Source organism: Hylobates moloch, unplaced genomic scaffold (genome assembly GCF_009828535.3).
Source record: "Hylobates moloch isolate HMO894 unplaced genomic scaffold, HMol_V3 SCAFFOLD_22, whole genome shotgun sequence".
NCBI classification, from domain to species: Eukaryota; Metazoa; Chordata; class Mammalia; order Primates; family Hylobatidae; genus Hylobates; species Hylobates moloch.
Genome location: NW_026652297.1, coordinates 44,501,885 through 44,625,853, shown reverse-complemented (window position 1 = coordinate 44,625,853; position 123,969 = coordinate 44,501,885). Strand labels below are relative to the sequence as shown.

Sequence of the window (123,969 nt, the reverse complement as noted above, 5' to 3'; positions counted from 1 at the left end):
GTAGAGACAGGGTTTCACCATATTGGCCAAGCTGGTCTTGAACTTCTGACCTCAGGTGATCCACCCGCCTCGGCCTCCAAGTGCTGGGATTACAGGCGTGAGCCACTGCACCTGGCTGAAATGGACCAATTTGTTGAAAAGCATAAACTACCACAACTCACCTAATATAAAAAAGATAGTTGAATATTCCTACAACTATTTAGGAAATTGAATTGTTATCTAGGGGCCAAGGGGAATCTTTCCTTCTTTTCTAAAGATTTACCAGAAATGAACTTATAATAAGGCAGATTAATAGGAGAAAAAGGCATACAAATAAATGTACATAAGCACTGCAGAATTTCAGGACAATTACCCAATAACCTAATGAGATACAGACACTTATATATCCATCTTGACAGGGGAAGGAGATATGGGAGAAATGTAGCCATCTTGAGAGGTTAGTAGATGATATTTTTAGGGGGAATAAATAGGCCCAATGTTCAGACAGTGGTTAGTAAACAATTCTCTTTGAAAACTGAATGGGACTTAAGAACAGATGATAATGTGTGAAAAAGTTTATCTGAGCTCCAAGTACGGTGTTTAATTTTCAGTTTCTTTCTCTGTGATTTGAGTTTTCATCTTCTCTGGTTAAGAAAATTTCAGGAAATGGACTAAAGACAATTGTATTTCTCTCTGGCAGGCCCAGTTCCTAGGTAGATAAGGGAACTTGAAAGAATAGCTTCATCCTGTGCTTCCGGGAAGACAGAGGATTGAAAGATAGGAGGACGGGGGAAAGGTCACCAAAATCTTGAGGCTTTTTCCACAGTTCATCATGTCCAGCTGCCATATTTTGGGGTGCTGTTTTCTGAGCCCTAAAAGTTATATAAAAAAAGAAAAACCTCCCAAATAGAAATCTCTAGGCTCAGATGGCATTACTAAAAAGTTCTACCAAATATTTACAGAATAATTAATCCAAATTCTATACAACCTGTTCCAGAAAATAGAAAACATTACTCAATTATTTAATTATTTTATAAATCTTACATTAATCTGAAACCAAAACCAGGCAAGACAGTACCAAAAAAGAAGCAAATACAAACCCCCCAAACTACAGACCAATATCCTTTATAGATATAGATGCAAAAATCCTTAACAAAATATTAGCAAAAAGAATTTACCAATATATAGAAAGAATTATATACCTTGACCACACAGTGATGCAAGGTTAGTTCAATATTTGAAAATCTATGTAATTCACCATATTAATAGGTGAAAGATAAAAATCACAAAGCTATGTAAATTGTTGCACAGAAAGATTTGACAAAATTCAACACCTGTTCATGATTACAGCTCTCAGAAAGGTAGGAATAATAGGGAACTTCCTTGACTTCATAAGAAATATTGACAAAACCTATATCAAACATTTTACCTAATGGTGAAAGGTTGTGATGGTTAATTTCATGCATCAACTTGACTGGCCAGGAGGTGCCCGGATTTAACCTTATTTCTGGGTATGTCCGTGTGGTGTTTCGGGGCGAAGTTAGCATTTGAATTGGTAGATTTCATAAAGTAGATTGCTCTTCCCTGATATGGGTGGACATCATCCAGTCCACTGAGGTCTTGAATAAAGCAAAAGGTAGAGAATGGCAGAATTCACCCCTTTTGCTTCTTACCTGCCTGTGACTTTTCCTAGCAGCTTTATTTGTAATAGCCCAAAACTGGGAACAGGAAACATGCCCCACAATAGCTCAGTGATTAAACAAATTGTGCTATGTCAATGTCATGGAATACTACTCAGCAATCAAAACAAATTTACTATCAATACTTCAATAGCTTTGATGGATCTCAAGGGCATTATGCTGAGTAACAAAAGCCAATCTCCAAATGTCACATACCAGGTGGTTCTATTTGGTGGGTTGTCAGAGTCAGAGAGCCACTTAGCTAGGTAAAACACCGGGATCAGAGTTGGGAAATATTTTATTTCTTTTATGTTAGATTGCTTTAGGAAATGGACTTTGCATGGATATTCAAAATCAAATCTTCCAAAATTTCAAATCTTCAAAATCTTCCATGTGGTTATTCATGGACCATGGACTTTCTTTGTAGTCTTGTCTTGTTCCTCCTTCGGTGTGAGTCAAATATTGAACAATGCAGGTGCTTCTGTCTGTCTTTTCTGCTTTCATCTGGTTGACCCTGTATCCCAAGAGGACTGGGTCATGCAGTTCAAAACATGGCCCATTCGGCAGCGAGACTATAGATAGAGCAGATTTTCCTAGAAAGGAATGTGAGCAGGGCAGGAAATGATCCACGTGGCCTTGCTTTAAAAATGCTAAGAAAGCTTCCAAGCCCTATGACCCATCACACTGCTTGAAATATCATCTGTATTCATTTTAATTAACATGTCTTCAGTTTCAAAATGCAGAGAAAAAGCTGAAGTACTAACAAGGATATACTCCTTTGGGGAAGGTATTTTCTTTTCAAGAGCTACTTTATATTGTGAATGGGTATTTAATCTCAGCTGTGTATGGAGGTAGAGTTGCTGTGTGCTTTCAGGCCAAGTAGGGACTAGCAAAGAAAACCAGGAGTTTGGCTGGGTGCATGTGGCTCACACCTGTAATCCCAGCACTTTGGGAGGCCGAGGCAGGTGGATCGCCTGAGGTCAGGAGTTCGAGACCAGCCTGGCCAACATAGTGAAACCCCATCTCTACTAAAGATACAAAAAATTAGCTGGGCATGGTGGCAGGTGCCTATAATCCCAGCTACTCAGGAGGCTGAGGCAGAAGAAACATTTGAACCCAGAAGGTGGAGGTTGCAGTGAGCCGAGATCACGCCATTGTACTCCAGCCTGGGCAACAAGAGTGAAACTCTGTCTCAAAAAAAAGAAAGAAAACTAGGACTTGGATGTGACGGAATGAAAATGGTGGTGGGCTTAAATGGCCTGGAATAGCTGAACAGTCAGGAGTGCGGCTGTCAAACATGTTTGCTTTTTGCTTTGTTTTGTGGGGTTTTTTTTTTGTTGTTGTTGTTGTTGGTTTTTTTGTTTTTGTTTCTGAGATGGGGTTTCACTCTGTCACCCAGGCTGGAATGCAGCGGCGCCACCATAGCTCACATCAGCCTCCGCCTCCTGGGCTGAAGTGATCCTCCTGCCTCCCATGTAGTTGGGACTACAGACGTGTGCCACCACATCTGCTAATTTTTGCATTTCTTGGTAGAGACAGGGTTTCACTATGTTGCCCAGGCTGTCTCAAACTCCTGGGCTCAGGTGATCCCCCCACCTCAACCTCCCAAAGTGCTGGGATTACAGGCGAGACCCACTGCGCCCAGCCTTTCTAACATATTTATAAAGCAAAAACAGAACCAGAGGGATGAGCAACATGAGAAAACTACTTAGCACCAGGAGGGATATAAAACCTCATTCAGGAATCTATGAGCATGAAAGTCTGTAAATAACTTTGAGGTCACATCTGGCAGAGTTAAATAAGGAAGCAAGGTACAGATGCCAAGACAGGTAAATATGGAAGACAAATCGCTGTGGATAGTTGTTCATTGTGTCTAGGTCATTCTTTAAAAAAAAAAAAAAATTTAATCTATTGGTTTAGGCAGCTGAAATGTCCAGTTGAATAGAGCTGGTTTCAATCACATGTTCTTTCTATAATCAACTTCAAATCTACATTTTCCTGAACCTCTTTCAGCACCCAGATATCCAAAATCGGAGAGGAGTATAATGGCCCTGTTCAGGTCACACACTGGCCCTGCTCAAGTCACCCACTAGCCCTGCAAGGTTCACTGTGGCATGGGTGTCCAAAGGTGATAAGGTCAGATGTCCATATCTGAGGGCAGGAGAATCGGAACTGGTCTCACTGGTCATACGTAAAATGGAACAAAGCCATTCTCACATTGATTTTAGCATGCAGACGGGAGTGGAGATTGCTTTCACAGGTGAGACAGACCCTGGCAGGTGGACAGTTAGGAGTTGAGTGTAAACACACGAGAATGTTTGAGAGAAGTGATAAAAGGAAACAAAAAGTAGGGAGTGCTATAGACAACCCCATTTCAGCATGTTGTCATAAAAGCTGTGTGCGGGGAGTTCCCACAAGGAACGATTTTGACATACAGATAGCAAATAAGGATAGTTACACCAAAGGTCAGAGCAGGAAATATAGACCACGCTGTTCCTCTGTTCCTCTGTGCCTTGGACAGTAAATCAAGCCCTTCCCCATCTTTACACAAGAGAACAATCCAGATGTATAAATAGAAAGTTTCATTAGGGTCTCAGACATGGGCTCTGAAGAAGCACAAAATCAAATCCTTTTCTTCCTTCTCTATCCGGGGAGGTCCTGTTGAAAGCCAGGCAGGATCTTTCCAGTTCTATACCTGTGGAATTTCTTTACCACTGCTACAATAAAGGTTTATGGTAAGTCCCGTCTCCAGGCTAATCTAAGCGATAGCAGGACAGATTGCAAATGCCCTTTGCAGCACCCACCTCTCATCTTTGAGGAGCCTTAGAGGTGACAGCCAGGGCGGGGAAGGAGGAGATGGTGCTACATTCATAGTGATTTCTCTTGAGAAGGAAAACGGACATAAGCTTTGTTTTTCCATTCTCCTTTCTCTCTGTGAGGGAACTTCTTGCAATTGCTGTGGCCATTGCCCCTGGCTTTTAAATTAAAGACGTCTGAGTGAATGAAACTGTTTATAAAATATGAATTAAAGATTAGAGTTAAGTGGTTTGACTCACTGGCAATTGGAGGGTGATTCACCATAGAGAAATCTCTGTCCAAAGCCATTAGTGCAGAGTTGGCAATTAGGGACATCAGTTTAGGATCCTGTGTCTCTGGGTTCTTGCTCCCAGAGCTGCACAGAAACTCAGAGATGAAATGTGGGGACAGGAGTAAAGTAACCACGAGCTGGGGTTGTAGAACCGAGTTCTCGATGAAGCCACTTGGAAGGGCTGAGAAAGGCTGACTTGCAACATACTCCCTCTCTCTTCCCACCAGACATGTGTCTAGTTTTTGAAGCTGCTGCTTCTTTGAAATTTGTGTCTGAAAGAATACAGAGACCATTGCACCTGGAACAAAAAAATCCAGGTGGATTTCTAGTCCACCACTTACTATGCACCTGAACTTGGGCACATCTCTTACATTCCTTGAGCTGCCCTTTCTCCACCAGCCAAACTCACGTAATAGTACCCATGTTACCGGGCTGGGGTAAAAATGATAAAACAATGATATGTGAGCACGTTTCATTCATTATCTACCCCTGTTCTCATTGCTATATAAGCTGAACACCTTTAAGCCATTCCTGATGCTTATGATCTAGGTCTCAGTGTTCAAAACTTCTCTTGATATAAATTTAATAATATTTTGCTGGTATCAAAATGTGTTGATGGAAAGACCTACAAAGTCATTTGGCCCAGGATGCAGATTCTTTAGAGCTAAGTAGACTCCTGTTGCCTGGTAAAGCGGTTCTTTTCCCCACACCAGAAGTTTGAACTGTGTTTACACTCTTGTGCTCTGCCTCGAAGGGACAATCTCCACGCATCCTCTCAGCTTATTCATTCCTCCCGTTGTTCCAAGAATATTTAGTAAGTGTGGCCTGTGGAGACATAGGAGATTCCAAGGCGACTTCGCGGAACTTACAGTTAAGTAGAGGAAGCAGTTATATAAACAGATCATTATAATTCTGTGAGCTAAATACAGCGACAGAGGCCAGCCCAAGGGTTAGGCAACACGTAGGCTGGGGTGGCCGGGGGTGGCAGCGGGGAGGGCTTCCCAAATCTGACGGCTGAATTGAGTCTTCCGGGATTTGGAGGAGCTCACCAAGAAACAACAAAGGAAAGAGTGCCACGGGCATTTCAGACTCTCCCCATATGTAACGGATTGATTTAGTTAATTATCATAAATTGTAAGAAATTATAACACACTTGAGATCAGGAGTCTGAGACCAGCGTGGCCAACATGGTGAAACCCCGTCTCTACTAAAAATGCAAAAATTAGCCGGGTGTGTGGTGGCACACACCTGTAATCCCAGTTACTTGGGAGGCTGAGGCAGGAGAATTGCTAGAACCCAGGAGGCAGAGGTTGCAGTGAGCCGACATGGCGCCACTATACTCCAGCCTGGGCGACAGAGCGAGACTTCGTCTCAAAAAAAAGAAGAAAGAAATTATGATAACGTGATTAAAAATAACAATCACCACTTTAAATATTCTGTGATATTGTTTGGAAAAGGCAGAACATCATGTACAATGAGGGCTTGTTCAGTGGAGCTGTTGGTCATGGGATGAAGGTTTCAAGTAAGAGAGGCGTATTTCTTTTGTAAATTTCTGTTAAAACATGATTAAGTGTTCTATTTTTATCATTCTATTTGTCATGACTGCTCTCTGTGTTTCAAAGAAAAAGGCAGCGGTAACCCTAAATGGCAGTGAACTGACTAGGAATTAGAGGCACCGCCGGTTGATGTTACAAATAGAATCAGCCCGCTGTGCACTCGCACAAGAACGTCCCTTGCACACTCATTAGTGAAGCAGCGAATGTTAGAAAAGGGACAGTCCTTAGAGTTTGTCCAGTCGAGCACACTCATTTCACAGATGAAGAGACTGAGGCTCACCGAGGTGGGGCAGCCTAAGATGGATAGGCAGGGAGGAGTAATACAACCAATTAACCATACAATTTATGTTTATTTGCAGAAGAATCCAGATTTGTATTAAGCATTTTCCAGCTCTATTCTCACTTGGTTTTGAAGGGGATATTGTATCCATTAATTTTAGCATCACTTCATAAATACACCAAATTTCGATTTAGGTTCCAGAATCATTCTTCCTTGTGATAAGATCATAGTCATTAAGCAGTGGAGGTGCGATGTTTCCATTTTGAGAAAGCCATTCATCTTCTCTCCTGTATCTTTTGACCCAAGCTGTCTTGAATTTTTACTATGCCCTTCATTTACTGGTAGTTTTCTGAAATTCAAATTTGTTCTCTGTGTCTGAAATATAATGTTGAAATGTAATGGTGCAAGAGAATGATCAAAATGGAATATTCCAACATAATACATGCATTTATAACATTTTTCTATGTTTTGGAGGGAGACAGGTATGTGGGCCATCAGAACACACTAGGCACTTGATGTTTCGTATTAGGATGGTTACAAAGAACTTAAAGCTTTTTCTCTTCAGAAAGTAAAATTATCTTCCATTAAATGTGAGATGAATTATGGGTAATGACTCACGGTGCCCTTGTTAACAAGGAAAAGAGGAACACACCATAAACCAGTGGTTCTCAAACTTGAGCTTGTGATGACATCACCTGGGAACTTGTTAGAAAAGCAAATTCTTAGGTTGAACTCAAAATTTACTGAATAAGAAACTCTCCATCTGTATCTCATCCAGTTGTCCAGGCAATTCTGATGTACGGCTAAGTTTGAGGGCCACTGCTGTAAATTTAGAGACTGCAGTCCATTTAGAGAATTGACTCTTGACTCTGAGAACACATAGAATTTCTTCCAATCCGAGAGCAGCTATTTCAAGTAAGCGGGACTCTTTTTGTATCAATGGAGCTGTAAATTGAAGATAACGTTACAACTTTTAATGCAAACTGACTGGCCTAAGGCAAAAGCCGAGTTGTGTATGTGCTGCGATTTTACACTGTTCCTATCAAATGCTGCCTTTACTCCCTTCTCTTCCTTTTCTCTCCCTTAAAATTTTACTAGTAAAATGTAGTAACTGTATTCAGTCTTTAAGCCCATTAAGATGCAAATTCCTTAGGTAGTGCTAATACTTTTATCCTTTGTCAATCTCTTACACAATGGAGTGAGTTTTAGATTCCTTTCTGAGAAAAAGTGTGGAGGAACAGGTAGGGCGCTGATAAAATTGGACTATTTAAGAAAGATAAATGGATTTTGTTGCCTACATCAACATGCATTCACCCCCTTCTCTCCTCTTTTGAACAGAATCCCAATTTTTGTGGGTGCACAGCTACACTGCTAAGGAATTGAATTTACCAGTCTCCACGGTAGCTAGGAAGACTATGAGACTAAGTTACAGTCTCACAGTCTTATCCAGGGGACTCATATCCAGGGGGCTTCCTGGAAGCCTCTTCAAAGGGAGAAGGTTGTTCTCTTTCCCCTATTTTATCCAATGACCTGGAAGGCAGACGTAAAGGCTGGAGCTTCAGTAGCCATGTTAAGCCATGGGATAGAAGAACCCTCCTGAGGATATCAGAGCAGAGATAGCAACCTGAGTCATTAATGACACTATGGAGCCACCATTCCACCCTGGATATTTGTTGTTGTTGTTGTTACTGTTGTTGTTGTTGTTTGAGACAGAGTCTCACTCAGTCACCCAGGCTGGAGTGCAGTGGCAGGATCTCGACTCACTGCAACCTCTGCCTCCCGGGCTCAAGTGATTATCCTGCCTCAGCCTCCCAAGTAGCTGGGATTACAGGCACATGCCACCGCAGCCAGCTAATTTTTGTTTTTGTTTGTTTGTTTGTTTGTTTGTTTGTTTGTTTTTAGAGATGGAGTCTCACTCTGTTGCCCAGGCTGCAGTGCAGTGGCACGATCTCAGCTCATTGCAGCCTCTACCTCCCAGGTTCAAGCCATTCTCCTGCCTCAGGCTCCTGAACAGCTGGGACTACAGGTGCAGACCACCACACCCGGCTAATTTTTTTGTATTTTAGTAGAGATGGGGTTTCACCATGTTGCCCAGGCTGGTCTTGAACTCCTGAGCTCAGATAATCCGCCTGCCTTGGCCTCCCAAAGTGCTAGGATTACAGGCGTGAGCCACTGTGCCCGGCCAATTTTTGTATTTTTTGTAGAGACGGGGTTAAACCATATTGGCCAAGCTAGTCTCGAACTCCTGACCTCAGGTGATCCACCCGCCTCAGCCTCCAAAGTGCTGCGATTATAGGCATGAGCCAACACACCCAAGCTCACTCCTGGATATTTTAAAACACCAGAGAGAAGCAAACTTCTATCCTTGGGATTTGTAACATTTTGATTCTGTAAAATACAACATTGCTCTAATAGAAGAGAAGTCACCAAGTTGTGGGCTTGGCAACACAGCAAGAGCCAAACTCCTCGTACTTTACAGGTTACCCAATCCCATCAGGCAGTGGGGTATCCCATTTCCTCACCCAGAAAACTAGCTCCACCCTGCCAAGAGTCTCATGAACTTTTAGCTCTGTAAATTCCAGTTCTAATTTGTCCAAATTCTATAGTATCTCCAGTTCTCTCAAAGAGTTTTGCAATGTCCCACAATAAAACAGACATCATTTTAGCTTTATTTGAAAAGCAGGTATTTTATATCATTTGGAATTTAGGAGTGGGATTGGAAAAGGTCTTCTGTAGGGAACATGATAGTAATCAAACAATGGTAGAAAAATACCTCCTTGAGGCCAGGCACATTGGCTCATGCCTATAATCCCAGCACTTTGGGAGGCTGAGGCAGTCAGATCACCTGAGGTCAGGAGTTCGAGACCAGCCTGACCAACATGGTGAAACCCCGTCTCTACAAAAAAATACAAAAATTAGCTGGGCGTGGTTGCGGGCACCTGTAATTGCAGCTACTGGGGAGGCTGAGACAGGAGAATCGCTTGAACCAAGGAGGCAGAGGTTGCAGTGAACCGAGATCGCACCATTGCATTCCAGCCTGGGTGACAAGAGTGAAACTCTGTCTCAAAAAAAAAAAAAAAAAAAAAAAAAGAAAAGAAAAGAAAAATGTTGTCTTGAAAAGATAAGAATGCAATACCATTTCTTACTTTTTCCAAAGGCCTTCCTTTGAGATTCTTGGATCATAAACTTCCCTTCCAGGTGAAGCCTGAGAGGGCAAAAATGAGTGAAATGTTTCAATGACTCTACATCCTGGATTTAGGAAAGTAAGTTTTCTTCCACACTGTTTGACAGTGTGTCTAAAAATTGCTAGCAATTAATCATAGCAACAACAATAGCAGCAACCTGTTACATGTTTGCTTTATATACAGACACTAATCTAAATGCTTTACATTCATTAACTCATATTCATACTCTATTGTGTGGATATTGTTATTACACTAAAATTTACACACAGAGATGTTACAAATATGTCCATTGGAGGAACTGGAATTTGTACCCAGCAAATGTCATGGAAAGGAATGTTGTTGTGAGCAGACTTGTTTGGAAAATACTCTGTACTTCAATCACTAATCCAAATGCCTGTTTATTATGAGGTCTACAGGGGATTGAGCAATGTGTAGTCTAGATTTATTGTTTTCATTTGCTTCAAATGAGAACTTTTAACGCTCTGATCAGCATCCTTATTTTTTATTATTATTAATTTTATTTTATTTTATTTTTTGGAGATGGAGTTTTGCTCTTGTAGCTCAAGCTGGAGTGCAATGGCACGATCTCAGCTCACTGCAACCTCCGCCTCCTGAGTTCAAGTGATTCTCCTGCCTCAGCCTCTCAAGTAGCTGGGATTACAGGCGTGCTACACCATGAGCTATTTTTTTTTTTTTTTTTGTACTATTAGTAGAGATGGAGTTTCACCATGTTGGTCAGGCTGGTCTTGAACTCCTGATTTCAGGTGATCCACCTGCCTAGGCCTCCCAAAGTGCTGGGATTACAGGCGTGAGCCACCACACCCAGCCTCAGCATCCCTATTAATCATTGGATATGAATGGATAAGAGAAATGATAAATAACTCTTGAAGTTGGATTTCTTTTATGCTTGATTTGTATTTTAAAAGGTCGGACTAGGTGAAGATGAGCAGATTAGGTAGATATCACATTGTGGTGCCTCAGTCCCATCCATATTTCCCCTCCAGAGTTGCAATATAATTTCAGTGGTTGCCTAACTAGGGCATGTTTCAGTGGACTGTCTATTTGCATGAACCTGATATATTCCTGGTCTTACAATTGCAGGTATTCCTCAGGAATCACACGTGGCCAAGTGTGGTGCAGTGGGGGTGGGTTGGGGGCAGTGAGGAGAGAGACATTTAATTCCAACAATATTTATCTTTTCTTGTAGACAAAAACCCAACTAATCTCTTTCAAGGCCCAAGGCAGTGATTTGGCTTTTCCTGTTTGACTATTTATGTGATCTTTCTTTGCAATTCTTAGTCCTGTCACTAATCTTCTTTTCACAATTTGGCTCCATTTCAGCTTCTTTGACAGCAAAGATCCTCAGATAACATTGATCACGGAGTAGGATAAAGAATTCCTCTCCAACTTTAAAAGAAAGTAACATTTATGAGCATTTCTATTTTTAAATAAAGAAATATGTAAAAAGAAAAATATCCATAGGTCTACCATTTACAATACTCCTATTCGCTTTTAGAAATAAACAAAATACCATTTATTTTTGAACCAGGGAGATCCATCAGGATCTATTTAATGTGGGTCTTTCTGGAGGCAGGATCTTGGGTGAGATAACTATATACACACACACAGATGTATATATTTTATATATATATATAACAGCTTTATTGAGATATAATTTACATATTATACAATTCACCTATTAAAGTGTAAAATCCAGTGGCTCCTAGTCCGTTCACAGAGTTGTGCAACCATCACAACAATCAATTTTAAAACATTTTCATCACATAAAAATGAAACTTCATCACAATATTTCTAAAACATGGGAAAATTCTTTGGCCCAGGAAATCAGTGGAGAATCCACACCTCGCTTGGAGCTTGGCATTCGTTGTGCAGGTTGCTATTGCCCCCTCGTGGTAAGTGACTAGATCTACAAGCAAAGATTAAACCTTTGAAACAAAAGACTCGTAACCAACCATTCCCCGGCCATAATATTTGCCAGAGCCTGGGGTAAAACGGACATCAACATAGCATCTTTACACATATTTGAAGATTATAAATCAATCTAGCAAATTATTGAAAAAAAAGATGCCCTATCATCTTACCTTCATAATGACCTGGAAGCCCATATTCCGATTAAAATTCGCAGACTCCTTGGAATTCCACATCAGACATGAAGACACGGAGCTAGTGGGTCTCAGGTCCAGCTTTACTTTTCCTAAGCCTGGTCTGTTGCACACGTCTTGGGGGCTGCTCCATCCTGCATGTAGACATCCCAGTCCACCTGGCCAAGATCCATCTCCACACCTCCAAAGAGGCCCCTCCTCCCCACACACTCACTGGCGAATAAATACCAATGGCACAGTCAAGAGCAAATCCACTGAGCTCACTGCAGCCTGGAACTCCTGGGCTCAAGCGATCCTCCTGCCTCAGCCTCCCAAGTAGCTAGGACTACAGACACACGCCACTGTGCCTAGGCTAAATTTTTAATTTTTTAATATTTTGTAGAAATAGGTTCTTACTATGTTGTTCAAGTTGGTTTTGAACTCCTGGCCTCAAGTGATCCTCCCACTTCAGCTGCTATTTTTAAATAAAAGCATTTATATAATAGAAATTGAGTATTGCAGAGCATAATTTCAAATAGTTATATTTGTATTTTAATAATATGGCTGGGTGCGGTGACTCACACCTGTAATCCCAGCACTTTGGGAGGCCGAGGTGGGCAAAACACTTGAGGTCAGGAATTCAAGACCAGCCCGGACAACATGGTGAAACCCCCCCCCCCATCTCTACTAAATTACAAAAGTTACTTGGGCTTGGTACATGTGGCTGTAATTCCAGATACTTGGGAGGCTGAGGTGGGAGAATCGCTTGAACCCAGGAGGTGGAGGCTGCAGTGAGCCAAAATCGCACCACTGCACTCCAACCTAGGCAACAGAATGAGACTCCATCTCAAAAAATACAAAAACAAAATTAGCCTGGTGTGGTGGCGGGCACCTGCAGTCCCAGCTACTCTGGAGGTTGAGGCAGGAGAATGGCGTGAACCTGGGAGGCGGAGCTTGCAGTAAGCTGAGATCGAGCCACTGCACTCCAGTCTGGGCGACAGAGCAAGACTCGATCTCAAATATATATATATACACAAAATAGAGTACATGAACATGTGCATAATTATATTATTATATTATGTCATGGCTGTGTGCTCAGTTGGTTCTCAAAAAGCCTGGTCATTCTAAGGGCAAGTCCCATTAGCCCCAGTACTCTTCACTTTGTGAAGAGAGATATGTCCTTTGAATGGCCAGAGCAGGGTCCCATGGCCCACTGCAAATGATTTTTGACACAGAATATAGGTAAAATCTCTTAATGGTGCTGTTAGGAAGGAAGAAAGGTGCTTACGGACAATTAAAGGCAAATGCGTAATAGAGTCTGGTCTGATACCTGTACAGCTGTCACAGAAGCATGTAGTCCAAAAGATTTGTGAGTTTACAAAGGAAATTACTTTGCAAAACAAAAGCATTTATTTTTGATGATGCTTACACTCAAGAACTCAGTTTTTTTAATGTTACTGTGAAGCAGATGCTAAACTGCAAAAATTAACTAGCAATTGCATTTCAGAAAGCAATAATATCCAACTCCTTTATTAAGTTTACTGTTAAGTGAACAAAGAAAAAGAAGAGTATTTCTTCCATTAGCAAAGCAAATAGGACATCTGTGCACAAGACAAAATTTGGTGGGTGAAATTCATTGCTGTGGAAGCAATGAATGACTTGTAGGTACAAAAAGTTTTGTATTCCAGATCTTAAATTGAATAGCATCTCACAGTTTTTAAGAATTTCTTTCCTTCTCTTTTTTATTCTTTGTACTTTTACTTCCTTTCTTTTCTTTGTTTCTTTTTTCTTTTTCCTTTTTTCTTTCTCTTTCTTTGATCTTTCCCTCTCCCCTCCCTCCATCCCTCCCCCCCTCCCTTTCTTCCTTCCTCCTTTCTTTCCTTCCTTCCTTCCTCTCTTTCTCTCCCTGTCATTTTCCTCCTTCCTTTCTCCTTTTTGATTAATTTTATTTCACTTAACCCTGTTTCAGAGACACCAAAATGCAAAAGCAAAGAATGAATTTCAAAGTAACAGTAAGGGAAGAAGAACTCAGTCTATGAGCCTCACTGTCTTGACTTTCTGCTCCGTAAGCTGTGAGGTATTTGGGTTCCAGTTTGAGAGGTCCCATCACCTAAAGTCAGCCCAGGGATCAGGATAGTATTGAGCCTGAGAGCACCACAGAGTGAGCATTACATGCTATCGAGCTGTTATTTCTGTGGTGTTTTTTGTTTGCTTGCCTTTAAAATCACCCCGAGTTTTTATTAAATTCTCCTTAGAATTACTACAGAAATCAGCCTGGCATGGTGGCTCATCCCAGTATTCCCAGGACTTTGAGAGGCCGAGGAGGGCAGATCACTTGAGCTCAGGAGTTTGAGACCAGCCTGGCCAACATGGTGAAATCCCGTCTCTACTAAAAATACCACAATTAGCCAGGCGTGGTGGCTCATGCCTGTAATCCCAGCTACTCAGGAGGCTGAGGCAGGGGAATCACTTGAACCCGGGAGACAGAGGTTGCAGTGAGCTGAGATTGTGCCACTGCACTCCAGCCTGGGCAACAGAGCAAGACTCTGTCTCAAAAAAAAAAAAAAAAAAATTACTACAGGGATCCTAGCTGGACTCAGGCATAACATTAAAGGGAATCAGTGTCCCCTTGTCCTCAGCAGTGGTGAGTGGTGGCAGCAGCCAAGGTGAAGGTGTCTTGTGTACTAGCTTTAGGAATATAAGGCCTGGTCATCTCTTCCTAGGTAGAGAGTCACCCTACGTTCCGTACCTCGGAGCATTGAGTTTTACTTTTTTTTTTTCTTTTTTTTTTTTGAGATGGAGTCTTGCTCAGTCACCCAGGCTGGAGTGCAGTGGCGCGATCTCGGCTCACTGCAACCTCCGCCTCCCGGGTTCAAGAAATTCTCCTGCCTCAGCCTCCTGAGTAGCTGGGATTACAGGCGCCTGCCACCATGCCCGGCTAATTTTTGTATTTTTAGTAGAAATGGGGTTTCACCACATTGTCCAGGCTGGTCTTGAACTCTGGACCTCGTGATCCACCCAACTCGGCCTCCCAAAGTGCAGGGATTACAGGCACGAGCCACCGCGCTCAGCCTGAGTTTTAGTTTTTATTATGAGAGGCAATAGTTTTGTTCCACAGGCATTACCCAGCTTAGAAATCCTTTAGTTGTAAACTAAGTAAGGTTCGTCTGCGTGGAGTTTCCCACTTCTCTCTCAGAAGCTTCTATCCAATCCATTGCTGCCTTCCTTCTGGGCGTCTCTTAGGGGACAGCTACATTCTTCCCTTTTTGACTTCCTCTCCATCATTATGAAAGGAGGACTCTTTTTCTTTGGGAGAGGCTTTAGGGAGAGTGTGTCAGATGCCATAGTTTATCCTAATTCAGGTTCTTCTTAAGGACCCCAGTGATGATTAATTTTATGTCAACTTGGCTGAGTCACGGTGCCCAGGTATTTGGTCAAACATTATTCAGGATGTTTCTGTGGGGACATTTTTCTTAAAGGAGATTAACGTTTAAACTGATGGACTTTGAGTAAAGCAAATGGCTCTCCATAATGTGGGTGAGCCTCTTCTAATCAGTTGAAGGTCTGATAGACCAAAGACTGACCTCCTCTGAGCAAGAAGGAATTAGCAATTGTTTTCTATATGTCAACAGTGATCAATGTGAAAAAGAAATTTAAAAAAGTAATCCCATTTACAATAGCCATACCTAAAAATAAATACTTAGTAATCAACTTAAGCAAAGAAGTAAAAGATCGCTATAATAAAAGTTATAAGACACTGAGGAAAGAAATTATGAGGACACCAAAAAATGGAAAAATATTTCATGACCATGGATTGGAATAATCAATATTGTTAAGATGTCCATATTACCCAAAATAACCTACAGATTCAATGCAATCCCTATCAAAATACCAATGACATTCTTCACAGAAATAGAAAAACAATCACAAAATGTATATGGAACCACAAAAGACTCCAAATGGCCAAAGCAATGTTGCACAAAAAGAACAAAACTGGAGGAATCACATTACCTGGCTTCAAATTATACTATAAATGTTATACCACAGAGCTACAGTAACCAAAACAGCATGGTACTGGCATAAAAACAGACACAAAGATCAATGGAACAGAATAAAGAACCTGAAAACAAATCCGCACACCTACTGTGAACTCATTTTTGACAAAGGTGCCAAAGGTACACTGAGGAAACCACAAACTTTTCAATAAATGATGCTGAGAAAACTGAATATCCATATGCAGAAAAATGAAACTAGACTTCTATCTATCAACATATACAAAAATCAAATCAAAATGAATTACTTAAAGCTAAGACCTCAAATGATGAAACTACTACAAGAAAACATTGGGGGGAAATCTTCAGAACATTGGTCTGGGCAAAATCTTTTTGAGTAATATCCCACAAGCACAGGCAACCAAAGCGAAAATAGATAAATGGGATCACACCAAATTTAAAAGCTTCTGCACAGCAATGAAAACAATCAACGAAGTGAAGAGACAACCCACGGAATGGGAGAAAATATTTGCAAACTACCCATTCACAAAAGATGAATAACCAGAATATATAAGAAGCTCAGACAACTCAATAGGAAAAAAAATCTAATCCGGAAAAATGGGTAAAAGATCTGAATAGAGATTTTTCAAAAGAAGATATACAGATGGCAAACAGGCATGTGAAAAGTTACTCAACATCCATTGGTCATCAAAGAAATGTTAATCAAAACTACAGTGAGATATCATTGCATCCCAGCTAAAGTGGCTTATATCGAAAGACAGGCAACAACAAATGCCGGCAAGGATGTGGAAAAAAGGGAATACTTCTACACTCTTGATGGGAATGTATATTAGTCCAAAACCACTATGGAGAACAGTTTGGAGATTCCTTAAAAATCTGAAACTAAAAATTAAGTTAGCATATGATTCAGCAATCCCACTGCTGGGTAGACACTCAAAAGAAAGGAAATCAGTCTATCAAAGAAATTTCTGCACTTCTATGTTTGTTGCGGCACTGTTTACGAAAGCTAAGACTTGCAAGCAACCTAAGTTTCCATTAGCATATGAATGGATAATGAAAACGTGTTATATATCTAGAATGGAGTACTATTCAGCCACAAAAACAATGAGATCCTGTCATTTGCAACAACATGGATGGAACTGGGGATCATTATGTTAAGTGAAATAAGCCAGGCAGAGAAAGACAAACACTGCATGTTCTCACTTATTTGTGAGATCTGGAAATTAAAACAATTGAACTCATGACACGGAGAGTAGGATGATGGTTACCAGAGGCTGGGAAGGATGGTTGCGGGCTGGGGACAAGTGGAGATGGTTAATGGGTACAAAAAATAGAAAGAATGAATAAAAGCTACTATTTGATAGCAAAACAGGGTGACTACAGTCAATGATAATTTAATTGTAATTTTTTTTTTGAGACGGAATCTTGCTCTGTCACCAGGCTGGAGTGCAGTGGCACGGTCTCGGCTCACTGCAACCTGCGCCTCCTGGGTTCAAGCAATTCCCCTGCCTCAGCCTCCCAAGTAGCTGGGACTACAGGAGCATGACACCACGCCCGACTAATTTTTTTGTATTTTAGTAGAGACGCGGTTTTACCACGCTGGCCAGGATGGTCTCAATCTCCTGACCTCGTGATCTGCCCGCCTCGGCCTCCCAAAGTGCTGGGATTACAAGCATGAGCCACCGCTCTTGGCCGGTAAATTTTAAATTTTAAAATAAAGAGTGTAATTGGATTGTTTGTAACTCAAAGGATAAATGCTTGAGGAAATGGCAGCCCCATTCTCCATTATGTGCTATTTTCACATTTCATGCCTGTATCAAAACATTTCATGTACCTCCTAGATATATATACCTACTATGTACCCACAAAAATTAAAAATAAAAAAATTAAGACAAAGAATTAGGAATTCCGCTTGCAGATGGTCTTCAGACATGGCCTGCAATAAAGCTATTCCCTGGGTCTCCAGCTTGTCAGCCAATCCTGTAGCTTTTGGAATTTCTAGCCTCCATTCTCTCTCTCACTCTCTCTCTCTATCTACACACACATGCACACATACACACACACACACAAACAGAGCTGAACCACCCAATATCTGTGGGTTTCATGTCTGACATCTGCAGATTTAACCAACCACAGATGAACGCTTCAGAAAAATGAAACAATTAAAAATAATAATATGACAATAGAAATGATACAAATTGAAAAACACACCTTAGCTGTTTACATGGGATTATTAGTAACTACTTACATTGGTATTATTAGTAATCTGGAGGTGATTTAAAGTCTGCAGAAGGGTATGTGTAGGTTACATGCAAATATTACAGTTTTATATATAAAGGACTTGAGCATCCACTGATTTTGGTATCTGCACGGGTCCTGGAACCAATCTTCTACTGATACCTAAGGACCAGACACACACACACGTGTGTTCTGTATATATATATAGTGTTCTGTTTCTCTTGAGAACCCTGATGTAAGGCTTTAATTAAGGAATCTCAAATATTTATCAGGTTACTGAAGGAGAGATCTATATGTCAGCATAAATTTGGCGAAGCTTCCCATTGAACACATGAATGGTACCTACTCCATCCATTTGCAGGACTGACTTAAAATAATTGAAGATGCAGGCTGCTTAAGATAGAAGAAAACAAGCATTTTCCTCACCTCCACTGGGCCCCTGGCAATAAGGATGAGTACCCTGAAGAAAACCATCTTTGAGGGCAAGAGCTTGTAGACCTCCCCTCTATTCCATTCAATCTGGGTATGGATTTATTCTACAATTGTTGAGAAACCATGATGTGTTGGACACTACCATTGGTTTTTATTTTGTTTTTATTGGTTTTGATTTTATTTATTTTATCTGGGTGAACCTAAAGTATAATCTCACAGCACCGTCCTTCTTGTGCTTATTGTGAAACAAAACTTACAGGCCAGGCGCGGTGGCTTACGCATGTAGTCCCAGCACTTTGGGAGGTCAAGGCGGGCAGATCACTTGAGGTCAGGAGTTCGAGACCAGCCTGGCCAACATGCTGAAACCCCATCTCTAGTAAAAATACAAAAACATTAGCTGGGTGCCAGGTGTAGTGGCACACACCTGTAATTCCAGCTACTCCAGGGGCTGAGGCAGAAGCATCACTTGAACCCGAGAGGTGGAGGTTGCAGTGAGCCAAGAATGCACTACTGTACTCCCCTGGGCGACAAGAGTAAAACTCCGTCTCAAACAAAACAAAAACAGAAACAAAAAAACAAAAAACACTTACAAGTCCCAGACCAGAGTGTGTCTGTCCCGGGATCTGAACCTGGGCCAGTTTTTCAGTCTCTTTATCCTTAGTCATAATTCGCTTCTTACCTCCATGTACGTGCACACACGACTCCACAGATGCTCCAAGCGTTTCTGCAACACTTCTTCTTCTTCTTTTTTTTTTTTTTTTTTGAGACAGAGTCTTACTCTGTCGCCCAGGCTGGAGTGCAGTGCCACAATCTTGACTCACTGCAACCTCCACCTCCCCAGTTCAAGTGATTCTCGTTCCTCAGCCTCCCAAGCAGCTGGGATTACAGGCGTGAGCCACCACACCCAGCTAATTTTTGTATTTTTTTGGAGAGACGGGGTTTCGCCATGTTGGACAGGCTGGTCTCGAACTCCTGATCTCAGGTGATCCACCCACCTCGGCCTCCCAAGTGCTGGGATTACAGGTATGAGCCACCGTGCTTGGCCTCTGCAGCACTTCTCGACTGCATGTTTTCCTCCCTCTTCTCCACTCGCCTCAGAACTCACAGGGTGGGAGAGCACACACTTCCTACTCCTACTGCTTCTTCTTCCCTAAATATGTCTTCTTATCCAGACCAGGGGGATCTTCAGGGAACATGCAGCATCATCACAGTACAACCATTCACTCAGGGCCTACTCTCTAACAATATATATGAGCTTGACTTTTCGCAAAAACACTGTAAAGTAGCTATGACCTTCATGTAAAATGTGACTTTTATGACTCAAAAATGTTAAGCAGGCCAGGCACAGTGGCTGACGGTAATCTCAGCACTTCGGGAGGCTGAGGTGGGCGGATCACCTGAGGGTGGGAGTCCCACAACAGCCTGTCCAACATGGAGAAACCCCATCTCTACTAAAAATACAAAATTAGCCAGGCATGGTGGCTCATGCCTGTAGTACCAGCTACTGTGGAGGCTGAGGCAGGAGAATCACTTGAACCCGGGGGGCGGAGCTTCCAGTGAACCGAGATCGCGCCATTGCACTCCAGCCTCGGCAAAAAGAGTGAAACTCTGTCTCAAAAACAAAAAAAAAGTTAAGCAAGGTAAACAGCTTGTACACCTTGTATTATAAGTAAATGTCTACATTTGGTTTGAACGCCAGCTGTGCCATTTCTTCAAGCTCAACAGTCACACCCCTACATCGTCCTAATAATATTTCTACATTAGATAGTCATTTTTTCACTGGTGTGCATACCCTTCATCCCTAGGAATCTTGAGAAAACTGTGTTCTCTTCTGTAGTGGAAGCTTTACCTTGACCATTATACATCAAGCTGAAAATGGAACTCCTTGCTCCAGAAAATCATACCCGACATATGAACTAGGTTAATTGGTTCATTGTTGTTCATTAGCAAAGAAAATAAAAACATTTGCTTTTATTTCATCCTCATGTATAAGGCTTAATGACAACAAGCAAACACAACATATTCTGAAGGCTTTGAAAGATAAAATTTTGTACACTTCTCTTCCCATCCCCATTTAATTTATCCAGTTTTCCATTTATTCAATATTTATTGAAAATTCTGTATCAAGTTTTGTGGTCTTTTTGAGTGCACTTGAATCCTTTAAAAGTAAACCAATTAAGATGATTACTTGTTAAGCCTGTAACACTAAGGCACAAAATAGGTCCCCATTTAGTACAGGTCTAGGTTTAAAAGCTAAAGTGACCGTGTCATCCTTTCTTAAATTCTCAAAGGTCCTTGTCATCACTCACTATATGTCTACATGATTTCAAGACAAATCCAGACCCTATCTCACTTTGCTTGCTTGATTGGGTGTCCTATTATCCCTTTTCTTCACCAACTAGACACCACTTCCAATTTCTCTTCTGGTTCTTAGGAACCTCTAGGCATGATTCTCTCCTGTTCAAGGACCAAACAGAGGGAATGATAATGTGATAACCACCATTTAGTTCCATACAGTAATTATGAAAACACCTTTTTTATAAATGAGTAAACTGTGGCTCTGAAAGTTTAGAAAACATGTTTGTCAGTGACAAAGCTGGAATACAAACCCAGATTTTTCAGCTCTTATTTTTGAGACGGAGTTTCACTCTTGTTGCCCAGGCTGGAGTGCAATGGCGTGATCTCGGCTCACCTCCACCTCCACCTCCCAGGTTCAAGCAATTCTCCTGCCTCAGCCTCCCGAGTGGCTGGGATTACAGGCATGCACCACCATGCCTGGCTAATTTTGTATTTTTAGTAGACATGGGGTTTCTCCATGTTGGTCAGGCTGGTCTCGAACTCCCAACCTTAGGTGATCTGCCCAATTTGGCCACCCAAAGTGCTGGGATTACAGGCATGAGCCACCACACCTGGCCTGGTTTTTCAGCTCTTGAAGCCCGTAGTTTTTTCAGTTTCTACCTCCCCACATATCCAAATGAGAAACAGTCATTTTATTGCTATGGATTCAAGAAGTTGGAGGAATATAATGTTCTCTCTTGACTGACATCTACACAACCTATGCTCTGAGCCCCACCTCATAATCAAATAAACTTTTGTTGACATTTTCCCTTCATGCCAGGCATTATCACTTCTGTTATTTGTATCTGACTTGAGACCCATCTGATCATTCTCAATTTTATAAGAAATAGGAATCTGAGAATTAGCGACTTTCTGACATTGGTCAAAAAACATATTGTTTTAAAAACAGGAAAGTCAGAATTCAAAGATAGGTCTTATTCTAAAGGTCATGTGCTTTATACCTGAGAGTGACAGTGGGGAAGAATAATGTTTTGGATTATTTACCAATGTGCTTCTGTCCTCTCCTGCCACCAGTCCACATCCTTGGACCATGGCACACACTCAGCCTAGGCAGTTAAGACAGTCTGAGTTTACTGATCCCAGAGGAAATCAAAGAACAATAAATATATTCATGCTCACTTTTTGAGGTTCAAAATAGACTTTTCAAACACAAGGACAGCATGTGTAGAGAAAAGGCGTTCTGAGTTATGGCAGCCTAAGTCTTTGAGCTGAGACTCTGACCTGAACAACAGGCAGAGAGGACACTGTCAGAGCCATGCGTTTTCCTTGGCCCATCTGGACTAGAAAAAGATTCTCCTTCATGGGTTAGAGAAGAGAGGGCAGTGTCAGCAGCAGAGAAGAACAGCCGTAAGTGTCTCTGAGAAGAAGCTCTTGGTCTTTCCTGCCTACCTCATCTTTGCCAGACCAAGCTCTGTGGAGATAGGACAGGAAGGGCCCTCCCCGTGCCCCAGGTGGAAGACACTGGTTCATGGCTTCCTACCAAGGGCCCCTGAGAGTTCACAAGGCTGCAAAATTCTCTTTCCTCAATGGCACTGGAGAGAGGAGATGGTTGTTATGGTTATAACAGTCTCCAAATATTCCTAGGGCATGTGGGAAGTAGTCAGATATTTTTCCAGGTATTGTGATAGGACCTTGAGGGCTGAAGAATGTGAAGGGCTTCAAGACATGATGACACAGGCCACAGGTTCCACTTGACCAGTGTCCACGTGAGGAGAGGGACTTCTTAGCACATGTGAACTTGGGCAGAGGCTGCTCAGTGATCAAGATACTAGATAGGTCCCCTGGAATTTAGAAACTATTCCAGGTATATTTGTGGGCACGCGTGGAGTGTGAGGGGCAACCTTCAATTAATGGAATTTATTTTATTCTAAATTGATCTGATTGGCCAGGTGCAATGGCTCATGCCTGTAATCCATCACTTTGGGAGGCCATGGTGGGTGGATCACTTGAGGTTGGGAGTTCAAGACCAGCCTGGCCAACATGGTGAAACCCATCTCTACTAAAAATACAAAAAAAAAATTACTCAGGCATGGTGGTGGGCACCTGTAATCCCACCTACTCAGGAAGCTGAGGCAAGAGAATCGCTTGAACCCAGGAGGTAGTCATTTTCTGTCCAGCTTTGTTCCGTTGCTGGCCAGGAGCTGCGTTCCTTTGGAGGAGAAGAGACACTCTGACTTTTAGAATTTTCAGCTTTTCTGCTCTGGTTTCTCCCCATCTTTGTAGTTTTACTGCACTTCAGCCTAGGTGACAGAGCGAGACTCTGTCTCAAAAATAAATAAATGAATAAATAATAAATAAATTGGCCTGATACAAATTTTCTGATTTTCTGCTGCCAGGTAGAATGAGCTCTTGAGATAGAAACCAAGTCAAAAGGGAGGTTCCAAGATGGCCGAATAGGAATAGCTCCATTCTACAGCTCCCAGTGTGAGTGACGCAGAAGAAGGGTGATTTCTGCATTTCCAACTGAGGAACAGGGTTCATCTCACTGGGGCTTATCGGACAGTGGGTGCAGGACAGTGGATGCAGCCCACCGAGTGTGAACCGAAGCAGGGCAAGGCATCGCCTCACCCGGGAGGCACAAGGAGTCAGGGAATTCCCTTTCCTAGCCAAGAGAAGCTGTGACAGACAGCACCTGGAAAATCAGGTCACTCCCACCCTAATACTGCACTTTTCCAACAGTCTTAGCAAACAGCACACCAGGAGATTATATCCTGTACCTGGCTTGGAGGGTCCCATTCCCACAGAGCTTCACACATTGCTAGCACAGCAGTCTGAGATCAAACTGCAAGGTGGCAGCAAGGCTAGGGGAGGGGCGCCCACCACTGCTGAGGCTTGAGTAGGTAAACAAAGTGTCTGGGAAGCTCGAACTGGGTGGAGCCCACCGCAGCTCAAGGATGCCTGCCTGCCTCTGTAGACTCCACCTCTGGGGGCAGGGCATAGTTGAACAAAAGGCAGCAGAAACCTCTGCAGACTTAAATGTCCCTGTCTGACAGCTTTGAAGAGAGTAGTGGTTCTCCCAGCATGGAGTTTGAAATCTCAGAAATAATACCACACACATACAACCATCTGATCTTTGACAAACTTGACAAAAACAAGAAATGGGGAAAGGATTCCCTATTTAATAAATGGTGCTGGGAAAACTGGCTAGCCATGTGTCGAAAGCTGAAACTGGATCCCTTCCTTACACCTTATACAAAAATTAATTCAAGTTGGATTAAATACTTAAATGTTAGACCTAAAACCCTAGAGGAAAACCTAGGCAATACCATTCAGGACATAGGCATGGGCAAGGACTTCATGTCTAAAACACCAAAAGCAATGGCAACAAAAGCCAAAATTGACAAATGGGATCCAATTAAAGAGCTTATGCACAGCAAAAGAAACTACCATCAGAGTGAACAGGCAACCTACAGAATGGGAGAAAATTTTTGCAATCTACTCATCTGACAGAGGACTAATATCCAGAATCTACAAAGAACTTAAACAAATTTACAAGAAAAAAACAAACAACCCCATCAACAAGTGGGTGAAGAATGTGAACAGACACTTCTCAAAAGAAGACATTTATGCAGCCAAAAACCACATGAAAAAATGCTCATCATCACTGGCCATCAGTGAAATGCAAATCAAAACCACAATGAGATACCATCTCACACCAGTTAGAATGGCCATCATTAAAAAGTCAGGAAACAAGAGGTGCTGGAGAGGATGTGGAGAAATAGGAACACTTTTACACTGTTGGTGGGACTCTAAACTAGTTCATCCATTGTGGAAGACAGTGTGGCGATTCCTCAGGGATCTAGAACTAGAAATACCATTTGACCCAGCCATCCCATTACTGGGTATATACCCAAAGGATTATAAATCATGCTGCTATAAAGACACATGCACATGTATGTTTATTGTGGCACTATTCACAATAGCAAAGACTTGGAACCAACCCAAATGCCCGTCAATGATAGACTGGATTAAGAAAATGTGGCACATATACATCATGGAATACTATGCAGCCATAAAAAAGGATGATTTCATGTCCTTTGCAGGGACATGGATGAAGCTGGAAACCATCATTCTCAGCAAACTATCACAAGGACAGGAAACCAAACATCACATGTTCTCACTCTTAGGTGGGAGTTGAACAATGAGAACACTTAGACACAGGAAGGGGAACATCACACGCTGGGGCCTGTCATGGGGTGGGGGGAGGGGGGAGGGATAGCATTAGGAGATATACCTAATGTAAATGACGAGTTAATGGGTGCAGCACACCATCATGGCACATGTATACATATGTAACAAACCTGCATGTTGTGCACATGTACCCTAGAACTTAAAGTATATAAAAAAAAAAGAAACCAAGTCAATAAAAGCATTTACATTTATTTGCACACTAAACACATCGATTTAGTTATTCCCAGTTTTCTTATTTACTTATATAGGATCCATTCATTCGTTTTACAAATACAGATTTTCAGAGTAAGAAGAGAGAATAATTCTTCTAAAAATAAAGGCATTACAATAGAATTTGCAAATCTAGGTACCATGTGGAAAGTCTCATCCATTCCCGTATCATTAACTGCTCGTTTTCACACTAGTGACTTCCAAGTCCTTATTGTCAGCATCCTCTTTCTTCCACATCTCCACTGGAGCGTTTCCAACCTCCTGCCACCAGCTCAACACATTCAGGGAGAAGAGGGCTGGTCTGGGACCACAGAAATCCTTGTTCCAATCTTGAAGGCAGTGCTCAGTATGAACTTAATGAATTGTTAACTGAATCTGTTTTTTAAGAAAATCAACAAGTAATGTATCCCCGGGCAATTTTATCTGAGTTTTGAAATTTAGATTGGTTTTCTATTACTTGGCAAAGAGAATGGAGTACAGTCACTCCTCTGGGGGGTTCCGCATGAGGCAGTATCCATTATACTTGCTGTTAAGCAGTGATCAGGTAGGGAAGGAAAGGCTTGGCCACATCAACTCTCCTTTGTGAAGCCAACAGCTCTCAACAAGGAGAATATAGTGCTCTGTAGAGCAGAAACGTGAATAGGGCTGAGATCCTTCCTGGATAATCCCAGGCAGAACCTTGACCCTCATTCTCCAGGCCCACCTGCCCTCCATGCGGCTCTGCATTGCTGGGGAGAGGGCAGCATGCTAACCACGTGGGTGAAGGATTGACTCCAAGGTCTTATCCCTCACACTCTTAAGAAAGCTCATAACTGCGGTTCCACCTGTGCCCCTGTCTTTTAAAGCCTGAGGAGGCCCTGGGAGATGGTTTGGCTTCCCATGCTTTGCCTTGGCTGCAGCTGTGATGAGGTATTTGGTGACCACGGTGATGTGATAGCTCCGCAGCTCTGCCAGGGCCTGCACACACTGGTTATAAGCTGTCAGCAAGTGGTCCTGTCCAGAGGACAGGACGTAGTCCCTCAGGGAAGGTGCTGAGTGGATGTCTTCTATGAAGGCCTTATGGGAAGGAGGCATGTAATCCCTCATTCTGTACAGAAAGTCAGCTGAAACAAACAATACAGCATAATGTCATAGCTCCACATGGAAATATAGCAGAGCTCGTCTGCTTCTTCTTCTTTTTTATTTATTTTTTTCTCTAGACACAATCTTGCTCTGTTGCCCAGGCTGGAGTGCAGTGGCGTGATCTCAGCTTACTGCCACCTCTGCCCCTGAGTTCAAGTGATCCTCCCACCTCAGTCTTCTGAGTAGCTGAAACTACAGGTGTGCGCCACCACACTCAGCTAATATTTTTTTGTATTCCTTTTAGTAGAGACAGGTTCTTGCTATGTTGCCCAGGCTTGTCCTGAACTCCTGGGCTCAAGCGATCCACCTGCCTCAGACTTCCAAAATGCTGGGATTACAGGCATGACCCAATTGGTGCCCAATCTTCTCTGCTTTTTCAGACAAGAATGCACCAGAAACTGTTGCTGGTGTTCTAACTCAAATCTACCTTGGCCTTTTTGTTTGCAGACTTCACATATTCAAATGTATATTTCTAACTGTTGACAGGAGATGGAGAAGAGGAAACGAAGTAAGAACATCTCAGATGGCAGAGTTGGAACTAGATTTGTTTGCCAATGTATAAATATTTACTACACAACAAATGTAAACAAAGTATCCCGTTGGTAGCTGCTATAAGGAATATCTTCAAATGTAGGACACAAACCCTTGAACTGACTAGCTGAATACTCTGGTGAATTTTGTTTCCTCGGTGCTTTGTTTTGGAGGGAGCACAAGAAAAGGAGAAAGTTATATAAAGCCCGTGAAGGCAAAAAAGATAAAGAATGAGTCACCATTTTAGTAATAGCCTCTTGAAGCCAAGTGGTTTAAAAATCAAATCCATAGATATTTATAGGAAATTCATGATGGGTTTAATATTATGCATGGTAAGTAAATCAACCATTAACGTCACCAAATGCCAAAATCCATGAAAAATTATGACAGTTTTAGAGAACTGACTTGAATCTATGTCACTAAGTTCTGGTGATTCTTTTTCTTCTAATCCAACTTGAAAACTCCATAGTATGAAGTGTCTTTTTTGCAACTGTTAGAAACTTAACTTGATTCTTGTAGGTAAGAAAATGAGCAACTTCAAGCTTCCAGAGTGATAGATCCCTCTGCTGGTGTAAATAGATTTGGCTAGAGATTGCACCATTTTGTGGGGAAGGACTTTCGTGGAAGAGCCCAGACCTGTTTCCAGCTGGCCCAGACTCATAGCCTTCAAACTCCACATCTCTCCCCCATTTCAGAAAAAGGAAACTAGTGCCTAAAGATCCAAACCAAAGTGATAGTGAACAGTTGGAAACAGAGCAACATTTTAAGATTTGGAAGTAAAACCCAAGATCAAGCTGAGATCTGATATTCCAATATTAATTGACTTGACACAAAAACATTGGCAGTCATGCAGTTTCTTGGCTGACTTAGAGAAGTATAAGCTTCATGACATTTTAATTTATATTTGGTTTTATCAATTGGTTAAAAAAAACCACCTCCTCTCTTCCTCCCTCTCCTCTCAAGGGAAAACAAAATGTCTCACTTACCACTTTCCTTGCTATGACGAATGCCTAAGAACTCATCAAAGGCATGAAGCACTGTGCTCTGAGCTGCACTCCCACCGGAGTATTTCAGGGGCTCTTGGGAAACTCCTTCGTACATCAGCCCTGCAGGCATTGCTGGGTTATCTTTCCATCTAAGCAAGAGTAAAAGGGAGAGAGATGAAAAGGGTGCAGGGAGGTAACAGTATATTTTCTGACATGGAAACTGAGAGTGAATGAGAAAGGGAACATGATTTCAATGGTAATTTTAGGGTGAGGGATTGGGGGTATCTTTGTAGGGTAAGTACTGAAGCATCATCTTCACTCCAGCTTCATAACAAGCTATAAAATCACAGCCCTTTTCTTCCTCATCTAAAGGGTTATTCCAGAGAGGTAAAGGCTATTTAGAGAGGAATGTGTGGCACTGGTCCCAAGACATATTTATTGCACATACTCAGTTATAAAGATGTCCTCAGTGCTGACCAACAGGAACATTTTAGGGGCTCTGGAAAAATCTTCACTTCCTTTGCTAATCTCAACCTTGATGACCAACTTTTTAACTCCGCCAAGTAAAAAGCCTCATAAATATACACAAACACCCACAATCGCATACACAGATACACACAAATGAACACACACACACACACACACCTTTGCCCTTCCCTGAAACAGTGATAATTGTTAAGAAGTCATCACATTAAACTACCAATTCTGGATATTACTCAACTTTGTAATCTATAATGTACAGATATCACCTGACTTTGAGGATGCCTTTATCAAATACTTTGTTGGCCACAGGTATTGATAATAAGGATGGATGAGAAGAGTAACAGCAGGAAGCACAGAGCAAGCCTGTGACTCACCAGGGGCTGAAGTCAGGGACATGCAGAAAGGCTGGGACTGGGCTGCTGGCCATGCTCCATGAAGCAGCTGTTCTCGTCTCCTCCTTTCCCTTCCCCGCTTCCTTCTCCTCTCCTCCCCACCTTTCCTCTCCTTTGTCTTTCTGATTCCTGTTCTTCACTGTTTTCTCTGAGTTCCCCCTCTTTATGCCTCCATCTGTTTTACTCATTTTCCTGTGTCTGACTTTGCATAGTCTTGAACAATCACAGAGTGTGTGGGGGTGACTTTATAATGAGTCCAAAACAAGAACAAGCTCATGTCACACTTGCACCTACTATGCTGTATAGTTTTTTTTTTTCTTTTTTTCACAGTCAAGAGATCTTTATTGGAGGTATCGAGCGGAGAAGGAAGAGAGAGAGGAGAAGAGAAGAGAGGAGAGGAGAAGAGAAGAGAGAGAGAAGAGATATGCTATATAGTTTATAAAGCATCTTCACATTCATTTTCTCATTTGACCTCTTGTGTGTAGATCAGGACAGGTTTTTGGAGTCTTTTTTAATACTTCGTTTCATAGAAAAAGTAACAAAGACTCAAAGCAATTAAGGTTCCAGGGTCATACTGTTAACAGATGATAGAACCAGAACTTGATCCCCAAACTTGCAATTTTCTATCTTCATTTTTACAAGAACCCCATATGTGGATTTCCATTTTTACTAAGGAATATCGTCTTTTCCTCCTATAGCCAGAAACAAGCTACTTTCTCTGTTATGAGTTTAAATAGCAGATTCACATTGATGTTGCACCTTTTTTTCTATAATTCTAAAAGTCATTTTGCTCAAGAGAAGGGACATACGCACACACTATATACACATACAAAAGCCACAGACAGACTGCCGTGTTTGCTGTTCATGATATTTTTCAAATACTGCTCTGAAGCTGGAAGTGCTGTAGGTTGTTTTCATTGGGGGCACTTTGGGTTGGCTGTGCTATGGCTTTCACTGGATAAACAGCACAGTGGCCTCTGCAATTGGGGCAACATCACTCTGAAAAGAGATGTGGTACAGAAAGCAGTGCAGGGGAATGGTGGGAAGAGGAAAGGAGAGGTTACTGCTGCCAGGTCCTGACAGGCTGCAGCTGTTAGGAGCAAGGCCTCTACCTCAAGCAGATATGGAATTTAATTTTACCTTTGCTATTTATTAACAGTGAGCCTTGGCTTAGTTCATTAACCTCTCTGAGCCTCAGCTTTCTCATGTGAGTAAATTAGTGTCTCCCTTATTGGATTATTGTGAGAACTAATTAAAATAATACCTGCCCAGGGCCTGGAACATGTTAAGCATTCAGTGAATATTAGCCATTTTATCATATTCTTTAGAGTGAGTGGGAATCCCGGCTCCCCTTTCATTACTGTGTAACTTTGTACAAATCTTTCTGAGCCTTAGATTTCCAACTTGTATTTGCTTCCTACAGCTGTTGAAAAATAAAATAGGCTCCAGAGAGGTTTTGTGACTTGTCCAATGTTAAGACCCTGGTCTAAAAAAGTTGATGAACAGCATTTTATGGGGAAGAAACATGAAAGACATAACTGCTGTTGGGTGATATATGGGCACACATGTTTGGGTTTTTCTTTGTAATCTGGTTGATGGTCTTATGTAGTCATTTGGGGCTTTTTCACTAGCTCCTTCCCATCTTGAGTACTGCTAAATGTTGCACTCTCAAAGGGTCAGTCCGTGGACTACTCACTGCTCTCAATTCCCAAATGGTTTTATCTAGCGTCATAGATTTAGAAAACTATATCCCAGCTGGATGGGGTGGCTCACGCCTGTAATCCCAGCACTTTGGGAGGCCCAGGCGGGGAGATCACTTGAGATCAGGAGTTTGACACCAGCCTGGTCAACATGGTGAAACACCATTTCCATTAAAAACACAAAAATTAGCCTGGTATGGTGGTGCACACCTGTATTCCAAGCTACTCGGGAGGCTGAGGCAGGAATATTGCTTGAACCCAGAGGCAGAGGTTGCAGTGAGCCGAGATTGTGCCACTGCACTCCAGCCTGGGTGAAAGAGCAAGACTCTGTCTCAAAAAAGAAAAAGAAAAGCTTATATCCTGACTATTTACAAATGTAGAAAGCTATTTACACCTATAGCTGGACCTCTCCCCTATATTCCGGACCCATACATCCAACTGCCTACTTGATATGACTGTGTCCCCAAACTGATCTCCTGACTTCCTTTCTTCTTTGCTAAACCTGTTCCTCCTATAGTCTTCCTCATTGGAGTAAATGATGTCTCTGTTCTTTCAGTGAACCAGGCCCCCAAAACCTGCAAATTATCTTTGACTCATATCTTTCCATCAACTTTGATTTCAGTATATATCCAGAATCTGACCATTTCTCAACACCTTTAGCCCTTGTACCCTAGTACAACCCACCACCCTGGATTGTAGTGATAGCTTCTTAAATATTTTCCCTGTTTCCATCTTCATTCTTGGAGTTTATTTCCTGCTCAGTCAATACAGAGATGACTTGCAACTGAAGGCAGATCACATTGTTATGCTTTTCAAAACGTGTCAATGTTGTCCATCTCACTCAGAAAAGAAGCTGACAAAGTTCTACATGATCCGGTCTCTACTGTCACCTCACTCTTTCTCATTCTCCCCTGAGTGTTGTAGCCCTGCTGGTTTCCTGCAGCTCTTCCACCATGACAAACACGCTCCCACCTCAGGGTCATTGCACTTGCCATTCCTTCTTGGCGGCTCACTCCCTCACTTCCTCCAGGTATCTGCTCAAATGTCATAGAGGGCTGTGGCACTCTTGGACCATAATAAACAAGAAAATTTGGCCACTACATTCAACAGTCCCTAATACTCTCTATCCTGCTTTCTATTTCTTCATTGTGCTTATCATTGTAATGTATATTGTATGATGCTTTTATTAGATTTACTTGTGTATTAATTGTCCATCCCCCCCATTGAAATGTAAGCTCCAGAGGGGCCAAGTTGAGGGTTGGTTTTACTGCTCTATTCCCAGCACCTAGAACTGACAAGGGGTAGGCACTCACTAAATATGTAATAAATGAATGATTTAAAAATAGCATCCTACAAGTATGTATTATATATCCAGAATATGTAGACCCAAGCATAGTTCTTGAGAGAACGTGGCCAACTTAAAAGAGCCATTCAATGTCTCAAATGGCCAAGAGACATTAATCAATCTGCTTTCAGTGCCTCACCCTGAAGAGGATTTCACATTGAAGGTGACAGAGAAAACACCAGCATACAAGTCCAAAAAGATAAAAGAAGCACATCTACTTTCAAAACTCATGTTCTCTAGGTTGGTAATTCTAGTCTGAGGAAGGGAAATTGTGTTTCTTTGAGCAGCCCAAATATTGCTCCCATACATTCTCAGGTCCAAGCTGCTACTGTGAAAAAAGAGGAACTATTTTCCTTTCAAATATCTGTAGGCATGATTATTTTTAGCCTTTCTTGTAGCAACTTTCTAGCAACCCCAAGAAAACGGGAAGTTTTTGTGGGGAAAAAAAAATGAGATGACTTTTTTTTTTTTTTTGCAAGGGCTAACTTCCTCAAGAAATTGAATGTGAGTGGGAACTAAAGGGAATGAATATGTGTCATCTACACATGAAATATCTCCATTCTCCTGTTTTTTTAAAAGTAAGCAAAAAGGCCAGGTGTGGTGGCTTATGCTTGTAATCCCAGCACTTTGGGAGGCCAAGGTGGGCGGATCACCTGAGGTGAGGAGTTTGAGAACAGCCTGGCCCACATGGCAAAACCCTGTCTCTACCTGAAAATACAAAAATTAGCTGGGCACTGTGGCAGATGCCTGTAGTCCCAGCTACTTGGGAGGCTGAGGCAGGAGGATCGCTTGAACCTGGGAGGCAGAGGTTGCAGTGAGCCAAGATCGCACCATTGCACTCCAGCCTGGGCGACAAAGTGAGACCTCTGTCTAAAAATAAACAATATAAATAATAAATCAAAAATAGGATAAATCAAGAACAAAAAAGCAAATTTACATTTCTCAAGACAATGCTAATGGGAATTCTCAGTAATCCAGATGTTTTTGTCCATCTACACTTATTAATGCATGTAGGATTTAGTACTGGCCACTTAGCTACATGGGAAATATTTTGAGGGTAAGAAACAGAGGGGAGGCATTTATGTAAATCAAAGATAAAATGTGTCAATGACTCCGAATTTATTTTAATGAAAGTAAAATCACCTTCTAGTACCCATCTAATCATGGTGATTTCAGAATATATAGTTCATCCTCATCAGATGCTTCTGACATAAGGAAGAAGTAGAATCAATTTATCCCTTGAAGGATACTGTGGTAGGTATAATTTTAAAAATGGTTCTCCAAGATTTTTATCAAAATTCTTAGAACTATTAGTATTATGCTATAGCATGTCTGTCAGTATGATATATTATGGCAAAGGGGACTTTGCAGGTGTAATTAAGGTTATTAATCAGTTTACCTTGACATAGGGAGTTATCCTGAATTACCTAGGTAAGCTGAATCTAATCACGTAAGACCTTTAAAATCAGAGTTTTTTCTGGCTAGAGGCAGAAGGAGAGGTGAGAGGGAATCAAAGTGCTAGAAGGATTAGAATTGTCAGTGCTGGCTGGGCATGATGGCTCATGCCTGTAATCTCAGCACTTTGGGAGGCCGAAGTGGGTGGATCACTTGAGGTCAGGAGTTCGAGACCAGTCTGGCCAACATGGTGAGACCACATCTCTATGAAAAACACAAAAATCAGCCAGGCTGGTGGCAGGTGCCTGTAATCCCAGCTACTCGGGAGGCTGAGGCAGGAGAATCACTTGAACCTGGGAGATGGAGGTTGTGGTGAGCCGAGATCGTGGCACTGCACTCCAGCCTGGGTGACAAAGCAAGACTCTGTCTCAGGAAAAAAAAAAAAAAAAAAGTGCCAATGCTGAGATGAAAAAAAAACACATGACAAGGAATACTGGATGCCTCAAGAAGCTGAGAGCAGCTCCTGTCTGACAGCCAGCAAGGAAACAGATCTCAGTTTTAGAACCACAAAACGCTGAATTCTGACAACAACTTGAATGAATTTTGAAGGGAATTCTTCCCCAGATCTTCAATTAAGAGCCCAGCCCAACAGATAAATTGACTTCGGCCTTTTGCGACCCTAAATGGAAAAGTCAGTTGAGCTTGCCTATGATTCTGACTTACAGAATTGTGAAACAATGAATGCATATTGTTTTAAGCTGCTAAATTTGTGGTAAATTGTTACATAACAAGGGAAAATATACAGATTTAGAGAGCAATGTGAAGCGCAAAGGGATTTTCCAGAATTGGGGTGCTTCCTAAATCCCAGTCTGTTTCTGCATCTATAGTATAAGCCTGCTATGTGGTAGCATGAAATTTTTAAAAATGGTCCATTTTTCTTTTTCTAATCCTATCAAAGGTATACAGAGAAAGCCTAAATACTAAGACACACTGCTAGCTCCATTTCTGCACCCTTCTTTTTGTTTTCCCTTTCCGCCATAAATGATACATCCATTACTCTCAATCTTGGAAACTTTCTTGCTTCCACTCTATACCCTCTACAAGGAGGATTCCATCCTCACTCCCTCCCAGGCTGGACTCTGTTTGAAGTGCTTCACATGTCACACCCACCCAGTCTGGAGAAAATACTTAGTATGCGTTGCAACTCTGTCCTTGCACCAATGTAATATAGTAGATTTTAGCATTTGCATGTCTCTTGCTGTATCCAGACACAGCTTCAGATTATTTCTATTGATAGCATTTCAGGTATCTCCTAGTTAATAAGATGGCCCACTAGATGATATCTATTTGACATATTCACCTCATCCAGCCATTGCCTCCACCTTTCATTTTTCACTGTTTAAAAATTAAACAAAAACAAACCAGAAACTCTTAATTTCCAAAGTTAATAGGAAGGCAATCTGATTAAAACATGTCAAGGAAGGAATGGCTAATTTGTTTAAGCAAAGCGAGTATCTAAAAGTAGAGTTATTGGCCAGGCGTGGTGGCTCAAGCCTGTAATCCCAACACTTTGGGAGGCCAAGGCAGGCAGATCGCCTGAGGTCAGGAGTTCAAGACCAGCCTGACTAACATGGCAAAACCCTGTCTCTACTAAAAATACAAAAATTAGCCAGGCTTGGTGGCAGCCACCTGTAATCCAGCTACTCGGGAGGCTGAGGCAGGAGAGTTGTTTGAACCCAGGAGGCAGAAGTTGCTATGAGCCAAGATGGCACCACTGCACTCCAGCCTGGGTGAAAAGAGCAAGACTGTGTCTCAAAAATAAAATAAAATAATAGTAGAGTTCTCTCCGTGAAGAAATTTCAAGCCATGTGACAAAAGAAGAGTACTCAGAAAATACGAAAAAAATTGTTTGGGGTAGTGTGTTAGTTTGTTCCTGTTGCTACAACAAAATACATTAGACTGAGTAATTTGTAAATATAGATGTTCCTTAACTCACAATGGGTTACATCCTGATAAACCCATTGTAAGTTGAAAATATCATAAGACAAAAAATGCATTTAATACATCTGACCTACCAAACACCTTAGCTTAGCCTAGCTGCCCTTAAATGTGCTCAGAACACTTACATTAGCCCACAGTTGGGCAAAATCACCTAACACAAAGCTTATTTATGTCAACATGATGAACATGTTATGGAATTTATTAAATACTGTACCAAATGTGAAAAACAGAATGGTTGTATGGGTACTCAAAGTAGTTTCTACTGAATATGTACGCTTTTGCACCAACATAAAGTCAAAAAATGGTAAGTCAAACTGTATTGAGTTGGGGACTACCCATAACAGAAATGTATTTCTCACAGTTCTGGAGGCTGGGAAGTCCAAGATCAAGGTGCTGGCAAGTTCAGTGTCTGGTGAGGGCCTGGTCTCCACATCCAAGGTAATGCCTCAACTCCTGTGTCCTCACATAATGGAAGGGACAAGGAATGGAAGAAAAAAGGAGCAAAAAGGGCCAAGTGAGCTCCCTCCAGCCCCTTTATAAGGGCATTAGTTCCACTCATGGGGATTGTTTTCTCCTCTCAGAGGAGACATAATCACCTCCCAGAGGCCCCACCTTCGAAGACCTCACCATCACAATTAGTTTTTAATATATGAATTTTGGAGGGACACATTCATTCAAACCATAGCGTAGCTCTTCCAGGAACTTTAGAAGAAAGCTTCAATGCTATCCAACCCTATACTACACTCCTCACCCTTCCACTTGCCTTAATAACAAGAAGAAAAAGTAGATGTAAGTGATAGAACTGTGTGAATGACATACTGTGTTTTTCTTCTTCTGTCATTGAGCTAGAATTCTAAGAAAAGTGAATATAAACAGACCTGAATTGCCTAGGAACAAACACTCTTAACTGAAATATTTAGCCCTCAGTGTTATTTGTTGTGCAGATGGTATCCCACTTCTTTTACCTGAGAGTGGATCCGTAGCAAGAGTCACTTGGTATGTTTCTTACGCTAGGAAGTTTCTGTCTCTCTCTCCCCTTATACATTCAGTCAATGCTACAGAGACTTCACACAGGAAAACAACTGAACTATACTTACCCAGAGAGAAAGATCCGGATGACTGCATAAAATATGTCTGGATCTACATAATCTGGAGAAGCAATCAAAATGTGAACTTTACTACAGGCAAAGAAAGCAATTGGTTACATGTGCATGGGCCCTGCTGCTCTCCTGGAGCTCCTTCCCTATCTGATATGCACGGAGACCTGGAATGAAAGCTGCAGCAACGGGGGAGAGAATGTTCTCTTCTGCAGTTGCCCTCATGGGTGCTCCCAAAACGTCTAAACTATTCCATATGTTGCCCTTTGCTATTTGTGATTCTTCCTTTCTCTGTACTTAATAATAACAACAACAAAGAGAACAAGGCCATCTTTTAAAATTTCATATTTTAAACAGGCGATGTTTGAGAAAATGAAGGAAGGGGAAAGAAGAAAAGCAGAGAGAATTACCTCTCTCAAGGTTTTCACAGGAGATGAAAACTAAATTCACCGATGCTCAACTGAAGGTCTGAATATTCAGCGAAAGATACAAGAGCGGAGCAAGTGTCCCTTGCCCAGGGATTGCCACACTAGGTCAGAGACAGGTTCACTTAGCTTCATGTTTAGCTACCTTCATTAATATAAGCAACTATTTTTGATCTATTCCAATGTTTGGGGATAACTGATTCTTCCAGTTTACTAACTTGTATGCAAGGAAGCCTGCCCTCTTATTTGTACTAAATTTCTTTTCATCAACTTTTGAAGGTTGTTCTATTGTTTTCACATAGTGGGACCCCTCTGAATTCTGTCACCTGGCATATGCCTATCTTACTGAGATCACTGTCTGTGTCTCTGTTTCTGAGATTATCTATCTGTCTATCTATCTCTCTATCTATCTATCTATCTAGCTATCTATCTGTCTGTCTAATCTATCTACATCTTTATGTGAGGCCTAAATAATAACATCTATTTATCATCTATCTATCATCTATCTATCTATCTATCTATCTATCTATCATCTATCTATCTATCATCTACCTATTTAGCTACATCTTTTATGTGAGACCTAAATAATATCTCCATACCATCAACTTCCTTTTCCAACCATCATACATAGTCTTTGATCCTATTTCTTCTTCCTGCGCCCTAATTTCTCTGAAGCGTCCATGAGCTTCAGAGTGGTGACTCATGTCTTCCTTCAGCCTCCAGCCCTTTAGATGCTCCTTGGTGGTGCCACATTATGTCTGCTTCATGTGATAATGCCCCATGCGCTAGATTTTTACTGGGTCCTACTTCTATGTCTTTCTTATTTGATGCTGTCTTTTCACCAAAACTGCTAAGAAACTACTACTTTTTGCTGAAGCAGAATGACAGGCAATACTTTAATATTTTGCCCAACTTAACATATTAAAGGAGGAAAAGTGAAATGACCATTTCAGTAGGTGTGAAATATCTTCTGTGTAAAATGATTTCAATAGATGTCAAAAAAATCCGTTCATGATTAAAACAAACATGCAGAAAATTTCAGCTAATTAGGAATAAGAAATGTTCTTAAATGGATAAAAGGAATCCACAGAAAGCCTATGGTACATATTATACGTAACAGTGAAATAGTAAAAGCAATCTTTTTTTAAATGTGAAACTAAACAAGGATCAGCATTTCCACTCAATACTTGTTAGAGGTCCTAGCCAGGAGAATAAGAAAAAAATTATTAAAAAGAAATAAAAGTTGTAAATTTTATAAATGAAGAAGCAAAGTATGCTACTCAAACAATATGATTTATAAATAGAAAACGCATATAATCTACGAATAATTATTAGAATGAATAATAGTGTTTACCAAGATGCTAGATTTAAGGTTAATATTCAAATACCAACATCATTTTTGAAACTGGCAATGAACAGGTAAGAGGCAGTTAAATAGAAAGACACCACATTTATTAGAAACAAAAATATCAAGAAACTATGAATAAAGCAGAAGATAGGTAAGCCCTTTAGCTTGAAAGAAATTGAAGAAAAACTAGTAAATGAAAGGATATGTTCTCTTTTTTTCATTTGTTTTAATTTTTTTTTTTTTTTTTGAGATGGAGTCTCACTCTGTCACCCAGGCTGGAGTGCAATGGCATGATCTTGGCTCATTGCAACCTCCACCTCCTGGGTTCAAGCAATTCTCCTGCCTCAGCATCCTGAGTAGCTGGGACTACAAGCACGTGTCACCACACCTGGCTAATTCTTGGGCTTTTAGTAGAGATGGGATTTTGCCATGTTAGCCAGGCTGGTCTCGAACTCCTGACCTCAGGTGATCCACCCGCCTTGGCCTCCCAAAGGGATATATTCTCTTATTCCATGTTCATGGACAGGAAAACTTAATATGAATACCTAAAAGAAGAAATGTGTTGAAGAGAAGAGTTCTCTGTCTGGATATACTTCAGGACATGTGACAAAAGAATATTGAACAATATGAAGAAATGATTTGAGGTGGTTTACCCAGGAATTTTAGTTATTATTTTATGCTATTCTCTGCCTCTCTATTTGCCTTATTCATGATACAGAAATATTGAACAGAATATCAAAATCAAGTCATTTTTCTCCAAATTAATGTAGACATTTAATAAAATTTGAACAAAATTTCCAACATAGGTATTTTATTTTATTTATGTACTTATTTTTGGAGATGGAGCCTCACTCTGTCACCCAGGCTGGAGTACAGTGGCATGATCGCAACTCACTGCACCCCCCGCCTGCCTCAGCCTCCCGAGTAGCTAGAATTCAAGTGCCCAACGTCCAGCTAATTTTTGTATTTTTAGTAGTGACGGGGTTTCGTCAGGCTGGTCTCCAACTCCTGACCTTAAGTGATCCGCCCTCCTCGGCCTCCCAAAGTGCTGGGATTACAGGCGTGAGCCACCGCGCCCAGCTCCAACATAGATTTTTAAAATGGAACTTGGCTAGATGATTCTAACAGTCTATATGAAGGTCTTAGTCCAGGATAGCACAAGCGACGCTGGAGGAGAAAAGCAGGGTGATTGGGTTTGCTCTACTTGAAAATGAGGAATACCACAAGGCTAGAGTTTTTAAGACAGGTGATATCGTTGCAGGAAAAGACAGATAATGAAACAGAACAGAGAGCCTAGAAAACACACCCATTCATTTTAGAAAATCTGACAAAAGACTGTGCTAATACTGCAGGTTTGTGCTTATCCATAGGAAGGAAACAATTTATTTCTTACCTCATACTACTTACAGATAATTATAAGTAGCAAATAGTAATTATATGTGAATTAAAAACTAAAAAGTGAAAGACAAAACAACTTTAGACGAAAATACATAAAAATGTATTTATGGGCCAAGGCATGGTGGTTCACACCTATAATCCCAGCACTTTGGGAGGTTGAGGCAGGTGGATCACTTGAAGTCAGGAGTTTGAGACCAGCCTGACCAACATGGTGAAACCCTGTCTCCAATAAAAATACAAAAATTAGACTCGTGTGGTGGCACATGCTTATTATCACAGCTACTTGGGAGGCTGAGGTAGGAGAATTGCTGAACCCAGAAGGCAGAGGTTGCAGTGAGCTGAGATCGAGCCACTGCACTCCAGCCTGGACAACAAAGCGAGATTCTGTCTAAACAACAACAACAAAAAGTATTTATGACTTATGATGATGGAATAATTTCTTATTCAAGACCTCTTAAACCACAGACTTTCACAAATGATTTACAGATTGGCTATATTTAAATTAAGAACTTTTACTTTCAAAAGGCATAAGACAAACCATAAAAAATGCAACACATACAGTTAACAAAAATCAGCCTTCAGAGTATATAAAAAACTTATTAAAAAAAACAAGTAAGATAAAAGCCTAATTCGTATAAAAATGAGGAAAGATGGCTGGGTGCAGTGGCTCACTCCTGTAATCCCAGCACTTTGGGAGGCCGAGGCAGGCAGATCACAAGGTAAAGAGATTGAGACGATCCTGGCCAACATAGTGAAACCCAATCTCTACTAAAAATACAAAAATTAGCTGGGCATGGTGGTGCGCACTTGTAGTCCCAGCTACTCTGAAGGCTGAGGCAGGAGAGTTGCTTGAACCCGGGAAGTGCAGGTTGTGGTGAGCCAAGATCGCGCCACTGCACTCTAGCCTGCAACAGAGCAAGACTCTGTCTCAAAAAAAAAGAGAAAAGCCACATATTTTACAGAAAATAGACATGAATGGTGAGTACCTGTATACAGGGAGAGAGAGAGAGAGAGAAAGAGGAGATTGTTAACTCATCAGAAATCAGGGAAATCAGCTGGCCACAGTGGCACACGCCTATAATCAATCTCGGTACTTTGAAAGGCCAAGGTGGGAGGACCATTTGAAGCCAGGAGTTCAAGACCAGCCTGGGCCATGTAGCGAGACCTTGTTTCTACATAAAAATAATTTTTTTTTAATTTAAAAAGGAAATCAGAGAAATGCAAAGTAAAACCATGATGAAGCACCATTATACACCTATCAAACTGGCAATAAACAAATAAACAAAAGACCGAATGAATGAATTAGTGAATGAAGAAATGAAGTTGACAACACTAAATGTGATGGGGAGGTGGAATTTCAACTTAGTTCAAACATTGTAAAGAACAATTTGGTGTTGGCCAATAAAATTAAAGATGCATGTACAGTCCTGTTGAACAATTCAACTCCCTGGTGTCCACCCTACAGAAAACCTGAAATATGTAAACTTGTAGCTATGGGCATGAATATATGTAATGACATCGCTTTTCATAGCAAAACAAACAAACTCAAAACAAACAAACAGAAATAAGTGCAGAGTAAGTAAATTGTAGTCTGTTTGTACAAAATGATGCTATATAGTGGTGAAAATGTGCTATGTCTATATGACCAATGTGAATGACCCTTAGTGAAATAGGGAAATTGCAGGAAGAAATTCATACAATTTAATTCTTTTCAGACAAGGTTCAAAACCATAGAAAACAAAATAATATATCATGATAATACACTGTTTAGGAATACTTTTTTTTTTTTTTTTAAGACAGAGTCTCGCTCTGTTGCCAGTCTGGAGTGCAGTGTTGTGATCTCAGCTCACTGCAACCTCCACCTCCCGCATTCAAGCGATTCTCCTGCCTCAGCCTCCTGAGTAACTGGGACTACAGGAGCGCCACTACACCCAGCTAATTTTTGTATTTTTAGGAGAGACATGGTTTCACCATATTGGCCAGGATGGTCTCAATCTCTTGACTTCATGATCCAACCGCCTCAGCCTCCCAGAGTGCTGGGATTACAGGTGTGATCCACCAAGCCCAGACAGGAATACTTACTTTTTTAATAATGAAAGTATACTGGATGTTTTATAATCACCTTAAATCAGTCTTTAAAAATTATCTTTGATTATTCTTAAAGAAATTAATTTATGAAGTCTAGGTAAGACATGCATTTGGCATACAATTTACAAAGTTCAACAAGGTATCTAATGAGAAGTATTCTTTCCTCCCATTCCTGACCCCAACAATCAATTCCTCTCACCAAAAGCATCCCATGGTCACTGGCTGCCTCTGGTGAATGTTTATGGAGAGTATTCTCAGATTGGCTATTGGGCAAGACTTCTAAAGCTTACAATCGACCTTTCTTCTCATCCTCTTGAGGAAGAAAATAAAAAGTTTAACAATTTTGGCCAGGTGTGGTGGCTCACGCCTGTAATCCTAGCACTTTGGGAGACCAAGGTGGTGGATGACCTGAGGTCAAGAGTTTGAGACCAGCCTGGCCAACACGGTGAAATCCTGTTTCTACTAAAAATACAAAAATTAGCTGTGTATGTTGGCAGGTGCCTGTAAAAATAAAAAGTTTAAAAATTGTGGCCAGGCGTGGTGGCTCAGGCCTGTAATCTGAGCACTTTGGAAGACTGAGGCGGGTGGATCACCTGAAGTCAAGAGTTTGAGACCAGCCTGGCCAACATGGTGAAATCCTATTTCTACTAAAAATACAAAAATTAGCCTGGCGTGTTGGCAGGTGCCTGTAATCCCAGCTACTCGGTAGGCTGAGGCAGGAGAATCGCTTGAACCGAGAGGCAGAGGTTGCATTGAGCCAAGATTGCACCACTGCACTCCAGCCCTGGGCAACAGAGCAAGACTCTGTCTCAAAAAAAAAAAAAAAAAAGAAGAAGAAGCAGAATGAAGCCTAAGGCCAATAAATTGAGCAACCCAAAAAGTAGACAGATTCAGAGAAACATATACACATAGTCAGGGGAGAAAGATAAACCGACAGCTAACATCTCAATAGCAACCATGGAAACCAGAAGCTTTTGTACTGATATATTCAACATCTAAAAGAATATAGCTGCTAGCAAAAATATCCTTCAGGAATTGAGGAGAAATAAGGCAACTTTTAGAGGGGAGAGTTTACCACCAGCAGACACTCACTAGAGGAAGTCTTAAAGGATGTACTGAAGGAGTTTCTAAAGGAGTGAGGACAAACTTTAGAAGCAGTAACATGGGGCTGGGTATGGTGGCTCACGCCTGTAATCCTAGCACTTTGGCAGGCTGAGGAAGGCGGATTTCCTGAGCTCAGGAGTTTGACACCAGCCTTGGCAACATGGCAAAACCCCATCTCTACTAAAAATACAAAAAAATTAGCTGGGTGTGGTGGTGTGTGCCTGTAATCTCAACTACTCGGGAGGTTGAGACATGAGAATTGCTTGAACCAGGGAGGCAGAGGCTGCAGTGAGCCGAGATCATACCATTGCACTCCAGCCTGGGTGACAGAATGAGACTCTGTCAAAAAAAAAAAAAAAATTGAAGAAGAAAAAAAGCATTAACATGGGAGGGAGGGGAGTCTGAGTTCTGGAAGCAGAGCTCCACACTGGAACTGGTTCCCTTGCAGTCATTTTCCGTCCAACCAAACAGCTGATCAGACATGGGAGCCAGCCAGAGCTGCACTGGAGATGAATGGAGACCACTGTATGACACGTGCTTCTGCACTGGGAATTTCCGAAGACTGCACTGGAGGAGTCATTATGTTATACACCCTCATGATGACAGTGAGGACAGCATGAATGGTCATGAAGATACAAAAAATGTATATTTTGTTCAAATATACATTTTTCAAAAGAAAGTTGCAGAGAACAAAATATACATTTTTGATTGCACATGTCACTAGGATAATGAAACATGCCATATCTCAAATGGGAAATGCCCAAGAAAGTGTTAAAGAATGTGTACGTGTGTTCATCAGCTTTATAACACCTGAGGCAAGTGAAAGATGCCCCCAAGAGAAACGGAAATGACCAGTGGAGAGGATCTTCTCTTTGCCATGTCTACCGGAGTAGGCTTCGACAGTCATGTGGAACCTCTGAAATTATCCCTTCAGAAACTCAGAAAGGCTATGAAAGGAGAGAAGGGAATTGGTGGAGAAGTCAGAGCTACAGATGGGCTAAGTGAGGAGCTTACAGAATAGGCATTTGCTAGCCAGTCACCAGCCAGCTTCATACCTGCTGCTGGGCAACAACAAATGTTATGATTTATGTACCACCATAGCAAGAGATTTCTGGTGTTCAACAAATTCTGTTTCCATGCTCTGAAGAAATGATGGGGTGGGGAGTGTAAGGAAGTGAGAGTGTGTGATTCTGGAATAGAAATATCAGAAGACAACGATTGGTGAAAAGGTGTCCCTTTGTATATTAAGTAGCTGTAATGTAACTTCCTGATGTTTGACTAGTTGAGGTGTTAATTCTGACTAGAGAATCTTTTTCATAAATGATATTTATTTATTTATTGAGACAGGGTCTGACTCTGTCCCCAGGCTTCAGTGCAATGGTGTGACCTTGGCTCATTGCAGCCTTGAGGTGCATCCTCCCGCCTCAGCCGCCTGGGTAGCTGGAACTACAGGCGCTCACCACCATTCCCATCTAATTTTTGTATTTTTTTGTAGAGATGGGATTTTGCTATGTTGCCCAGGCTGGTCTCAAACTCCTGGGCTCAAGTGATCCTGCCTCAGCCTCCCAAAGTGCTTGGATTACAGGCGTGAGCCACCGCATCTGGCAATGATTTCTTTTTTTTGCTTTGGATTTTAAAAGTATAAAATATTTTTGTTTCCTAGGAGAGTTTATTCTTCTGTAAGACTCCTGCATGCATTGTATATTACAATTTATTACTGTCAGAAATTTGTAGACAGTTTCTTATTTTCATATTGAGTCACTTTTGTAATTCAGGGAGCAGCTGAGTTAATTCATAAAGTCTGCCCTTTTAATAAAATATAATAGTAGAGTTCATTTTGAATGCAAGTTGCTTCTATATGAATTTGTATTTGTCTTGGTTATATATCTTGCATGATAGTTTAGCTAGAGTTTTAGCATTTACTGTATTTATTAAAATGATTTCTTTTGTAAAGCATTCATAGCTTGAGCAGCACCATTTTTCAACAGTGTAACTGAGTAAGTGTGAATGCAGAAGAAAATATTGTCTGCCCTATTAAACTTGGTGCCAATTAACGGTGTTTACGATGTTCCTTGTGCCTGTTAATGAAGTTTTAGTTATTGGAGCTTTTGTTAACACTAGATTTGTCTTTGAGTTACATTATTAAGAGTGTTGGAATTCATTTAAGTTTAATGTAGTTCTAGTGCTCGTAAAATGGTGCCCTTTCATTTGGTATAATTTTTTTCAAACCATATCTTCAAGTACTATAGTATTATCCTTCAGAAGAATTTTAGGCTTGATGCGGTGGCTCATGCCTGTAATTCCCAGCTGTAGGGGCCAGCCCTATGGGGTCTGTGGGTTTTTCTCCTCGTGTGTGGAGATGAGAGATTGTAGAAATAAAGACACAAGACAAAGAGAGAATAAAAGACAGCTGGGCCCGGGGTACCGCTACCACCAAGATGCGGAGACGGGTAGTGGCCCCGAATGCCAGACTGCGCTGTTATTTATTGGATACAAGACAAGGGGCAGGGTAAGGAGTATGAGTCATCTGCAATGACAGGTAAGGTCACACAAGTCACGTGTCCACTGGACAGGGGACCCTTCCCTGTTTGGCAGCTGAGGCGGAGGGAGAGAGGTGACAGCTTACGCCATTACTTCTGCATTTCAAAGACTTTTAGTACTTTCACTAATTCTAATACTGCTATCTAAAAGGCAGAGCCAGGTGTTCAGGGTTGAACATGAAAACGGATTAGGAGCGTGACCGCTGAAGCACAGCATCACAGGGAGACGGTTAGGCCTCCAGATGACTGCAGACAGGCCTGACTCATGTCAGGCCCTCCACAAGAGGTGGTGAAGCAGAGTCTTCTCTAACTCCCCCGGGGAAAGGGAGACTCCCTTTCCTGGTCTGCTAAGTAACGAGTGCCTTTTCTAGGCACTGACGCTACCGCCAGACCGCAGTCCACTAGGCGACGGGCACCTTCCCAGACGCTGGCATTACCGCTAGACCAAGGAGCCCTCTAGTGGCCCTGTCGGGGCATAACAGAAGGCTCACACTTTTCTGGTTACTTCTCACCCTGTCCCTTTAGCTCCTATCTCTGTATGGCCTGGTTTTTCCTAGGTTATAATTGTAGAGCAAATATTATTATAATACTGGAATAAAGAGTAATGCTACAAACTAATGAAGAATGATATTCATATGTAATCATATCTATAATCTATTTCTAGTATAACTATTCTTATTCTATATGTTTTCTTCATTATACTGGAACAGCTCGTGCCCTCTGTCTCTTGCCTTGGCACCTGGGTGGGTTGCCGCCCACACCCAGCACTTAGGGAGGCCGAGGCAGGTGGATCACTTGAGGTCAGGAGTTAGAGACCAGCCTGGCCAACATGGTGAAACCCCATCCCTAGTAAAAATACAAAAAATTAGCCAGACGTGGTGGCATGCACCTGTAATCCCAGTTACTTGGGAGGCTGAGGCAGGAGGATCACTTGAACCTGGGAGGCAGAGGTTGCAGTGAGCCGAGATCACGCCACTGCACTCCAGCCTGGGTAACAGAGCAAGATTCCATCTTAAAAAAAAGAAGAAGAAGAAGAAGAAAAAGAATTTTATAGGCTGATGGTAAATGTCCTCATTTTGCCTTTTAATTGAAATGTGAAGGTTCCTATTATACCATCAGGCATCATTGTGCGTACAGCCTTTTTGCATGGGTGAGTGAATCGCTGGAGAAGCAAGCGAGGGCTATGAACAGTGTGAATAGAGGCCATCAACTACTAGTGTGCTCTTGATCTTTGCAGTAAACTAAGCTTAGATAATATAACATCATATAATTTTTTAGTATTTAGTTTGGTTGTTTCCTTTTTAAAGTGAGAATTTGTATTTTCTCAATTATTCTTTAGTGTTAATTAATCTGAAGGGTTTTTTTAAACGGTTAATATCAAAAAGTGCTATTATGCAGTCTGCCTAAAAGGAAGTTTGGGTGAATGTCATTTCTGAAGGATACTCCAGTTTATAAGGTAGGAACAATTTCCCAGATTCAGGCTGAACAGAGACATTTACTCTGCCAGAATGAACCTCTAGGGGCATATTTGGGCTAATCGGAGTTTAGTAACTTCCACACTTTCTAACCCTATTTAAAAAATAATCAGGCCAGGCGCGGTGGCTCATGCCTGTAATCCCGGCACTTTGGGAGGCCGAGGTGGGCAGATCACCTAAGGTCAGGAGTTCGAGATCAGCCTGACCAACATGGAGAAACCCCGTCTCTACTAAAAATACAAAAAATTACCCGGGCGTGGTGGCACATGCCTATATTCCCAGCTACTCGGGAGGCTGAGGCAGAAGAATTACTTAAACCTAGGAGGCAGAGGTTGTGGTGAGCCGAGATGGCGCCATTGCACCCCAGCCTGGGCAACAAGAGCAAAACTCCATCTCAAAAAAAAAAAAAAGAAAGAAAGAAAAAGAAACAATCTTCATTATAGAAAATTCAAATTGAAAAGAAGGAGGGAAGAAGTTAAGCAAAATCAACTATTATCCTCTGTGTTGAAATAATCAACGTAAATATTTTAATAAATATCATTTGTCTTTTATTTTGCTAAATATGTATATTTTTATTAAAATGCACTCATATTATGCAAGTTATGTAGCCTGCTTTTTTCACTTAACAATATATTGTGAACATCTTTTATTTATTTTTTTGGGGGGACAGAGTCTCACTCTGTCACCCAGGCTGGAGTGCAGTGGCAGGATCTAGGCTCACTGCAACCTCCACCTCCCAGGTTCAAGTGATTCTCCTGCCTCAGCCTCCTGAGTAGCTGGGATTACAGGCATGTGCCACCATGCCCAGCTAACTTTTGTGTTTTTACTAGAGATGGAGTTTCACCATGTTGGCTACCCTGCCCTCGAACTCCTGACCTCATGTGATCCACCTGCCTCTTCCTCTCAGTGTGCTGGGATTACAGGCTTGAGCCACCATGTCTGGCCTGTGAACATCTTTTCTAGGTCAAAAAGATAAATAAAGAAATGTTTGTATGATTTTATTATCATATAGAATTTATTAAAGGAGAATCTCAGTGTTAATTACTTTCCAGTTGAGTTTAGACAAAATAAGTTCACAGGCTAAGATGGAAAATTCCTTCCATGAAACCAAGTGAACTAATGAGAAAGGAAGAGTAGCAGAAGTTCACGCTGCAGCTTAGCCCCAATTTACTCAATAAGAAACCTGATTTAAAGGCATACACTAAATTGTTAGGAAGAAACCCTTCGACTCCTCATTACTGCTAAAAGAAAAAATTCTTAACACTGCCAATGCGCCAATGGGTCAAGCAAAAGCTGGAAATTCTGTTAATTTAGAAGTAAATAAAGGCAAACATTTCCACAGCTTTTTGAGGAGAAAAATATCCTTCACCTTTTCTGAGAAGAACATTACTTCCTAGAGAACAGGGGCGATCAGTAAGCATGCCAAAAAAAAGAACAACAACAACAAAAAATGTCTTAATAATCTCAACACTTGAAAGTCTGAAAATAGTTTAACCTTCCAATGAGTCAGAAAGCTCAGATCTGGCTGAGTCGCTGGAAACCAACTCCAAAGAAGGACTGGATGCAGCTCCGGCAGACACGCACAGTTGACAGGCAATAGGCAGTGGCAGGCTGACATAGATATGGTTATGTTTCTAGTACCGTGTGGACTTCTGCCTTATGGGGGCGGATTATGAAAATAGACCAGGCCGGTTCTGTCTTCCACTCAGAAGTGAGCACTGTACAAAACTGAGAAAAGCTGGGCAAAGGACTAGTGACTCAGGTACCAGGAGGGTGGCTCTCCAGAAGGCCACTGCAGTCTGCAACAGGCATTTTCTACTCAGCCCTGAGTGTGTAGGGGTCTATGTGCCTGGAAAGGAAGTATTTATGGATGAAGGGATTAGAGCTCATGACTCTTGCTAAAGCTGGGCTCTGAAAGAAGCAATTGTTTGGTACGCTCCATTTTGGGGAATGGAAGCAGAGGGAAAAAGTCCAGCCAAGCTCTATTTATCATGCAGAAGAAAGTTTATCATTACAAACCAGAGACAATGACTTGAGCATTCATGTGATTCCTTAAATCTTGCAGTTTCTAGTGTTTGTTACTATTTTTATAACTTTATTTCTTGTGGTTACTATTGCTGCATAGAAACCACTCCAAACGTAGGGGTGTGAAACAACCACTATATTCTGCTGATGGGGAATCTGGGCAGGACAAGGTGGCAATGGCTTGTCTCTGCTCCACAGTGGCTGCTGCCTCAGTTGGGAAGACTTCAAGACAGGACATAAGTTGGGGTGGGAGCCTAGAACCATCTGAAGGCACCTTTACTCCTGGGCAGAAGCCAACTGGGGAACCCACACATGGCTCTTTGATGTGGTTTGCCTGTGTGGTTTGCACAGTAGAGTGGTCTCAGGGTAGGTGGACTTTTTACCTAGTGGCTCAGGACACAAGGTTGAACCTGCATCACCTTTTCTAGTCTTGCCTCAGAAGTCTGTGCTATCCCCTCTACTACATTCTATTGGCGACACGTACATCACAAGTAGGGGCACAGAGTCCACCCCTGGTTGAAAGAAATGCCCAGGCCACGCTGTGGAGGAGTGTGCAGGATGGCACGGGGCCATCTTTAGAAAACACAGTGCAATCCATTCAGCTATTTCTCCATATAGATGAATGTGACTAGAAGTAAAACATTGAAACGAAATTATGTCTGTGTGGGAAAATGTGCCTTTTGAGAAAACAAGGGTGGTAGCCCTGGGACCTCCTCAGAAGATGAGACCTCCTGCAGAGGCTGAGCAGGAGAGCACAGCGGGTTGGCCTGGGCCTAAGAAGTGAGTCTGGGCTGGGCACAGTGGCTCACGGCTGTAATCCCAGCACTTTGGAAGGCTGAGGTGGGCAGATCACCTGAGGTCAGGAGTTCGAGACCAGCCTGGCCAAAATGGCAAAACCCCATCTCTACTAAAAATACAAAAATTAGCCAGGAGTGCATGCCTGTAGTCCCAGCTACTATGGAGACTGAAGCAAGAGAATCGCTTGAACCCGGGAGGTAGAGGTTGCAGTGAGCCGAGATCGCGCCACTGCACTCCAGCCTGGGCGACAGAGTGAGACTCTGAAAATAAATAAATAAATAAATAAATAAATAAATAAATAAATAAATAAAGTGCATCTGAAAGTGAGCCCTAGGAAAGTCTGTGACAGTTAGACACTGCATGCACCATCTTACTGCTACATGCACTGGGACCTGGTGGAAGGTTTCTCATAATCTTCCAAAATCACTTCCTTGTGCTCATCCATGTGATCTGAAGACACCTGCAGTATCTCCCTAATAGCCTTGATATCCTAAGTGATGGACTCAGGCTTTCTTGGCAAAGCTAAAACACATCTCATCTCATTTCAGCTTGGCAAAGCCACCATACAACTTAGGGGAGTTGTTTGGTAGAAGACCTACTGATGCGATCATGAGGGCTTTAAAATTAAAATTCAAGGAAATAGAGAAAATACAAATATAAAATATAAAACCAGGAAGTGGATAATACCTAATCCTATGACTTCAGATAGATTTCTACTACTGCTGAGAGGCTGGGATGACAAATTATATTTACTTTTTTAATACAAGATAATAAAGCTTGGCAGTACCTAGCGTCTTTCTGCCTCCCTCCTGTCCTGCTTCTTGTAAACACTCTCTTTTCCCAGAATCTTTCTTTCCTATAGGGAAGCAAGATTCAGGGAAAATGACACTTAGACTCTGATTTTCTCTTGTTAAGAAACCACAGCCCTCTCTCACATCCTGCTAAACACATACATTCTTCAGATTCCTCTGAGAGAAGAATTTGAAGAGCCTCCCTGATGTTGGAAACTGAATGCAGTAACCAGAATAAGATGTAACCGGTCCAGGAAGGTTGGGCCCCGTAACTGACCATGCCTGTGTTAACCAGATTAACAGGGAGAGGCTCCCTAATGGAAACTGATATTTATTCTGGAATAGGGCATTGCAATGGGAATACGTGTGCCATAATAAACCATGTGGGTATTCAGAGAGATAAAGGAAGACAAAGGTTTTTAAAGGAAAAATGAGGACAATTACGTAACTGTTTTTGAGCTCATTATCCTTGGCTATGAGCCTCAATAAAAAGCGTGGCACAAGGCCAATGTTGGAAAGGCAGTTGCTGGGCAGATGTCGTTGTGTAAGTATTTTTGTGTGTGTAAGGTTGTGATGGCCTTTGTGCAAGGTGCTGATTTTTTCAGTCCTTTGGAAAAGATTTTGTTACCAGGCATTTATGCATGGGAGTTCTCTCATTGTAGCCTTCCCCAGCTCTATTTGTCAAGGTTTAAAAATTTTTCTTCAACACAAGTGACTCCATTTTGATTCTGACAACTTTCCTACCTTTGACAATTCAGCCTGCCCTAGCTACAGAAAGGGAGCATAGGCCATCCATTAGACAAGGCTTAAAACCAAGGTCAGACATCTCAGGAACAAACAGAGGAGGTTAGAATAAAAGGGGCATTAGAGAGTGTAGACAAACTGCTCTGCAGTACCTAACACTGAGAGATGGGGCACACGTGACCAACATTACTGTGCATCCCATCCCCTCCTCTCAAGATTCAGGCAAGACCTGAACATGCCTAAGAAATATCTGACTACTGCAGAAGGGAAACCATCTTAATCACGGGAGAATATAAAGGAGAGGGAGAATAGAAAGCTGTGACAATAGCTCTCCAAGATAATGTTTAACCTAAAACAAAGATAGTCCAGCAGCGTCATCTGGTGGATGAATGTATCATCACCCCCTTCAGGACATGCCTGGTCTCCAGGCCCTCCTCCCCCAAGCAGAGCCCAGGTACCCTGGGGGATCCTTCAGGAGCTTCGGGAGCATCTTACCGTGCATCTGTCCTAAAGTTTTGGTGATGTCCTGAATAGACAGTCTCAGTCCCTGCAGGGCTTGGAGCAGGGCCTCCTGGTTGGGCTGCAAGATAGCATTCGTGGCCTGAACAAGAGCCTGGGGATGAGATTCATGTACACAACTTATTAGCACTCCCTTAAAGTCCCTGCAGGCAGAGTAAGCCTCATGCTGTGGGAACCCAGGGGAGGACTGGACAGTTTGTCAGAACTTCCTGGGAACATCGTAAGCTAGATCCACTGTGGGGTCGGCCTGACAGCGAGAAGCTCCCTGGGGACCTCCCAGACATACCCCTAGGTAAGTGTTTCTGGAATTTCATCTGGCTGTTACTTCTTGCACCTCCCAACGGCCTGAGTACTATTATTTTACTCTTTTCTTCTCTCGGATTTGTCACATATTATGATCAGTTCTACTTCTGCATCTCCAACTGGGGCATCCTTGCTCCGAAGCTCTCATATAAAGTCAGATTTAAATGGTTTGGCTCTGTGTCCCCACCCACATCTCATCTTGGATTGTAATCCCCACATGCTGATGGAGGGACCTGGTGGGAGGTGATTGAATTATGAGGGTGGGCTCTCCCATACTGTTCTCATGACAGGAGGGAGAGTTCTCACAAAATCTGATGGTATAAAAGTGTTTGGCACCTCCCGCCTTTGCTCTCTCTCTCTCTCCTGCTGCCTTGTGAAGAGGTTCTTGCTTCCCCTTCACCTTCCTCCATGGTTGTAAGTTTTCTGAGGCCTCCCCATCCATGCAGAACTATGAGTCAATTAAACCTCTTTCCTTTATAAATTACCCAGTCTCAGGTAGTATGTTTATAGCAGTGTGAAAATGGACTAATACACAGACAGATTCTACAGAGTCCCCAGCTCTAGAATCCCCTCTGCTGGGAAGACCTCCTTGTCTTCCTTGAGTCTCTACTTCATCTGAACTACACTTGGAAGGCCGATATTTGATTCTATGTCTTCCAATGGACTAAACACATGGATGAGAACTGAAGTAACCATGGAGTTTAACTATTGAGAGAGAAAGAAAGAGCTATAATAAACCACAATGGGTCACCCCATTGAGGACACAGTAGGTGCTCAACATATGCTTATCAAGGAAGGTAGTGTTGGCTGGGCAGGGTGGCTCACACCTGTAATCCCAGCACTTTGGGAGGCTGAGGCAAGTGGATCACGAGGTCGGGAGTTCGAGGCCAGCCTGACCAACATGATGAAACCCTGTCTCTACTAAAAACACAAAAATTAGCCAGGCATGGTGGCGTGCGCTACTTAGGAGGCTGAGGGAGGAGAATCACTTGAACCTGGGAGGCAGAGGTTGCAGTGAACTAAATCCACGCCATTGCACTCTGGCCTGAGTGACAGAGCGAAGGCAGAAATCTAACTGAAATATTTTTAGGCAAGGCATTAACGCTGTAGCTGATCACAGGCTGCATCACTGTCTTTTATCTTCTATCCAGCCTTCCTGGTACCTGTCTGACTCCTGAAGAATTTCCAGTTTGAGGCCCAGTGCAGTGGCTCACACCTATAATCCACATTAATCCATCTTCATCCACTGTATCCATCATGAGCTTCTGTCAGGGCTGGGAAAATATCTGTCTTGTTCTATCCAATTTCCCATTGCCCAAAACAATGCCTGTTTGTTGAGTGGACAAAAGGTCCATTCCAAGTTTTATAGGAATTGAGAAAAGGGAGCAAATATGGTGGCCTAGAGCTTAGATCTCTTCTCTCAGACTTGAACTAAGCAGGGCAAGGTCTATGTTCATTTGTATTGAGAAATCCACTGCAGGAAAGGCACTGAGTGGGAAGTAAAGCTCAAGCTCATTTAAAAAGAAAAGGTGCTATCAAGTGAGAAGATACCTTTATCCCAGGCGCTGCTGCTTTCTCCACCAAAGCAGTCACCAGTATAAAACCATGCAGGCTCTCTCCCCCAGGAAATGAGATGATGGTCTCCAGGTTCCTTGGGAAGGAGAGGAGCACATGGTTAGAGGTGTGGAGACTGTACCATGATTACTCACTGCCTAGAAGTCCCTGCTGAGTTAGATAACTGCAGGGTGGAATCACTGCACAACTTTTTCCTCTCCATAAGACAGCCTTGAGGATGGGCATCTACCTTCAGCAACATTCAGGGAGGAAAGAGAACAGATAAGTTCAATCTCATGTTCACCTGACAGGCAGCCTCCCAATATCTAGCATGGACCTGATGGTCCTGGACCATCTCCGCAGTGGAATAACTGGCTGAAGGAGAAGTTCCTAGTAAGAGATGTAGCTGATTCTCCACAGGGCTAGAGAGACCCAGGCAACAGCTAAGTCCATGCTCTTTTTTTACAGGTATGAAACCATGGCCCAGAGAAGCAAAGCAGCTTGTCCAAGGTCATAGCCAGCTAATCGCAGGACCAGGCTGGGAAGAGTTTCACAACTCAGGCTAGTACTGCCTCTAATCCATTTATACGTGTATTAGTTCGTTCTCACACTGCTATAAAGAACTACCTGAGACTGGGTAATTTGTAAAGAAATGAGGTGTAATTGACTCAGAGATCCTTAGGCTTACCAGGAAGCACGGTTAGGAGGCCTCATGAAACTTTTCAATCATGGTGAAGGGGAAGGAAGCATCTTACATGGTGGCAGGAGGTAGGGGGAAGTGCCGCACTTTTAAACCATCAGATCTTGTGAGAACTGGCCGTGCGCAGTGGCTCACGCCTGTAATTCCAGCACTTTGGGAGAGTGAGGTAGGCAGATTACCTGAGGTCAGGAGTTCGAGATCAGCCTGGCCAACATAGTGAAACTCTGTCTCTACTAAAAATACAAAAATTAGCCAAGCGTGGCGGGACATGCCTGTAATCCCAGCTACGCAGGAGACTGAGGCAAGAGGTTGCAGTGAGCTGAGATGACACCACTGCACTCCAGCCTGGGTGATACAGTGAGACTCTGTTGCAATAATAATAATAATAGCAATAATAATAATAATAATGAGATATTGTGAGAACTCACTCACCATCATGAGAACAGCATTGGGGAAATCCACCCCCATGATCCTGTCACCTCTCACTGGGTCCCTCTCCTGACATGTGGGGATTACAATTTGACATGAGATATAGGTGGGAACGCAGAGCCAAATTCTATCTATCTATCTATCTATCTATCTATCTATCTATCTATCTATCATCTATCATCTATCTATCTATCATCATCTTTCTATCTCAATGCTGTACAATTCAATGGGATCTGGAAGGCTGTTACACAGGAATCATTTCTAAATTATCTGCTGCCATTTAAATGGATTAAAACATCTACAAAACCTAAAACCTTAACTCTGTGGATCATATTTGCCCTTCACATTTTAAGCATGAGACAAAGATGTAAAACAAACCAATGTCAAACCAAACCAAACCAAGACAAAGTCAAGACTTACATTGTTCCAGCAGCAACATTAGCTTGGGAAATGATGTCTTCACCTTCTGTGCCCCCATCTGCCCAGTTTTTCTACTGGACACTCTTATTTGATGGGTTTGGCCATAGAAGCTGAGGTTTGGTGATGGGAGAGGCAACACTGGATCAGAGGCTATTTTTGTTTTCTAGGAGAAGCGGAGCCTAAGGATGTGTGGACCAGACCTGCCCCATAAGCTCCAGTCTATGTAATAACAAGGTCTTTTGGAGGGGTTTTTCTGTAGCCAATCTGCAATCTGGCCTCCCATAGAAGATATAGTGAGATGAGAAATATTTTTTTCAAACCATTAAACTTCAACTGGGTGCAGTGGCTCACGCCTGCAATCCCAGCACTTTGGGAGGCCGAGGCGGGTGGATCACCTGAGGTCAGGAGTTCAAGACCTGCCTGGCCAACATAGCGAAATGCTGTCTCAACTAAAAATACAAAAATTAGCCAGGTGTGGTGGTGGGTGCCTGTAATCTCAGGTACTCGGGAGGCTGAGGCAGGAGAATCCCTTGAACCCAGAGGCAGAGGTTGCAGTGAGCCGAGATCACGCCACCGCACTCCAACCTGGGCAACAGAATAAGACTAAGTCTCAAAAAAAAAAAAAAAAAAAAGAGTTACTGAAATTTGATAAAGTTTCATTTTGTTTTGTTTGCATTGCACATTACTTGTTTTATTATGCACAGACTGGAAAATACAGTAAAAAAAAATTCCCTAATCTATACAAAGAAGAGGCAATCACTGTTAATTTTTAGACTGTGAATTTTAGGCACATTTCCTTCTAGTATATTTTTTATGCATTTTATATGATTGATATTATACTATACATATAATTTAGCATGCTTTGTTCTTTGTTTTATTGTAAGATTTTAAATTTGGCCTGGATTCTAAAGTGAGTAAATGATTTCTGAGAACTTACCCAATTTCCAGGAATCTAGCCCAATTTCAGTTATTGATGACCACCAAGAGAGAAAAAAAATAAAAGAACAATTCAGTTTGTAAACCAGATGTATTAATAACTTCTAGGGTCACATGTCCACAGGCATGCACACTTGTTTGCAAGGCACTGCAGACACACACACATCCACACTTACTTTGAATTCTGCAGGTTGTGGCTGGACTATGGGATGCTGTGTGATAAAGTGTGAGCGACATTTCCACTCACATTCCAGCCCCAGAATATTTGGCCTATGGCCATCTTAATATATTATTAGGCTGGGCGCAGTGGCTCATGCCTGTAATCCTAGCACTTTGGAAGGCTGAGGCAGGCTGATTGTGAGGTCGGGGGTTCGATACCAGCTTGGCCAACGTGGTGAAACCCTGTATCTACTAAAAATACAAAAATTAATCGGGTGTGATGGTAGGTGCCTGCAATCCCAGCTACTCAGGAGGCTGAGGCAGGAGAATTGCTTGAACCCAGGAGGCAGAGGTTGCAGTGAGCCAAGATCATGCCACTGCACTCCAGCCTGGGAGACAGAGTGAGACTCCGTCTCTGAAAATAAATAAATAAGTTATTTCACTCGTCTTACATTTTTGTATTTACCACAACCCCACATTTTATTCTAGCTAGTTGATTCCTACTCAACTTTTAGGATTTCCCTTGCATCAAGTTCTGCCTTGTCACCAAGATTTTTACTGACTTGTAAAGCCTGCATCGATGTCATTTCTCTGAAATTCTAAAGGACATATTGTTTGAGTCACTCTTTGACATTTGTCATATAGTGTCTTGTTATTTAACCACATGGAGTACTTTGCTTCTATTTCTTTCATTTCTTCATAGCACTTAGCTCTGTGGTAGGCATATTAAAAGGCTTCAAAAGATAATTACCAAGCAGAATAACTGGTGAGACCCAGGACTGTGTCCGCATCTCTGGAATTAAACTAGCCCTTCACTCTTACTTCCTAGGAAACTATTAATAGCTTTTTTGTTATTGTTTTCTTTTGTTTTGTTTGTTTTTGAGATAGGATCTCATTCTATCGCCCAGGCTGGAGTGCAGTGGTGCAGTCTCGGCTCACTGCAACCTCTGCCTCCCGGGTTCAAGCGATTCTCCTGCCTCAGCCTCCCAAGTAGCTGGGTTTGCAGGCACCCACTGCCACACCTGGCTAATTTCTGTATTTTTAGTAGAGAGGGGGTTTGGCCATGTTGGCCAGGCTGGTCTCGAACTCCTGACCTCAGGTGACCTGCCCACCTGGGCCTCCCAAAGTGCTGGGATTACAGGTGTGAGCCACTGCACCTGCCTGTTGTTGTATTTTAAACTACCATTCTAGTACAGTCATTTTTCCCTTCAACCTTCTCGTATTCTGTCTTTCTGAGTAATAAATCCAGCTTATTCAATATTCAGTAGCTTGAACAGAATAAATTATGCACATATGTTTATTATTTTTTCATCCAAATTCTTACCCAGATTCAGCAGCTTTCAGTAGTCATCCATTTTATTATTATAGCATAATTAATCAAGGATCACAATTCATAATTGCAGAAAACATAAACCTCCAGGGCTCCAAGCTCCTGAGAGAGATGAGATAGTCCAATCTCACTTCTTCCCATGGGGCACATAATTTTTTTTTTTTTGAAACAGAGTTTGTCACCCAGGCTGGAGTGCAATGGCATGATTTTGCTCACTGCAACCTCTACTTCCTTCGTTCAAGCGATTCTCCTGCCTCAGCCTCCCGAGTAGCTGGCATTACAGGTATGTGCCACAATGCCCAGCTAATTTTTTTGTATTTTTAGTAGAGACAGGGTTTCACCATGTTGGCCAGGCTGGTCTTGAACTCCTGACCTCAGGTGATCCACCTGCCTCAGCCTCCCAAAGTGCCGGGATTACAGGGGTGAGCCACCGCGCCTGGCCGGGGCACATAAATTAGTCTTAATATCTAGGCTGTCTACTAAATATGTAACCCTTTTAAGTAGATTCCCATCATTGCCTCTGGCAATCCCATGACTGAGGAAGTTCTTCCTCATATCAAACCTCAGTGAATCTTCAGCTGTTGTAATCAGCCATAAAACAAAGTGCTGTCTCTTTCATCTAGAGCTGAAATAAATGTGGCTGCAAAAATTAAGGTGAAAGGAAAACTTAACATTTTAGATCATCTGTCCAATTCTGACTATTTGTTGAATTTCTTGTTTGTTAAAAACTCATGCTATTCCTTCTGTAGACAAATGCCCCTATTCCCAGCCCAACTGTCAAAGGAATGATGTGACTTTGGTGTAATAAATGGAATTATTAATCAAATTCTCAATCCAACCCACCTGGATCATCTGCTCTGAATTCATCCATAATCATTCTCTTCTGATCACTACATAATGATTACTTACCAAAGCCAACTGGTTTTAACCTGATATGAATGGAGGGCATCTTAGGGAATAAACAGTTTGAAGAGAAAGAACAAATAAAAGCTGATTTTGCAGGAGCTTGAAGGTCAGGTTGAGAAATTCACACGTGATGTGGAAACAAACAAGACAAAATGGTCTGAGCCAATGTGTTCAGAGCGGATTAAGAGGAAACTTCTGGGGCCTCTGATTTTTGAATTTTTGGTCAAGCTCACCCCTTCTTTGGAACCATAAAGCAGACCATAAATATGAACATCCCTAATTATAAAAAAAGCCTGGGCATTTCCTGGGGGCAAAGTTGTGGAAATTCAAAGCATTCTCTTCCTTCCTTACCCGTCTGGCTCTTTTTTGGTCCAGTTCGTCAGCACCAAGTCTGAGTGGACCAGGATAGGAGGGAGCCCCAAGTTCCTGGAGACTTCGACAAATGGAAGGGCAAGATTCCTTGGCAGGACCTTTCAGATACAAATCCAGACAAATAGCATATTCTAGAAAGCTTGCAGCGGAAGAAATAACCATGGTTGTCTTTTATTCCAGCAATCCTGTGGTACAGAAATGACCTGGGAACCAAGCTTGAATTACCTGAGTGATGCACATTCATATGCCTCACACATATCTTTCTGTTAATGACCCAGTGGAAATACTGCTTATGAGTACACGGTGCAATATATGTGAAAATTACAACGCTGGACCACACATACATATAGAATATAAAATAACCTCTGCAAACTGATTGTGCAAAGAAAGGCATTACCAAAACAATTAAACATAAACTGGGGCCCAAGAAGATTATCAATGGAAAAAAATTTTGATAGGTAATTAGATAGATGGATAGAAATATATATATATATATCTACACACATATATATATAGAGAGAGATGATAGATACATAGATAGATGACAGAGAGATGATAGCTAGCTAGATAGATGATAGATCGATAGACATGATAGATTGATTGACCGACTGATAGAGATACAAAGCTAGATGCAGAAACCTGTGTGTGCACCTGGGTATGAGCCAGGGAGACCCCAGCACCCTAGAAAAGCAAGAAGATAGACCGCCTCAGCCTGTGGGGAAACTGACTCTGTCTCTCACTCCATAAGTCAAACCCAGTAATACCCTCAAGTAAGCCACCACGGGACAGACCCCCTTTGCCCTTTTTTATCCAAGGAACCCTCCATGGTGCTTTATCAGCCACAAGTCCAGAAAAGCTGCATGAGGTTCTCTATCGGAGGTAAAGGCTGAACGAGTCTAGATTCAAACCCCATCCTTGTGCCCCCTCTTCCACCTCCATTTTCATTTCTCCTTAAGATAAAATATCCATTAAGAATGCCCTGGCCAGGCGCGGTGGCTCACGCTTGTAATCCCAGCACTTTGGGAGGCCGAGGAGGGCGGATCACGAGGTCAGGATATCGAAACCACGGTGAAACCCCGTCTCCACTAAAAACACAAAAAAATTAGCCGGGTGTGGTGGCGGGCGCCTGTAGTCCCAGCTACTCGGAGAGGCTGAGGCGGGAGAATGGCGTGAACCCGGGAGGCGGAGCTTGCAGTGAGCCGAGATTGCGCCACTGCACTCCAGCCTGGGCGACAGAGCGAGACTCTGTCTCAAAAAAAAAAAAAAAGAATGCCCTGCATTTGCCTTCATTTTTCCCTTAAATATTTTCTTGGGTGGAAAACAATAAAGAGCTTTAAAGGTTTTGCAATGTGAACCTCAGGTAAACTTTCCTCAGAAGGCATTGGAAAGCAAGGTACTTTCTGAGCTGAAAAGTCAAGGGAGGAGAAACAAAGAAAGTGAAAGTTGATCTGAGGTGGGGTGGTGGGTGTGGGGAGCCTCCCAGTCCCCTGGAACTACCAGGGCACAGCTGGGAGGTGGAGATTTCCCTCCCCTATCACTCTTCTCTCCCCCAAACCCCAATTTAGGATAATGTTTGTGAAGGGGATGGTATAAAGAGGACCCACTGGGACGTGCCTAGACTTCAAACTTTTCAGCATCAGACACACTGTTTTAGAAATGCAGGCGCGGTGGCTCACGCTTGTAATCCCAGCACTTTGGGAGGCCGAGGCGGGCGGATCACGAGGTCAGGAGATCGAGACCACAGTGAAACCCCGTCTCTACCAAAAATACAAAAAATTAGCCGGGCGTGGTGGCAGGCGCCTGTAGTCCCAGCTACTCGGAGAGGCTGAGGCAGGAGAATGGCGTGAACCCGGGAGGCGGAGCTTGCAGTGAGCCGAGATCGGGCCACTGCACTCCAGCCTGGGTGACAGAGCAAGACTCCGTCTCAAAAAAAAAAAAAAAAAAAGAAATGCAGGCGGGGCGCAGTGGCTCACGCCTGTAATCCCAGCACTTTGGGAGGCGAAGGCGGGTGGATCACGAGGTCAGGAGATAGAGACCATCCTGGCTAACATGGTGAAACCCCGTCTGTACTAAAAATACGAAAATTAGCCAGGCGTTGTGGTGGGCGCCTGTAGCCCCAGTTACTTGGGAGGCTGAGACAGGAGACTGGCGTGAACCTGGGAGGCGGAGCTTGCAGTGAGCCAAGATCGTGCCACTGCACTCCAGCCTGGGCGACAGAGTGAGACTCCGTCTCAAAAAAAAAAAAAAATGCAATGCACTGGCCGGGTGCTGGGGCCCATGCCTGTAATCGCAGCACTTTGGGAGGTTCAGGTGGGTGGATCACCTGAGGTCAGGAGTTCAAGATCAGCCTGGTCAACATGGTGAAACCCCGTCTCTACTAAAAATACAAAAAAATTAGCTGGCCGTGGTGGCAGGTGCCTGTAATCCCAGCTACTCGAGAGGCTGAGGCAGGAGAATCCCTTGGACCCAGGAAGCCGAGGTTGCAGTGAGCCGAGATCACACCACTGCACTCTAGCCTGGGCGACAAGAGCGAAACTCTGTATCCAAAAAAAAAGAAAAAGAAAAGAGATGCACTGACAAATAACAAGGCTGTAGTGACTCTACCCTTTTCCTCTTCCCTAAGTCTCCTGTGTTTCCCTGAGAGAGAAGAGGTAAGATCAATCAGGCAAACACGATGGGCACAGGCTGTTCTCTTCACCGTGGAGTTCTAGGACATGGGTAACTCCCTGATTTCTGGGAAAGGCACACTTTTAAAAATCACAGTAACTTTTAAAAACAGTTACTTTTAAAAATAAAAGTAACACTGTGGGTGGAAGCTGTACAAAGTTATGCAATGATTCAGAAGAGATTTGGATGAATTATTAAAAGACAAATAATTGGCTGGATAGAAAGCAGTATTAAAAAAATTAAGATGAGTGTTGTAAATGTCAATGTGTTCCCTGGGGAAAGAAGGCTGCACTAGTAAAATCAGAAGACCTGGGTTCTGGCCTTGGCTTTTCCACTAATTTGCTGTCTGACCTTGATTAAGGAAATAAGTGTCTGTGCTTTTCAGTTGTAAAATGGGCCTGGTATGACTCTCGTTACTTTACAGGATTATGGAGAGCAACCTAGATAATTTATATACATAAGAGTACAAAATGCTGTGAGGTTTTTATGAATTCTCAGAGTCTGTCTTCAGGTCCGGCATGGTGGCTCACGCCTGTAATCCCAGCACGGGAGGCAAAGGCAGGAGGATCACTTGAGGCCAGGAGTTTAAGACCAGCCTGGGCAAAACAGCAAGACCCTCATCTCCACAAAAAATTTTTAACAATTAGCTGGGTGTGGTGGTACGTGCTGGTAGCCCCAGCTTTTCAGGAGGCTGAGGTGGGAGGGTCGCTTAATCCCGGGAGGAGTTGAGGCTGCAGTGAGCTATGATTGCACCACTGCACTCCAGCCTGGGCAACATGGTGTGACCCTGTTTTAAAGCAAAAAAGCAATCTGCCTTCAAATGCAGCTCTTCAAACATTCTTGGAAGAGGGTGCCAAAAAACAAACAAACAAACAAAAAATTCAAAAGCTTATAAAAGGAAAAAATAGCTATCAGTTTAAAAGACAAATTAGCTCTTAGTCAGAAAAATAAAAATAAAAAAATCCTTCATTTAAATGGCCCTTCAGGCTGGGCGCAGTGGCTCACGCCTATAATCCCAGCACTCTGGGAGGCCCAGGCAGGCAGATTACCTGAGGTCAAGAGTTCGAGACCAGCCTGGGCAACATGGTGAAACCCATCTCTACTAAAAATACAAAAATTAGCCAGGTGTGGTGGTGGGTGCCTGTAGTCCCAGCTACAAGAAAGGCTGAGGCAGGAGAATTGCTTGAACCTGGAAGGGGAGGTTGCAGTGAGCCAAGATCACCCCACTGCACTCCAGCCTGAGTGACAGAGTGAGACTGGCTCAAAATAAAATAAAAAAAAATAATAAATAATAAATGAGCCCTTCATCGTTGCTTAAACTGATGCCCATTGAGAAGAAGAAATCACCCATTTTCCAGGAAAACAGGGTAGCACCTAGCAGGGAGCACGTTACTCCAGGCGCAGCCAACCTGCCAGGTAACAGGAGAAGCTGCTCTCTGGCCCTCACCTCTGCAGGCTGCGCCTCTCCTTCCTGCCAGACATAACCCATGGTGAGGAAGCTCAGGACCAGGTGGGCCAGGCGCTGCTCCCGGTGACCCTTCAGGAACTGGCAGCTCAGCAGGGGCATCTGTTCATGAAAGTCCAAATGCCGTCAGAGGAGGGATGGGAACGGGGACAGGGGAGGGAACAGGGGCCGGGGACCCGGGATGAGAAGGGACCTTTGGGTGGAAGGCAATGTGTTATATTTTAATGAAGGTACAAAGAGCCCGCACACACACCCATTTATCCCCAGACCCACGATCCTGCAGTATAGGAGGTGGTCCACACGACTTTGCTCGGGAAGAACCTAACCGCCCACCCGAGCCCACAGTTTGTCCCCATGGCTGTGGCAGCCTCCCGTCTCCATCCCTGAAGCCACTGCTTGGCTGGAATGTTGCAGGATACTTAACTCCCGGGACTGAGCGGACTTACTTCCTAGGGGTCTTGCATGGCAACTTTTACAAGCCTGTCTTATCCAAACACTGTGCCCTGCTTGCTATCGCTGACCTTGCAACAGCCCTGTGCGGTGGTGTTCCTCTCTCTATCAAACAGGAGCAGGAACACAACCCCTGACGCTGCCTGAGGCTTTTCACACCCCCTCCACCCCCGCCCTCCATGCCCATAGCCCTGTTGCCATAACGGGGAAGACACAGCATCACTGTAACGCGTAAAGGCGGTATCATGGTTGAAAGCAACACTTCTTAAACAACTATCAGCAGTTTCTCCGTGCTGCCCGGGGCTGCCCTGCGTGACAGCAGCGGCCTCTGAATTCGGCTTCCAGGCGCGTCCCCTCTGCTCACCTCTTTCCCCCACCCCAGCCCACTCCCCAGCTCTAGACACAGCCTGATCTGGATCTTCCCGGGTGGTCCCCTGCCGGTCCCAAGCGCCAGAAAGGAGGGCGGCAGGGGGTGTTTTTGGTATCCTTTTAATCTCCAGGCACCGTGGGCGCGGAGCTGGGGCTCCTCCAGCGCAGGCCCGGGGTTGAGGTTGGGGTATCCTCTGAGGCTGGTCCTTCACCCGCTGTCCCCATGGCGAGACTGTGCACTTCTTCCTCCCAAAAATGAGCTCTCATTCACCATCCCCAAGGGTTCGAAAATACAGCTAGATAGAATGAATAAGAGCTGGTGTTTGATAGCACAACAGGGGGCTACAGTAACATCGTACATTTAAAAATAACTAAAAGCGTAACTGGATTGTTTGTAACACAAAGAAAGGATAAATGCTCGAGGTGACGAACACCCCGTTTACTCTGATGTGATTATTACATGTTGCATGTCTGTATCAAAACATCTCATGTACCCCATAAATGTATACACCGACTATGTGCCCACAAAAATTAAAAATAAAAATAAATTGGCTTCCAGAATCACAACTAGAATGTGCCCTAGGCTTGCAGGGGAGGCACAGCTGGAAGGAGGGAGTACTGTTGAGATGTTACTTGTTTTGTTTCGTTTTGTTTTGTTTTAGAAACAGGATCTTGCTCTGCTACCCTGGCGGGAGTGCAGTACGGCAATCATAGCTCACTGCAGCTTTGAACTTCTGGGCTCCAGCAATCCTCCTGCCTCAGCTTCCTGAGTACCTGGGACTACAGGCATGTGCCACTGCATCTGGCTAATTTTAAAATTGTTTGTAGGGATGGGGGTCTCACTATGTTGCCCAGGCTAGTCTCAAACTCAAACTTCTGGGTTGGAACAATCCTCCCACCTTGGCCTCCCAAAGTGCTGCACTTACAGGCATAAATCATCATGCCCGGCCTTGAGATGTTGCTTTTTAACAGGAACCAGGTAAGCATCATAACAGCAGTTATTTATTAAGTACATTTTAAATTTATTGACACTCCCTTAGCTGAAACCAGATAGTTCATTGTTTTCATTGGCATTTTTGGTTTATTCTTGAGATTGAGTATTTTTGCCTGTTTATCATCAATTCAAATATCTTTCACTGTCTTAACTACTTATATTATTTGCCCATCTTTCCCCGTCAATCATTCATCTTAGTGATTTCATAGAATATATTTGTATTATGGATCTTAATCTTTCACATAAATGTTCTAAAATTTTTTTTAGTTCATTATCGTTTAATAATTTATTTTGAGTGTTATATAATTATTTTTATTCTGTCTAGACACATTTGAAAGATACACTATTAGAAAATTATTAATACTTTTCTCACAAATAAATAACAAATATTAATCTCATTTTATTTCTAAGTCAATTTGTTCTGAATTGTAAATGACTTTGAGGACACGAGCACAAAATTATTTGTCCCCGATGACAGGTGTTTTAAAAGTCTATGAATTAGTAGAAATAATATCGGACTAAAAACAGAAATACTAATTTGTGGGTTTCCATCACAATGGAAAGGTACTCCACCTTCAATGCTTTTCTTAACGCTACTCAACTAACATTTTGACAGTCTCTGGCCTCAGTTTGGGAGGGCCAAATATGTGATTTTCCTTCTAAAAGCAAAAATGCAGTTTGAGGAGCTTCTTGGAACCATTGTGAACATTTCTTTAGAATCTGCAACATGATTCAGAGCAACATGTTTGCACTATTTTCTGCTGAACACTTTGAAATGCGTCTTATAACTGCTTATTTATTAGAAGCATTTCATTAATTTATACACAGTGAATATAAATTAAATACATGTAATATCTATTTACAACCTAAAGAGTAGACATAAGTAAACACTTATTTACTCATCAATCAGCTTAAGAAATAGAACTTGACCAAAATTTTTGCAACCCTCTGTGTACCTCTCATTGATTGTAATATCCTGCTTGCTCCTCAAGAGTATCCATTTGTTGAATTTTGTATTTGTTATTTCCTCACTATTTATATGTCCTTCAAAATTCATATACGTACGATCACTGAACAATATATTATTGGCCAGGCATGGTGACTCACACCTGTAATCCCAGCATTTTGGAAGGCTGAGACGGGCAGATCACTTGAGGTCAGGAATTGGAGACCAGCAGCCAACATGGTGAAACCCCATCTCTATAAAAATACAAAAATTAGCCAGGCGTGGTGGTGTGCACCTGTAGTCCCAGCTACTTGGGTGGCTGAGGCAGGGGAATAGCCTGAACCTGGGAGGTGGAGGTTGCAGTGGGCCAGGATGGTCCCACTGCACTCCATCCTGGGGGACAAAGCGAGACACCATCTCAAAATATATTGATTATTTAGTTTGAATGCTTTTGAACTTAACATAATAGAATTATACTGAATACAGGATATTCTATGATTTCCTTTTCTCATCAACATTATGGCTTTGACATTCATCATTACTGGATGCATCTGCAGTTTATTTATATTTACAGTTATTTTATTTTTTTTTTGCTATGATAAACAATGCTTTCATACCTTTCAGGGTACACAGGCCTAGGAAGCTCTAACATATTTATATACACAAGAAAGAAGTTCTTAATTAATAGGATGTATATATTCAACATTGCCAGATAATGACAAGCAGTTTTTGAGAGAGGTTGTACCCACAGTGAATAAAAGATTCAGATGTTTTATATTCCTGCCAATACCTGTTCATGCCAGACTTTAAGCATTTTTCAGTTGTGTGGTTATAAAATGCTATCCCATTATGGTTTTAACTTTCATTTTCTTGACTATTAATGATAGTTTGCATTTTTCAGATGATGTATTGGGAACTTGTGTCTTCTATTCCACAAAATATCTGTTGAACATTGTTTTTTATTTGGTTGTTTTTCCAATCAATTTACAGGATTTTATATATTCAGGATACAAATCTTCTTTTCATGTATATGTGGGACAATATCTTCCCTCAGTTTGTGGCTTGGCTTTTCATTGTCTTTTTGCCTATTTTAATGAACAGAGGTCCTGTTTTAAGGATATCAAGTATGTCATAAAAATACTCCAATGTTGAATGGTGTGAACCCAGAAGGTGGAGCTTGCAGTGAGCCAAGATCGTGCCAATGCACTCCAGCCTGGGTGACAGAGTGAGACTCCATTTCAAAAAAAAAAAAAACAAAACAAAACTCCTGCCTCAGCCTCCTGAGTAGCTGAGATTACAGGTGCACGCCACCACACCCAACTAATTTTGTGTGTGTGTATGTGTGTGTGTGTTTTTTTTTTAGACGGAGTCTCGCTCTGTCACCAGGCTGGAGTGCAGTCACGCAATCTCGGTTCACTGCAACCTCTGCCTCCCGGGTTCAAGCTATTCTCCTGCCTCAGCCTCCCAAGTAGATGGGACTACAGGTGCATGCCACCACACCCAGCTAATTTTTGTATTTTTAGCAGAGAAGAGTTTTCACCATATTGGCCAGGATGGTCTCGATCTCTTGACTTTGTGATCGATCTGCCCACATGGGCGTCCCAAAGTACTGGGATTTCAGGTGTGAGCCACAGTGCCCAGCCAATTTTGTGTATTTTCAGTAGAGACGGAGTTTCACCATGTTGGCCAGGATGATCTCAAACTCCTGATCTCAGGTGATCCACCCACTTTGGCCTCCCAAAGTGCTGGGATTACAGGCGTGAGCCATGGCGCCTGGCCCTAGAAAATTCTTCCTTCATCCCAGTACATAAAGATACTCTCCTACATTTTCTTCCAACAGATGAAACATTTTTTATTTTGACATTTAAGTTTGTATCCATCTTGAATGAATTTATTTTTGTTTGTGGTGAAAAGAGCAGAGCTAATCATTTTGCTATGTGCAAACTCTATGTATGGATTACTATTCATGTTATTACCATTGTGTTCCCAACATTTCACCCCTGTCATATGTTTAGTATGTATTCCATACACACATGGGTCTGTATGTAGGTCCTCTATTAAGTTTTTGGTTCCCTTGTTTATTGCTGCCCTGATGCCATCTGGTCAGAATTTCTGTGGTTTTATAAAATGTCATGATAACTGATTGGACAAATCTTACTTTGCTGTTAACTATATATTATTTTTCTGGTTCATTTGTTTTATAATCTGGCATAGCACACCAATACAAACATTATTTTGGCTGGGCACAGTGGCTCACACCTGTAATCCCAGCACTTTGAGAGGCCAAGGCGGATGGATCACTTGAGGTCAGGAATTTAAGACCAGCCTGATTTTGGTGAAACCCAGTCTCTACCAAAAGTATAAAAAATTAGCTGGGCGTGGTGGCAGGAGCCTGTAATACCAACTACTCGGGAGGCTGAGGCAGGAGAATCGCTTGAATCTGGGAGGCGGAGGTTGCAGTGAGCCCAGATTGTGCCATTACACTCCAGCCTAGGAGACAGAGGGAGACTCCGTCTCAGAAAAAAATAACAAAAACAAACAAAAAAAAACAAAAAAACGAAAAACAAGAAAACCCATGATTTTCGTTTTACAACTCTCACTCCACTATGTCCCAAGTTTTGTTAAAAAGAAATACAGAGTTTAGCTGTAGCATTTTAACACAACTTGGTCACAAGAATATATACCTACACACAATACACAATCAGAATGCTATTATAATATTTTATAAATTATTTTCTTATTTCACAATCACATTATCAATGATTATAATGACCATAAAATTTACTGATTTCATTGTTTCACAGTGTTTCTTACATACTTATATTTTCCTTTCCTAAGGAAAGGAAATTATCAGCTATTTCTTCAAGAAGACCAGGCTCCTGTTATTGGAGAAGGGTATTTATCTGGGCAGTGGGTTTGCTCATTGCTATTGGGATGTCACTAATTCTAGATCCTTGCAGTGGATAGATCTAGGAAACGTGTGTGTGTATATAAATACATATAACTCATTATATAGGCATATGTAAGTAGTATTATACATTCCTATATATTTATAAATATTAAACAAAACATGACTTCATACTGATGTCTCCAACTCTAATCCAGTAGCACCTATTCATTCTAGCTTTCCCTCCTACCCCTTGCTAATCTATAACTTCCCTCACTCACAGTGAAACATCATCCACCATCTATTTACTTATTGTTCAACCCAAGTATGCACAGGTATACCTTGGAGATAGTCAGGGCCCAAGTCCAGACCACCACAATAAAGTGCCTATTCCAGTAAAGCAAATCACACACATTTCTTGGCTTCCCAGTGGATGTAAAAGTTATGTTCACACTATAAAGTGTGCAATAGCATTATGTCTAGAAAAACAATGTACATTATAAAGTACTTTATACCTTAATCATAAAGTACTTTATTGCTAAAATATGCTAATGATCATCTGAGCCTTCAGTGAGTCATAATCTCTTTGTTGGTGGAGAGCCCTGCTTTGATGCTGATGGCTACTCACTGTTCAGGCTGTTGGTTGCTGAAGGTTGAGGTGGCTTAAGATAACAAGGCGGTTCACCACGTCGATTGACTCTTCCTTTCACAAAAGATTTATCCGTTGCATGCATGCAATCTGTTTGTTAGCATTTTTTCCCCAGTAGAACTTTTTTTTTTTTTTTTTTTTGAGATGGAGTCTTGCTCTGTTACCCAGACTGGAGTGCATTGGCGAGATCTTGACTCACTGTAACTTCTGCCTCCCAGGTTAAAGCAATTCTCCTGCTTCAGCCTCCCAAGTAGCTGGGATCACAGGAGCCTGCCACCCTGCCCAGCTGATTTTTGTATTTTTAGTAGAGGTAGTGGTGTTTCATTATGTTGGCCAGGCTGGTCTCAAACTCAACCTCAAGTGATCCGCCTGCCTCGGCCTCCCAAAATGCTGGTGTGAGCCACCGCACTGGACCCCCAGTAGAACTTCTTTTAAAATTGCAGTTAATCCTCTCAAATCCTGCTGATGCTTTATCACCTGTGTTTATGGAACATTCTAATTTTTTTTTAATCATTTCAACAATGTTCAACAACATTTCAACAGCAGTTCAAACACAGTATTTTCACCACGAGTAAATTCTGTGTTGTGCAACTACTTTCCATAAGAAGCAACTTATCTCTTAAAGTTCAATCATGCAGCTGGGGTGTTGGCTCACGCCTGTAATCCCAGCACTTTGGGAGGCCAAGGTGAGTGGATCACCTGAGGCCAGGAGTTTGAGACCAGCCTGGCCAACATGGCAAAACCCCATCTCTACTAAAAATACAAAAAATTAGGTGGGCTTGGTGGCAGGCACCTATAATCCTAGGAACTCAGGAGGCTGAGGTAGGAGAATTGCTTGAACCCGGGAGGCAGAGCCTGCAGTGAGCCAAGATTGCGCCACCGCACTCCAGCTTGGGCAATAAGAGCGAAACTCTGTCTCAAAAAAAAAAAAAGAAAAGAAAAGTTCAATCATAAGATTGCAGCAACTCAGTTACAAAATCAGATTCCACTTCTAATTTTAGTTCTCATACTATTTCTGCCACATCTGCAGTGACTTCCTCTGCTCAAGTCTTGAACCCCTCAAAGTCATCCATGAGGGTTGACTTCTTGCAAACTCCTATTAATGTTTTTATTTTGACGTCCTCCATGAATCATGAATGCTTTTAATAGTATCTAGAATAGTGAATCCTTTCCAGGTTTCCTTTGACTTTGCCCAGATTCTTCAGAGGATCGCTATCTGTGTCAGGAATAGCCTTACAAAGTACAGTACTTAAATAATAACACCTGAAAGCCAGAATGACTCCTTGATCCATAGGTTGCAGAACAAAGGTGTTAGCAGGCATGAAAACAACATTTATTTCCTGTACATCTCCATTAGAGCTCTTGGGTGACCAGAGGCATTGTTAATAAGCAGTAATATTTTGAAAGGAATATTTTTTTCTGAGCAGTAGGTCGCAACAGTGAGCTTAAAGTATTCAGTAAAGCATGCTGTAAATAAATGTGCCATCATCCAGGCTTTATTGTCCATTTACAGAGCTCAGGCAGAGTAGATTTCACATAACTGGTAAGGGCCCTAAGATTTTGGGAATGGTAAGTAAGCACTGGCTTCAACTTAGAGTCACCAGCTGCACTAGCCCCTAACAAGAGAGTCAGTGACTTTTTTCTAACTACGAAAGTCCTGGGCTGGGCACAGTGGCTCACGCCTGTAATCCCAGCACTTTGGGAGGCCAAGGGGGGTGGATCCCGAGGTCAGAGATAGAGACCATCCTGGCCAACATGGTGAAACCCCGTCTCTACTAAAACTACAAAAATTAGCTGGGCATGGTGGCACGTGCCTGTAGTTCCAGCTACTCAGGAGGCTGAGGCAGGGGAATCACCTGAACCTGGGAGGCAGAGGTTGCAGTGAGCTGAGATCGCACCACTGCACGCCAGCCTGGCGACAAAGTGAGACTCTGTCTCAAAAAAAAAAAAAAAGTCCTGGATGGAATCTTCTTCCAATAAAAGATGGTTTTGTCTGCATTGAACACCTATTTTTAAATGTAGCCACTGGCCAGGCGTGGTGGTTCATGCCTATAATCCCAGCTCTTTGGGAAGCCAAGGTGAGTGGATCACCTGAGGTCAGGAGTTCAAGACCAGCCTGGCCAATGTGGTAAAACCCTGTCTCTACTAAAGATACAAAAATTAGTCGGGTGTTGTGGCAGATGCCTGTAATCCCAGATACTGGGGAGGCTGAGGCAGGAGAATTGCTTGAACCTGGGAGGTGGAGGTTGCAGTGAGCCAACATCATGCCACCGCACTCCAGCCTGGGGGATACAACAAGACTTTGTCTCAAAATAAATAAATTAATAAATAATAAAAATAAAAAATAAATGTAGCCACCTTCATTGATGATTTTAGCTGGATATTCTGGATAATTAGCTGCAGCTTCTCCATCAGCACTTGCTGCTTCACCTTGCACTTTTATGTTGTGGAGATGGCTTCTAGCCTCATACTTCATGAACCAGACTCTGCTGGTTTAAAACTTTTTTTTCTGCAGCTTCTTCACCCCTCTCAGACTTTGTAGAATTGAAGACAGTTAGGGCCTTTCTTTGAATTAGGCTTTGGTTTAAGGGAAGTTGTGGCTGGTTTGATCTTCTATCCAAAATACTCGAACTTCCTCTATATCAGCAATAAGGCTCTTTTGCTTTCTTATCATTCGTGTGTTCACTGGAGTAGCACTTCTAATTTTCTTCAAAAGCTTTTCCTTTGCACTCCCAGCTTGGCTGTTTGGCAAAAGAGGCCCAGCTTTAAGCCGATCTGGTTTTGACATGACTTTCTCACTAAGCTTAATCATTTCTAGCTTTAGATTTTTGTTTTTTGTTTTTTTTTTTGAGACAGAGTTTTACTCTTGTTGCCCAGGCTGGAGTGCAATCGCACAGTCTCGGCTCAGTGCAACCTCCATCTCCCGGGTTCAAACAATTCTTCTGCCTCAGCCTCCTGAGTAGCTGGGATTACAGGTATGCACCACCACGCCTGGCTAATTTTTGCATTTTTAGTAGAGACAGGGTTTCGCCATGTTGGCCAGGCTGATCTCGAACTCCTGACCTCAGGTGATCCCCCACCGCCTTGGCTTCCCAAAGTGCTGGGATTAGAGGCGTGAGCCACCACAACCAGCCTCTAGTTTTAGATTTTTAAAGTGAGAGACATGCAACTCCTTTCACTTGAACACCTAGAGGCCAGTGTAGGATTATTAATTGGCCTAATTTCAATATTATTATGTCTCAGGCAATCAGGAGGCCGGAGGAGGGGGAGAGAGATGGGGCAATGGCTGGTCAGTGGAGCAGTCAGAACACATACATTTATCAATTAAGTTTCAGGACTTATAGGGGCACAGTTTATGGCACCTTCAAAACAATTATGACAGTAACATTAAAGATCACTGATCACAGATCACTGTAACAGATGTAATAGTAAAGAAAAAGTTTTAACTATCGTGAGAATTATCAAAATACGACACACAGACACCAAATGCGTACACACTATTGGAAAACTGGGGTTGACAGACTTGCTTGATGCAAGGTTGCCACGAATCTTCAATTTGTAAAAATTAAATATCTGCAAAACGCAAAGGTATGACTACATGTAAAGCAGTTTCACAACTGTTCATCCTCACCCCGTGAAAAACTGATTTACCAATTAGAGTATAGTGATCCTGTAAAGTTTCATTTACCGTAAGCCTTATAGATTCTAGTCACAACACAGCACTATTTTCTGGAGTAATTTAAGTCCGTTCCTTTCCCTACTCCCCACTATCTTCATCGAGGTTATATAGTGCATTTGTAGTCCAGTTAGGCTTTTTTTTTCACTTTTTTAAAATTTTGCTCTAAGTTCTGGGATACATGTGCAGAACGTGCAGGTTTGTTACATATGTATACATATGCCATGGTGGTTTGCTGCACCTGTCAACCCATCATCTAGGTTTTAAGCCCCTCATGCATTAGGTATTTGTCCTAATGCTCTCCCTCCCCTAGCCCCCCACCCCACAACAGGCCCTGGTGTGTGATGTTCCCCTCCCTGTGTCCATGTTCCCTGTGTCCATGTGTTCTCATTGTTCAACTCCCACTTATAAGTAAGAACATGCGGTGTTTGGTGTTCTGTTCCTGTGTTAGTTTGATGAGAGTCCAGTTAGTTTTATTTGTCACAGTCTGCATTCCATCCTAGTATTCTCCCAATTTTCTGGTTTATTTTTTAAAATTTGCATACATGAAAGTCCATTCTTTGTAACATAAAATTCTATGGGTTTTTCAGTGCCTAGAGCCATATATCCATCACCTTAGTGCCATATAAAACAGTTCAATCACGCTAAACATTCCCCTATATATTACCTTTGCAGTCAACTACCCACTCCTTGCCTGTCTCTAGTAACCATAAAGCTATATTTAATCCTTCTAGTTTTGCCTTTTCTAAAAAGTCACTTGAAAAGAATCATACAATATAGGCCTGACATCTTTCATTTAGGTAAACGTATTTAAGGTTCATCCCTGTCATTGCACAAATTAATTGCTCAATCATTTGTATCACTGAATACTATTCCACTATCTATCCCACAATTTACAATTACTATAACTTGGTTTATTCATTCCCCAGTTGAGGGATATCCTATTTTCTTCAAGTTTTTTTTTTTTTTTGGTGATTATAAATAAAGCTGTTATAAACATTCACATATGGATTTTTTTTCTGGGAACATAAATTTTCCATTTACTTGGATAAATACTTAGGAATGCTATTGCTGAGTTATATGGTAAATCTATGTTTCATTTTATAAGAATCTGCCAAGCTAGTTTTCAAACTGGCTGTACCATTTTGCATTTCAACCAGCAATGAATGAAAGTCTCTATTGCTACACGTCCTCTTCAGTATTTGATATTGCCAGATTTTAAAAATTTAGCCATACAAATAGATACGAAATTGTCTTTTGGGCCAGCACGGTGGCTCACGCCTGTAATCCCAGCACTTTGGGAGGCTGAGGCGGGTGGATCACCTAAGGTCAGGAGTTTGAGACCAGCCTGGCCAAAATGGTGAAACCCCGTCTCTACTAAGAATACAAAAATTAGCTGGGTGTGGTGGCGGGCACCTGTAATCCCAGCTACTCAGAGAGGCTGAGGCAGGAGAATTGCTTGAACCTGGAGGCAGAGGTTGCAGTGAGCCGATATGGCACCAGTGCACTCCAGCCTGGGCGACAAGAGTGAAACTCTGTCTCAAAAAAAAGAAAAGAAACTGTCTTTTAATATTTAGCATTACAGGTAAACAGTCGTATGTATTTACTCTGTAAATAAACTATTTTTCATTTTTGTTGTCTATGAAAATGCAGATTTCTTTACACTAGAAAATTTGCAATTTCATCTGAGTATTTACATGTGCCCCCCAACCCTCACCCCAACACTATCTTTCTGATATAAAAAACTCAAATATTTCTTAAGGTCTAAAAATTTTGTGCTTATATGTTGCAAGTTTTACTTTTCCTCCACTCATCTGCTTATGGGATTCCACTACAAGGAATTTGGATCACCTGTATTTCTCTTTTTTATGTTTGTGTATTTTTCTGATGGTTTGCACTCTTTGATTTTTCTTTATGCTTTATGAAATTTATCAAGGAAGTCCCTAAGTCATTATATATATTTTTTGCAATCAATGTTTTACTGAATTTGTTGAGTTTAGTTTGAGGAGTTCTGGGATGTGTGTGGTTTTTTATTTCTAATAGTTCTTTTTATATATCAGCTTTCACTTAATTCATGAAGGCAATATACTGGATACACTAAATAGAATATTTAAAGCACTAATATCATCTTATTTATTGGAGGCCATTGGTCCTGAATGCCAAGTGGGCTACCCTCTTCTTTTTGAGTTGCCCATTTTTTCCATATTATTTGGTAATTTTGTCTATTCAAATTCATGAACAAAGGTTAGTTTTATTAAGATTAGTGTCTAATATGGATTTTCTTATTGTATTTCCAGAGTTCTGCTGGATTTCTTCTTGCATAGCTCCCTCTGATCATGTCTTCCTAGGAAATGTGAGTGAATGGGTCTAAGCTAATTAATATATTTTGTTTCAGGATATAGATAGGTATGTTGAGACATTCTAAGACAAGGTGGTTGGCTTAGGTGCACTGTAAGACCAAAGCTGTAAATTCACTTATTGTGTTGTCTATAGCAAGTAAAGGATCCAGAGAACACATGTTTTGTCCATCTGTAGTTCTAGAAACTATTACATTTGATTCTCACAAGAAATTCCTAACTGATTCAGTCTCTGGAAACTATTGTATTTGCTTCTCACAAACAATTCCTAACTGTTTCAGTCTCAGCCTTTGGTGGTAAAGTCTAAAAACTGGACTTGATTTGTTAGGTATTTTCCAGGCAATTAAGAGTAGGGATAGAGGCCATGCATGGTGGCTCAGGCCTGTAATCCCAGCGCTTTGGGAGGCTGAGGCTAGTGGATCACAAGGTTAGGAGTTTGAGACAAGCCTGGCCAATATGGTGAAACCCCGTCTCTACTACAAATACAAAAATTATATGGGCTGGTGGCGGGTGCCTGTAGTCCCAGCTATTCAGGAGGCTGAGGCAGGAGAATTGCTTGAACCCGGGAGCTGGAGGTTGCAGTGAGCCAAGATCGTACCACTGCACTCCAGCCTGGGAGACAGAGCGAGACTCTGTCTCAAAAAAAAAAAAAAAAAGGAGTGATAGAGACCAAGAGTGTTGTGTTAGTTTTTTGGGCTGCCATAACTAATGACCACAAACGGCATGACTTAAAATAGCAGAAATGTACTCTGCCACAGTTATGGAAGACAGAAGTCCCAAATTAAGATATCAATAGGGTTGATTTCTTCTGGAGCCTCTGAGGAAGAATTTGTTCCATTCTGTTCCATGCCTCTCTCCTAACTCCTGGTGGCTGCCAGCAATCCTTGGCACATCTTGGCTTGTCGATGCATCATTCCAATTCTACCTCCATCTTCACGTGATGTTTTCCCTTGTGTCTATGTCCCTGTGTTTAATTTTTCCTCTCCTATAAGGACACTCATCATATACAATTTAATCCAGTATCACCTCAGCTTAACTTGAATACATCTATACACACCCTATTTCCAAATAAGACCACTTTCACAGATTATGCATGAACATGACTTCTAGGAAGACACTATTAAACCCAGTAAAAATCTGTATTTTAGTATATATATATTTGTTTGTTTGTTTTGTTTTGTTTTTTGAGATAGTCTCACTCTGCGGCCCAGGCTGGAGTTCTGTGGTGTGATCTCAGCTAACTACAACCTCTGTCTCCTGGGTTCAAGCGATTCTTCTGCCTCAGCCTCCCAAATAGCTGGGACTATAGGCATGTGCCACCACACCCTGATAATTTTTTGTATTTTTAGTAGAGACATGGTTTCACCATGTTGCTCAGGCAGGTCTCGAACTCCTGAGCTCAGGCAATCTGCCAGCCTTGGCCTCCCAAAATGCTAGGATTACAGGCGTGAGCCACCGCACCCAGCCTAAACCCAGTACAAATGTTAGGTGATGGATTTCACACTCGATTTTAGCCAAAAGGCCAAGAAGGAATAGGGACTGGTTTCAATGCTGTGCTAGGAGGAGCCCCAATTTAACAAGTCCTTCTCTTCCTTTATGGCAGTTAAATCAAATAAAGCCTGGTGAATGCCTATGGCAGAGGACCTCATAGTTCACAAACTGAATTCTAACCTGCCCTCCTGCCAACTGCTCCAGGCTTCCCTTGCTTCGCTTCTCTGCTATTCTGAGATGGGAAAAAGGGACTCATGGGGATCTCCCTCTGCTTTGGTTAAATCCTTCACGTGGGTCCTGTAAACTTATTTCTGGATTTTATACATGATTTGCTTAATACGGTCAAAAAAATCCTTCAAGTTTTTATTCCATCATTGGAACTTTTCTCTATTTTTCTGTGTTTACAGATAGTTTTTCCTTATTTTTGAATTTCTTTGATCATGTCAACACAACATTTTATCTATCAGGCAAAGGAATTACGCTGTTTAGTTTGCTATCTTCATAGACATTGAAGCCAGTCCCTTACTCATCTTTTACAAGGTTCTAGTGCTTTGCACAGGGCAAGCATTCAATGAGTATTTTAAAAAGAATTTGTAATTCTAGACATTAAATATTATCCATCAGCAAAGGGAAATTTTGGAGAGCAGAAAACTTTTCATGGACTTCTGCAATTATGTGGTACTCCAAATTGATAGATTAAGACAGATGGAGAAGAAACTACACAGAAGTAATGAATGTATACTGAATGCTATTATAGGACAAGAACTACAAAAGGGCCACTTCGAAAGTGATTTACTTCCCATAACAATACTGTGAGACCAGAGTTTCTCTCATTTTATAAATAAGGAAATGGGATTTCAGTTGAGTAACTTTTTCAGGATTACATAGCTATTAGGTTGGTACAAAAGTATCTGTGGTTTTTGTCATTAAAAGTAATGGCAAAAACTGCAATTACCTTTGTACCAGCCTAATCAACACTTTTGTGGAATTTACAGGCTTATTAGATGTTTTGTAGAACCCATGGCCAATTTTATAATTCAGAAATTCCCTCCACTTAACTATTCTATAACACCCAGGACAAAATCAAGTTAGACCCCCTCAGTAACAACAGAGCCCTGAGCACGTACGTGGAATGAGGAACCTGAGAATTTCCAAGCTGCCCTTCTTAGGCCATCTCTTGTCCATTAGTTAGTTTATCATTCCCACCCAGATTCTTCTTTAAACAAACATTTGGTGAATTATTGGTATGTGTCAGGCACTGTTTTGTGCTGGCTCTGAAAACCTTAGGAAAACTCATGTATCAGATTACGAAGGGGTCATTCTGTTTTTCAGGAAGGAAGAGATAGCTTTGCTGATAAGTTCAATGGTAATGAACAGTTTCCCAGGACAATTGGCACACTTCCACAAGGCTAAGAAAGAAAAGTGGTATGATGATGAAAACAGAATGTGATGAAGGGGTGAAAAGAAGAATACCTTGTCCACATGAGTTCGAAGCTGATGAGCATCAATTAATTGAGGAAGTTTGTTGGCAATTTCCATCCAAGGCCTGTAATGATCTGGAAGTTCTTTCTGCATTTAAAATAGAAACATGTAAATATTTTAGACCTCTCTGGAAAGGGGCTTCCGAGAGTAGCTATTTTCACATTTCAGTCTTCAGGGGAATTCAAGTCAATGCAGTTGAACGAACATTGAGAATGCACCATATGCTAGGTAGGCCCTGTGCTCACCTCAGATACACAGATGACTAAGGAGCATATTGCCTAGTACGGGAGAAAAACACATTAGTCAGATACATGCCAACGCAGTACAATATGTTTAATTACTGATATCTGTGTGAGCCAAATAACTTGCAAAGAAGAGGAAGTAGTTAATTCTGTCAGCTGTTGTGAGGAATTAAAGGGAAATATTCATAAAATATGACAGTTGATCCCAATTTTAGTGACTTTTTTGGGTATAAATGTGAAGAAGGGAAGGTAGTAAAGGTAGAGGGGACAGCAGATAAACAGATGTAGGTGCTTCCTGGGACAAAGATGTCTCAGTGTTGCTAAAATATAAAACTCAAGAGAAAGTGATAGAGGCAGGAGGCAGACAGATGCCGAGGCAGATAGGGAAGGGTCCCTGTGAAACCCCACCTTCAAGCCTAAAACAGTCTAAAGGCTGAAAGACCAGACTCCTAGTCCCAGATGAAACCCGTGACCCAGAGGGAGAACTTCCCCTATTGGCCCACCCTTTCCCAATTGACTCTTTCTGAATAATGCTTTTTAACCAATCAAATGTTGCCTTTTCTGATACTACCTATGGTTTGCTTGGGCACACCCACATGCATACTAGGAAAACTGGTGGAACCACCAGAATTCATGCCTTATGCTGGGGAGGAGCCTAGCCTTTTCAGCTTGTGTGTGAAAGTCCTGGTACTCCATTGTGAGGTGGGAGACTGCTGGTGAAACCCCTCTCTTTGCAGAGAGCTCCCCTTTCGCTTAATAAATTCCATCATCCTCACCCTTCATTATGTCCACCTGTTTAATTCTTCCTGGTCATGAGACAAGATCCTGGATTTTGCTGAGCTAAGGAGCAGAAAATCCTGCATCAAAAGGATGATGAAAGATGAGCCTAGAAAGTTACATGAAATGTGCTGTGTGTAGAATATATGAATTTTCCCTTTCTGTAAGTTGGTGACATGGTTTGATTTGAATTTTAGGAAGATAAATTTGTAGGACTTTAAGATATAAAGTCAGATAAGGAAGCCTTTAAAATACTGTTCAAGGACTAAACTTAGGTAATGACAGTGAATTTAGAAAGGAGAAGCCATATATTCAAGACATACTTGGAAGATGAAATTAAAATGATGTGATTATTAAATTTGGGGCGGGGGGCTTAAGGCAAGAAAATCACTAGCCCAATAGCTCCATTTATGGCCCACTCTAGGCCTGTGGTTTAGCCAAGTAAGACATAGTCTGAATTTCAGTGACCCCCAACTCTCACCCAAGGGACAGTAAACTACATTAATTTTTGTGAATTTTCATTGGCTGGGTACCCAGCCTGTCTCATTTGTTTACATACTATCTATGGTTGCTTTTACATTACAGCAGTAGAGTTGGTAGTTGCAACATAAACCATATGGTAGGCAAGCTTAAAGCACTTAGTATTTGGCCCTTCAGAAAAAGTTCACCAATCTCTGATTTATCCCCCTGACCTGAGGCTCCTTTCTCAGTGTATAACCTGCACAACTGAATTTTTGGGCTACGAAGAAGAGGAAGTGAGGATGATTTCCATGTTTATGAATTAGGTGAGCAAATGAATGGATGGAAACATGAATTGAGACAGAAATGCAGGTGAAAGTCGAAGAGTGGGGATAAAGGTGGTAAATTCATTTTTAAATATATTGACATTAAATTACCTGTGGAATCAAAAGATATGACTGTGCTGAGAAGTTGGATACATAGTTTAAAGTTCAGGAGAAAAGTCATATTAGAAACATGCAATTGGGGCTGGGCACGATGGCTCACGCCTGTAATTTCAGCACTTGGGGAGGCCGAGGAGGGCGGATCACCTAAGGTCAGGAGTTTGTGACCAGCTTGACCAACATGGTGAAATCCTGTCTCTACTAAAAATAAAAAATTAGGCAGGCGTGGTGGCACATGCCTGTAATCCCAGCCACTCGGGAGGCTGATGTAGGAGAATCGCTTGAACCTGGAAGGTGAAAGTTGCGGTAAGCCAAGATTGTACCACTGCACTCCAGACTGCAGTAACAGAGTAAGACTCCATTTCAAAAAAAAAAAGAAGTATACAATTTGAAAGCATAACTACAGTAAAAACCCTATATTGTGGTTAAAACCACAAGAGTATATAAAGCCATGTGAGGGAATACGAAAAGTGAAAGGAGAAGAAAGCCTAGATTACTACAATGGAGAATATTCACAAGGCAGATAGAGGAAGTGATTCCAGCAACACGGATCAAAAACATATTGACAGACGCTCAATGAGCTTGAATAGAATGACCCTACAGAAGTCAAGACAGTAGGGCCGGTGCGGTGGCTCACACCTGTAATCCCAACTCTTTGGGAGGCTGAAGCGGGCAGATCACGAGGTCAGGAGATCGAGACCATCCTGGCTAACACGGTGAAACCCCGTCTCTACTAAAAATACAAAAAAATTAGCTGGGCGTGTTGGTGGGCGCCTGTAGTCCCAGCTACTCTGGAGGCTGAGGCAGGAGAATGGCATGAATCCGGGAGGTGGAGCTTGCGGTGAGCCGAGATCACACCACTGCACTCCAGCCTGAGCAACAGAGCGAGACTCTATCTCAAAAATAAATAAATATATAAATAAATAAATAAATAAACAAGTCAAGACAGTAGAGGATTTCACAGAAGTAGAGAATCATCAGAAGGTCAATCGCATCATTACAAAGTTAAAGTAAGATTGACCTCTTTAAAAAACAAAACGATATTAGGAGGTCACAAATATATATTAGTTTATGTACATACATTTAATAGAAATTTAGGTCAGGGTCATAGAAGCAGGGTTCAAACGTTAGTGTGTTGAGGAAGTAGAAAACAGAGAAAATGTAGATTACTTTTGAAGGAGAGCCATAAGGCAGTAGGGAATTTGCATTTGAGAGTGATCTTTTAAGAATGAGAAGCTTGAGCAGTTTATAGTTGGCTATTGCAAGAGGGAGAGATTGAAGACAAAGGAGAGAGGAGAGCAACAGAATGCAGAAGGAGCAAAGGACTGGAAGGAGCGAAGGAGGAGAGAGAAAGCCAGAATGGAATGTCTGTCCTTGCAGCAGTAGGAGAAGATCTGGAGTTTAAAGGAGTTCACTCTTTATGGACTCACTTTCTCAGCAGATGGGAGTGAAGATCAAGTTGTGTGAGTTGAGATAGGGGTGGGTGTGAAATTAATTACAGAGGAGAAAAGACCAGGGACCTCAACCTAAACATACAAATGACATGGAAGGTCCACGAGAACCCAGGGAAGTCTGAAAACTGTAAATTTGGAGTAGTATAGACCTATACATTACCCATAATTCACTTGGAAGTCTTCAGTCCCTGAGGATCTGAGACAAACCTGGGTTCAAGCTCCTAATTAATTCATAACTTGGGTACATCCAACATCCTATTCACAATCTCTGATTGATTGATTGATTGATTGAGACACAGTTTCACTCTATTGCTCAGGCTAAAGTGCAGTGGTGCGATCTCGGCTCACTGCAAACTCTGCCTCCTGGGTTCAAGCTCCTAATTAATTCCTAACTTGGGTATATCCTATTCACAATCTCTGACTTATTTATTTATTTTATTTATTTATTTAGAGGCACAGTTTCACTCTGTTGCTCAGGCTGGAGTGCAGTGGCGTGATCTTGGCTCCACCTCCTGGGTTCAAGAGATTCTCCTGTCTCAGCATCCTGAGTAGCTGGGATTACAGGCATGTGTCACCACGCCTGGCTAATTTTTTGTATTTTTAGTAGAGATGGGGTTTTGCCATGTTGGCCAGCCTTGTCTCAAACTCCAGACCTAAGGTGATCCACCTGCCTCAGCCTCTCAAAGTGTTGGGATTACAGGTGTGACCCACTGTGCCCAGCCAAAGTTTATAGAAGCTTGAGGAAAGAGTGTTGACATAAAATTGCTGGGTTAGACACACAATGAGTTAGTGACCTATAGGGAGTACAGTCATAAGCATTGGAGTTATATTTTCTACTCAACAGAAATATTTTGCTGCTTTTCTGTATAAAAATCTACAAATTAACGGCAGGGCACAGTGGCTCATGCCTGTAATCCCAGCACTTTGGGAGGCCGAGGTAGGCGGATCATGAGGTCAGGAGATCAAGACCATCCTGGCTAACACGGTGAAACCCCATCTCTCCTAAAAAAAATTGAAAAAATTAGCAGAGCGTGGTGGCAGGCACCTGTAGTTCCAGCTACTCGGGAGGCTGAGACAGGAGAATGGCCTGAACCTGGGAGGCGGAGCTTGCAGTGAGCCAGTTGCGCCACTGCACTCCAGCCTGGGCGACAGAGCGAGACTCTGCCTCAAAAAAAAAAAAAAATCTACAAATTAACATGGAACTTCAGATTGAAGTAGCACAACAGTGTTAATCAATACTAAGTAGCACAGAAAACAAAGGGAAAACCTCTAGATGTTTAAATCACCATAAAGTGAGATGGTTGAGACAATGCTCCAGAATGATATTGAAAAGACACACAGCCATCCTTTTGCTTCTGGATCATTTCTTTGGATAATTTTCTTAACAAATTTATAATTTAAAGAAAAACAGATTTGTAAAACTGTATTTTATATGAACACTAAACTCTGTTAGATTAATGCTTGATTAGGTTAAGTATAAATTTTGGCTAAAAAAGTAGCATAGGAAAATTAAAAATAAGAGCATGCACAAAAATAAACCAGGTGCCGGGCCCAGTGGGTCACACCTGTAATCCCAGCACTTTGGGAGGCTGAGATGGGCGGATCACTTGAGGTCAGGAGTTCAAGACGAGCCTGGCCAACATGGTGAAACCCTGTCTCTACTAAAAATTCAAAAATTAGCCAGGCGTGGTGACACGCGCCTATAATCTCAGCTACTAAAAATACAAAAATTAGTTTGATGTGGTGGCAGATGTCTGTAATCCCAGCTACTTAGGAGGTTGAGGCAGGAGAATCGCTTGAACCCAGGAGGCGGAGGTTGCAGTGAGCTGAGATCACGCCAGTGCACTCCAGCCTAGGCAACAGAGCAAAACTCCGTCTCAAAAAATAAAATAAAGGCCAGGCGCTGTGGCTCACGCCTGTAATCCCAACTCTTTGGGAGGCCGAAGCGGGCAGATCACAAGGTCAGGAGATCGAGACCATCCTGGCTAACACGGTGAAACCCCATCTCTAGTAAAAATACAAAAAATTAGCCAGGCATGGTGGCGGGCGCCTGTAATCCCAGCTACTGGAGAGGCTGAGGCAGGAGAATGGTGTGAACCCGGGAGGCGGAGGTTGCAGTGAGCCGAGATCACGCCACTGCACTCCAGCCTGGGCGACAGAGTGAGACTCCATCTCAAATAAATAAATAAATAAATAAATAAATAAATAAAAATAAACAAGGTAAATATGAACAGGAAACTTGGGTGACAATATTAACATCAAAAAATTAGAACCTAAACTATCAGAAAGATTAGAATTCGAAGCAGATAATTTTAAATGCAATAAAAGGTTTAAGTTTTGATGGAAAGAAGCTGTTCTGACATTGTATCAAAGTAAAGTGAAGGAGAAAGAGCTATTACATGCCCTTCTAGAGACAGGTGAGCATCACAGGGGCCCTGTAGGAAGAGTTTTAAAGAGCAGACTATCAAGATTTTATTTTCATTTTACGTTTTTTAGAGACATGATCTCACTCTGTCACCCATACTGGAGTATAGTGGTACAAATATAGCTTATTGCAGCCTCAAACTCCCTGGGTCAAGCAATCCTCACACCTCAGCCTCCCAAGTAGCTGGGAACATAGGCACGTAGGATCATGCATAGCTAATTCTTTTTTATTTTTGTAGAGATGGGGTCACGCTATGTTGCCCAGGCTGGTCTCAAACTCCTGGCCTCATGTGATCCTCCTGCCTCAGCCTCCCGAAGTGCTGGGATTATAGGTGTGAACTACCACCACTAGCCTGATTTTCATTTTTAAGCATCGCTTGACTGCTATGCATAGAATGTGTTACAGCTGAATAGGAATGGAAATAAGGAAACAAGGGGAGGAGACGATAGTCCTGGGGCTACACGAAGGTAGATTGAAGTGGGGTAGAAATTGAGAAAATTGGTCACCTCGGAAATATATTTCAGTGATAGTGCTGAATTCATTTATTGTCAAATGGATCATTTGCAAATGGTGAAGACTGTTATGAGGATTATTTATTTATTTTATTTATTGATCTATTTTTTTCTTTTTTTTTTTTTTTTTTTGAGATGGAGTCTCACTCTGTCATCCAGGCTAGAGTGCACTTGTGTGATCTCGGTTCACTGCAACCTCCACCACCTGGGTTCAAGCAATTCTCCTGACTCAGCCTCCTCAATAGCTGGGACTACAGGTATGCATCACCATGCCCGGCTGATTTTTGTCTTTTTAGTAGAGACAGAGTGTCACCATGTTGGCCAGGCTGGTCTCGAACTACTGACATCGTGATCCACCTGCCTCAGCCTCCCAAAGTGCTGAGGTTACAGGCATGAGCCACCACGTCCATCCAAGACTACTGTGAGGCTTAGATTTAAAAAGTGTAGTTAAAGTTAACACAGGGCCTACTACAAAGTGAACACTTTCTATATTTATTACTATTACTATATTTTATAAACAAACTTCAACAGGGAATAAGAAAAAATCAATTCTTAATGAAACATAAGAGGCTGCTATGAATAAATTTTGCTAATACACTTGAAAATTTCAGTTGAGTTCGCATTTGGGAATGCAAAAATTCGTATTTTTATTTAGAAATAAAAAACTTAACTAGAACAATAAGCATAAAGGGAATAGAAAATGTAATTCAAAACTTACAGACTAAAATGTCTCCAGTCTGAAGAGCTATGCTGTATCAACAGATAGATGATCTGTTTCAGAACACAGAAAAGCATGAGAAGGCGTCTAATTGGCTGAGTGTGGTGGCTCATGCCTGTAATCCCAGCACTTTGGGAGGCCAAGCCGGGTGGATCACTTGAGGTCAGGAGTTGGAGATCAGCCTGGCCAACATGGGGAAATCCTGTCTTTACTAAAAAGGATACAAAAATTAGCCAGGCATAGTGGTGCGTGCCTGTAATCCCAGCTACTCAGGAGGCTGAGTCAAGAGAATCTCTTGAACCAGGAGGTGGAGATTGCAGTGAGCTGAGATTGCACCACTGCATTCCAGCCTGAGCAACAGAGCAAGACTCTGTCTCAAAAAAAAAAAGAAAAAAAGGCATCTAATGCATCTTATGAAGAAAACGTAACCTAAAGATTAATCTTTGAAATAATAACACTAACCAAAGCCACTATCCACTGTTGCTATTTATGAATACAAAAAGACAATTCCGAAGATGTCATAAAATTGAGTTCAACAATATATTTAAAGATCAGGTGAGTCTGAGCATTGCTATGGTTATGTTTTAATGTTAGAACATTATTATTATACATTAAACAGTAAAATCTAAAAATAAAGAAAAAGTTTGGGGACAGTATTTTGACAAGCTACTACAGTAGAGTAATGCCAAAATAGCAACAAAGTTTTGCTGAAATTACTTCTAAAGAGGGTGGGACCTGACATTGGGAGATTTCTTTTCTTCTTTTTTATTTCTTTGTTTTCTTCCTTGAGGGACGGGTAGATTTGAGTCTAAGCTTAAGCACTATGGATCATGGCTACCGTCAGAGTATTCAACTTTCTCTGTCGCCTCCCCGCACCTGACATGAGAGCTCAGTCATTCCTCTTAAAAATCACCAGGCAACCTGTAATCCCAGCATTTTCGGATGCCAAGGCGGGTGGATCACCTGAGGTCAGAAGTTCGAGACCAGCCTGGCCAACATAGTGAAACCCCATCTCTACTAAAAATACAAAAAATAAGCCGGGTGTGGTGGCCCGCACCTGTAGTCCCAGCTACTTGGGAGGATGAGGCAGGAGAATCACTTGAACCTGGGTGGCAGAGGTTGCAGTGAGCCAAGATTGCGCCACTGCACTCCAGCCTAGGCAACAAGAGTGAAACTCTGTCTCAAAAAAAAAAAAAATCAGGCAAATATTAAAGAAATATTTGTTAATTGGTTAATATTGATTAATATTTGTTAATGAGTCCATCTAGCATGCCAGAATATTTTTTCCTGGCCTTATATTTTCTGCTATGTGCTAACTTATGTCTCCTCCAAATTCCTATGCTGAAGCCCTAGCCCTAGTACCTAAAAATATAACTGTGTTTGGAGATAGGACCTTGAAGGAGGTACATTGAAATGAGGCCTTTAGGGTGGGTCCAATTTAATCTGATTGGTGTCCATAAAGAAGAGGAAATTTGGACACAAAGAGACAGGGGGAGACTGGGCACAGTAGCTTACGCCTGTAATCCTAGCACTTTGAGAGGCCGAGGTGGGCGGATCACTTGAGGCTAGGAGTTCAAAACCAACTGACCAACATAGCGAAACCCTATCTCTACTAAAAATACAAAAAATTAGCTGGGCTTTGTGGCGCGCACCTGTAATCCCAGCTATTCAGGAGACTGAAGCAGGAGAATTGCTTGATCCCGGGAGGCAGAGGTTGCAGTGAGCCGAGATTGCACCACTGCGCTCCAGCCTGGGTGACAGAGTGCAACTCTGTCTCAAAAAAAAAAAAAAAAAAAGAAGAGAGAGACATGGGGAATTTGTGCATAGCGGAGAAAAGACCATGTGAAGACACAATAATAATAAGGCCATCTACAAGCCAAGGAGCGAGACGTCAGAAGAAACCAATTCCACGACACCTTGATCTTGGACTTCTTGCCTCAAGAACTGTGAGAAAATCAACTTCTGTGATTTAAGCCCTCCTGTTTGCGGTATTTTAAGCCCAACTGTTTGTGGCTGCTGTTACAGCAGCTGTGGCAAACCACTATACTATTAAATATGACTTCACAATCTTGAAGCTAAGTAAGGATCAGCACCCTGTCTGGGGCACCAGCAAAGGCACAGAGGCCTCCTTATGGGATTTGTGAGTTGAATAGGGAGTCATCATCTCAGAGAAACATTAAACTCAGAGCATCTGCCCAAACCAAAAGCCAAGGTGCATAGAATCACTGAGGACTTAAATGCCAGGAGATGAGGACTAGAAAATAATGTCTAGGAGTGGAGAGTTTTTACACTGGTCTTTTTATCACGTCTGTATCTTAAGCAACTTCCTAAATGCCGTTAGGCATAGAAACCAGTGAATAAATTTTCACTAAATGGAAACAATAAAATGGCCAGAAAAATTTTGAAAGAATAGAAAATGCAGAAAGGGTTATTAAGTTGAAACTAGAGAGAACAAATGGTATTCGGTTAGATGGCAATCGATCTCAAAACTAGCTAGTGATTACAAATTATTTTTAAGGATAAGACAGGGAATTTTTGTCCAAATGGTGTGATTTAAATTTAAACATCTCGGGTAGAAGAGAAAAATTTTGTTATTGTTTTTGTTTTGAGACAGAGGGCCGAGGCGGGTGGATCACTTGAAGTCAGGGGTTCGAGACCAGCCTGGCCAACATGGTGAAACCCCGTCTACTAAAAATACAAAAATTAGCTGGGTGTGGTTGGTGGTGGGCTCCTGTAATCCCAGCTACTCGGGAGGCTGAGGCAGGAGAATCGTTTGAACCCAGGAGGCGGAGGTTGCAGGGAGCCGAGATGGCATCACTGCACTCTAGCCTGGGCGACAAAGCGAGACTGTTTCGAAAAAACCATAATAAAACAATCAGTAAAAATAAATGTGAAGTAAAAATTTAAACACTAGACTTTCAATTTATGGGACTCATTAACTGGAGATGATATAAAAGTGAAAGATTTCTATCAGTCATAGAGCCTAAAAAAGCAGTTGACTAACATTTATAATAATCATATTTCAAGTACTGAGGTCAATTATGCTAGAGATTCTGAATGAGCTATTCTAGGTGGAGCTTCGGCATCAGTATTTTTAAAAACTCCCCAAGTACTTTTGCTATATAGCCAGGAACAACAACTCTAAACCACCTTGCATGTAACATTCTTTGAGGAAAACTCTTCAAATATCAGATGCATCATGTCATTTACAGGATGTGTTAAATCTGAACTCCAGGCCGGGCCCAGTGGCTCACGCCTGTAATCCCAGCACTTCGTGAGGCTGAGGTGGGCAGATCACGAGGTCAGGAATTCAAGACCAGCCTGACCAACATGGTGAAACCCCATCTCTACTAAAAATACAAAAATTAGGCCAGGCACAGTGGTTCATGGCTATAATCCTTGAACTATGGGAGGCCAAGGAGGGTGGATCACCTGAGGTTGGGAGTTTGAGACCAGCCTGACCAACATGGAGAAACCCCATCTGTACTAAAACTACAAAATTAGCCAGGCATGGTGGCTCATGCCTGTAATCCCAGCTACACAGGAGGCTGAGGCAGGACAATCGCTTGAACCCGGGAGGCGGAGGTTGCAGTGAGCTGAGATTTCACCATTGCACTCCAACTTGGGGTACAAGACGCCATCTCAAAAAAAAAAAAAAAAAAAAAAAATCTGAACTCCAGAGCCTCACATCTGGGCTCTCTCAGTTCTCTTCACTCTTGTCTCCTGCTGATGTGAAGCTAATTTCCTCGTATTCTCCATGTCTAAAGAGAAATTAGCCCTGCTTCCAAAAACACACATCCATGCCCCCTCTACACACGTAGGGCACATGAAACATTTATTTTTATGAGTTGGTGAGGCACACATTTTCCACAATAAATGTTGGAGCTTGGAAAGGTTTGAACTTTGACAGAAACAACGGGATAGAATATTTGAAACCAAGTCAGACTCCTTCCCCAAAACCAGAATTTTTTTTAGTCACTGTCTTGACCATGTTTTCTTCAGACACGTTCAAGCAACTATCTATAGTGAGAAACCAAAAGAGATACCGAAGGAACTTCTAAAAGAGTTTCATCTAAAAGAGATACTGAAGGAACTTCTCTGAGGCCACTGGACATGAAGGTACAGCCTCCCGACTCTGACGCTTGCCTTTCAACTAAACGAAAGTAAGATCTGGTGTCCCCTTGAGCAGGGCAGCCGATTGTGATTCTCCATCTACTCTTACAACACTCTGCCTGGTGATTTTAGTGGCTGGGTCCCTCCTCATCTGTGAAGCAACTTGGGGCAGATTTTGATGAAAATGTCCTTCTGCTACCTCTTCCCAGAAAGGGAGCAGTTGAAAATGGTCACACCAATGAAAGAAAATTAAAACTGAAACAAGGAAGTACATTTTGAGAACTATGGGGAAAATGATCATAACACAGTAAAACCAGTTTCCCACGGGACTTTTTTCTGCATAAGCTCAGGAATGGAAATTCCATTAACGAAGCCATAGCATATCAGTCAGGGAGTGTCACAAGAACCTGATGCTGTAACTGTTTCTCATCTGTTTCCATAGTTATGAAAGAGGAAAGAACAAAGTGGGGAATTCTACAACTGTGGATCTACGTCATGTTTAGCTCATTTGTAATACTGTTTTTCCTCAGCTCAGCCTACACATTTAATCCCAATAAGAGCAATTTGGTCTTTTCTTCCTTTGGAACTAGGCAGGATATTCCTGAATTGGGTTAGATGTATAGAGTGGAGTTTTTAACAAGCACTGGCTCAAGGTCAGAAGACTGGCTTCTGGTCCTTACACTGGATTTATGAAAATGCTTTCATATTCATTCTCCATAGCAATCTAGTGGAGGTGGCACCCGATCTCCATCCAGTAAATGTGAAAATTGAGGGTCGGGATGTTTGTGATTCAGTCAAAGTCACAAGAGCTACTAAGTGCAACTTAGGGTGACCAACTCATCTGAATTGTCCCAGCACTTTCCTGGTTTAGCACTGAGAGTCTTGCATGTCAGGCGTCCATCCAGTACCTAACAAATAGGGACACTTCGTCAACCTAGTGGCAGTGTCAGAGGAAACAGTCCGGTCCATTCCCATTTCTCACAGTGTCACTGCACTTCAGCCTGGGCGACAGAAAGAGATTCCGTCTCAGAAAAAAAAAAAAAAAATCCTGGGGTCCGATGTTGCAGTCATTGCAGTAATTTAGGAGAGGGTCCACCCCCACCCTCCAGCCTAATTTGCCATTTAACTATGATTAAAGAATAGTGTGGAATTCAATGGGCTTTTACTGAATACCTACCCTGAGACTTATCTACTTCTGAGTGTTATCGGAGTGATATAAATGAAGATAAGAACTCTGCTGCTTCCATGAGTAGAGAGCTGTCTGCTCTGCCCTGCCCTGCCCTGCCCTGTTCTGTTCTGTTCTGTTGAGACGAGTTTCACTCTTGTTGCCCAGGCTGGAGTGCAGTAGCACTGTGAGAAATGGGAAAGTTCTTCAAAGATTATAAAAAGTCACAATTTCTTACTATAAGATTGCTAGACACTATTAGTGGCTGTCCAAATCAGCTGTCGTAGCTTGCTCCGGCATGCCTGGACAGAACTAGAAAAGCCCCAGCCCATAGTGCATGCCGTTCCTTATTTGGAGATGCTTCCTTAACTATCCCTGGGCAACTTGATTTCTTTCTTTGTTCTGTTCCCTTACCCAATTAAAAAAGTTTTAAACTAATAGCCAATTGGGTAAAGTGTAAAATGTGAGGTCCTATTCCAGCCAATGGAAGCTGGACACAGCAGTAGGGTAGATGCGTCAGATTATAAATAACTCTGTCTCCTTTGTTTGGTGTGCTCTCAAGGCTGGACAGCTATTGAGTAGCACCCTTTCTGCAGAAAGTAAAGCTCCCTTTGCTGAAGGATTATTTGTTCCCATGTTCATTCTTTTTCTGTGACACCAAAAACTTCATTCCCAACAGCATGATCTCCGCTCATTGCAACCTCCACTTCCTGGGTTCAAGGATTCTCCTGCCTCAGCCTCCCCAATAGCTGGAACTACAGGCATGTGCCACCACGCCTGGCCAATTTTTGTATTTTTAGTAGAGACGGGGTTTCACCATGTTGATCAACCTGGTCTCGAACTCCTGAACCTCAAGTGATCCGCCTGCCTTGGCCTCCCAAAGTGCTGGGATTATAGGCGTGAGCCACTGCACCTGGGCTGGACGCCAAGATTTTTAACTGAGTGGCCTTGGCCCTCATTTAGGATGTAATAACAATAATAATAATAATAGTAACTAAAAGTCAAGAGTTATAAGCAGAACTAGTTCTGCTTTTGCCACTCATGATTTTGAGCAAGTCATTTCTTCCGGATTTCAGCTAGCTCAAATGCAGAAAGAGGGGGTTAACGCCTGATGGTCTGTAAAAGCTTTGATAGTTTTAATGTTCTAGGCCTTGGACCACACCAGATGAGAAAAACAGTGTTTATAAGGGCTAAATGATGAAAAAGATTTGCATTACAATTTGAGCCCTAAGTAGAATTAAGAAAGAGGTATTGTTTGTTAGCAAGGTTTCCTTCCCCTTCTCAGAAATTGCCGCAAAGATTTAATCCTTCCTACCAGCCCTGAAAGCACCCAAGTTTCCTCATGTTCTCTTTTTTTCTACCATTAGCAAGTCAAGATAAACTAATTTACATCAAAATGTCGTGGTAGTGATCCAGGACAGTTTATACATAAGCGCTCCTGGAGGGATCTGCATTACAAACATGTAGTCATGCAAAGGAGAAGATCTTTAATAGAGAAATTCCAGGTATTCTGCTGAAGGGGCTTGAGTCTTGCTGTGACCTTAGCTCATGTACTTGGAAGTGCCATGTTCCAGGTGCTGAGGCTCTATATTTGCTCTTATAATTTATCTCTATTTAAGTTCATTCTTTTTCTTGATAACTACAGGTTTGCTTATAATTTCTCTGGCCTGACAATCTAGTCAAAAGAAACTGAAACAAAAAATATTCCATTTGACCTGTTCTCTGTGGTATCTGTCACTTCTCTTTTGATGGTAATGATAATCTATGCTCTTTATAGCATCTTTCTCAGGTAAACAACTTGATATTTATATTGCATGTCTCTTAAAAATCACATACATTTTTAAAAAACAAACCAACCAACATCTCAAGAAACATATTCTGACCTATCCTTACCAAGGCTCTATCCTTACCAGAGAATCTGGGAGAAGAAAGCCATACTCTTCAGATATGTGATAGCTTTCCAAAGACAACAGCACTGCTGTCTTCACATTCGGTCTGTGGGGCTCCATTATTTTGTTTGAAGTATCTGCGTGGAAAGTGTCACTGAAGAATCAACTGTTCCTAATATATTAAACACCCAGGTTCCATCCTTCAGTTCCAGTTAGTTGCGCAGTGTCTCAGGCACAGGAGAGAACTTTTCCCTGAGGTTGAATTCCAGATCATCATGGACTTTCTCTGAAGCAGGGCTGAGTAAATTATTTAAAAAATGCCGATTAAACAAACAGACAAACCAAACAAACTCAAAGAAATTCCCTCATTTTCTCTTACACACCAATGTGAGAAAAGCAGTTTTTCTTTTCTTTCTTTTTTTTTTTTTTTTTTTTTGGAGACGGAGTCTCGCTCTGTCGCCCAGGCTGGAGTGCAGTGGCGCGATCTCGGCTCACTGCAAGCTCCGCCTCCCGGGTTCCCGCCATTCTCCTGCCTCAGCCTCTCCGAGTAGCTGGGACTACAGGCGCCCGCCACCACGCCCGGCTAATTTTTTGTATTTTTGGTAGAGACGGGGTTTCACCGTGGTCTCGATCTCCTGACCTCGTGATCCGCCCGCCTCGGCCTCCCAAAGTGCTGGGATTACAAGCGTGAGCCACCGCGCCCGGCCGAGAAAAGCAGTTTTAAACCCCAGAGACAAATTTGTTCCACTTTGGAAAAGGAGAAATGAAATAGACCTGTGGTTGTGGTTTATCAAACCTGTACCCTAACAGGAACCTGCTCCATCGTGAATTTGACAAATGGGTCAGAGTTACTCCAAATGGAGTAAACTATCAAAATTAGAAGTTACATGCAGACAATTATTTCAGTGATCTGTGGTGAGCAGGGAGGGGAAGAAGGGCCTGCCAGAAGCTCAGAGGGTGTTGTGTGTAGTTTGAGCAACATAGTCTAGGATTATGATTGATTTATTTTAAGAAACAACACAATAACTTTTTGAAATATTCTATCACGTTAAAGAAGGATATATATTTTTTAGGTTTAGCAAATGAGATAATAAATACTAACAAACTTGGTAATAGCATTGTTTGAAATGTTTGTTCTTCCGTGCCGTAAAGAAATAGCACTTGAGGCCGGGCGCAGTGGCTCACGCCTGTAATCCCAGCACTTTGGGAGGCCAAGGCAGGCGGATCACCTGAGGTCAGGAGTTCGAGACCAGCCTCAACATGGAGAAACCCCATCTCTACTAAAAATACAAAATTAGCCGAGCATAGTGGTGCATGCCTGTAATCCCAGCTACTCGGGAGGCTGAGGCAGGAGAATTGGTTGAACCTGGGAGGTGGAGGTTGCAGTGAGCCGAGATCACGCTATTGCACTCCAGCCTGGGCAACAAAAGTGAAACTCCATCTCAAAAAAAAAAAAAAAAGAAATAGCACTTGAACATAAATTTAATTTATTTAGTAAGGCCATTTTTACTTCCTGCAGAAAAGGTACACTTGCCAGCAGTTTTGCCACTGGAGTACACCGAACAAAGGAGACAGGGTCATTTATAACCTGACACACCCACCCTACTGCTGTGTCCAGTTTCTGTTGGCTGGAATGGGACCTTATATTCTGTATTTGCCGTGATTGGCTAGCAACTTAGAACTTTTTAAAAGAGGCAAAGGTAGAGGAGAACAAAGGAAGGAGGAAGTAACTTGTGGAACGCTGAGAAAGGTAAAAACACTTTTAAATAAGGAAGAGGAACAGGCTATGACCTAATGCTTGCTTGGACCAGTATAAACATGCCAGGGAAAATATTTAGGCTAAATTGTGGGAGCTACGAACATAAAGTACATTGATTTCCTTATTGCGGCTAGCAGATACTTAAGAATGTTAGCACAGGTCTTTGAATAAATTTTACTTCTAAGAGAAGTTACTATTTATTCCTAATTAGGGGAGGAAAGTCTTTGAAGAGGAACATCTACTTTACTTTTTACAGCATGAACGAATTATTTAATTAAACACTCTACTTCTTTTTTTTTTTTTTTTTTTTAATAACTTAGCTCTAGTCCTAGAGTTTTGCTCCTGTTGCTCAGGCTTGAGTGCAGTGGCGCGATCTCTGCTCACTGCAACCTCTGCCTCCCATGTTCAAGCGATTATCCTGCCTCAGTTTCCCAAGTAATTGGGATTGTAGGCACCCACTACCACGCCAGTTTTTTGTATTTTTAGTAGAGGTGTGGTTTCACCATGTTGACCAGGCTGGTCTCGAACTCCTGACCTCAGGAGATCCACCCACCGTGGCCTCCCAAAGTGCTGGGATTACAGGCATGAACCACCTCTCCCAGCCTCAACCCTCTCTTTCTACCAAACAACTTTTGGGACCCTACCACTAAGATAAGTGATTTCACTCATGAAGTGGGTACTACTGTAACTGCCCAGTGAGGTCACCTTGCCCACCGTCTAGACAGAGCCAATTTATCAAGACAGGGGATTTGGAATAGAGAAAGAGTAATTCATGCAGAGCAGGCTGTGCAGGAGACTGGAGTTTTATTATGATTCAAATCAGTCTCCAGGAGCATTCATTCAGGGAGCAGAGGTTATTTATTTATTTATTTATTTATTTATTTATTTATTTATTTATTTATTTGAGATGAAGTCTCACTCCGTTGCCCAGGCTGGAGTGCAGTGGCGTGATCTCGGCTCACTGTAACCTCCGCCTCCCAGGTTCAAGTGATTCTCCTGCCTCAGCCTCCCGAGTAGCTGGGACTACAGGTGCGTGCCACCATGCCCAGCTAATTTTTTGTACTTTTAGTAGAGACAGGGTTTACCATGTTAGCCAGATGGTCTCCATCTCCTGACCTTGTGATCCTCCTGCCTTGGCCTCCCAAAGCGCTGGGCTTACAGGCGTGAGCCACCACCCGGTAGGAGCAGAGTTTTTTTTTGTTTTTTTTTTTTTTTTTTTTTTTTGGAGACGGAGTCTTTCTCTGTCCCCCAGGCTGGAGTGCAGTGGCGCGATCTCGGCTCACCGCAACCTCTACCTCCTGGGTTCACGCCATTCTCCTGCCTCAGCCTCCCGAGTAGCTGGGAATACAGGCGCCCACCAACACGCCCGGCTAATTTTTTTGTGTTTTTAGTAGAGACGGGGTTTCACCGTGTTAGCCAGGATGGTCTCGATCTCCTGACCTCGTGATCCGCCCGCCTCAGCCTCCCAAAGTGCTGGGATTACAGGCTTGAGCCACCGCGCCCGGCTTAGGAGCAGAGTTTTTAAGGACAACTTGGTGGCCTGAGGGAGGCCAGTGAGCCAGGAGTGCGACGAGTCAGAGATGAAATCACAGTGAGTCAAAGCTGTCTTCTTGTGCTGAGTCAGTACTTGGGTGGGGGCCACAAGATCAGATGAGCCACTTTATCAATCTGGGTGGTGCCCACTGATCCATCAAGTGCAGGGTCTGCAAAATATCTCAAGCACTGATCTTAGGAGCAGTTTAGGGAGAGTCAGAATCTTGTAGCCTCCAGCTCTATGACTCCTAAGCCACAATTTCTAATCTTGTGGCTAATGTTAGTCCTACAAAGGCAGTCTAGTTCCCAGGTAAGAAGGAGGTCTGCTTTGGGAAAGGGCTGTTACTATCTTTGTTTTAAACTAAAAACTATAAACTACGTTTCTCCCGGAGGTAGTTCAGCCTATGCCCGGGAATGAATAAGGATAGCTTGGAGGTTAGAAGCAAGATGGAATCGATTAAGTTAGATCTCTTTCACTGTCTCAGTCATAATTTTGCAAAGGTGGTTTCACTACCAGCTTTTGCAGATTAGTGATGAGAGGTATAAATGAAATCCTAAGCTCTTCAACCAACTGAATGGACCTCTTCTTGGCCAAGAGGGTCCCAGAGTTAACTTGAAAACTGAGTTCTAGTTCATGACTGGATGGAATGTCAGACACTCTTCATTACACTCTTGTAGGTAATTCTCTTTAGACATTCTTCCCTAAGGGCTAAACAGAAACCAGCCCTTTTGAAAGTCTCCTCTACCCCTGGTATCAAACAAGCACCTGACTCTTATCCCTCCCTTTTGCAGTTTCAACATAACAACCAGCCAGGTTCACCAAACATGCAGTGGTTCTGGCCCCTACAGAGAATGCACAGTGAGGGTTTCCTGTCCTCTCCTTCACTTTTGACCTCAGAGGGCTGAAAGATCCTCCCTCAGATCATGCTAAGGCTGCCATTTTTTGAATGTAGGTCCCATGAAGGGGCATGAAGCCAAATTGCACATGTGCACATTTCTCCTTTCATAAATATCCATAACTCCTCCTATAGCCTATTGAATATGTATATTTGGTCACCCCATTCAGCATAAATCTCTGTCTTATTCTTCTGACCCTGGAAGTGCCTGTTTCTGGCTTCCAGCCAGAGGCTATGCGTCCCAGACTGTAGCATGGCCACCCTACAGGTTGCAACCCTATATAAGAAACCTCTCCTTTTCAGGCTGGGCGCGGTGGCTCACGCCTGTAATCCCAGTACTTTGGGAGGCCGAGGTGGGTGGATCACGAGGTCAGGAGATCGAGACCATCCTGGCTAACACGGTGAAACCCCGTCTCTACTAAAAATACAAAAAAATTAGCCGGGCGAGGTGGCGGGCACCTGTAGTCCCAGCTACTCGGGAGGCTGAGGCAGGAGAATGGCGTGAACCCTGGGGGGCGGAGCCTGCAGTGAGCCGAGATCGCGCCACTGCACTCCAGCCTGGGTGAAAGAGCGAGACTCCAGCTCAAAAAAAAAAAAAAGAAACCTCTCCTTTTCAAATTTATGAACGTTGTCATTCTTCAGTTAACAGTAAACTGAGGCACACACATGTGAATAACCCTGTCCAGTTTCACTCTATTAATTATTAGCAGAGCAAGGACTAGAGCTAAGGTATCTTAATTTCCAAGCCATTGTTCAGAATTTTATGCCAGGTGTTGAAAGGCCACATAGCTAATAGATGCTAGAACTGTTGTACCTGAGCGAGTTAGAAAAACACCACACTTTGAGATGAATTAAGAGTCCTTTTTTAGCCGGCGACTGAGAGACGGCTAACGCTTAAAATTCTCTTGGCCCCAAAGAACGGGCTAGATTTTCGTTTATACTTTGGTTTAGAAAGGGGAGGGGGGTCTAGTTAAAACGATTTTACAGAAATAAAGTAGGCAAAAAGTTAAAAGAATAAATGGTTACAGGAAAGTAAACAGTTCCAGTTGCAGGGGTTTTAAGACTATTACAAGGTGATAGACCCGGGGCTTTGGGCATTATCAAACAGACAAATTCCTGGGAATTGCGGATATAGCTTGCCACAGTATCTGATCAGTTAATTGCATTCTTGGATGTGCTGGGAGTCAGCTTGCACAAGTTAAGTCCTTGAGGAAGGGGCTGCCAGTGAAAGAGCCAAGATGGAGTCTGTCTGGCTCTCTTAGCTAAAGGAGAGTCAATTCAGGTGGAAACAAGGCTAGGTGATTAAAGGAAAAGGGGGAGTCTAAAAACAGGGTTAGGAAAAACAAGGTTGGGCATTACAGAACGGAGACTCACATTCTGGTAGTCCTGAGTTAACAGCAGGAAAGTCCTGGGCCGAGTATGGTGGTTCACGCCTGTAATCCCAGTATTTAGTGTGGATCCTTGCGTAATAATATTCAGGTCATAGATCTGCACTGGGGAAATTCCGAAGACCCTATCTTTTTGTTCGTTGGACCTGAATTCTGGTCATAAGATTATAAACAAATGTATTTGAATGCTTATGTATCCATACACATCTCTCCTTCCTCCCTTTCTCTAAGATAAATATGAAAGCTAAAGGCAGGAAGTTCCCAGATTAACTAATGCAACAGTTCTCACGCAGGTTTCAGTTTTAAAGGTTGCTTGATTTATGGTTCCTTATGAGACATCTAGGAGCCATTCTTGAATGCCTGGCCTCAGCTCCTTATGTGCCAGGACAACAGGACTGAGCCACAGCGCCTCTCGAGCCATTCTCAATTACCCACTTCCCCTGCTTGATTGCTCTGACTAGGACTTAAAGTACTATGTTGAGTAAGAGTGGTGAGAGTTGGCATCCTTGTCTTGTTCCAGTTCTTAGAGGAAAGCCTTCAACCGTTCACCACCCAGTATGATGTTAGCTATAGGTTTCTTACATATGGCTTTTATTGTATTGAGGAACATTCTTTCTATACCTCATTTCTTAAGAGTTTTTGTTTGTTTGTTTTTTGAGATAGTGTCCCTCTGTCATCCAGACTGGAGTGCAGTGGCACAGTCTCGGCTTACTGCAACCTCCACCTCCTGGGCTCAAGTGATCCTCCTGCCTCAGCCTCTCAAGTAGCTGGTATTACAGGCTTGTACCACCACACCCAGCTAATATTTTTTGCATTTTTCTTAAAAATGGGGTTTCCCCACATTAGTCAGGCTCGTCTCAAACTCCTGACCTCAAGTGATCCACCCACTCAGCCTCCCAAACTGCTGGGATTACAGGCGTGAGCCACTGCGCCCTGCCAAGAGTTTTTATTATTAAAAAATTCTCAGTTCTCTTCAGCCCAATATCTAACCAATTTTGCAGTTCAGCATCTTATGCCTCCTAAGTGCAAGTTCTCAGACTCTGCATGTTTAATTGTCCTCTTGTTCTTTCCTTCAATCTCAGATGAAAAGATGGCCACGTTATTTTTTATGTCAGTCATGTGGTTTTTTTCATCCATTCCCTCTGCACCTTCTCAAGAATTTACTGTAATATTATACAACCATAGAATTGTGAAATATTAGAACTGAGTCATTATAGAATAAATGATACAGTTCAATGCTCTCATTGAACACGAATCACCCAAGATTTATGGGAATGAAACAACTTATCAAGTGTGTTCCTGGAAGCTGACATCAGAGTTGGAGTAGAATCCTGATTTGATGCCTCTCAGTCTAGGACTTCCTACTGATTTTGTTTGTTTGTTTGTTATATAGAGTCTCATTCTGTCACCCAGGCTGGAGTGCCGTGGCTTGATCTTGCCTCACTGAAATCTCTACCTCCCAGGTTCAAGCAATTCTTCTGCCTCAGCCTCCTGAGTAGTTGGGACTACAAGCGCGTGCCACCACACTAGGTAACTGTGTTTTTGGTAGAGACGGGCTTTCGTCATGTTGGCCAGGCTGGTCTCAAACTCCTGACCTCAGGTGATCTGCCTGCCTCAACCTCCCAAAATGCTGGGATTACAGGCGTGAACAACCACGCCCAGCCCAGGACTTTTCTACTGTTAACTCAGGACTACCAGAATGTGAGTCTGTGTTCTATCATCTATTAGCTACATGGCCTTTCAACACCTGGCATAAAATTCTGAGCTTCTGTTTCTGCAGGAAATCCATAATGTTTATCCCAGAGACATTACGTGATGAATTAATGAGAAACTATAAGCAAAGCACCTACTATATAACAGGGAATGTTATATTTCTCATGTTTCATGTTGTTTTCCCCTCATTCTAAAAATTCTCTCTTATTTTTTATTTTTGGAAACAAGCTCTCATTCTCTCAGCCAGGCTGGAGTGCAATGGTGCAATCATAGCTCACTGTATCCTTCACCTCCTGGGCTCAAGTGATGCTTCTGCCTCAGTCTCTTGAGTGAGTAGCTGGGACTACAGGTGTGTACCACCATGCTTGGCTAATTTTTATTTTTGTTTTTTGTAGAGATGGGGTTTTGCTGTGTTGCTCTGGGTGGTCTTGAACTCCTGGGCTATCCTTCTGCCTCGGCCTCCCAAAGTGCTGGGATTACAGATATCAGCCACCATGTCCACCCATTCCTTTCTTAGAATCATGCATTTCTGGTTTTCTTTCCTATTGTTTGAACTGTATTTTTCTGACTTCTTTTTCTATTTCATCCATAAACATGTAGACATTTGCAGCATTAATGAGCCATTTCTCTATCTCAGTGTTCTTATGTATTTTTATTTAATCTTAACCATTAATTATACTCGGTTCCCAAGTCTGCATACTCAATCTTGACTTTTCTTGTTCCCAAGGTCTAGACCCATGTTACTTGTGGGTCTGTAACTATCTTACGTCCTGCCAATAAAACTTTCAAGGGCTCCTCATTGTTAATGAAATAAAGTGCAAATTTTCTTGGCCTGGCATTATGTCCAAAATCTGACCCCTAAGCACCTTTCTGGGAAGATCTTTGCTGAAGCCCTCAAAAATGATTTACTGCTCCTGAAACAACTGGTATTTGGTTTCTTTGGTCTAGTTATTCATAGTATTTTTCCAAAATACTTTCTTGACAGTCACTATGACTAAACTCTACTTCTACTTCTCTTTTTTAAAGTTTCTTTCTTCTTTTTTTTTTTTGAGACGGAGTCTTGCTTTGTCATCCAGGCTGAAGTGCAGTGGCGTGATCTCGGCTCACTGTAGCCTCTGCCTTCCAGGTTCAAGCGTTTCTCCTGCCTCAGCCTCCTGAGTAGCTGGGATTATAGGCCCCTGCCACCACACCAGGCTAATTTTTGTATTTTTTAGAAGAGATGGGGTTTCACCATGTTGGCCAGGCTGGTCTGGAACTCCTGACCTCAGGTGATCCGCCTGCCTCAGCCTCCCAAATTGCTGGCATGACCTACCGCACCCAGCCAAAGTTTTGTTTTTGTTTTTTTTTTTTCAATTTTATTTGTATTTGGTACATAAGAATGGTATATACTTAAGAGTTGCATGTGATATTTCTATACATATATGCAATGTGTAATGATCAAATCAGGGTAATTGACATCTCCATCACCCAAACAGTGATCATTTCTTTGTTTTGGGAAGCAGAGAGTAGAAGAGTGGTTACCAGAGGGTGGGATGAATAGGGGGAGGAGGGACACGGAGAGGTTGGCTAGTGGGTACAAAATTATAGTTAGATAGTAGGAATAAGTTCCAGTGTTCTATAGCACAGTAAGGCGACTATAGTTAATAATATATTGCATATTTTAAAATAGCTAGAAGAGAGAGCCTTGAATGTTTCCAACGGGAACCCCACTTATCTTTTAAGATACATCTCAACCGCTAATACTTCCATGAACACTTCTTCAGAATTGTTTTCTTTCTGCAAAATTCTACAGTCTGTACCTCATTTACATCACACTTCCAGTTCTATCTGGTCTGATTGTTACTAATGTAGTAACCTCATCTTTCCTATTAGATTATAAGCTCCTTGAAAACAGAACCCATATCCAACCCAACGTTGTATTTTCCTTTAGCCGCAAGCCCAATGTCTGGTACTCAATACATATTTGTTGGATGAATGATCTCTCAGTCTCATTATGGACCTCATATTTGTAGGACCGGGATCTGCGTGTCAGGTAGAACTTTGTACTGCTTTCGGTCACACTGCTTTACTCCCAGCCCCAGAAACTTACCCTGCAGTAAGGAACACAGGGCTGTACCCTGCATGAAGCCCTGCCTGGCCTCTTTCTTACTAAGAGGAAGTTGGCTAGAGACAATTGTGCTCAGAAACTTTCTTTCCTAACAGTAAGTCTGGGAATTTTGTCGTCTTGGGTTCCATGATCAGCTTTCCATGAATCACAGTAGTACCAGTGCACAGCAAGGTATCCATTTCTATCAGTCGGGGTATTAGGGGTTTTTGGAAATGCGTCAAGGAGAAATTAGAAAAAGGAAAGAAAATATGGTCACAGTTGAACTTTTTAGGGCCTCATTTACTTGTTTCCTAAAAGCAACATCAGATATACTTAGTTTCAGTTTCTAAATCGATAACGCTGGTACATTGAGTGTTTTTGTCCTGTTCATTAATTACTTCTTTGTTCCTAAATTCAATGGGGACATTTAAGTCCTTTCGTTGATTAACTTTTCAGGCATCTGGCATTGCAGCCTACTTTTTTTTTTTTTTAACTCTTTTATTTTCTTGACATTTCCCGTGACATCTATCCTTCCTTATTTTACTGTACTTAATAATAAATAAATAAATACTTAAAGACTGCAATCACAGAATTTTCTTTTTTCTTTCTTTCTTTCTTCTTTTTTTTTTTTTGAGACAGAGTCTCACCCTGTCGTTCAGGCTGGAGTACAGTGGTGCAATATCGGCTCACTGCAGCCTCTGCCTCCTGGGTTCAAGCAATTCTCCTGTCTCAGCCTCCCGAGTAACTGGGACTACAGGCATGTGCCAATACTCCCGGCTAATTTTTGTGTTTTTAATAGAGACAGGGTTTTGTCATGTTGGCAAGGCTGGTCTCCAACTCCTGACCTCAAGTGATCCGCCTACCTCAGTCTCCCAAAGTGCTGGGATTACAGGTGTGAGCCACCACTCCCGGCCTCTTTTTTTTTTTTTTTTGAGATGGAGTCTTGCTCTGTCGCCCAGGCTAGAGTACAGTGGCGCCATCTCGGCTCACTGCAACCTCCACCTCCGGGGTTCAAGCGATTCTCCTGCCTCAGCCTCCCGAGTAGCAGGTGCCCACCACCACACCCGGCTAATTTTTGTATTTTTAGTAGAGTCGGGGTTTCACCATGTTGGTCAGGCTGATCTCGAACTCCTGACCTCGTGATCCACCCGCCTCAGCCTCCCAAAGTGCTGGGATTACAGGCATGAGCCACCGTGTGTGGCATGAGTGTGGATTTCTACTGCACCATATCCTCACCAGCACTGAGAGTGCTGTCAGTGTTTGGGATTTTCACCAATGTAAAAATGTAGTGGTATCTCATTGTTTTAATTTGCAATTTCCTGATGGCATATGATGTAGATCATATTTTCATATGCTTGCCACTGTGTTTCTTCTTTGATGGGGTTTCTGTTCGGATCTTTTGCCCATTATTTAACTGAGTTGTTCATTTTCTTATTTTTGAGTTTTAAGAATTATTTGTATATTTTGATAATTGTCTTTTATCACATATGTCTTTTGCAAATATTTTCTCCCAGTCTGTGGCTTGTCTTTTTGTTCTCTTGACGATGCCTTCCTTTTTTTTTTTTTTTTTTTTTTTGAGACGGAGTCTCGCCCTGTGGCCCAGGCTGGAGTGCAGTGGCGCAATCTCAGCTCACTGCAAGCTCCGCCTCCCGGGTTCACGCCATTCTCCTGCCTCAGCCTCTCCGAGTAGCTGGGACTACAGGCGCCCGCCACCACGCCTGGCTAATTTTTTTTGTATTTTTAGTAGAGACAGGGTTTCACCGTGGTCTCGATCTCCTGACCTCGTGATCCACCCGCCTCGGACTCCCAAAGTGCTGGGATTACAAGCGTGAGCCACCGCGCCCGGCGACGATGCCTTTCACAGATCACATTTTAATATTGATATGTGATATAGAGCTTGTCATATTTTTTCATTGATTGTGCCTTTGGTGTTGTATATAAAAAGTTATCTCCAAACCCAAGGTCACCTAGATTTTCTCTTATGCTATCTCTAATAGTTTTATGGTCATAGCAGTTTTTAAAATGAATTTATTAGTATATTACTTTAAAATAATTATTAAATGAAATAAATCAAGGATAAAGTGATGTTATATTTTATAAAATTCATTTACAGAGATATTTCCTGAGAAAATTCATTTATATATAAAATATATAGTTTTCTTCACAAAATTCCTTTATATAGATATAGATATAGATAGAGAATTTTTTGTAGAGATAGAGTCTCACTATATTGCCCTCGCTGATTTCAAACTCTTGGGCTCAAGTGATTGTCCCACCTCAGCCTCCCAAAGAGCTGGAATTACAGGTGTAAGCCACAATGCCTGGCTAGAAAATTCTGCTACAAAAGAAATATAAAACAAACACATTCTAATATCTGTTTCTTGTAATATAAATACGAATTATTGAAATTTTCACAAACTCCCATATCTTTTTCCCTAGTTCCTAACATGTCTAAGAAGTAGGAAAACAATAAAAGAACAAATAAAATGCACATTTTACATTTTGTTATTATAAAACAGTTCATTACAAATATACAAATGCAATAAGTTTGTTTGCATGGTCTACAAGCAATGTTATGTTGATTATCTATTTCACTTTTTTGATCATTACATTGTAAGGACTAAAGTTCCCTTGATCTTTGTTGTCTCATTAAAATACACATGTTTTGAGATGGCAGGGTTGATCACACCTGTAATCCCAACACTTTGGGAGGTTGACGCAGGAGGATCACCTGAGGCCAGGAGTTTGGGACCAGCCTGGGCAATGTAGCCAGACCATTTCTCTACAAAAATATAAAAAATTAGCCAGATGTGGTGGTGCAGGCCTGTAGTCCTAGCTACGTGGGGGGCTGAGGTAGCAGGATCAGTTGAGCCCAGGAATTCGAGGCTGCAGTGAGCTAGGATCACACCACTGCACTCCAGCCTGAGCGACGTGACACCTTGTCTGAAAAAAAAAAAAAAAAAAAAAAAAGAAGATATTTTGGTGTAGTTTTAAATTCTCGTGGAAAAGCTTCCTGAAATAGACAGTTACATTACATAAAATTCATTCCCTTTAAGCCAACAAAAAGTTATTTGTTAAACGTATCTACCTAAATAAAGTTTTAATTGATGAAAACTATAATTTTGATTAGAAAACTTTAAAGAGATGAAAGACACTGCAATTTCTGTTTGATGTAAACTGGAAATTTTTCATTTTCTCTGTACCTAGTTATTTTGCCTTTCTGTGAAACATAACTGTTGGAATATAATCCTGCCTGCATGATAAACTGGGAGCCATCATTCAACTGTATCCACAGAGTTCCACAGAGTTTACTGTGTCACTCAAACAATATTTTTCACAAAATAGAATTCAAAAGCTGTTCTGATTTTGGAAGATGATCATTGAAAGTGGCAGAAAAGGAGTTTGTCCCAAAGTTGTAGCTGTGCAATCATATTCTTTGTAATGTAACAATAGATATGTTAAATATGAGTATCTATTGCAGAGAAGATGAACTAGTCATGATGAAACTAGTCATGATTATTCTTTTAAAAGATGTCTTTCCTCTCACTGTAAAGTTTAACCCACAGAAGGAAGAGGTGATAAGGCCTTAGGGGCCTAACACTGCCAGATTGTCTGTGAATACCAAAAAGGAAGGACGACTTCCACGTTTATTTTCTTCTTTGGAAATTATAGATTTCAGTTTCAAACAAATAGAACACCCTAATTAGCATGGACCAAATATATCTTCATTTTCTCCTTGTGGAGGCTAAAGCATCTCCATCTTGGATGCTAATCCACTGTGTTGACTTCTGATTAACTCCAGTTCTAGGAATGCCTCTAAGATTACTACTTAATCTACTCTTAAGAACATGTACTTGCTGTAAATCCTGCAGTTAAGCAAATTACTGCAATTGTCTTTCCCTATGGTATATAAGCCCTGGGTCTGGGGGTAACAGTGTGAGTATCCACCATCTCATCTCAGGGCAGATATATGGCTTCTGTTCATAAGTCCCTATTAATTTTTCTTTTTCTGAGAAACTAGATTTGCCAGCCTCTTTCTTCAGCCTGCCAGCCCCCTTGACTTTTGGGGTAGGTTTGCAGAGAATTGTTCACAGTGGAACACATTTTCAAGCTACCAACTTGTGAGTGCCCAATAATCTAGATCTCTCAGGAGAAGTTTTATTTCAAAGGCGAACTCTTCCTGTTAGCCCAGGTTAATTTATTCATACATTCATTTATTCTTTTATGTATTTATTGGACATAAATTTGCTAAGTGTCTACTAAAAGCTGGGATGCAGTTGGGTGCGGTGGCTCACACCTGTAATCCCAGCACTTTGGGAGGCCAAATCATATCTTTCATAATCACATGGGATTACAGGCATGAGCCACCACACCTGGCTGCATCCCAGCACTTTGGGAGGGATGCTGTAATCCCAGCACTTTGGCCTCCCAAAGTGCTGGGATTATTATATATTCCACCAACGATAAGATACAGACATAACTTGAGCTCAGGAGTTCAAGACCAGCCTGGGCAACATAGCAAGACCCTGTCTCTACAAAAAATACAAAATTGGCTGAGCATGTTGGTGCACAGCTGTAGTCTTAGCTACTTAGGGGGCTGAGGTAGGAGGATCACTCAGGTCTGGGAGGTCAGGGCTGCAGTGAGCTGAGATCATGCCACTGCACTCCAGCCTGGGTGACAGAGTGAGACCCTGTCTCAAAAAAAAATAAAAATAAATAAAGCTGGGATGTATAAATCTGGTAAACAATACAGAGTGTCCCTGGCATCAAGAAGCTTATCATGTAATGATAGACAAGTAGACAGATAATTATGAAAAAGTCTCACATTAACATAGGGAAAGTATAGGAGTCTATTAGCCCTGCTGAAAGCAGTTTAGAGTAGGTCTCATCCAAAGAACTATTTTATTATGGTTATAAATGAAGCAACATTTATTATATCCTACGCATTTTTGTTTATTATGACAGAATATATCTTACGCATTTTTATTTATTGAATGTCATTTTATTCCAATGATAAGATACAGATTACAAAACTTCTACTATAATTACACACGTAATTACCTTTCCTTGTTTTCCTACAAGAAATGCACAGGTATTTTGAGGTCTTTTGTATTGCATTATTGGTAAAACATCGCATAGTATTAGTTTGTGGCTCTGTTACAATGGGTAATGACAGGAATATATGCAGATGTCTCTGCTATGATAAAAAGTGCTCTTGTTGGGTTACATTAACCTTCCTTCAAAAGGGATTTCTCGGTTGTACTTCTTACAGTCTTTAGGAAATTCATTAAATCAGTGCCTCCAGTTCCTTTGGCTTCCTGTTTTGAAGGGTCTTCAGAGGTCTTGTTCTTTGGCTGTTGGCTTGCAGGAATCAGGATGTACTTAGTCACGATTTGCAGATGGTAGCTCCTCAGGGAGACCAGAGCTTTCACACAGGCATCATAAGCTTCCCGCAGGCCAGCATCACCTTTTGAAAGGACAAACTCACGGACTGAGGGATTTGACTCTAATGAGCACAGGAAGTTCCTGTGAGCTGGTGGCATATATGTTCTCATCTTCTGGAGGAACTGAGCAGCATGTCCTATAGGAACAAGAGAAAGAGGAAATACGGATGTCACAGCATTCCCCAATCCAGGAGAGAAAGGCAGAGTGAGGTCAGAGTGGGCAGGAGATCACCAATATAGCATTCACTGAGGTCAAGGTCATTCTATTTGAAGGCTAATGTTTGGCTATTAGTCTTGCTACTAGCAATCGTAATTATTGTAAAATATTATTAATTTTGAAAACTGAATGAGCTAAACTCATTTTCTCACAATAAATATTTTTGTTTGTGCTTTTTTTTTTTTTTTTGAGACAGAGTCTCGCTCTGTTGGCCAGGCTGGAGTGCAGTGGCATGATCTCGGCTCGCTGCAACCTCTGCCTCCCAGGCTCCAGCAATTCTCCTGCCTCAGCCTCCCGAGTAGCTGGGATTTCAGGCATGCGCCACCATGCCCGGCTAATTTTGTATTTTTAGTAGAGTCAGGGTTTCTCCACGTTGGTCAGGCTGGTCTGGAACTCCTGACCTCAGATGATCTGCCTCCCTCAGCCTCCCAAAGTCCTGGGACTACAGGCATGAGCCACCATGCCTGGCCTTTGTTTGCACTTTCTTTCTTTCTTTTCTACTGTAAGAAGCTGATGGTATAGACAAGGGGCCTATATAAATCTGCATTTGACAGATTATGACTGATTCTTAAGAGAGTTTAAGAGATTGTGTTTAAATGAGTGTTCAACAATAGCAAAGACATGGAATGAACCCAGGTGCCCATCAATGGTAGATGGGACAAAGAAAATGTGGTACATGTACACCATGGAATGCTACACAGTCATGAAAAAGAATGAAATCAAGTGCTTCACAGCAACATGGATGCAGCTGGAGGCCATTAGCTTAAGTTAACCTAAGTGAAGTAATGCAGAAACAGAAAACCAAATACCACATGTTCTCACCAATAAGTGGGAGTTAAATATTGAGTACACATGGACACAAAGATAAGAACAATACACAGTGAGGATTTCAAATAGGGGACGGAAGGAGGAAGGAAAGCAAAGGTTGAAAAACTACCTATTGGGCACTATGTTCTATACTTGGGTGAGGGGATCATTAGAATCTCAAACATCAGCATCACCCATTATACCTGTGTAATAAGCCTGCACATGTATCCCCTGAATATAAAATAAAAAAATTAAATCTGATAAAAAAATTTAAAAAATAAGTGCTCAAATTAAGAAAAACTCATGTTTTTACCCAGCCCGATGCTTTCCCCTTTGACTGTTAAACAGAAGTTTAACAAAACAGAGAAAATTAAAAAGAAGTTCTTCTTGGAACTTATTCCTCTCCTCCAGCTAAGCCCCTAGAAGGCATACAATGAATGTGGCTCATCTTTACACTTTGGTGCAGGCATTGCTCTGGGTGGCTGGGGCCACGGGACAGCCGAACAAGAGCAGGGCCCAGACTCTGCTTGTCACTGAGGTCTTTATCTCCTCACTAACAGCCCTATCTCATTTGCAGGTGACTGTCTCTTTCTGAGTCTGATCATACATTTTCAGAGCATGTAATATTGGCTTCACTGGAGTCAACCAGTCTTTATAGACATGTTCAGATTTCAAGATGGAACTTGGGTGTGAGGAAAGCTCTGACACTTTATTTTATTTTTGTTTTTGTTTTTATTTATTATTATTTTTTTTTTGAGATGGAGTCTCGCACTCTTGCCCAGGCTGGAGTGCTGTGGAGCCATCTCCGTTCACTGCAAGCTCCGCCTCCCGGGTTCACGCCATTCTCCTGCCTCAACCTCCGGAGTAGCTGGGACTCAGGCACCTGCCACCATGCCCAGCTACTTTTTTGTATTTTTAGTAGAGACAGGGTTTCACTGTGTTAGCCAGGATGGTCTCGATCTCCTGATCTTGTGATCCGCCTGCCTTGGCCTCCCAAAGTGCTGGGATTACAGGCGTGAGCCACTGCACCTGGCCTATTATTTTTTTATTTTTATTTTGAGATGGAGTTTCGCTCTTTCGCCCAGGCTGGAGTACAGCGGCACGATCTTGGCTCACTGCAACCTCTGCCCGCGGGGTTCAGGCGATTCTCCTGCCTCAGTCTCCCGAGTAGCTGGGATTAGAGGCACCCACCACCACACTCGGCTAGTTTTTGTATTTTTAGTAGAGACGGGGTTTCACCATGTTGGTCAGGCTGGTCTCAAACTCCTGACCTCAGGTGATCCACCTGCCTAGGTCTCCCAAAGTGCTAGGATTACAAGCTTGAGTCACCGCACCCAGCCAGCTCTGCCACTTTCTAGCTGGTTCACAAGGAACCTGTCACTGACTCTCATTAAGTTTCTGCATCTTCATTTTTAAAATGGGATCACGGCAACCAAATCCCTACTTGCCTGATTCTGCTAAAACTGTCAGATAAGCTAAGATGAGATGCTGATGGGAAGGTGCTTTGTAGATATCCAAATACTATTGTATTCACATAAGAGATGATTATTTCTTGTTATTTTCCACTCACCTCCACCAGCAGTCTGCTGGATGCCCAGCAGGACGTCAAAGCACTGAAAGATGCTGCTTTGGCCTGCACTGCCCCCTGCAAACTCCTTTGGGTCTTTCCAGAACCCTTCATACACCAGACCATCTGACAGCTGGGGGTTGCCTTTCCAGCTATCAGAGGAAAGAAAGAAAAAAAGAAAAATCATTCTTTAGATAAATTGCTAATTTTCAGGTATCAAATCTTGCACTAGTGGTGAATAGAAGGTGACAAGAAATGGATTTCATGATCCTTTTTTCATGCCCCCTTGCCCCTGCTCATTTTCAAGCATGAGAATAATAAATAATATAATCCTGAGCAGATTTGGCATAAATATTCTAGGAATGGAATCTTACCTTTGTACTAGCACAGAGCACTCTTTTTAAAATAACTAGCTTTCCTGTCCCCCACTCCAGTACATTCCTGGCCAAGTGATAACAGAACAGTCTAGTATTTTTCTACCATGTGAATTTTTGGATGTAAATTGTTAGCCAAACCCAATGGATGTTAGGGACCATCCAAGAGAATTTGGTGGTGTTCTTTGTTAAGTGAGAGCAAACAAATTCAAACATAAGACTACATACCCAGACAAATATATGCGAAGAACACTGAAAAATGCTGTTGGGTTCACATGATCTGTAAAAAGATGGAATGTGCTTAATTAAGCAGCATCAGAGGTATACAGGGAAATCAAGGTGTCGTGTACAACTGATAATGGATTTTGGCACAGGCTGCAGGAAAAAGCATTAGGTCAGTCTGTGCTAAACAAAGCCCCTGCAGATAAGCGTTCACTCTCCTGCCCTCTTCCAGGAAGCCCATTAAACTGTAACTATTTATTTAGCACTACTTTACATGCTTACTGACGTAACAGATAAACTGTTTACATAAAGAAACAAACCAAAGACAAAAAAACAAATCAAAACAAACCAAAACAAAACCCCAGAAACTAGATCTCCCTCTCTATTTTTAAAATTTTAAAAACTCGTTTGGAGACAGGGTCTCACTTCATCACTCAGGCTGGAATGTAGTGATCTTAGCTCACTGCAGCCCCAACTCCTGGGCTCAAGCAATCTTCCCACCTCAGCCTCCCAAGTAGCTGGAAACTACACACATGAGCCACCACACTCAGCCTCCTACCCTACTTGATTTGAAAATCTAGCTTCTTGCCAAGGACTAAATAGCAATAACTCAAAACCCAGAGAGAAACAATCAAGTATTTGCTGAGTCTGTTCAAAAGGGGAGATTTCCTATTGCAAATTACTGCTTATGCACTTTTTTGTGTGTTTTTTTGTGGGTAGTTTTTTAGCTGTTAATTTTGCAACAACTTTTGAGCCCGATGACTTTTCTGCGTTGTTTCTTAATTTGTAAAAAAAAAAGAATTAGGAAAGAGTTCTTACCAAGCAGAAGCTATTTTTTTTTTCAGAACTTAAAACCACCCTCCCATGTAGAAAGTTTCTCTAAGGTTTTTAGTGGGAGGCAATGAAGTTCCTTAGCGTTAAATAGACCCAGCTTGGAACTCTGGCTTCACTGCCTGTGGAATCTGAAGTCATTTACTCTGTCTTTCTGAATTTAGATGACTTTACTTGTAAAAGGGAGATAACGAAACCTACCACATAGAAAGTGTAATGGTTTAGTAAGATAAAATACCTAAAGTGAAAACATATTAAGTGATAGCTGCTTTTTGCTTCCCTTTTTTCCAACTATTCTGCACCTGGAACATTTGACCTGTCAGCCTAGACTATTGCACTGCATACAACACTTGCCGTGGATTTGGTGAAACACTTGAAGAGCTTTCTCCAGGCAAGAAGCTATTTCCAACAGCGCCTTTAGCAAAGTGTCCCGTTCTTGCATTTGCATTGCCTTGAATACAGTAGGAATTACCTAAAACAAACAAACAGACAAAGAAAACGCAAACATTTAAGGTTTTCTTTCTTTCTTTCTTTCTTTCTTTTTTTGAGACGGAGTCTCGCTCTGTCGCCCAGGCTGGGGTGCAGTGGCGTGATCTCAGCTCACTGCAAGCTCTGCCTCCTGGGTTCACGCCATTCTCTTGCCTCAGCCTCCCAAGTAGCTGGGACTATAGGCCCCCGCCACCACGCCCGGCTAATTTTTATATTTTTAGTAGAGACGGGGTTTCGCCATGCTGGCCAGGCTGGTCTCGAACTCCTGACTTCAAGTGATCCGCCCACTTCAGCCTCCCAGAGTGCTGGGATTACAGGTGTGAGCCACTGTAGCCCGGCCAAATTCCCCTGTCTTAATCCATAAATTAAAGTTGGGATTTTTACATTTCTTTCCTGGGCTGGACACTCTTATCTGACTAATTTCCTTATATTTATAGAAGCTTGGATTTGTTTTTATTCACATAGCATTTAATTTAGAGATATTTATATAGTTGTGTATGTTTCATTTCTATTTTTGATAATCAAAACTATTGAATTTATGACACTGTATCATAGTTCCAACGCCAGATTTTATTGAAAATTTTTATTTCCTACAGAGGTTTCAAGTTGGATTTTAAGTATATGGCTCTGAGATTTTATATTTTAGGTAATACACAAAAATAAATAATTGATCCTTTACCTCCAACTAAATGATCCCATGTTGCACTTGTTAAGGATAAAGTTAACTCATGCTTAGTATAGTTTAGGCTCTGAAGTGATTGCTCTGCTTACGTAAATTGACATATAAATTTTGAAGTGAGAATAGACTTACTTTGATTGCAGAAGCAGCTGCTATTTCCACCAATAGAGAGACCAGGAAGAATCCTTTACTGCAATCTCCATCACGAAATGAGAACAAAACGTCCATGTTCCTGAGGAAATTGGATAAGCAAAGCAAGAAGTTTAGCAAAAATTATGGGATATTTTTTGACATTTTTATTTCTGCTATTTTAGTTTCAACATAATCTTATGAGAGAGGTGTGGCAGGCCTTACTATCTCCATTATGTAGTTGGGAATATTAAGACTCCGTTTTTAGGCCCATTTTCTAAGATCATATAATTAATAGTAAGTAGACTAAACTGAGACCTAAAATTTCATATTAGAACTCAGAACTAGGGCCGGGCATGGTGGCTCAAACCTGTAATTCTGGCACTTTAGGAGGCCAAGGCAGGTGGATCACCTGAGGTCAGGAGTTCGAGACCAGCCTGGCCAATGTGGTGAAACCCCGTCTCTACTAAGAATACAAAAATTAGGTGGGCGTGGTGGCAGGCGCCTGTAATCCCAGCTACTCGGGAGGCTGAGGCAGGAGAATCACTTGAACACAGGAGGAGGAGGTTGCAGTGAGCCAAGATCGCTCCATTGCACTCCAGCCTGGGCGACAAGAGCGAGACTCGTCTCAGAAAACAAACAAACAAAACAAAACAACAACAACAAAAAACACTCAGAACTAGAAATTTTCAAACTAGTTCTGTTTCTATTATCCTGTTAACTTCTCACAGGCATTTATATTACCATACGTATATACTCAGTGTTTACAGAGATATCTGTGAGGTAGAGTTTTAAGAGGTAGTCTTTTGTTTAAATAATTATATTCATATTCATATTTTAATTTCTGAGCCTAATTCAATTTCTCAGTGGTTTATCTGCCTTACAAACGAATTGACTGCGAAATTCAAATAACTTATTAGACCCTATTTTTCTTTTTAATTGAAGTTTGTGCATTGGTGCAAACATAGTCTTAGTATCTGTATATCTATGAGCTTCGTGGTGGTTAAATTCATGATATCTGAAGCCAGACCATCTCTGCAACTCACTTGCTGTGTGACCTTGAGCAAGATATGATATCGTCTGCCTTGGTGTTCTCATCCGTAAAGTGGGACTGTCTGCTGATGTCGTCCTCCTTTCTAAAAACCTTCCAGTTTCTCCCTTAAGATACTGTTTTAACTCCTTATCATAGCTAATAAAATCCTACATAATCTTTTTTTTTTTTTTTTTGCGATGGAGTCTTGCTCTGTTGCCCAGGCTGGAGTGCAATGGCACAATCTCATCTCACAGCGACATCTGCCTCCTGGGTTCAAGCTATTCTCCTGCTTCAGTCTCCCGAAGAGCTGAGATTACAGGCATGTGCCACCATGCCCCACTAATATTTGCATTTTCAGAAGAAGAGAGTTTTCGCTATGTTGGCCAGGCTGGTCTCGACCTCAGGTGATCCACCCGCTTTGCCCAGCCATCTTTAAAAAAAAAAATTAATCTTTTTCTCACACTGTTATTTTTATCATTTATTATCAGTGACATTAGCTATCCTTCAGCTTTAATAATGCACCAAGATGTTTGTCACTTCAAGGCGTCACTTTTGCTATTTCTTCCGCTATGAATACTCTCACCTTTTTCCTCTAGCTAATTCCTCAAATAATTTGCTTCAAGGGTTCCCCCATCACTCCTTTTATTTGGTTAGGGATCCCGATACTTCATCTTCTTATGCCTTATCTTAATCATATGGCAATTTACATAATTTTCATATACTGCCTTTCCTCTTCATTAGTCTAGCTTCACCAAGGTGGGTTTATACTGATGATATTTACCTTAGTTTTTCCATCTTTTTTTTTTTTTTTTTTTGAGATGGAGTCTTGCTCTGTCACCCAGGCTGAAATGCAGTGGCATGATTTCTGCTCACTGCAACCTCCGCCTCCTGGGTTCAATTGATTCTCCTGCCTCAGCCTCCTGAGTAGCTGAGATTACAGGTGCCCGCCACCAGGCCCGGCTAATTTTTTGTATTTTTAGTAGAGATGGGTTTCACCATATTGGCCAGGCTGGTCTTGAACTCCTGACCTCAGGTGATCTGCCTGCCTCGGCCTCCCAAAGTGCAGGGATTACAGGCGTGAGCCATGCGCCCAGCCCAAGTTTTCCATCTCTTAGCCTATGTTTAGTATATATTACAGGTCAAAAGTAGTAAGGATTGGGTCAAAAAGAACAAGTTGGTATATGGTTACTTATTGACACTGGTAACTAGTTATGGACATAGGAGTTATTAAGTCATAGATACACAGATGTATGTGCATTTTGTATGTTTGCATATTAATTTCCTATAGATGTATTTGAGTAGTATTCTTGTATATATCTATAGCTATGATATCAGATAGACATAGTTGTAACACAATCATAGATACAATTAAAGACTGAGATTATTTGTTCCCTAAATAATCACTTAAATTATTTTTTGGCTGAATTCAATTAATCATTTAAAAATGCATTTGGAGTCTACTGATAAACCTACATTCAACTGTAAGTAACAAATAATTTTTAGAATCAAACAAGAATCAGATACTTACTCATAAGTCAGGGGCCTTATGAAAGCAGCCATGAAGCAATGGACCAATTGGAAGGGAGAAAGAAAACCAATTTAACATCAAATAATGATGAGTTGTTGCTATTTGATTGAATACTACTATCAGAGGTAAGACATAGGTAAAAAGAAAAAGTTTATTAAAATATTTCTTCAGTAGGCATTACATTCAACTTAATAACTTACAAATGAATTAAATAATTAAATATGCAAGGAACATACATGGACAGTCAAAACTAGTTGTTTTATTTTTATTTTTTTGAGACAGGGTCTCATTCTGTCACCCAGGCTGGTGTGCAGTGGCATGAACATGGCTCACTGCAGCCTCAACTTCTTGGGCTCAAGAGATCCTCTTGCCTTAACTCCCTGTGTAGCTGGGACCACAGACATATGCCACCATTCTCAGGGAATTTTTTTTTTTAAGCTAATTTTTAATAAGAAGAAACTTTCTAGATTGAATCCTTTCATTTTATGATATTCCCATTTGCAGAATATTTTTCTACAGGCACACACCCAGAGATGAGGGCTTTGGTTCTCCCTTTCCTTTATTGTAGCAGATCTTATGCCTAAATGGGTAAAAATCAGCTATATCCTGAGCAGACTGCTCTGAAAAACCAGTCATTGCTGCCTGTAATTAAAGATGTGTTGACACTTAACCACAATTGGCTGCTAAAAAATTAAATTAATAGAATCTCAAAAACATGCTCATCAAAAGAAGCCAGATACAAGAGTCTATACTCTGTGATTTCATTGATATGAAACCCAATAACAAAAATCATCTAATTTTTGATAAGGCAAATAAGAATATATTTGTCTGTGGCAGGAAAGGGAATTGGAAGAGGCACAAAGAAATTTTCTGAGGTGATAAAAATATTCTGTATCTTACTGAGAATGGTGGGTGTATGTATGTATATAATACTTAAATTCAAGCTGAACGCTTAAGATTTGTGCATTTTACTGTGTTAACTATACACCTGTCATATATATGTACATTTGTAGTGGTAGACACAGCAGTCCAAGAAACCGTACCCAACCGAGGAACTGAGAGGAACCATACCCAACTGAGAGGAAAACTGTGCTGCCCAAAATTAAGCCAATGAACAATCCCTGTTTTATTTAATCGGCACACACTCCAAAAATTCCTGTTGTTATCACTGTTTACATACTTATTAGGATCCTTTTTCTTCCAGTTTGCCAAGACACAGTCTGCATAAACCAGAATGGGAGGCAGTTCCAGTTTCTTGGAGAGTTGGCAGTAAGGAACAGCAATATTTCTTGGCAAGACCTGATTAAAATGCAGTAGTTAGATTTTTTGTTGTTGTTTGTTTGTTTGTTTTTTTTTTGAGATGGAGTCTTGCTCCTGTCGCCCAAGCTGGAGTGCAGTGGCAGGATCTCGGCTCACTGCAACCTCTGCCTCCCAGGTTCAAGCGATTCTCCCACCTCAGCCTCTCGAGTAGCTGGGATTATAGGCACCTGCCACCACGCCTGGCTATTTTTTATATTTTTAGTAGAGATGGGGTTTTAGTAGAGATGTTAGCCAAGTTGCTCTTGAACTCCTGACCTCAGGTGATCCTCCGGCCTCGGCCTCCCAAAGTGCTGGGGGGCCCACGTGTGTTTTAAAGGTTAGATATTGCAGTCTGTATTAGTTTTATGTAATTAGGGTTGCCAGATAAAATACAGGATGAAAAATGAAGTAAAAGACTAAAAATATAATAATGATAACAGTTGACATGTCAAGCCAGGGCATATTTTCTTTATTATTTTGTCCTGTTATCTAAACTTTGCATGATGCAGTTATAACGCTTTTAGAAAATTTTTGGAAAGTTAAATGTAAATTAGATGAAAATCTGTCACATAGCATAAGAAATCTGAGAAAATCTCCAAACCTTACGGACATCTCCATCACCTTTGCCCCACACATATGCCATGGTGATGCATCCCAGAACTAGATGTGCAAGGCGCTGTGACTTGTGGTCTGTGAGATGATCAATGCTGAGCATGTTTAACTGAAAACAAATGGAGCAATTGACTCAAATCAATCTCGGTAATGTTTTATGCTTCAAAACCAAGTTAACAATGTTAAGAAGATATACAAGAAGAAAAATGTAATACATATGTCAAACCTTCTCAACTCTTTCTCGAAGTTGGCCAGACTCTATGAGATCAGGCAGATGTTTAGCAATGAACATCCAGTCATTATAAAAATCAGGTAGATTTTCCTTGGAAAAAAAAAAAAAGATCTTTATTTACTAGTAGCAGTATTGTAGATTTGGCTTCCCACTGATAGTATGCCTTGCCTCCACATCCATTCTGTGCAGTGTTGCCCTGGCATATGGCTTACCTGTCTGGAAACACCAGCCTCTGTCTTGTCATGTGCACACGTGGGGCCGAAGACCCTCTCTGTGTTCCACCTCTTCCTCTCTCTTCAAACACTGCCATTTGCAGCTTTTCAAAGTTCACCTCAAAGGTTTCGCTAAAATCCTCCTGACCACTCTATTTGAAACCAATCTCCTCCACTATAAATTCTACGGATTATGCCTTTTCATATTGTTAAACAATTATTACCTGCTACTTTGGTTTTTCTTTTCTTTTCTTCTCTTTTTTGAATTGGAGTCTCACTCTGTTGCCCAGGCTGGAGTGCAATGGTGCAATCTTGGCTCACTACAACCTCCGCCTCCTGGGTTCAAGCAATTCTCCTGCCTCAACCTCCCAAGTAGCTGGGATTACAGGCATGAGCCACCATGCCCGGCTAATTTTTGTATTTTTAGTAGAGATGGGGTTTTGCCATGTTGGCCAAGTTGGTCTCAACCTCCTGACCTCAGGTGATCTGCCTGCCTCGGCCTCCCAAAGTGCTGGGATTACAGGCATGAGCCACTGCGCCTGGCCTACTTTAGTTTATCTTGGCTAGATTTTAAGTTCTTTGAATGGAAGAAGAATGAGATGTGTTAAATGTCAATAGTGGACTAGGCACTCTGCTCAATAATTTCATATATATAAAATATATATATTTAATTATTGTAATGGCCCAAGAAGTTATCACTGCATCATAAATAAGGAAACCCAGGCTTATACAGTTTACATAATGATTTTTGTATATTGAGTTTATTGTCAAGTTTCCAACTTTCAAAAGAAATGTAATAAATATATTTTTGTTGTTTTTATTCTGTGTTTCACCATCTAGTACATCTTATTTTTTTGGTTGTTGTGATTTTCCCCAAATAACAGAATACTTTTTTGTTCTGCACGATGATTACCATTTTATTTGACAGCACTTTCAACAAGTATAAAATTTAATCAATAATATGCTCTGGTTCAGCCGATCCCTAAATGGTATAATATAAATTAAAAATGAATCATGCTGAGGATCATTCAAATTCTGCTAGATTAGAGATTGTGCCTTATATCTACATGGAATCAGAAAACATACTATTTTCCTTTGGACTAAGAAGCAGATAGATTATGAGAGATAAAACAGACACTTTTTGGTTCATAATTTCTAGGAAAGATCTTCAGTGAAGAAATAAAAGTAACCAATAATTTTTTTTCATGTTTCCGGACAGTGAATCTAGCTTCTGCAGCATCTCAGCTAGCAGAATTATTATTATTGTTACTATTTTCAGACAGGACCTCACTCTGTCACCCAGGCTGGAGTGCAGTGGCACAATCTCAGTTCACTGTAACCTCCGCCTCCCAGGTTCAAATAATTCTCCTGTGTTAGCCTCTCGAGTAGCTGGGACTATGGGCACACCAACATGCTGGGTAATTTTTTTTTGCATTTTTAGTAGAGTTGGGGGTTTCACCATGTTGGCCAGGCTGGTCTCAAACTCCTGACCTCAAGTGATCCACCCACCTTAGCCTCCCAAAGTGCTGGGATTACAGGTGTAAGCCACTGCACCTTGTCAGAATTACTATTATTATTATTATTATTATTATTATTTTCTGAGACAGAGTCTCGCTCTGTCACCCAGGCTGGAGTGCAGTGGCGTGATCTCAGCTCACTGCAACCTCTGGCTCCCAGGTTCAAGCAATTCTCCTGCCTCAGCCTCCTGAGTAGCGAGGATTACAGGTGTATGCTACTATGCCCGGCGAATTTTTGTATTTTTTTAGTAAAGATGGGGTTTCAAAACGTTGGCCAGGCTGGTCTCGAACTCCTGACCTCGTGATCCACCCGCCTCGGTCTCCCAAAGTGCTGGGATTACAGGCGTGAGCCACCCGTCCCCGGCCGAGAATCTTTTTTTTAAGTAGCCAAGGAAGAGTTTTGTTTGTTTTCTTTTGGGGTTTTGCTTTACCCTTTGGAATCTGTTCTACAGGTATTCATAATTATCACAGTTGTTGCATTTTTAAGGAGAATCGAATCTCTGAGAAAAAAACCCATGATACAAAGCTTAGTAGTTTCTGAAAAAGCTGGTTTTGTTGTACCATTGATAAGTACATCCTTGAAATCATCCAGTCCCGGCATTTTTGTAGATATGCGGGCAAATAGCAAGTTTGAGTATTATTGATTTGCATTAATAAAGCAAACTAGTGCTTTTGGCAATAAAATTAAAGCATATTTTTCATTTTCTTTAGTTAACAATCTGAAGAGGAAAATTAGATTGGAAGGAGGTAGATGCTTTAAATTTGCCAGTATCACCAAAGTGTTTACAGGATTTCATTTCTAAGCACAGTTAGGTTGGAATCTCTGACTAAACATTTCCTGTGTTTTAAAGGTGCTCTCCAGTATGTGGACTGTAACTGTTTGAGCTACAGACAAAAATATACTCGTCTACAGATTTATTATAACATGTTCATAGAAATCTTCTCCTGGAATCCCATGTACCTTGTTAAACTGAAGACTGAAAGAAAGAAAGTAAGCAATATCTTATCATCCCTTCTTAAGAGAGGCAGTGTGGAATAATAGTTTTAAGATGATAGACTCTGGAGACAGGCTGCTTAGGCTCATACTGGCCTCTGGCACTTGCTAGCTACATAGTTGGATAATTACATTCTGCATGCCTTATACTTCTCATTAGGAACATGAGGATAAAAACATACATACCTGGCCGGGTGCAGTGGCTCACGCCTGTAATCCCAGCACTTTGGGACGCCAAGACCGGTGGATCACCTGAGGTCAGGAGTTCAAGACCAGCCTGGCCAACGTGGTGAAACCCTGTCTCTACTAAAAATACAAAAATTAGCCGGGCGTGGTGGCAGGTGCCTATAATCCCAGCTACTTGGGAGGCTGAGGCAGGAGAATCGCTTGAATCTGGGAGGCAGAGGTTGCAGTGAGCTGAGATCGTGCCACTGCACTCCAGCCCAGGTGACAGAGTGAGACTCTATCTCAAAAAGTAATAATAATAATAATAAAAATAAATAACATACATACCTTTTGGGATGGCTATGAGAATGGAAAGGGTTAATTTGTAAATTGCTTAGAAAAATGCTGTATTTGATAATTAAAATATTGATGATAAATTGGTTTACATAGCATTCATTAGAAGACAGATTAGAAAACATAGTTTTTAAGGCAAACCTTTTTTCCACATACCTTGCACTTTATAGATAAAACTTGCAAACAAGAAAAAAGGTAGTTCAGACTCTCACTTGAATCTTATGCTCAGTAAATAGCAAGCAATGATCATATAACATGCAAGGTGCTTGATGTGCAATCTCATAAACCCCATCAAATTAGAACACATGTTTTGCATAATTTAAGTTATATCCCTAAGAGAAAGGGATTTCTGTTTGACTCATGGCTCATTTAAAACTCTGGCTTTTTCAAAACACCTTTTCTCAAAATACAACTGTAATAACCTCATTGTTTGTATTTTACTGTATAATTCTTATGTAAAGCTGATATACTTTCTATAGTTTCCTTTCTCACCACTCTCCATATCTATGTTAGGTAAGTAAGAAATGCATAGATGACTCCATTTCTAGGGAGAAAATATAAGACAAATTAAGCGAGATGCAGTTATTACAGCTCTCTAATTTTTACACTGCTTTATGTGTTTGTTTACTAGAAGTTACTGAACCACAGTTGTTCAGTAGAAGTTAACTTGGCCAGGGAAGGAATGAGAAGAAGAATGCATTTTCCCACATTTTAGTGCCTTCTCTTACCTGTGGATTTGGCAGAGCAAAGCCCACTTCTTCATCAATATGGTACTCTTTACTGATTGTCCAGGAGTTTTCCACAGCGTGTGCCATTCTTACAGTCTGCTCCTCTGGTGCCCCTCAGTGTCTGAAGAGTTTTCAGAGCATCTTATAATAGTTGCTGCCACAGCCAATGACCATAGTTTATCACAGGGGCAGTGAGAAATTACTTCCACTCTTGGAATGGTTTCATTTTCTAGTTTCTTTGTTTGTAATATGAAAACCAATAAAACCACAAAAGCATCTCTGTGCATCATATGTAGAAAGTGAAAGTTTGTATTCCATATGAAATTTGTAATCATTAAGCACATCATTTTCTAACTGCCATATGGGAAACCAGAAAGGCCCGAAGGAAAACACAGAACTATGAAAACAGGTGGCCAGAGAAGAACATTTTACTTTATGGAAACTTTTAAATCTTTGAATGAAAATGAAGGCTACAGTCCTAAACTCTCATTTGGTTATTTCTCATTGGCTTTCTTTTAGGCTTCTACGGTTCTTTGAAAATATCAGTGTCATGTTTCAGCAGCCCGGAAACACAACTGTGTTATACTCAACTATTAGTCAATGGCTCTGAAGTAGGAAAAAAATAGAAGCACATGAAAAATTAGAAACATAGTAACTCTCCACTTCCTTATTTTTCCTATTGAGACTTTTGTCAGTTTTTCCAATGATAGCATTTGCCCTTCTCACATCTCTAATAAGTAACTTTTAGGAAGATTGCCTTGCATCTAACTGTACCTGACTGCCAGGGGCTGATGAGGCAACAGTCTGGCATATTTGGGTACTTTGCAATATGTCAAAAGCTGGAGAAAAGGATAAAATACCTTGAAAATGTTTTTCTCAAAGTACAAATTAAGACTGCATTTCGTAAAGGTTTTCAGCTTGCATGCAAGTCTGTGGTTCACTTTAGAGGCATTGTTCAATCTTAATGAGAACAAGGAAGCTAAAGAAGAAACCAAGTCGCCTGTTCCTCTAGATGATCAAAAGGCGAAAAGAGAAATAGTTCGTGTGAGTAAACTAAAAGACATCACTGTTTGGTCATCAGCTTATTAGTACTTGAAATAAATTAAATTGTGATAGCATATGGCTTTCGTTACAGTCTAGAATAGCTCTCGTGCTATTCTCTACTAAATTATGGCTGTTTTTTTCAACATGTCATTTTACAGGAAAACGTTCCTTGAATAGGAAATGTAAGGAAAACTGAAACCAAAATTTTACAGCAAAGAGAACACAATGACTGTGTTTCTTGTGAATACATAATTCATGAGGCTAATACTTTGGGAATCAGTTCAAGGAAAACGAACAAAAAATCATGAAGACCTATCATATCTATATAGAAAACAACAATACAAATAAAATATTGAGCGTTAGAAAATATGTGGTTATTTTTCATTCTTTGTACTTGAAGATTTTTTATTCTTTGTACTTGAAGTTTTTATGGGTGAGTCAAAGTGAAGACATGGAATGAAGTTTTAGATGATTCTGTCCCAGGATTAAATTTTTAAGAAGCATAAGTTTTTGACAAAGCTTTTTCTTGATTCTGTTTATCCAGTCATCTCACTAAATCTATCCTACCCCCTGGCGTGGTGGCTCACGCCTGTAATCCCAGCACTTTGGGAAGCTGAGGAGGGCGGATCACTTGAGGTCAGGAGTTGAAGACCAGCCTGGGCAACATGGTGAAACCCAGTCTCTACTGAAAATACAAAAATTAGCTGGGCATGGTGGCATGTGCCTGTAATCCCAGCTACTCGGGAGGCTGAAGCAGGAGAATTGCTTGAGCCCGAGAGGCACAGGTTGCAGTGAGCCAAGATTGCGCCATTGCACTCCAGCCTGGGCAACAGAGTGAGACTGAGTCTCAAAAAAAAAAAAACAAAACTATCCTACCCTTGAGTGCAGAACCAATAATGCTTTAGTGCCTCAATTTTATCCCTAGCCACTTAACTTCCTCAAACTTTGGCTTCTTTGCTATTTCTGAAACTACATTCTCAATTGATCTTGTCTTCATTCACCTTGATTTTCTTCAGCCATACCTACACCTCCCTAAAAACCTCATTTCACATATTTTTAGAAGAGCATCATAATTTTGTGATCTCATACTGATTCGTCATCTTTCTCCTTAGCTTTTAACTGGTGATCAGGTCATTACATTAGCAAACGCCTGAAAGCCAGAACTCAGCCTTTTGCTCTATGGCCTCCTACATCTGAGACTTAATGTGACTCTGTCTCCCTTGTATACATCTTTCTTTGATAGCTTACATTATTTTTCCTCTATAATTATTGTATTGCCTGACTTATCTTCACAGCTATAGACTAATTTCCATCTGCCTGATAAACATCTCTACCTTAAAATCCTGTTATCCAAGGCTGGGCGCGGTGGCTCATGCTTGTAATCCCAGCACTTTGGGAGGCCGAGGGGGGCGGATCACGAGGTCAGGAGATCGAGACCACGGTGAAACCCCGTCTCTACTAAAAATACAAAAAATTAGCCAGGCGTGGTGGCGGGCGCCTGTAGTCCCAGCTACTCGGAGAGGCTGAGGCAGGAGAATGGTGTGAACCCAGGAGGCGGAGCTTGCAGTGAGCCGAGATTGGCCACTGCACTCCAGCCGGGGCAACAGAGCGAGACTCCGTCTCAAAAAAAAAAAAAAAAAAAATCCTGTTATCCAGTTTCACAGGGGACTTCACTGACATAGGACTATTACGATAGGATCTGCAGAGGGACCTTCATTCAAGGTCATGATAAATACAAATGTGTCTCCCCTCAATGGGGC

General features: G+C 41.7%; 2 protein-coding genes and 1 pseudogene across 2 annotated transcripts; 1 reads left to right on the top strand and 2 right to left on the bottom strand.

Moving 5' to 3' along the window:
- Positions 1-25,270: 25,270 nt before the first annotated feature.
- Positions 25,271-92,656, bottom strand: IDO2 (indoleamine 2,3-dioxygenase 2). Its single transcript, XM_032143856.2, has 10 exons — positions 92,379-92,656; positions 78,152-78,247; positions 62,842-62,961; positions 58,707-58,825; positions 55,962-55,976; positions 53,473-53,572; positions 51,595-51,712; positions 36,364-36,415; positions 27,951-28,099; positions 25,271-26,414 (listed from the first exon to the last, which is right to left on the bottom strand). The coding sequence occupies exons 1-10, from the start codon at positions 92,475-92,477 to the stop codon at positions 26,059-26,061; spliced, it is 1,224 nt and encodes a 407-aa protein (XP_031999747.1). The 5' UTR covers positions 92,478-92,656; the 3' UTR covers positions 25,271-26,058.
- On the top strand, positions 43,308-43,896 carry LOC131382324 (nuclear transcription factor Y subunit beta-like; annotated as a pseudogene).
- Positions 92,657-106,786: 14,130 nt separating the features above from the next.
- On the bottom strand, positions 106,787-121,279 carry IDO1 (indoleamine 2,3-dioxygenase 1). Its single transcript, XM_032143439.2, has 10 exons — positions 121,166-121,279; positions 117,190-117,285; positions 116,953-117,072; positions 116,233-116,351; positions 115,053-115,067; positions 112,495-112,594; positions 111,549-111,666; positions 110,370-110,421; positions 109,771-109,919; positions 106,787-107,313 (listed from the first exon to the last, which is right to left on the bottom strand). The coding sequence occupies exons 1-10, from the start codon at positions 121,250-121,252 to the stop codon at positions 106,961-106,963; spliced, it is 1,209 nt and encodes a 402-aa protein (XP_031999330.1). The 5' UTR covers positions 121,253-121,279; the 3' UTR covers positions 106,787-106,960.
- Positions 121,280-123,969: the final 2,690 nt, after the last annotated feature.

Coding starts and splice junctions, on each gene's coding strand:
- IDO2 (XM_032143856.2), bottom strand. CDS start 92,477: ATGGAGCCCCACAGACCGAATGTGAAGACAGCAGTGCTGTTGTCTTTG. Junction 58,826..62,841: donor GAGAGGCGCAGCCTGCAGAG/GTGAGGGCCAGA, acceptor TGTATCTGAAAG/GTCCTGCCAAGGAATCTTGC. Junction 26,415..27,950: donor TCGTCATAGCAAGGAAAGTG/GTAAGTGAGACA, acceptor TGTTTGTTTCAG/CTGACTTTCTGTACAGAATG.
- IDO1 (XM_032143439.2), bottom strand. CDS start 121,252: ATGGCACACGCTGTGGAAAACTCCTGGACAATCAGTAAAGAGTACCAT. Junction 117,073..117,189: donor TTCGAGAAAGAGTTGAGAAG/GTTTGACATATG, acceptor ATTTGTTTTCAG/TTAAACATGCTCAGCATTGA. Junction 109,920..110,369: donor CTTCGCATATATTTGTCTGG/GTATGTAGTCTT, acceptor TTCCTCTGATAG/CTGGAAAGGCAACCCCCAGC.